At 38.9% G+C, this 144,179-nt stretch overlaps 5 protein-coding genes across 25 annotated transcripts in view; all 5 read left to right on the top strand.

Moving 5' to 3' along the window:
• The window catches only part of mob3a (MOB kinase activator 3A), a 13,085-nt gene extending 2,638 nt beyond the window's left edge, over window positions 1–10,447 (top strand). Inside the window, exons 2-4 of the mRNA XM_038282404.1 lie at window positions 295–813; window positions 2,290–2,492; window positions 10,026–10,447. Coding sequence (XP_038138332.1) covers window positions 396–813; window positions 2,290–2,492; window positions 10,026–10,055 — 651 coding nt within the window. The 5' untranslated portion in view covers window positions 295–395 and the 3' untranslated portion in view covers window positions 10,056–10,447. The remainder of the gene's footprint in view (window positions 1–294; window positions 814–2,289; window positions 2,493–10,025) is intronic.
• An 18,606-nt stretch (window positions 10,448–29,053) lies between these two features.
• mknk2b (MAPK interacting serine/threonine kinase 2b) lies at window positions 29,054–37,913 on the top strand. The gene is made up of 14 exons (XM_038282353.1): window positions 29,054–29,203; window positions 29,565–29,787; window positions 30,144–30,234; window positions 30,342–30,443; window positions 30,822–30,919; window positions 32,519–32,598; window positions 32,697–32,770; window positions 32,853–32,957; window positions 33,059–33,114; window positions 33,252–33,347; window positions 35,800–35,994; window positions 36,079–36,243; window positions 36,335–36,375; window positions 36,468–37,913. Exons 2-14 carry the CDS (start codon window positions 29,737–29,739, stop codon window positions 36,739–36,741), a joined length of 1,428 nt encoding a protein of 475 aa, XP_038138281.1. The 5' UTR covers window positions 29,054–29,203; window positions 29,565–29,736; the 3' UTR covers window positions 36,742–37,913.
• Window positions 37,914–46,062: 8,149 nt separating this feature from the next.
• Window positions 46,063–77,678, top strand: rexo1 (REX1, RNA exonuclease 1 homolog). Of its 2 annotated transcripts, none has more exons than XM_038282347.1 (16): window positions 46,063–46,365; window positions 51,514–53,312; window positions 53,393–53,494; window positions 59,793–60,003; window positions 60,085–60,215; window positions 60,461–60,598; window positions 60,686–60,809; window positions 65,596–65,721; window positions 68,072–68,212; window positions 68,308–68,421; window positions 68,513–68,586; window positions 69,450–69,560; window positions 70,932–71,047; window positions 71,122–71,260; window positions 73,271–73,391; window positions 77,011–77,678. In XM_038282347.1, exons 1-16 carry the CDS (start codon window positions 46,194–46,196, stop codon window positions 77,097–77,099), a joined length of 3,708 nt encoding a protein of 1,235 aa, XP_038138275.1. In that variant the 5' UTR covers window positions 46,063–46,193; the 3' UTR covers window positions 77,100–77,678. The 2 variants fall into 2 exon arrangements, with proteins under 2 accessions (XP_038138275.1, XP_038138274.1); XM_038282346.1 differs by having other exon boundaries at window positions 60,082–60,215.
• A 6,841-nt stretch (window positions 77,679–84,519) lies between these two features.
• LOC119781794 (tetratricopeptide repeat protein 39C-like) lies at window positions 84,520–100,782 on the top strand. Its single transcript, XM_038282348.1, has 14 exons — window positions 84,520–85,036; window positions 86,092–86,140; window positions 90,150–90,278; window positions 91,003–91,117; window positions 94,119–94,473; window positions 96,567–96,735; window positions 96,964–97,057; window positions 97,141–97,248; window positions 97,330–97,439; window positions 97,542–97,665; window positions 99,563–99,660; window positions 99,751–99,855; window positions 99,946–99,984; window positions 100,071–100,782. The coding sequence occupies exons 1-14, from the start codon at window positions 84,903–84,905 to the stop codon at window positions 100,158–100,160; spliced, it is 1,719 nt and encodes a 572-aa protein (XP_038138276.1). The 5' UTR covers window positions 84,520–84,902; the 3' UTR covers window positions 100,161–100,782.
• Window positions 100,783–116,530: 15,748 nt separating this feature from the next.
• The window catches only part of kif1aa (kinesin family member 1Aa), a 73,609-nt gene continuing 45,960 nt past the window's right edge, over window positions 116,531–144,179 (top strand). For all 20 annotated transcript variants that reach the window (XM_038282373.1, XM_038282376.1, XM_038282377.1 and 17 more), the window contains exons 1-13: window positions 116,531–116,859; window positions 120,291–120,466; window positions 139,438–139,511; window positions 139,620–139,802; window positions 139,884–139,949; window positions 140,024–140,202; window positions 141,280–141,391; window positions 141,628–141,705; window positions 141,789–141,854; window positions 141,942–141,959; window positions 142,045–142,123; window positions 142,213–142,291; window positions 142,468–142,610. In XM_038282373.1, the coding sequence (XP_038138301.1) occupies window positions 120,361–120,466; window positions 139,438–139,511; window positions 139,620–139,802; window positions 139,884–139,949; window positions 140,024–140,202; window positions 141,280–141,391; window positions 141,628–141,705; window positions 141,789–141,854; window positions 141,942–141,959; window positions 142,045–142,123; window positions 142,213–142,291; window positions 142,468–142,610 (1,183 nt within the window). In that variant the 5' untranslated portion in view covers window positions 116,531–116,859; window positions 120,291–120,360. The remainder of the gene's footprint in view (window positions 116,860–120,290; window positions 120,467–139,437; window positions 139,512–139,619; window positions 139,803–139,883; window positions 139,950–140,023; window positions 140,203–141,279; window positions 141,392–141,627; window positions 141,706–141,788; window positions 141,855–141,941; window positions 141,960–142,044; window positions 142,124–142,212; window positions 142,292–142,467; window positions 142,611–144,179) is intronic.

The raw sequence follows: 144,179 nt of genomic DNA, 5'->3' as shown, positions 1-144,179 counted from the left end.
CAGAGGAAGACAGTTTTACTGTGTGACAGGGCTGTGCTAAAAGTTGCTTTCAGGAAGATTAAACCTGGAAGTTACAGACCCAGTGCCCCTAGTGGCTAAAAGTAAAAGTGTCAAGGAAGTACGTTCAATATTTGTGTTAAATCTGAAAAATCAAATATTAGCCGAAATGTTAAAACAACAAAAAAACCTTGAGACCCTAGCATCTGCTAAATTAATTCAACATTTAACAGGAATCATTGCCTCTAAATATTGTTATATGAATCAGATTCTTACTTTTATTTTCACTTTATGCAGGATAAGCAGCCGATACCAAAAGAAGCTCTTCAGGAAGAAGTCTGCACAGGTTGTTTACGCGCCCTTTAGACTTCCTTCATCCCGACAGTGAATAATCTACCATGTCCATGGCCCTGAAGCAAGTCTTCAACAAAGACAGGACGTTCCGGCCCAAACGCAAGTTCGAGCCCGGCACACAGCGCTTCGAGCTACACAAGAAGGCGCAGGCGTCTCTAAACGCCGGCCTGGACCTGAAGCAGGCCGTGCAGCTGCCTCACGGCGAGGACCTCAACGATTGGGTCGCCGTCCACGTGGTGGACTTCTTCAACCGCATCAACCTCATCTATGGCACCATCAGTGACTCGTGCACCGATCAGACCTGTCCCGTCATGTCCGGCGGGCCCAAGTACGAATACCGCTGGCAAGATGAGCACAAGTACAAGAGGCCGACCGCCCTGTCGGCGCCAAAGTACATGAGCCTGCTCATGGACTGGATTGAGGTACAAATCAACAACGAGAATATCTTCCCCACCAACGTCGGTAAGTGATTCATTCACCATTGGATTTGTTTGGGACTCATTGTAGCAGAATATCTTTTATGGTTCAGCAAAGTCTGTTTATGGCATCCAGGCTGCTCTTTTTAAGGCTTTTAGATCTCAACAGACAAACTCTAATGGTTGTCTGAAACACAGTAATAACAAAGGATTACGGTAATCTCAACTCCTAAACTTCTCTCTGTGGGGAAAAATATTACAATAGCACCAAGTTAAAAAAAAGGTTGTTTATTATTCTGGCTGTAATTTGATGCTTTGTGTTTCTGGGCTGTTACCCTACTGAGAACAGAAGAAAAATTATGTTTATAAAGGCGGTTTTACAGGCGTTTAGGATGAGCCAAAATACTTGGAAATATATGCACATCTTTTCTTTTCTAATCCTAACCAGCTGTGTTTTTTAAGGAATAATATTGAGCATTTAATGCCTGAAATCGGAAGCTTTTAAAACCTCTACTGTTTACTTTCAGCTGCGTCTCATCATGCACGACGCTTGTGTTGCTGCGGTTCACACTGGAACCTTACAGACCGTCGCTCAATTTGAAGTTCTTCCGCATTTAAGACCACTTCCTCCCTTGCAAGCTCACCAGACAGAATGTATACCAGTTTAGTTTGACATTAAAGCAGAAGCTTTAAGCACCATGCTGGTTTTAAACTTTCAAATGTTTCATTTGCAGCCAGCACAGACTGCTATAGTCTCTTTTAGTTTAAAGAAAAAAGTCAAACATGATGTAAAGTAGAGATGTTTGTTACAGTAAACATAATTGATTTTTGCCACAAGTTAATAAATGGTTAATACGGTAACAAAATTATAATTTAGAAAGTTTAGAACAGCTAATGCTTTGGAAATGTGCATGAGAATAGCTCAGCAGATATCACAGTTTATATAATACAGAGGGTTTCTTTTTTATAAAAAGAAAAGTGATTAGCTTGTTCTGTATTTGATAAGCCTGAGTTTACAGTTTAATGACCTGGAACGGTTTCTTCAGGGAGAATAGAATAAAATGTGAAACGCTCTGCAAGGCCGCATACATTAGATTGTCTTCTGTGTTTCACGTGGCAAACATTAGGGATGGAGTCAATCCGCGACTGTGGCATTCTTGGATGGATATTATCTCTGCATGCATGCATATGCCCTCTGCTCCAGCTCAACAGCTGACTTAACAACAAAAACATCCAGGCAATGGATTAAAAAATGGGTCACCCCATGCCAAGTGCTCTATGAATAGAATCACGCTCTGATGTGCTCATACGCTTAAACTGCTTCCTCAGATACTGTTAATTTTGTCAAAACAAATAACAATTTAAAAGCCAGGCTTGTTGCTAAAAACAAAGCAAATATAAACATATGTATCATTTGCCACATGTTTGAGTCAGCTGGTGTTCAATCAAAGGAAGCTGAGAGGATGTATGCAGACAAACTCATGGATTGACCGCAGTGCTGTCCATCTGCTCCCTCCTCTAGGTACTCCCTTCCCTAAGACCTTCATGCAGGTGGCTAAGAAGATTTTGTCACGTCTGTTCCGGGTGTTTGTCCACGTCTACATCCACCACTTTGACCGTGTCTCCCAGATGGGGGCAGAGGCTCACGTCAACACCTGCTACAAGCATTTCTATTACTTCGTCACTGAGTTCAACCTAACGGACCACAAAGAACTGGAACCCCTGGTGAGTCCAACACATCTGAACATGAAGCAAGGGTAATTAAACACTAGATGGAGCTTAAGTGAGGACAGATTATACAGCAAACCTGCTTTGGAAAGGTACAGTAAATAAGATCCATGTTTAAATCAGCACAGATGATCAAATTAGATTGAAACATGTTTAGGATTAACCAGATGTTTGCAAAAATAATAATTGAGACTCACTGGATTATACACTTTTTACATTACTATAACATTTAGTAACTTTATACGAAGCTTCACAAATTATTGTTTCACTTTTGTAAGAAAACTACATCTTTTAATAGGCTGTATGTAAGGCTTAGGGGTGGAAGTTATTGATTATTTCATTTAGGGCTAAAACAGCTTTTAGCTGACAGATCGACTCAATTAGAGCAGTGATTATATCAAGATCATAAATAAAAGTATACAAAATTTTGCGTTTAATATTGAAAAATGTTTTCATCCATCAAAGTGTTCTAACCAGAACTTTTTCGGGGGAAAAGTTTGAGTTTCACCTGGTTTAATTTCGTCAAAATCTTCTTTATTGAATCTTCGGCGATATGATTATTCATCGATTAATCGAAAAATAATCAATAGATGAATTGATTTACAAAATAATCGTTAGTTGCAGCCCTAAATTAATTAGTCTAAAGTTTATCTGGCTGATCGACATTTTCGTTAAAAACTTGCCTTTTATTTTGTAAAAAGAGGATCTTTTTTCGTTGTTTTTTTTTTCCCCTCCCAACAATATGCTGAATTTTTCGAGGAAATAGTTAATCCTTAAATTTGAACAACTTGTTCTGCCAGCGGGATTAAATGCCAAGGGAAAAAACAAAACAAAAACTGTCTTACACATTATGAAAATACATATTTATGAGATGTGACGAAGCAAGAACCTGTTTGGTTACTGAATAGAAATAAATATATATAAAATATGTGAAATATTTCTAATTTCTAATGAACAGAAAAATAATGCAATCACTTCAAACAGGTTATGTCGCTCAAACATGCTGTCAGACTATTGGCCACTTCCTTTCTATGAAGTGGACGCTAACTGATATAGTTTCCTGTTTTTAGCCTAAGCTTGCGCTCGGTGAGCAGAGAGACTTTGTTCTTTCAGCAGCGCTTTTAAACAGGTGGTTCGGTTGCTCTGAAAGGTTAAAGCTTGGCTCCAGGAAATGCATGAACTCCAAGAGCCCCCCTCTCTACCGTGCTAATATTAACATGTCTTTTTCTAACATGTTACAAATATTTTGCCCAATGCCCTCCATTACATTATGAAACAATAAACCATTAATCGAGAACAATCATAAGTCTATTTAAATCCCTTGTTTGGTTATTTAAAGATTCAAGTAACACCTTTAGATACATGTGTGTCTCTAGAAAGTAGAGTATAATTAGAAATGATCTATTCTAGTAGTTCAGTTCAATTAAAGGTCATTGCAGAAGTAATGGCTGTTCAGACGACTGGATTTCTTCTTTTATACAGTTGCTAGGATTTATTTATGACTTCTCTTAAGAGTAATATGTATTGATTCTTTTGTTTTTGGGTTTTCACCCTTTGGTTTCACTCAGTCACCATTGACTGCTTTGTTTATGTAAACACGATTTAAAGGAATAGTACACCCAAAACATGATTAGCCTTCATTTTCTACTCACCCCCATGCTGAACAACACTCTGGAGTACTTTTTTGATATCTCAAATGCATCTGGAGATCTGGGAGGCTTCTTGCTGTCTGCTGACATTCAAATAATGGAGGTCTATGGTGCCCAAGGCAGAAAGGTCCATAAAAGTCCACAAAAAACGTGTCAATATTCCTCCATACTGCTCGTCCAATGTATTCCAAGTGTCCTGAGTGGGTAGCATCCAGAATTTACTCGAAACGAAGTCATTTAGAATGTTTTTAGAGCATAAACAGTAGTGTATAGGATTTCCTGAAAGCGCGCACACGCGCACTCACGACGCTACGGAAGCCGGCAGACCAAACCAGTGCATTCAGCTCGGCAAAGAACTCATGCTCTTCCTCAACACTGAAGTCCTCAGATATTTTTCTTTCGTTGTTTCTTTCTTTGCACAGATAAACAGCACATTTCTTCTTCTATGCTTGCATTATTGGCAGAGCAGACGCTGAATGCGCACTTTCATCTGGTTTGGTCTGCCGGCTTCCGTAGCGTCGTGAGCGCGCGTGTGCACGCTTTCAGGAAATCCTATACACTACTGTTTATGCTCTAAAAACATTCTAAATGACTTCGTTTCGAGTAAATTCTGGATGCTACCCACTCAGGACACTTGGAATACATTGGACGAGCAGTATGGAGGAATATTGACACGTTTTTTGTGGACTTTTATGGACCTTTCTGTCTCGGGCGCCATAGACCTCCATTATTTGAATGTCAGCAGACGGCAAGAAGCCTCCCAGATCTCCAGATGCATTTGAGATATCAAAAAAGTACTCCAGGGTGTTGTTCAGCATGGGGGTGAGTAGAAAATGAAGGCTAATCATGTTTTGGGTGTACTATTCCTTTAAGAAATTAAGTTGAGAGTACAAGTAACTAACTTTTATAGATAAAACATTAAAGGCACTATATAAATAAATCTTTATATTAAAGCACAATATAACACTTAAACACAATACCTAATACTACTTAAATAAACAAATATGTTGTTTATTTTAAACAGTATTGCTAGATAAACAAACTGCACTGTCCAAAAAAAAAATTATTTTGCATGTTTTTGTGGCAGCCCCATATTTAAAATAGTAAAATTCACTTTGGCTCGTGTAAAAGTCTAAAAAAGTTGTTTGATGACATCATCAAAAAATTAGGATATTCTGTCACCCAGGTTGTCAGAGAGGAAAATGAACACTTGTAAGGTGGAAAGTGATTAACAAACCCACTCTAAATAGGTCTAAAACTAAAAATGAACTTTATTACGTCATTATAAGTGTATGTTAATATTCTACTTGAATCCAAAATGCATGAATTCATTTATTTATGTTATCAAATTCAACTAAAAGACAGCAGATGCATCCATGGTAGAAGAGGGGGGTAATTGATAGAGGTAGTTTGCGAATCAAGGATCTGATTATTATTAACTTATGAAATCCTCTACTATGTTAAGGATTATTTTTACTTTATATTTGCATCCCACTCTGTAAATTAGGGTTTAATCAGTGGAAGATTTACTCATTTTTAGTTGGAAACTGAAGAGTCTGTCTCCTCCCTGCTCTGACTGCAGGCAGGATTTGCTGCACGATGACGCTGCTGAGACTCAGTCTGCGGTTTAGAGGTGGGAACGGCTCAAAGACAGGAAACTAAGATTGATCGATGCTTTTACTTGTTGCAAAAGTCCTAAACAGCACAGGAAAAAGTCACTTGATGCTTTTTTTTTAAAACCAAAACCAAAAAAACAAGTTGCCAGAAGGGTCTGAAAGAGTCATTGAGGGAGCATGTGAGAGCTGAATGTTATCAGCCCTATCACTGTGCGTCCTCAACAATGTTGTTTGAGATAAAGTCTCACGGAAATGTTGAATGTGACATTAATAATATGGTTAACAGGACCGATATGGCTGTCAATGAGGATTTGTTCATTTTTCTTTAAGGTACATACCGTATTTTCCAGACTATAGAGCAAACTTAACCATAAACCACCACCACAAAGTTTTTTTTTTAACCGGAAATGTAGATATATAAGCTGCACTAGGCTATAAGCTGCTGATATCCACTGAAATGTCCACCACAAAACTCTACATACGCCCCTAAGGTAAGGAAGAAGAATGCTAACACCTGTTAGCTTGTTAGATCGTGGCAGTCAGAGCTTCTAATGAAATATGAGGTTTCATTGGCTCATTATTTCAGCTCAGCGAGAGTTGAGACCAGGCTCTTCATTGGTTCCACAGCTTTAATGCAACAAATAAATGTGTGAATTTGGGACATGGATCGGGGAAAAGTAGCTTAATTTCGGAATATAATGTAGTAAAGTTAAACACCTATACCTAAAAGACCACAATCCAGTTAATTATGATAAAATAAGGCTTTATACTCAAAGCTCCAGTCCTTATAGTGTGTTGATTTTATTTTTTTAAGCCTAAATTCACCCCTTAACAAATGTGGCGCCATCTACTGGCCGTACCACTGAACTACCAGAATGGTCGCCATTGACGCAGTTACTAAATAAATCCCGACTGTGCTGGAATGCCTCGAGGAAAAGCAACAGCTTGGGGGATAGGCCTTCTGCTGACAAGTTTAAAGGAGATGCTCGTTTGATTTCTTCCAACAGGACTTGGCTCCTCCCCCCCAACGACCAAAAATACCAAAATCTTGTTGAATGACCAAAGTTGATGGAGGCCCAATCAAGTTCTCTCTGCTTAGACGTTAAATCTTTACATTTCCTGAGAATTAAGATTTCATCGTCAGCTGTAAACTATTATTATCATAATTACAACTTCTTTTTTTTGCGATATGATTCTAATGTTACAGTTTTTAGTAAGGACCAATACCGATACTGACCCGATACGATTAACCATTCATTATTTTATTATTACTTTTATAGTGTTACGTTAAAACAGTTTAAGTGATGTTATTCAGAAAACAATACTCAATAATAATAATAATAATAATTATGATAACCTTTATGCATGTATTGGTAATCAATGGTTACAGAAACTCTAAACAGAAGTGGGCGGTTTCTATCAGCTTGCCTAAATCTGCGATTTTAGTTTCTGGCTGGTATACTCCGGTATTTTCTGCCCGATATGGGTCTTATTTTCAATCAGAGTATTGGATCGGGACAACCCTAATTAAAATTAGTTTCAATAAATGCTTAAAATACATCCCTCCACTGAATCTAAATAATACGATGTCCGTCTTTTGAATCGACTCAGAAAACAGTCATTAAGGTTTGGATGATTTGCTGTTTAACCAAGACATACCTGCAGCTGATGGTCTTAAAGCAGGCGACAGAAGTAAGGCGCCCTGATCTGTCTTCAGGTGACCAGCTTGAATAAACTATTTTCTGCCCTTTTTAAAAACAGAAACTTCCACCTGTGGAAATAAACACAGGAGACCTGTAGGTTCATTTTAGTTGGCTCTAAAGTACAGTTTCTCTCTATTTTCCTTTCAAATATACCATCGCTTTAGTTTTTCTGATGCCCCCCTTCTGGGTATGCTCAACATCATGACCCCTCCCCCCTCTTAGGGACTTGTTTATGGATTTGAAGCGACATGTTTTTCTGCTGTAGCATACGGGTTTGACATTTTCTAACATCTAAGAAGTAGGTCTCTCTTATCAGCTGCTTGAACTGTAAACTCAGGGCTTTAACCCTTTTTTCTCTGACCCATTTTCTGTGTTTTAAACATGAATGTCTTTCTTTCATGTGATTAGTGGCAAGAAGCTCTGTAAAACATCTGTGCTGCTCTAAAAAGACGAGGGATTTTCTGTGGTCTGATGGTTACTTTAGAAGAATAAAGCTGAAATAATATAAGGAAAACAGATGGTAAAAGTTGTCCTGCTTTAATTATTCTATAATAAATCAAACCCACATGATTCCTGTAGTAAAGAGCCTGATTACACCATAAAGATGGTATTTGGGGGACAAAAATAATCTCCTGTAGTTATTTGCTCCGATAATTGATCATAAAGTGGTTCTCTGGAGTTGAGGAGACTTTGTCAACAATTCAAGCAATCTTTTCTTTAAAAGAAAATACTGCTTTAAAAAAAAGTGATTATATAAAGAGTTTATAATAATTTGCCAACACTCCTTATTTATAGTAGCTTGCAGCATTATGTGGGTTTGGCTGCATAAAACATGTTTTCTGTCTTTGCTCACTGCTGCCAATATTGCAACAAATCTGCTGGTACTGCTAGGGGCTGAGTGATAAAACAATTCATTCAAATCTAACATTTAGGAAGATTATATTCCACTAATTTATTCATTTGGCTTCTGTAGCTCAAAGTAACATCAGTTTCCTTTCTTTTTTCTTTAATATGTGGACTCAGAACTAAAAAAGTGTCTGTAAACATTTTGTTTTGTCAGATAACAATGGTTGTCAATGACAACGGGCCTGCAGATTTATTTTAGAAGCGTGCTTCTCTGGTTGGATTTAGATGCACTTTGAATAAAGGTCAGCTCTCAGAAGGAGAGGATGAAGTTAAAGAACATTTTGCAAAATTTTTTTTATAATGTTTTCTTATGACAAAAAAAGAGAACAATTGATTAATCTGAATAAGCAGGAAAAAATCTAAGATTTTATCTTGTAAGCTGATGCCTCCCACATTTTGAAATGTAAAAACATGCATAGAAAGCAATAAAGGCAGAGAGTTAAACCAGTGTTTCCTTAGTTTGCATCTTCACTGATCTCTCCTGAAAAGGATGAAGATTAATGTGATGATCAGTAAAAATGCAATTTGAAAAGATTGTAATTTGAAACTCCTGCTAAACAATTATTATGAAAAATACTAAATAAATATAAAATCAGTTCAAAAATTGTTCAAATGGCATTTCAAAATAATTTTAAAAAATCAGAAAAGTTGCACTCAAAACCTTTTTTTTTTTATTATTCAAACATTTTTTTTACATTGAATTTCTGGATTAAATTTGTTTTTTTCATGTATAAAAAAATGGAAAACTACTACAAACTATTACATCACAAAAGTCCTTCAATGCATGAAGAAGGCCCCCCACCCCGCTCCCTTTGGGAATTCAAAGGAGGAATTTCAAGGCATGGCTGAGTGCAGTCTGACTGGTTTTACTGTTCTTGTCTGTGTCACTGATGGTCTTCAGCAGGATGATGTTGGTTTCCTTCTCTTACAAATTATGATTTTATTTTAGCACATTTAATTTCTGTATCTGACCATTACAAAGACTCAGAATTATGGAGTATTTTCTAGTATAGCTTCCAGAAACCAACCCATAATGTCACTCCTTTCGATTTTACAATGCCACTGCACTATAACCTGGTGTAATAACACTGCAATGACTTCTATTATTTATCTCTTCAGCAAACCAGACACCACACTTTACCTGCCACCACTTCACTGTAAATGAGATACTGTATATGTTTACCATCCACTGTATGCACTGTATATACTTCATGCACCTTTTCGTCCTTTGTGCAGCTCCTGTTCTTTTATAAGAGCTGATCTCACAAGTGAACGTCTCCATTGTGAGATCAATAAATTTCTACTCCTGGTATTCCTCAGAAACAAAAAGCTCCAATATTTGCCTATTCTTTCTAATTTTAGCCACCATCACTCTGTAACCTTTAGTTGTTGTTGTTTTTTTTTTGTTTTTTTTTCTGAAAAACTGAATGTTGGGTTTTCAAAAGCTCTCCATGAACAGAAACAAACCTCTGATTTATATCGGTCTCTTTGTAATAATTCTGTTTACTATGGCTTATACATTTTAACTGAAACTGTGTTTTAAGATGCAGTTTTGGACTGTCATGTTTGGACCTACAAGTCTGATAGTATTTAGCGTTGACCAAAGGGGGTTTTCTGATGAATAACTGACCAGGATGTGTGTCTTTGTTTCCACAGAAAGAGATGACTTCTCGGATGTGCCACTGAGAGGCCTGTGGACACGGCAGGAGCATCCATCTGTCCATCTCCAATCATCCATCCATCTCCAAGACCGAATCAGAGAGTGAAGCAGAAGCAGAGAGTCTATTTTTATATTTAAGTACTGTAATCTATTTTATCCGCATTCTGTAGGTTTTAAAGCAAGAACCTTTTCATGTGAGGCAATCGGTTTCTTAAGAAAAACAAAAGCAGACATGTTATCAGAGAATTCACAGTATTAAGCTGGGTTTGCTTGTGTTGAGGCTTTTCTGTTTTATTGTCATTCCAAAATGTTATCTTCTTCCTGTCAGTTTAAAATGATGTAAAATTTGATTTTAATTTCTTACTGTAAGTCTTAAAAATCACTGTTGTTCCATTAAATTGATCTTTAATCTTTTTTACGTGGAATCGGTTGGTTTGTGTTGATGTTTATCACCTGGTTCTCAGGTCTATATACCAGCACGCCGACTCCTTTGCCTTTTATTTAGATCATGTTAAACTTACACCGTCGGTGTGGATGAGTTAAAGTCTGTAATGGTCTCTTAGTGGCCCAGACGTAATCAGAGGCGTGTTCTGTTACACTCTGGGCCTCCAGCCACCCGTCTGCTTCTTAGGTGTCAAAGCTGCCTTGTTTGTCGCAGCTATGCTTAGCAGACGGAGGTTATATGAGACTTTAGCCTGGCGTGACACTGGGGAAGCGTCACATGGCTCTAAAAGCTATGTCCATAAACCCTGCACTAGGTGGCGCCAGACACCGCCAGCATCAGGGAAAAGCAACAGCCACTGCTGCAGCTCTATTCAAATCCGCCCAGTGCACCAGTTCTGGGCCTGAAGTGCAGTGCTGATTTGGATTAAGCCGCTTATGTAAGAAACAGGCCAGACTGTACTGTGATGGAAACAGAGAACAGTTTGTTGTGAATGAGGCCCTCCTGACTGGGTCAACAAAAGGTCCCGAGTGGGAGGGGGGGGACTCTGCTCCGATGTAGAGGCGTTGGTTTGTTTTGATAAAACAAATCACATTGATGACGGGCAGCAAGTTTATATGCACTATTTAGGAAGTTCCGGACAGCAAAAGAAAACATGCAACATAAAATTTTGTTACATTTTACAGGAAAATGCATGCTTTAGTTGTAGGAGGACATTTTATTTCCAGAAAACTCCAGTAAAACTAAATTTAAGGGCAATAAGATGGATATTCTAGAAAATATACATCTACAAGGAGGAAATACTGCAGTCAGTGACAGCTGGGTTTAGAAAACAGATTTTTCAGGATGATCTGAATCAATTGTCTCTACAAAGTGCCTTGAAATGGTGGTTGGCGCTGCATAAATAAACTGAATTGAAATTAATTTTAAAGAGAAAACTGAGCATGTTTTAGGTGATATAGGATGATTTCTGATTATCTGTTAATTAAATAAAATTCCCCATCAGTTCTTACAATAGCAGACTCCTGGCTCCCACCACAGGCTTTACAAAAAGTAACAGTATAGGCTTTAAAATAGTAAAGGCATACATTAGGTCAACATTTTGCATGCTAAAAACCTTTCAATTTTCTAAAAAAAACATCTGCTGAACATTTTTCTCTCCATACTTCCAAAGATTCCTCTCCAGCAGGAACTGAGCTCCAAATATCTACTGTATAGCAGATATATAGCAGCTGCTGCAGATCTATATTAGAAATAAAGCATCCACCTCTGCGCTGTGTGGGGTGTAACACTAAATTGTTCACAAATGGAGGCGTTGGTGAGGTAAACTGTATGAGAACAAAGGCAAACGGTGATGGTGAGAAATGAACAGGCTTATTTCTAAAGCTTTTCACTGTCGCTGCAGGTACAGGGTTGATTGTGTTTTAGGGTTAGCTTTATGTTAGCGATGTGCAGGGTGAGCTTGATGCATGACAAACGAGCCAAAGAGATTTCAGTTTGGGGCTCATCTGACAAGAGATGCTCCTTCTAGTTTTTTTTTGTTTGTTTTGTTTTTGTTTTTTTTTGCTGTGTTTACTTCCTCTTGTTTTCTATCCAAAATAAATAATATCTCGTTGCCCCTCTTCCACATAGAGCAGATTTATAGAATGCAGAACAAGCCATATCCTGGCAGCATTTTCTTCAACCTGAGCAGTGCTGCTCCTCCTGAGGTACCACTGCCTCTCCACTGCTTCTCAGATCAATGCTGCCCTTTCCCAGTGGCATCTAACAGGGTTTCTCTAATAGTTGTGCATTTAGCTCCATCCATTGTCTCGTCGCAGCATTCCCACATTATGATGCTGCCACCACCAAGCACTAAAATAGAAGAATGCTTATTTTAATTGAGATGGACCGCTACATCACCTGACTGATATTAGCATTTTTTCCTGTGTAATGTTCTGTAATCTGTTCATTAACACAGTAGTTCACAAACTGGGTAATGCGCCCCCTATGGGTGGTGCACAGGAGGGTATGGTAAAATAATTTGAATAGTTTGAGTTAATTGGTTTATTTATTTATTGAGAATTGCTCTTTAAAAGTGATAGTTTTAGCAATTTAAAGCAGTTTCATAGTATTTTATTGCCTAATTCAATTTGTTGTTTTTTACTTTCTTAGATGGACCGCTGAAGTGTTTGAAGTAGGTGGAGGGCCGTTAAGACTTTCTTGTAAACAAAAAAGAATCCTACAAGAAAAGTTTGGAAATGACTGCATTAGTTGAGCAGCCAGGCCTTCAGATCTCCTGATGTGAATGCTTTGCCTCTTTATTCAATTGTTGTTTTTAAATCAAGAAAATGGGAGAAGAAAAAGCAATGTCAACTCTTAAGAATGAGCCGAAAATCATCAGGAGAAAATTATCTCCATGGATCACCAGCCTTAAACAAGTTGTGTCGGTCGATCTCTATTTTAATTCCAATCTATAAAACGTTTTTTTCTTTCGGCTGTGAAATGTCATTTATGTACTTCACTATAATGTTAGTGTTGTAAAAGTGAAAAGTATTCATTCCAAAGATGAATTAGGTGAGAGTTGAAAAAAATATTTCATAAATAGGCTATTTGGGAATATAATCTCATCATTACAAAATACATTTGGGCAGAAGTAAAAACCATAACATCTGTTCGACATTACAAACCTTTTCCAGTTTTATACCTACAGTAGGTTATGTGTAAATATTAGAACGCTGCAGAGCACTTCCTGTGAAAATATCCACTGTTTACTGTATGTTCCCTTGCCATTTAAATAGGACGGTCAGCAGACTGAAAGTAACATCAGGACAATGAAGCCTGTTTACAAACCAGAAGTCTCAGCAGACACGTGGTTTCAGGTGTGTTTGGTTTAAACATGTTTGTCTTTCACTGAAGTAGCTCCAGCCTGACAGAATAGCCAAAAGATCTACATTAAAGTTGTTTTTTCAAAAGTAATAAAGTATAACTACCGTACTACTATAATACGGTCAGAGCTGTTACAATTATTCACATTCTTTATTTAAAGTACAGACTGTGCAAAAAAGACTTGGTTAAAAGAGCTGATTTAACTCCTTTACTCAAGTAAAACTTAAAAAGTAAAGGTTCTAAATTGTACTTGAGTTCAAAAGTAAAATTAAGTTATCTTTAATGCCTTTAAAAGACAAATTAAATAATAAAAAAAAAACTGTTCTTAAAATAGTTTTATCCATAACAACTGTGTTGACTGTCATCATTTGCTCACTGTGTCATCAGAGAACAATAAACTTGGTCTAGTTTGGTTCTAAATGATCAAATTAAACAGAAGCCCTGCATAAGAAGCTGAATAGTTTACAGCTCTGGCTTTCATATAAGTCACATTTAAAATATAGTGAATTTTGTTTTATTGTTGTTGGAAGCAAAATCTAAATTTTTTTTATTGAAATTTTAAAAAATGCTATCCACCAATAAAATTGATTAACCTCCTAAAAGGTTTTGAGAATTAATTTGTTGTTTTCTCATATTTTATTTCTTTAAAAAAAAAAAAAAGTTAATCTTTTTTTTTTTTTTTACTTTCTTTTTTCAAAATAAGATATGAAGAAATGAAAAACCAAAAGAAATGGGGGAAAAAAACACATAGAAAACAGCTAAGTTACTCTTAAAAGCTCTCATTGATTAAAAACTTTTAAAATTTCCATTTAAAACACGTGTTTGTTTGCAACAATAGTGGAACAGAATTCACTCCATAGAAATATACCTAAAATAAAAATAGCACTTAAAATTTTATCAATAGTTAAAGCAAACACATGGGAAATGGCTGGGGTTTGTTTTCTGTCTCAGAATAGGATCCACCGTGAAACGTTTTATGGTCCTAAATTATAAAGAAATAATAAATAGTCTTTTTTTGTCAAAGATCTGAAAGCATGTCGGTTATGATCACTGTCGGTGTGCTGAGCAGTAACTGTGCCAAAAACTGTAGAAACAAATTAAAGCTGGACCAGAACTGGATTAACGAAAAGATGGTCATCCTGGGTCGGGGACAGTTCCCCTGGATTGGCAGACTGGGGTGGTGGTTCCCCTCCACAAGAAGGGGGACCGGAGGGTGTGTTCCAACTATCGGGGAATCACACTTCTCAGCCTCCCCGGAAAGGCCTATGCCAGGGTGCTGGAGAGGAGAGTCCGGCTGATTGTCGAACCTCGGCTGCAGGAGGAGCAGTGTGGTTTTCGTCCTGGCCGTGGAACGGTGGACCAGCTCTACACCCTCTGTAGGGTGCTTGAGGGTTCATGGGAGTTTGCCCAACCAGTCCACATGTGTTTTGTGGACTTGGAGAAGGCATTCGACCGTGTCCCTCGTGCTGCCCTGTGGGGGGTGCTCCAGGAGTATGGAGTCAGGGGCCCTTTATTAGGGGCCATCCGTTCTCTGTACAAGCGGAGCAGGAGTCTGGTTCGCATTGCCGGCATTAAGTCGGACCTGTTCCCGGTGCATGTTGGACTCCGACAGGGCTGCCCTCTGTCACCGGTCCTGTTCATAACTTTTATGGACAGGATTTCTAGGTGCAGCCAAGGACCGGAGGGGGTCTGGTTTGGGGAACAGCGGATCTCGTCCCTGCTTTTTGCGGATGACGTAGTTCTGCTGGCTCCCTCCTGCCAAGACCTACAGCGTGCGCTGGGGCGGTTCGCAGCCGAGTGTGAAGCGGCCGGGATGAGAATCAGCTCCTCCAAATCCGAGGCCATGGTTCTCGACCGGAAAAAGGTGGCTTGTCCCCTTCGGGTTGGAGGGGAGTCCTTGCCTCAAGTGGAGGAGTTCAAGTATCTTGGAGTCCTGTTCACGAGTGAGGGAAGAATGGAGCGGGAGATCGATAGACGGATCGGTGCGGCTGCTGCAATAATGCGGACGCTGCACCGGTCTGTCCTGGTGAAGAGAGAGCTGAGCGAAAAGGCAAAGCTCTCAATTTACCGGTCGGTCTACGTTCCTACCCTCACCTATGGTCATGAAATTTGGATCATGACCGAAAGAACGAGATCCCGGATACAAGCGGCTGAAATGAGCTTTCTCCGCAGGGTGGCTGGGCTCTCCCTTAGAGATAGGGTGAGGAGCTCGGTCATTCGGGAGAGGCTCAGTGTAGAGCCGGTTCTCCTCCACATCGAGAGGAGTCAGTTGAGGTGGCTCGGACATCTTCTTCGGATGCCCCCTGGACGCCTCCCTCGGGAGGTGTTCCAGGCATGTCCCACCGGGAGGAGGCCCAGGGGACGACCCAGGACACGCTGGAGAGACTATGTCTCTCGGCTGGCCTGGGAGCGCCTAGGGCTTCCCCCAACAGAGCTGGAGGAGGTGTCTGCGGAGAGGGAAGTCTGGGAGTCTCTGCTTAGCCTGCTGCCCCCGCGACCCGGTTCCGGATAAAGCGGGAGACGACGAGTACGAGTACGAGTACGAGTACGAGTGGTCATCCTGGGAGAAGAAACTAAGCCCTATATAACCCTTTGTATAACCAGATCCATCTCTACATGTTTTTGTCCTCCTTGTTTCTACCACAAGAGGAGTCTGAAGGTCCTTGTCTCTGATTTTCCCTTCAGATGCCACAAAGTAACCCTGAGACATTGTTTGATTGTATCTGCATCGAGCTCAAAGATTCAAATTATCTCTCCAGTGCAGACAGACCTTCAACAAAATCTAACAATGTGAAACATTCAAAGCTGATGTAATGCTGCTGGTTGGGCTAAAGTCAGCAGAAGCAAACAGCAAACTTCATTAGAACTGCAACAAAAAAAAGCATAATACACTCTGACCAGGTTTCTTTTTGTGCCTCAGGACAAATTTACACAGATAAAACGAAGCAGGTTCTCATTCTGAGGTAGGTTGATTTTAAGATTAACTATATTTATGCTTTTAATCTTTGAAACTGTGCATATGGAAAACAATCCCTGCAAATGGTTTCATCATCGTCCACCTGGAGAAAAAGGAAAAGGAAGCCGTCAGTCTATGAATAGACACACATTTGGGGTTTAAGTTATTAAAAAACAAGAATCAGAAGTAAAATGATTGTTCTGTAGGGCTCAGCTTATAAGAATATAGCTGCCAAACCTGCCTCCCATGCCAGTACTTCAAAGAATCCAAACACTTCAATAGCTGGAAGGGTGGAAGGCTGGGATGAACTCAATGACATGAACGTGACCTCCTGCAGTCACGTTTCTGCAGGAACACAAATCAACGTGATTGACGGGTTAACACCGTTTTTTACATACCTAATTGTGTTATTTCTCATTAGAATATGAGCTTTTTGTTTAATCTAAGCAAAAATGGAGCAAAAAGCTTCAACCTGGGATCAAATATAAGAGCCCAACATAAAATTTTCCCTGTCTGAAGTTAACTGCTGAAGGTCGGCCATCTGAAAGCAGATGCCTTGTTCCCACAGGGAAATCCCCACTTCAAAAATAACAAACTACTCACCCTATACTGGAATACATGCACACTCTAAAACCACACCAGTTAAAGTAACATTTAAGAAGTCAGAGAAACAAATCTACACAATGATTGTTAAGCTGAATTCAGGCCCCGCCCTCCTCTGACTGAGTATAGGGAGAGTGTCTCCCAACCTGGAGACAGGTGAAGATAATTAAGGGATCAGTTGGGAGATGTTCACTCACTAAGCAACAATGAGCACTATGAGGGTGCCTGGGTGAATGCACTGCAGGAAAGTTTGTTCCAAGGAGAAGGAGCCGGTGAGCCACAAATTATTTGAATATTTAGACTGAAATGTTAAAACATTGAGAAAAGTAAAAAAATAAAAAAGGAAAAGAAGAAAAAAAAGAGGAATCATTTAAAATGTATTTGAGAAAGTAAATGAACACTAGAATGTTAAAATGTATCACTGAATAATTCTTTGAATATGTTTGATTTTGGGTTTAAATCTTATATTTTGTTTCAGGAACAATTTTGTTTAAAGAATGTTAATCATTGTGTTTTCTGTTTATATTTAAAGGTTTTTCACCTACTACTACTACTACTGTACTAATACTGCTACTACTATTGTTGATTGAACTTTCAAATAAAAGACAAAAAAGGAAAGAATCAACTTTGGTGTGATGAGTGAAATCCTGTGAGATCCATGGAAGCAAGCTGCCTTTTCAAGTGGGGGAAACCTGCAGTTGAAATACCAAAAAAAAAGTGTGAACCACTTGACAATGATTTTACAGTCTTTTATGGTGAAACAGTCATGTTTTAATTGAGTATATCTGGGTCAAACATTCAAAACATCTGATGCATTTAAACTGGGTTGGTCAAATGTTTCTCTTTTAATAAGCATAGAATCAGAGTTCTTGGAAATCACAGCCAGTTTGTTTTGTTTGATATCTGGTATAAAGTATAATAGTTCAGGCAAAAAAAATTTTAAACCAAGAACCACCAGCAGCAAATAAGGTGAGAAGCAACAGAAAGAAATGAAGCAATCTTGTTCTCCAGACATTGACACTCCCACTAATATCTGGATATGTTTTATTAGTGAGAGGGATTAAAATATAAGCCTCCTCCCTGATTATTAAACAATTCTTTTAATCAGAATCAGTAAATTGTATTTAAATATTTATGTTATTCTTCACTATCTGAAACTGCTTTAAGTCCCTAAACTTTGGAGACAAAACTTGAAGAAATTCTCTATAAACAAGCAGGAAACAAAGTTTTTTTTTTTCTATCAGCTAAAGAACATCTCCAGGATTAAAGGACTAAACTCTCTGCAGGACAGGGATTTCTGTGCTCATCTTTACTGTCTTCACTTCTACCTCAAAAAATTAGCTGAAGTTAATACCGAATGCTGCTGCCAGCATCCTCACTAAAACTAAGAAAGTGGAGCACGTCTTCCCAGTTCTATATAGTAACACCTATAAAGTAATTGCTTCAGTTTTAAGATGAGGAGGATGATTAACTTTATTGTTCAAAAGGAAATTTGTCCTGGGTACCAACTACATAATCCAAACTATGTGTCATTCTACATTCACACATAAAACACTGATATAAAAATTCCATTGTAAGAAAAACTAGTACATCAAAGAACATTACAATCAAAAAAGTATATATATATCATCTTTTAAAGGCATTACACTGTCACATGTACAAAATGTTGAAAGGAACTCTCAGCATTTAACCCATCCCCTTGAGGAGCAGTGGGCTGCCATTGTGCAGCGCCCAGAGAGCAATGTGGGATTAAGGGTTTTGCTCAGGAACCCAGAGTGGCAGTCTGTGGGAGTGGGGCTCAAACTCAGGACCTCAGGATTCCAAAATCTATGCCAGGGGTAACCAATTAAAAATCAGCGGGGTCCTAATAAAGAAAATCATCATCCAGTAAAGGTCCGGAGACATTTTTAATGATAATCTGTTACTTTAAACAGAATTTAACAATGAAATAAAATGAGGTGTTTATGCATTCAAGTTATACATTGAACTTTTAAATAAAAAAATATGAAAAAAAAAGGAAAATGTTTCCATTTTAAAATCTAAAGTGTTTTTTTTTTAAGTAGAGAACAACAATCGTTCAGTTTGGTACCGGTATATAGAACATTTCCTGATTCACATATTTTATAAACCACATGAACTGACCGTTTGTTATTTTTTTCTTTTTTTTTCTGTCTTAATGAGAGCAGTGGGCTTTATGCTGCCCTACAAGGCTTTAAACCTGAGTTCAAATAGCGACTTAGTCATTCTAAAGAACATATCAGGAGCTCATTTTGAGCCTGGATCCATATTTATTTTTGATGCTGTTAATGGTGGAGAATCCTGCTTCACAGCAGCAGGTTGAGCCAAACATACTCAAAATGTGCAGGGTCATCTTTGAGCACACCATTTCACTTTTCTGCCCCAGTTCTCTGCAATTCTTACAGCAGTCCACACTTTCTTTCACTTTTTCTCGTCTTCTCCTTCTTTGCCATCACCCGGCTTGCCACAGGTTTGCCTGCTGTGTCTTAGAATAGCAGCAGCAGCAACCCTGACTGACATAGCTTATTGGCTAATTTCTATCACGTGCCGCCTGATGCTGGACGCTCCCGAGGGCTTTACTGTACAAATAGGAGAAGCGGCGCAAGTGAAATTAGACACTGCCATTGGTCAACATGCGGTCATTTATAAATGTTGTTAATCCGTGACCTCTGCTCTATGCCCTAACCACTAGGCCGCCACTCCCCCACTATATATATCAAGACCCTACTATAGATAAATGAATACATAAAAGAAGCGCGTCAGTTTAAGTTTTGGATACCATTACCTTTTCCACTATTTACTGTTTATTGCTTTGATGGAAAGCAGAACAAATGAGTTCTTATAGTGGTTCAGTCTACAGGCAGGAACTCTAAGACGTCGACCTGAAGGAAGAAACTGATACTCTAAATAAGGAATATGAATAATATCTTTATAGATCTGCAAATAATATACTTTCCCTGAACTTGATTATAAAACCTCTGGCATATAACGTCATTTTTATTTATTAGAACTGTTAATGATCTGTCAACCCTAGTGTGAGTCCATGTCTTTAGGACACAGAACTGCTGGGCTAAAATCTTTCTGCTCTATTATCTTTCTATGGCCGTAATTACTTTTTTAAAATCTTTATTGTGCCAAGAAGAAATAAGAAAAAAAAAACATATAATACAAAGTGATGTGTAAACATCTTTCTATATGGATATTCACAGTTTAAATACATTTATTTGTAAAGATCCCTTTCTTTTCAAGGTTTATTCAAGCTGTTGGGTTGAAAAAGACAAACTGTTGTGATGTTTAAATGTCTAATTAAAGAGGACACATGTAAGATTCTGCTCCAGTAACATCAGCTCCTAAAATGACCTCACTGGATGCTGCAGCCGGTTGCAGGATGTCCCTCCTCTCCCACCGTTCCCTGGAAGCGTGTGGTTTGCTTGTTACGTGTGAGATGAGACATACCCAGCCCTGCTTTCTGCTCTTCCCTCCCCCCAGCCTTCTGTGTTTTTCCTCTGTTGGAATGTACCGGCCAGCCTAGAGAGAGAGAGAGAGGAGAAAGGGAAACCCAGGGCACAGAGGCACAGAACAAGGGAGGAATTCATGGCTGCAGCCAATGAATCTGATGTTCGTGCAGCTCTGATTTTACTCTGCAATGGCTGGGTGTTGTTTTCCTGGTACACTGTGAGCATTTATACGGCTGGAAGAGAGCTTGGGACATTGTTTTGACTCAGCAAATGTTGGATTTAGCACACACCCAGCTTTGAGGCGTGTGAGTCATCTTGTGGTGTTGCCTCATAACTTCTAGAATAAGGGAAGGTTGAAAAGGAGGTTACTTCCTCTTCAGGCATATGATTATAGAAAAACAAAAACAAACTCAACTGTTTATATACTACACTGAATTATGCGGGGCCTTTGGTTGCATAAACCAACATCAGCGTGAATGGCATACAAAGAATGGCCACCTAATGATGCGTTTGGATCGATCCTTTTACTGAATGATGATATAAGCTCAGTGAATTTCAGAAGCAAGGATTGGATGTCCAAGCTTGAACATTTCAGGTTCAAAATCATGGATATATGCTAAAATTGTATGGAATGAATGTTGTTCTTTTCTTGTTGCGAGCAAAGAACACGTTTTGTAAATGAAAATTTGAAAAAATGCATTTTGTTATTTGAAATTTGAAAACAAAAATGCAACCCAGAAATGAAACTTTGATAAAAGACTTGATCAAAAAGTGCAACTTTGCTTTTTTTATTATTATATAAAAAAGATGTTTTTACTCATTTAATATTTTCTTTTCTTACATTTCTGTTCTACAAATTGCATTGTATCTAATTGCTTTTTTAGAGATCACATTCTTTTAACTTCTAGGGGTGGGCCTTTCTCTGGAGAAGAAGCGTTTCTATTGGTCTGCATGGATGTTAAAAGCACCATTTCATTGGTCCATGTGCTCATCAAGAGTGAGCATTGTATTAGGGCTTAAAGGAAAGAGAATGTAATCTTTAAAATTCAACTTTAAAAAAATGCAATTACTAAAACCCAATCTGAAAATAGAAATTTCAAAAAGAAATGTGAAATTATGAAATCTGTTAATAATATAAAATTGTGTTCAAAGATAAAGAAAAAAATGACATATGAAATATGTAATTTCGTAATTTTCATTTCATATTTCAATGTACAAAACCTGATCTTCATTTACAACAATAATGCAAAATATTTGACTTAATTAAAATGTACCATAGTCACCCCAAAATTGAGAGGTATGTTTACATATTTCTACATAATAATATACCAGACTATGAAAAAAGAACCATCATTACAAATATTTTGTTAAATCTTTGAAGTATTCTCTGTTTTGCAGCTGACATAGCTTTTTCTTCCCCAGTCATGCTTAAAATGATGCATTTATAATAATAAGCGGCTGCTGAATGCAATAAGGACATTTGTGAACACACATGTGTCTGCTAATATTTCCTCACTCTTTCTGGCAGAATAATCGTTGCTTTAATTTGGTGGGTCTCTGAGCATGGCTTAATCTGCATGATTCCAACAGGACTGAGATCAGTTCTTTGGGAGTCCATTCATTCAGGATGCCCTCCAAAGACAGACAATTTGATCTATATTCTCGATAAAGATGCTGTGAGGTTTCCATCCTCTGACCCAAACTTTCAGATAATTGGCTTTGATCCTGTACTCTACTGTCAAATAAACAGAAAAATTCTCTTTGCATTAATATCGTGGATGAGGTACTGGCCTAGACAGATTATTTCTTGTCTGTTTGTTTGTTTCTGTTTTGAGAAACTTATCCCCTATGACAATAAAGCAGAAGCTGTTCTGTCATTCTTTGTTTTACTAACCTTTAGTTTTACCAGGAAAATCCCACTGAAGTTAAAACCAGCAGCAGTAGTTGCACATAAAACCCCCCCTAAGAATCACAAGAACATGAAACCAAAAGAAACAAGTGTCATAAATCTTATAGATATTAAGTTTGTTAGTTTCATCCAGCAAAGAATCCGAGGCAAAATGGGCAAAATAAAGAAAAAAAAAGCCCTTTTAATCTATTATGTACAGGCAAATGCAACTGAAAGCTGCAGAAAGCCACAAGAACCAGAGTTACTGTCACGTTGCATCACATATCAATAGACGATAGCAACTTTGACACAGCTGGGACTTCCAATGTCAAACTGATGTCGGAAACCAGCCAGTCAAAATGACTTCTACTACTTCTGATAAGACGGTCGGCCAAATATCCAGCAGGATTTACGTCCAGACCTTGATGTCTTTAGGAAGGACGTACTATGGGATCATTTACTGAACATTAGCTTATCCATATCTGTGCCTGCAGGTTTAGCTCTGTGAAAAAAACACTGAATCTTGTCATGAATGGCTTATAATAAAAAAGAATGCAGACAAACGTACAAAACACCCAGAAAGATACTGCAGTACTTTAGTGGCAATGTGACAGTTCTACAACCAAAATGCACACCTGACTCATCCGAGGTAAACACAGACACAGAGAGAGGCTCCGAATACATCAAATTATAGCTCCTACCTCCTATTCCTTCACTTTTCACTGGGTCTACAGTAAGAGCACTATGCAGGGAAAAGGAAATCTAGACTTCTGTGCTGAATCCAGACGGCCTTCTGGATTACGGATGTCATTACGTGACAGATGCACACATGAGTGACACTGGTAATATTGGGATTACAGCCTTCTGGAAACATCCTCTCACACAAAGGATTGTGGGCAACAGTAGAGCTCCTGGTAGTGGCTATAGAGAGATCATAGCCTTATGCTAACTGCATTGGCACTAGGAAGCAAACTGCTTCTGATCCTAACTACCAGCACTATTTGGACAGCACTTGTTAAGCCAGTCGCTGACACTTCATGGCTTTAGTGTCCTTATTGATTTTAGGTGTTCATCTTAGCTGTGCACAGAGTGCTCATGCAAGGCAAACAAAGCCAGAAATTATAGCCCTGTCAGTTAAACTTCAAACTTTTTGTTTATTTGTGCCGGATCCTTTGTACAGCCTAAATCAGGGGTCACCAACCTTTTTAAGGCTTACAGCTACGTCATTGGTACTGAGTCATAGAAAGAGCTACTGATACTGACATATGAAAGGAGAGGTCAGCTAAACTCCATGCATAATAAACAGATTTTCAATGTTCCTGTGTTTTTCTTTTAGATATTGTCAAGTCGAAATCTCTATGAAGGCCTTTACGGTTACTACTCTCACGCTCATGTGGATGAACCGGGCCAGATAAAGGAAAAACCCAGAAGAAATTTAAACTTAAAAACTAGATTCTTTTAATAAAACTCGATAAAAATCTATGTGCTACTATTATCTCAAGGTATTTGAATGCATCATTAAAACACCAGCTTTAATTGAGATGAGAACATTTAAATACCTGATAAAAAAAGAGAAATGTGACGGCACAGCTTTATAAGATTAGAATCATTTTATCTGTTGTCTGTTTTTTCAAACTGAACTGAAAAAAAAACAAAACCATCAAACAATCGTTTCAGGGCAGTTTGTTTTGACTGGTTGGTTATGTAACTAGTTCACAGTGTGACTCCAACACAAAGCGAGCTGGAACAAATCAAATGCTGCCGATTTCAGGAATGTTTCAGGAGTTGATAACTTTAAAGCAGCGAGTTTATGTGTCTTCCTCTCTGGAGGCTGCTTCCTTTACAGTATCATGTTGCTAAACACGAGGATGCATCTGAGAGGCACACTGGACACTCTGGCCCGCTGCCAGCATCCCGTTTGAGAAAAGTATGCATATCATTGTAACAGTGTAAGGCTATTGGCTGCATACAGTCCACAGATCTGCTTGGCCTTTCAGGGTGTTGAGTGTGCCAGAGGTGAATCTTGTGAATGTATTTGCACTTACGAGAGCTGTGAACAGTTTCACTCATGCTTTTGCATGTGCTGAACTGCTTGTCCTGAAGGGAATATTTTTGCAACAAACAGGTTTGTGTCATCATCCGCCAATCTCAAACGTGCATCCAAGGAATTTGTCTTTTTCAGTGGCTGCTGCAAGCTTTGGATGCCACAGTTCTGATGTAAAACATGTTGTGTCCATGTTTTATCATATATATTACAGGCTTGTATAGAAATTCTCCTCATTTTATCACAGTATACCAAGGTTTTTAATGTATTGTCGCCTACAGTAGTGTTTTTTGTCAGGCCTGATCCTCAAGGCACACCGCCTTGCCCAGGTTTCTGATGTTTCTGTCACAACAAACCTGATTCAGATAATTGCAGTTCAGCAAAAAAACCTGTTGACCAGCCTTCAACTGATATCAGGTGAGCTGAGGAGGTCAAACATCTATAAACGTGCATGCTAACGTACCTTGAGCCCCAGGGTTGAAAAACGTGCACAAAAGACACATACACATTTGCTGCTTTTCACTGTCAATCAGCTAGCTGAAGGAATGATCCTAGGCTTTCACAAGAAGTGAAGTCCGTCCCCCTGTTGGTGAGCTATGAGATGCATGTCTGTTAACGCAACTTTGTGTAACTTTTAGCCACTAGGGGCATTTGATTTAGCTCAATATAGACCAACTGGAAGCACTGCACTGTTGCAAAATGAACCAGCCTCCCTGGTGGTCAACAGAGGTCCTGCATGGGGGTCGTGAATGGTTGATTAGACTTTTTATTTTATATTCCCACCTGCAATTCTTTCCACTAATTGAAATGTCTTCAAATAAATATTAACATAAAATCAACAGACTGTAGTAAACAGATAAATGGAGGCAGAAGATGTCTGTCAGTCATCAATGCACACGTTCAGCGACACACAGGAGCTCTTTCAAGCTGGGCACCGTTTCATTCACAACACCTGTCGCATCAACCAGGAATCAGAATCAGAAATACTTTAATAATCCCAGGGAGAAATTACTTCCATTACATGAATCCATATTAATAGAGTGACAATAGGACCAGTTTTATATAACACAATTTCATATAATATATGTAATTAGGGGGTCCCTGCTCCTTCTCGCCATCAGTTTATGGGTCCTAATGAAGTTATTTGTATCATTTAGGGCTGAAACTATCGGATTCATCGTGATTAATCATAATTGTCAACTAATTTAATAATCAATGAATCGTTAATTGGAGTATACTGACTTGAAAACATTGCTTTAGCTGACAGAGCAACCTACTTAGAGCAGAAACTGTACCAACATTGTAAAAACAAATATATATATAAATATTTTGCATCAATCAAAATTTTTAATCTGTCAATATGCTCTATCCAGGAAAGGTTTTCGTTTCACATGGTTTAATTCAGTAAAAAATTCTTCTTTAAGGAACCTTTTGCTTTCAGATTATTAATTGATAAATAATCCAAAGAATAATCAATTAGCAAAATAGTCGTTATTTGCAGCCCTAGTATCATTAGTTATAAACGATGTTATTTTGTTAAATTTGTAATTTACTGAATTGCTTGAAGGACAAAAAACGTATTAATTTATTCCTTATTCTGTTAAAAACAACTAAGACATCAGTGCACTTCTAATCTGTGCAGCGTGATCCTGTGAGCTGCAGAGAAAAGGAGGACTCCTTCCACATCAGACTGAGTTGTAGCCATCTGAAGGTATTCATGTGTCAGCCCATTCTGCCCCAGCTTGACCTGCAGTAACTCTGACAACGTCCCACCCACTTCCAAATGAGATCTTGTTTTTCTGAAAGCCTCGACTACATGATGTGCTCTTGGATAAGTAGAGTGAGCTGAAAGCTTGCGTAATGTTTTGCTACCTTTAGGTTTATGTTTGAGTGGGCGGAAAGTTAAAGGAGGAGCAAAGAGACTCCAGTCACAAGACTGCTTACAGTTAACAGCAAGTTTACACGGCTTAACCAAGGACCCATAAATACATACATAGAACAGGACTGTGCACTGAGGATTAATTGCAATAATTATCATCACATGAGACACGCTGCAGTCTATGGACAAAGAATGTGGTGTGATAAGGCTGCCAGACCTCAAATAATAAACATAAAACGTGTTTAAAAGGCTTTAAATGTAATCATACATCAGATATAAACAATCTATATAGTTGTCAGGAGACCCTTTACTTACAGTGGATCACAGTAGCTATTTGATATGATAGAAATACTGCATGAGCATGTGATCTGTGCAGTGACACTGCTGAGGAATCTCACAGTTAGCAGATGGTTTAGTTTGTGTGATCTTTTCTGCACATTTAGATTTCTTGGATATCTTTCATTATCACAGCCATGACACATCGTCACCATCCTCGTCAGAACAAGAGCTCCATGGGGCTGCAAAAACATGCATGTTTGCGTCATTGCACATCACAGAAGGGCTTATCTGCACCTGCTTGTTTACAAATCCTCCCTATCGCTCAATGGGATTCACATACTTGCATATCAGGGACTACAGATGTTGCACACATCTGTCTGACAACTTTAATGCAGCATATATTGAAGCAGAATAAAAGCAATTCTGATTGCATGATATTCTTGATTTAAGTCAAGATTTTATAACATGCAAAACAACACCTGCAGGTGCATTCAAATGAGCATGTTATTTCCGTAACTAAATTAACAGATTCAGGCTAATTAGAGCCTCTACTGATGAATTGTAATTCTATTTAGGTCAGGTGTGATTTTTAGGACTTGCAGCTATAAAAACAGAATAGTTTGGGCCAAAATCAGATATCTGAATCTGGTGAGTAAGCATTTCTGTAATCAATCATAACTGATTAACTAAAACATTAAAAAACATCAACTTTACCAATAGGCAAAACTAGGCAGTTGCCTAGGACCCCAATTTCCGCGGGCCCCCATAAAACTCTGTTTACATGTATAGTTAATACAGCTATTCCTTATTTGTGCACATTGATTATGTTTTTGATAAAAATCCTTTTGCTAAAATACCATCAGAACGCTTATGTGCAGTCAATTTGCTGCACATGTTCAGAAAGGTCCAAACAGACAGTAGCAAGCCGTATGAAAACAAACTTTGGGAAGACCAGTGTTGCCAACTTAGCGCTTTTGTCGCTATATTCAGCGACTTTTCAGACCTCTCTGGCTCTTTTATTTCCAAAAAGAGCCTAGCACCAAATCTAACGACTTTTTTCTGCAACTGGAGACTTTGGTGACAATGTATAAGGGCACCGAACTCTGCACTCCAGAGCAAGTAGATTGGTAACCCCACCTCCTGCTCTGCTCTATCTTGTCTGCTGTCATGATTCATGCAGCTTTTATTTCATCCAAATTAAAAATGGAGAACAGATAAGCAGATGATGGCTTGTCTACAGTGAAAAGAAGGACTGGGTTATTTACTTTTGCCGTCGCCTTTTTGGAAACAATAGAAGGAGCAATCAGCTAAGATAGAATGGGCTTACTGATTGGCAAAACGTATCTGTATAATGGGTCTGTTTTATGTGTTGTCTTCTCAATTCAGAGGGCCCCATGCCTGTCTTTGCCTAGGGCCCCAAATTTCCTAAATCCGCCCCTGACTGTATCATCCTTAGGGGAATGGTGGCCTACTGGTTAGGGCATACAGCAGGGAATCTAGTGGTTCTGACTTCAAGCCCCATAGACTGCCATACTGGCCCCCCCAGTATGGCAAAAAACCCTTAACCCCACTGCTCCCGGGTGCCACACAATGGCAGCCCACCGCCCCCCAAGGGAATGGGGTAAATGCAGAGTTCATTTTGTTGCTCTGTACTTGTGAGAGTGTAATGACAGTAAAAAGCTGGGAAAAAAAATCATAAGGAAATGAGAAAAAATATATATATATTTTTTGTCAGTCTATATCTGCTTTTTATTTAGACAAAAACAGAAAAAAACTAGTTAATTTATTGACCTGAATCTAACAAAAATCCTCCAAAGAAATCTTTAGTTTTTAAAGAGAAGATTCCATATATTAAAATCTGTGCTGGTTCCATGTCTTTGTAAGATTGCATCAAGTAGCGGATGTCAGTAACAAGCTGAGTGGATTGAGTCAGCCGTGGGTTTTTTTGTCGCGTGCTCATAGGCATGCATGAATCCACAGATAGATCTGTAGAGGGTTTATGCATAACAGAACTAGAACGGGATACCCGCCATTGCATTCTCTTTGCAAGGGGCGATGTTTCATTTTTTTTTTTTTATTGATGTGATCAGTAGAAGCCATGCTTGTGATTTGATACCAAAACACTCCGCGTCTGTCGACAAGTTGTTCCTCTGCAGCCCATCTCGAGTAAAAAAAATCCCCACAGGACGTGTGTACGTGCCGACTGTGCCGCCACGCACGTATTCACCATTTCCTTACACACACACACACACACACACACACACACACACACACACACACACACACACACACACACACATTCCGCCGTAATGAAGCTAAACAGAGCGCAATGGCTGCGTAGTGACGCTACCCCTGCTGTTAAATGTTATCATTACCTTACAAGAGATTTCACTAAGAAATATGAATTATATTTTCCATCAAGCAATAAAAATGTGATGTATTTATGCGCCAGACTCAAATAACTCATTTAAATATTAAAACTTAATCGAAATGGAACCGAGCCAAGATGTCCTTTTCTAGAAAGCACGTGACGCCTCTCGTCCGTTGCTAGTGGGACGGGGGAGGAGGTGGTGGAGGAGGAGCCACCAGGAGGTTATAAAAACACCCACGCCGTAGTTTTCCAGCCACCTTCCACGCACAAATTATCCGGCGAATATCCCATTTGACTGCCCTCAGCGGCCGTTGGAGCAGTGGGTCAAACACCGACGCTAAAACTGGAGCTATAACTTAAACAACGGGGTAAGTAAACCGAGCTCCATTTTTCTAAACATTTTTTATTTGTAGTTCCAAATGGCGAGTTAAATGTGCAGCTGGTCGACCGTTACAGTCTAGTTTAACGGTTTAAACCTCGCGTGCGCTGCACAGTCAGTATCAGATATGTTAGTTTGACGGTTGGGGGCGTCCCGCTCGCTTAAAATGTCCTGGTGGAGAATTCTGGCACTTTTAAATATACAGCAAACCTGTGTTCTCGTTATGTGGTGTGAATTTACTCGGACAGGATTAGCATTTAGTTTAAATGTTCAGTTATAAAAATAAGTGGTTCTAGGTTGAAGCTTTTTGGTATTTTATTTTTTTGTGGGTGTTTGTTTCGTCCATCCAGGGCTCCCGTTTAGCAGCGCCATAGCAGCTTACCACCAAGCGCAGTGTCATCACTTGCTGCTCTCACTGAAACGACTCTCGTTTCGGAGGAGTGCAAATTGATACACCGCAAAAATCAAACCACTGCCGCCGCACATCCTCCAAGGAAATAAATCAACCGAATCAAAGCAAAAATGGTTCAAAACAAGATCACCGAAGTCACTGGATTCCATCGCTCTTTCAAGGTGAGTGTATCCAGAAGCCATGTTGGGGAGGGCTGCAGTTTGTAATCAGAGCAGGACTATCAGTGTTGAAAGGGGGATCATCCTAAAATGTATTGTGCCATGGTTAATGGCTGACTACACATGTATGTGCAGGTTTGTTGAAAGTGCTTCAGCAAGAATAGAAAAAAAAAAGTTTTCAAATAAAGATTTAATAGTTAAATCATCTCTTTTCTTGTTAAGGATTTCTGATTGTGCTTCAAATTAGTTTTTGAAGTTGAGTTGATAATGCCATATCAGAACAGAAATGCCCAACTGCTGATCTTGACCGAGCTGTTAACTGAGACTTTGTACAATAACAACATTTATGACTTCCTCAGGGTCAAAATCCCTTTGAATTAGACGACTTCACCAAGAATGGATCCCATCACCTTGATTCTTCATTTAAATTTGGTTCTGCCCCAAGACACGGTGAGTGTTTCAGGCAGCTTAAATAAAAGCTTTGATCCATTCCACCTCAAACTCTCTAAGTTAAGTTATCCCTCGTTTTGTTTTCTAATAATGTCCTCATTTGTTAGATATGCCTTCAAGCCAGCCTATTGACATTCCCGATGCCAAGAAGAGAAACAAGAAGAAAAAGCGTTGCAGGGCAACTGACAGTTTCTCTGGACGATTTGAAGGTAAAAAAAAAAATCTTAACTGTTAATGTTTCATGCTGCTTTTCCTAAAACATGTGACAAACATTGTTTGGATTGTTGATGCAGAATAAATATTGGCATTTATATCACTGTTTGACAAGTTTTTAAATTTTTTTTAAAGACAGCCATGTCAGTTTAAGTTGGGCTGAGGCTAATACCCCTTATTGATGTCCAACCTGTTGTTTGTTTATGCGTTTTTGGAGGGGAGGGGGTTGTACATGTTGCATTTGTTTGGACATTTAATAGTGAGAAATAATGGTGTCGTGGGGTTTTTTTTTTTTAGGTGGGAAATGTTTAGGTTGATAAATATCTGTTGTTGGACATAACTGATGATTTTAACAACCTGCCACTATTCCTCAGATGTCTACAGACTCCAGGAAGAAGTACTAGGAGAGGGTGCCTATGCCAGAGTGCAAGCTTGCATCAGCCTTATCACCAACAAAGAATATGCTGTCAAGGTAAGGCACTGCTGCACGGACTAGACATTTTTTTTGGTGTTGCAGCATGGGTTTTCTCTTCTGTCTGAAATCAGGATTAACTTTTCCATTTCCAAAAAAAAAAGATTTTTGGAGACTCACTGCTGCATGAAATATCAAGAAAGCTCTTTTGGCTGATTAGATTGGTATCCGTAGCTGTTTGTAGAGTTAAAAAAGACAACAACAAAACCCTCTCAAGTACTATTTATGTCCCTTCTGCTTGAGGTGGGGGGCCTCTGAATGTTTCCAGAGCTCCTCTGTGCTACCTCTGCACTGTTTTCAGTTAGCAGCACTGTTATCGGACACTTCCTCTCTCGATTCTAGTTTGGCCTATCGGAGAGCTTTGTGGAATATATCCACCCCTTTTTATTTTACCCCTTTTGCCTACAGAGGACGCTCATAGTGGGAACATAATGTACTGTGTACTGTTCCAAAACAAAACCCAAAGAGGAAGGAGGGGGCGGTATGTGACCCGGTATTTTTACACTGTTTTTGTTCTCACTTTTTGTAGCTCTTACTACTTTTTTTTTTCTTACGATTTTCTGAATAGAAAGTGAGCATCTGACTCAGTTTAACTTGCAGACAGGATGTTTATTCTTCAAGTGTTTGTTACACGTTCAAACTTTGCAATAGGAGGGTTAAGGGGGGGTTAGTAGTTATGCAGGGAGAGAAGGCAGGAAAGTTGGTTACTGGAGGTCTTTGAAGAGACGGAGGGGGGGTTCAGACTGCTCCTGCCAGATGTCCCGTCTCTCCCCTCCCCCTCCAGACTCTGGGATGTTTTGGGTCGGCGTGCGCCTCCGTAATGGAAGTCTGTGCCGCGTGTCTGACTGCAGGCTTCTGAACAAAGGGCTTATAATAAAGTTATTTTGTTCCCAGGGTTGTAACTGGGTGATATTCCTAAACTACCTACACTCTTCTAGTAGCAGATGGATTGTTTATATTTTAAAGCTTTTGCAGGATTTTCTTTTTAAATGGAGTTTTGTTTTTAGGAGAGCCTAGCCACTGTGTTTATGGCTCTACTGACTCAGACAGAACCTGTGAACAGGCTCTGGTCTACTCATGAGCCTCTTGTCAGTGCAGTAATCCTTAACATACACTGCAACTCTGGGCCCCTCTGTGCTTCAATACCGTCAGTAATCCAGCTACCAGGAAGGGAGGCATGCACAGCCTCCGAATTGGACAATAACCAGCCAGGGCTGGAAATTTCAGGCCCCTGCTTTGCTGTCAGCAATCTTTCAGTCTCTCTTGGCAGGGTGCTGTGCAGCTGTTGGCCTTGCTGTGGTGTATTTCCAGACACGGTTATTTTTAGTGAGGGTTTTTTATGTTGTTAACAATCTAGCATTAGGAACTGGAAGAGAGCAATAAGGGCCCTTGGAGATCTGGGTTGATTAGCAGGGGACCACATGGCTCTGAGTGGTTTCCACTCACAAAGTTTATTTCTATGCAGATTCTGGTTTTGTGCTCTTTCAGTTTGAACAGTTGCTGAAATGAGTCAAATAACTTTATATTCTTCAAAAGGAACACGTTTTCAAGAACCTTCAATGATTTTTACATATTAACTTCCCTCTTCTTCTGTTTCAGATGATTGAAAAAAGACCAGGTCATAGCCGCAGCCGTGTCTTCCGTGAGGTGGAGATGCTTTACCAGTGTCAGGGCCACAGGTATATTACACTCATTACAGCTTTTAAGTACAGCATAATGTATGTCATGTCCAGATCACTGGATGTCTAACTTTTAGATATTTCCTTCTGTTCTGCAGGAATATCCTGGAGCTGGTGGAGTTTTTTGAAGAGGAAGACAAATTCTACCTGGTCTTTGAAAAGCTCCGAGGAGGTATGTTCCCTTCTTTATTGATGGTCTAGGTTCATTGTGTTTTTCAATTAGGCTAAACGGTTAACCTTCACCCCCATATTAGGGTCAGTCCTGGAGCAAATTCACAAGAGGCAGCACTTCAGTGAGCGGGAAGCCAGTCTGGTTGTCTATGACATCGCCAGCGCTTTAGATTTCCTGCATAACAAAGGTAAGACCATATGCATTCAGCTGTGTTTGCATTGGACTCCAGATTTATCTCAACATTAAACAGGAATTTAATAGACTGATTTTCTTCTATGTGTTTTTCAGGAATGGCTCACAGAGATCTGAAGCCCGAAAACATTCTCTGTGAGAGTGCAGACAAGGTGAGTTATCTCCACTTGGCTCAAAGGCTAGCACATGTAGCTGTTGAATGGAATTTGTGACGATATCCATTTTTATCATAATGAATCTTTCACTTGACCTGATGCAGCCTAACTAACTTGAATTTTTTTCTGGACAGATTTTTCCACTCAAGATCTGTGACTTTGACCTGGGCAGTGGGATCAAACTGAACAGTGACAGCTCTCCCATCTCTACCCCTGAACTCCTCACTCCTGTAAGTCCAGCTGATTGTTTTCCATATCCTCATCAGTGGAGGTTTAAACATGTCATGCAAAAATTATTTTTATGTCCTCGCTGTGGCTGTAAATGGATCTTTCTATCTGATCACCTGTTGAGCAACCCTCAGAGCTGTCTGCTGCTGGATAGTTGATGGATTCAGGGAGGAACTGTGGTGTGAGCTTATGGCTGTACAGAGCAATGTCCTTTCTTTCAAAGAGCTTGGATTGTTTCCCAGATCCTCTCTTTATAAACTGCTCTGTTTGATGTTGTTCTTTTGCTTATCTGTGGTAAATATTTAGCTCCATTAGTTTGGAGGTTAGGTTTGTTTAACCCCGTTTTGTTCCAACATAGCATCTCCTCTGAACTGTATCCAGAAAACAGGGCGACTGCTGTCCTGCAAAAGTTGAGGTGAAAACGTGCAGCAGAGCAGGTTGGGGGGGTTAGAAACATGAAGGTGAACTTTAGCTTTGCCATGAGACGTGAATCAGGTTTTACTGTTCAACTTCTGGATCAAATTTAGATTTCCTAAAGTTGTTGCAGTTTGGGACATTTGTACTTCGAACTATTCAGAGGGGACTTTTTGTTTTTTTATCACTTTGGGTGTTAGGATTTATTAACAGACTAGTTGATCCGCAGGTTAGAACATTGTGTGATATCCTTGGGGATTTAAAGCCTGTAAGAAGGCAGTATAACTTTTACAAGGCCATATCCTAAGGCACGGATAAGAGAAACACAAACTAGTTTCTTTTTTTCTCTCTCTCCCTCTCTGTGAGAGGCGGGGTGGGGGGTGGAAAGTTATGCCTCTTCTGCAAATGTCTCTGGCCAGCGGCCCCCTCAAACCTGCCCTTTCCTTTATGTTTGTTTTTTTTTTTCTACAAAGGCTGTTCATAAAGCTTATTCTAGAAATGTTAGTCCTTCCCCCACCACCTAGCAACTGGGCCGTGGTTGGCTGAAGCTGTTAGCAAGGGGAGGGAAGCAGGGAGGGCTAAATATCCTGTCTGGTCATGCGCTGAAGCTTGTTTTTGTCTCCTTGATCGGTGGAACAATGTTATCTGATTTTCTTGTCTTGCTTAGCAGTTGCACTCCGCTCCCTTTTAATCACATTCCTACAGCTGCTGTTGCAAAAAGTGTTTAGATTTATCAGCTGCACCCAAAGCATTTTACTGCACATGAATGAAATCACTGGGTCAGAGCAGGGAGAGATGCAAATTAATTGCAGGAATTAAACTGCAGAATCTGAACGTGACGGAAGAAAATGCAGCTTCATTAATTCAGAGCTGCTTTTGGTTGCTACAGGTGTGTCTTTGCCTGACCCAACATGTTCAGTAAACTTCTTCAGCTAATCCTGTAGTTTACACGCGGCAGAGGTATGTCGTCAGAGCTGCCAGTGTGGCCTGACTGGTCACATGGTTGGTGGAAAGCCCCCGGGCTGCAGCACCAACAAATCTAGCCGCAGAGCAGAAGATAACTGCAGCTTACAGGAAGGTTTAAGGAGGATGTTGCTGTAAGCGAACAAGGTGATTGCAACAGATGTACAGGAAGAGTAAATGAGTTTAAGGATGTCCCATCAGATCCTTGCTTCTTTTTTTTTTCTTTTTTTTTCTGTGGTGTTCTTGGTTTCCTGTTTCAGCAAGTTGAGTTTTCACTGCTTTCCACTTTAGGCTTAATGCTGAGTAGGTGCTCAGATATCAACGGGTGAAAAATCCTGTTTTTTTCTGGGTAGCAGGTCACCCCAAACATGGAGAATAAAAGGTGGGGGAGGGGATATAGTGACAGAAGCAGCTTTGTTTGAGTTGAGATTCCTCTGCAGTGAATTTTATTGCAGAAGGAAGCAGCTGGGATGGGGGGGTTGTTTGGAGGCAGCTGGTCTGTATGGTACGGGGGCACAATGAACACCTACTGTGTAAACACTGGCTTTAATAGATGCACGTTCAGGGGTGGTAACTTGTAAGAGTCTCATTAATCCCCAAGCTAAAATGCCTTTAGGGAATCTGTTAGATCAACCTGCTTCTCTTTCTATTCCCTTAAATGTTGCTGTTTGTATCCAACTTGTGCAGCTAACTGTTGCTCAGCCTTTGCCCCAGCTGTAAAGAACAGTCAATCCTCTCCCAGCACTTTGATGTTTGCCCCCATTTCCTCCCCAGCTACAAATCAAGGCAGCGACTGTCCCTATAAACAGCCCCATGCAGCTGTGTAAAGTTTAACGTTAAGCTTAAAGCAGCAAACAGCCGGTTCATTACAAGGAAAACTGAATCAGAATTTTAAACCAATTTAAAATTCACATGTGACTGTCAGACACTCAGGCAAATGAGGTCCTGTGCAAAAATAGGCTCTCTTCCCCCTTTCAGCCATAACAGAAGGTATCAGCTGACAAGAGTTCAGCAGCACTGCTTGTTTTGGGGCATTCTGATTTGCAGCGGCTCTAAATCCTTGTTTTTCTCCATTAGTGTGGCTCAGCAGAGTACATGGCGCCTGAAGTCGTGGAGGCCTTCAGCGAAGAAGCGACAATCTATGACAAGCGTTGCGACCTGTGGAGCCTTGGAGTCATCCTCTACATCATGCTGAGTGGTTATCCGCCGTTTGTCGGTCGATGTGGCGGTGACTGCGGATGGGAGCTGGGAGAACCCTGCCACACCTGCCAGGTAATTCTTTTACCATTGATTCTCTGTGGGTGTGCGGTCAGCACAAACAAAGATGGCTAATGGTGGGCCGTTCTCTATCCGCAGAACACTTTGTTTGAAAGTATCCAGGAAGGAAAGTACGAGTTTCCAGAGAAGGATTGGGCTCACATCTCCTCAAGTGCCAAAGACCTGATATCCAAACTTCTGGTTCGGGATGCCAAAAAACGTCTGAGTGCGAGCCAGGTTCTGCAGCACCCATGGGTACAAGGGGTAAGTGTGAACGTCCCTGTATGGCTGAGCGTCTACTTCTGGGTCTGAACCTGAAACCTCTTTACTAATATATTAATCTTTAACCTTACAGGGAGCGTCTGACTCTTTATCAAAATCAATCATCCACCAGAGGTAAGAAGACTGAAGCTTTATTCAGTAAACCTGCTTTAAAAGATGGCTTTCCTTTTTTTTTTTTTTTTTTACTCATTTCCTCTCTTCTCCAGAAACAGCAGTGCTGTGGATCTAACGTTCTTCGCAGACAAGGCCATGGCCGTAAACCGGCAGCTGGCTGAACAGGACGGTATGGAAGAGCAGCAGCAACAGGAAGTCCCGCTGGTGATCGCTGCTGGAGGCTCCTCCATGCGCCTCTCTCCTCCATCCAACTCCAAGCTGGCGCGGCGCCGGCAGAGGGGCAGCCAGCCGAAGGGGGGGCCTGTCTCTGCTGCAGAGCTCTGTCAGCTCTTGGCCCCTCTCGTCATTGTAGGAGACTGTGCTTGAACCTTTCCAAACCTGGAGTTCTCAACCTCATTTACAAGAACTCTCTGGACTGGACTGATCCGAGATCCTTCCCCGTTTTGGCTCCTCTTTGACTCTTGGTTCCTCTGTTCTCTGGCTTCGATGCCGACCTGTGAAGAAGGGTGGCGCTTTCAGCCATCCCTCTGAATGCCTTCTACCCTTATGCAGCACTTCTGAAGCACATCTACACAGGACCTGCATAGAGCACATTCAGGTTGGGGAGGAGGGTCGGCTCATGATTTGGGAAAGTGTTTCTTCTCTTTATGACTCAGTTTAAAAGTCCAAACTTTAAAACTAAGCTCAGACACCAAAGGACTACCTGTTGTGCTGCTCCCATGTTACAACTGGATCCACTGTGAATTAAGTTATCTGGAACGTTCTTTTTGCCTGTATGTGTACACACACACACACACACACGAGCGGCCCAGACTTAAAAGCTTATGCAATATGCCAATATGAAGGCTGTTCTGTCTCTAATGGATTCTGTATCCGAGAGGTTCAAAGGGCTTAAAGCCAATTCTGTCTGTGCCTGGTGCAGTCCGCTCTGTGGCTAGAGACTGCTCAGACCCCCACCCCCCCATATACTGCAGATCATTTTCTTATATCTGAGTATGTGTCTGAGAAAGAGCGTGCACTCATCAGCCCGGTGGCCATGCACTTAATGCTGTAAGAGCAAAGAATGTTAATCTGTCCCTTTTTCAGTTTGTCTCCTCCACGTTATCAGCCGCCGCAGCTCTTGTTTTCAAGTCTGATGGCATGAAGATTGAACAGTTTGTGGTACGGGGGGTCTGGCCACCCAAAATTATTTCTTTTTTTTTTCTTATCAGGCCAATTTCAGGTTCTCTAAATTGTTTAACAAGTGAAATTGGGGCAGTGTTACTTTCATTGTAAGCAATCCACTTTTTTTTTTTTTTCTACAAGTAGAATTTTGTATATATATATTTTTTTTCTACTGTTGAATTTGTGCATTTGATATAACCTTAAATATTTTGCAAGTAAAGGTTAGAAATCCTTGAAGGGGTTTGAAAAAGCACACGGCCACTGTGACCAGAGTATCTTTATTTTATTATTCTTTTGCTCTCTATTGGATCCGTTAAAAATTTGACAAATCTTGATTTCTTTTGCCACGCAGAATTTCCAGAACTCAACTACTTAAAAAAAAAAAATAAATTAAAAGCTGGTTATTATTTTACTGAAAAGCATTTTAAAGGAAAAACATTCCAGGAAAAAATCCGTAGAAATCAGACGACTCCACATCAATGTGCCACTCATTTTTTTATTTTTTTTTTATTTGTGGTGCTGTTTGGTTTCGATATAGCACCTGAAAATGTCCTCTAACTTTCTTTTAATTGTTTTAAAGTTCAGAGTGTGCTGTATGTGGTTAAGCTTGTTTAATCTGGAGCGTTCATGCCCAGTTTATTTTATTTTTCCCCTGCTGTGTGAAAGTTGGCAAATGTCAGGAATGGGTTCAATCTCACCCTGTAACTGGCATGTAACGGACCGGCGACGGCGCCTCAGCTGTGGCCGCTTCACCAAAGAAGGTTCAAGTTGTGACGATAAACGCGTCCTCGTCCATCATGTAGCATTGAGATGTGGAAAAAGGTCCATGTCCCGTTGGCAGCACTGCAACAACGGTACTCTGGAAGCGGTTTCCAACCGACCCATTCTGCTGAGAATAGGACACTGTAATGGATCTAAATACTTTTTCTACACACTCATCATTACGGGGTTTTATGTCTTATGAGACTTACTTGAAGTTCTATATATGCAGCTGTTTCTTCTTCACTTTTGGAAACTACTTTGCTATCAATCTGAAAGCATTAAGCTGACGATCCAGGCAATCTTTGGGGTTTTGAAGATACCTATACATTTCAGTATTTTTGCCTTTTTATTTTTTCCCCTTTTAAGTTTCAAGTTGTTCCCGATTTAACGGGGCTGGAAACTTAACGCACACACTTCGACCACACTCTGTAATGTCCGTGTGGATGTTGTAAGAGTTATACTGGTCATGACCATTTCTAATATCTGCCCAGTTGCAGTTTTTGTTCTGGTCTGCCTTTTTTTGTTTTTGTTTGGGGGGAGGGGGTAAATGAAATCTTGCAGCCTCCAGTTTTGTATTGTTTGTCAAAGTGTTAAAATAGTCATTCTAATGGACAGTATCACAAGCCTACACAGTTTGAATGTAGCCCACAGTCCAGTCATCTGCAGTCCAACATGGATCCTAAGATCAGCTCCTTTTCATCAACATGAAGACGGGTTAGTCTGTTAATGCAGATACAGTCCACAAGCATTTTATTAAACCCATGACCTAATTTAACACTGAAAAGCCCCAGGCCCTATCGAGCTCAGGGGAAGAAATTAAGTTTGTCATTTAAGAACAAAACATTTTTGATTAAAAATAAGCACTTTACTGTACCATGTGAATGATAGCAGTTCACTCAAGGCAACATTTGACAGTTGCAAACAGAATTTTGTATTGTTTTTCTAAAAAAAAAAAAAAAAAATTGCAATAAAATGCTTTAAACTACAATCGTCTCCGTTATCTGTTTTATTTATTTATTCCCGTCAGGGTTGAACCCGGATAAGAACTCCTGAACCATCACCTTTCTATGTCCAACAACCTTATCTTTAGAGCAAGGCTGAGGCCTTTCATCTGGATCTGTAAACACTCCCTGATACCAGCAGAGACTGACTCACATGTCTCTGGATGTATGAGCTCACCTATTTTCACCAACAAAATGTGACTAGTTTTCACCTTGCCTGCGGCTCGCAGCAGCTGTAGGGGGCGCTGTTTGCAGAAATGATTTGGTATGATGCAACCTCCTGCAAGCGCTGCAGCCTGGACTCCCCCTGAGTGCCAAACCTTTGCTTCCATGGAGATTCAAAATATGATTTGCTAAATAAAACTAATGCCACTTTCAACATTCCTGTTAGGTGAATATGTTTCTCACTCAGGTTAGTTTGCAGGGCAGAAAATACAGTCTCTGGTTTAACTGGGCTTCCATCAATGCTTTAACATCCTTTTTGGGATGTATTAATGTGACGAATCGCCTCCCTTTAAATTTATCTGTTTAATGTCGCTTTTTGGTGGTGCAATGTGTATTTTGACTTGATTCACCAGGTCCAGAGGTCTGAAATAAACACCCACAAGTTACATAACTTGTTTCAGCACAGTAGACGTCATAGCAAATGATGCAACAGCAGTGTGTGTTTTCTGCATTCAGGGGAATATTTGCTTTTGGTCCTCCAGTGGGTATCTGGCTCCCCCTGCTGGTCAACTTTGATTCTCACATTTTTATTAATGTAACCCCACACATTTTTAAATCAGGGTTTTCCTATTAGAAATCTACGGAAGAGGATTAGGGCCACTGAAGAATAAAAAATTTTTTTTTCCCACTTCAGTTTAAAATGGGAAAAAGTCAGTAGTCTGACTTTAATCCTAGAATCCAGACTTTTATTCTCAGTATTCTGACTTTAATCTCAGAATTCACTTTTTTCTCAGCATTCTGACTTTAATCTCAGAATTCTGAATTTTTTCCCCTCAATATTCTGACTTTAATCTGAGAATTCACTTTTTTCTCAGTATTCTGACTTTAATCTCAGAATTCTGAATTTTTTCTCAGTATCCTGATATTAATCTCAGAATTCTGACTTTTTTCCTCACTAGTCTGATTTTAATCTCAGAATTCTGACTTTTTTCCTCACTAGTCTGATTTTAATTTCAGAATTCTGACTTTTTTCCTCACTAGTCTGATTTTAATTTCAGAATTCTGACTTTTTTTCCTCAGCATTCTGACTTTAATCTCAGAATTCTGACTTTTTTTCTCAGTATACTGACTTTAATCTCAGAATTCTGAATTTTTTCTCAGTATTCTGATATTAATCTCAGAAATCCGACTTTTTTCCTCAGCATTCTGACTTTAATCTCAGAATTCTGAATTTTTTCTCAGTATCCTGATATTAATCTCAGAATTCTGACTTTTTTCCTCACTAGTCTGATTTTAATTTCAGAATTCTGACTTTTTTCCTCACTAGTCTGATTTTAATTTCAGAATTCTGACTTTAATCTCAGAATTCTGACTTTTTTTCTCAGTATACTGACTTTAATCTCAGAATTCTGAATTTTTTCTCAGTATTCTGATATTAATCTCAGAAATCCGACTTTTTTCCTCAGCATTCTGACTTTAATCTCAGAATTCTGACTTTTTTCTCAGTATTCTGACTTTAATCTCAGAATTCAGACTTTTTTTCTCGGTATACTGACTTTAATCTCAGAATTCTGAATTTTTTCTCAGTATTCTGATATTAATCTCAGAATTCTGACTTTTTTTCCTTAGTAGTCTGACTTTAATCTCAAAATTCTGACTTTTTTTCCCTCAGTATTCTGACTTTAATCTCAGAATTCAGACTTTATTCTCAGCATTCAGACTTTAATCTCAGAATTATGACTTTAATCTCAGAATGTTGGATCTTAATGTAGATGGGCACCATGAAGGAAGAGATGTGGGAGCACTCAGCATCACTGACAGTGAAGTTGTTTGGGAGGGCCAATAACACATTGGTGGAAAATTACAGAATTAGGCGACTTTTTATGTGCCTGAGGGGTCCCTGGTGATGCTATTTCATTAATGGAAGAGCAGAAGGTGATTAAAACAGAAGCTAGTTTATTCTTTAAAACAGACATGACTAAGGCTTGATGCTAACATGTTTGTTAGCTGTCAGAATTCAGAGATTAAAGTGTAAAATAATCATTAGTTGCAGCCCTCATTCTGCGTGATCTCTTCTTAGGAAAATAACCGGAGAGAAAAAGCTTCAAGGACACACAGAGCTTTTCTTAACAGTAAAAAGGCTATTTCAAGATTAGGTCATGTTATTTTAAAAGAAATATTTATCCAAGCAAACTTAAAATTGCTGCCAAATTCTGGCATTGTAAAGACCCAAATGGAAAATCTACTAAATAACTTATTCATTCAGAGGAAACCCTTTTTGGAGGTGGGTGGTGGATATGTTTTATTTTGTTAAATAACTGATTTGATTATAAGTCCTCGGTGTCTCTGTGTTGCCATGCGATGGACTGGCGCCCCCGCCTCTCACCCGTAGACAGCTGAAGATAGGCCCCAGCACCCCTCACCACCCTACTTGAGATAAACATTACAGAAGTTGAATGGATGGATGATTATAAGTTGGCAAAATGGTTAAAAAATTAATATAATCTAATATATATAATAATTTGGTTTTACATTATTGCAGCCTTGGGCTGACCCACCAGTGGTTGTCAGCCCACTGGGCACATGCCCTGTATGCTCAATGGCCAGTTCAGCCCTGCACCAAATAATGTATTTTTCTCTTTAGGATGGATTGTGCCTACTGTCTCATGCAAAGGATTGTGAGCAGTCATATAGTTTCTAGTGGTGGCTATGGACTTTAGGAGGTCTCATTGCTTGGAGGCATATTGTTTTCCATCTATGGAAAACCAGCTGATTGCATAAAATCATTTGATTTTCAGGATTCGCTCCTGTTAAATGAGCGAACCGAGTCGCACTCTGGAACGGAACCAAACCTTCGGCCCCTCCATTCCACTGAGCCAACAAGTAAACATGTTTTCCCTTCTTTCATCGGATGCTTAATAAATACTCTGCTTTGGCGAGAGAATAGATCTTTTTACATGTGCTGTTTGTGTTTTATCTGATAGAAGCTTCTGATTCAACATCTGATGGTTTTTAAGTAAGAAGTTGAGAACAAAATGCTAATGCTCACTGAGCCTAAATAAAATGCTGTGTTACTGTTGGCTGAATTCCTCTTTTCCATTTGTTAGAAGAGTTTGGCCAGTTGGACTGGATAGCATAGTTAGCAAGAAGCTACCTCATTGGTATGGTAGCAGCAGTAGTCTAGTTGTAGGGGGAAAAAAAGGGGGACGGTGGAATATTTTTTTTTGGAAGTATACATAGCCTAATTGATATAGTTTATTAAACTAAAGCGCTATGCATGGTTTGGTTGATACATGTCAGGTACGCCGGGCATTGACCGTGACCGAGGCACCTTATAGTAGAACTGCAGTCAGACCCTGGACTGGCCTGGCTATCTCTGTTAGGGACAAATGAAGAGGACTGATGTCCCACTGGGATCAGCTTCATAGTGATGGAAGGCCACTTCTTTGATTTGATTTAATTTGCTCAGGCTACTCGTTAGCCCACATAATGTTGAAAGGGCAATACTATTCCCATTACTGTTAATATGTAGTAGAAATTTTACACATTCAGCAATAAAATATCACTGGGGATGGTATGGGGGGATGGTCATTTAAGAAGGGGGATGATTTTTAAGATTTATTTAGGAAGGGGAATGCCACCCCCCCTCATCCCCCTTCAACTCGAGTACTGGGTAGCAGCCATCTGAATTGGACACACCAGATGGCTGCTACCAGAAAGCTGCCTGGAGAGGTGGCGAAACATCTTCAAATCTTGGAAACCAAGTCCAGTGGATATTTTTTGAACTTTTACAGAATGACTATGACCTGGATGACTGAGAATCTTCATCAGCACAATTAACCTAACAGTCTTGTGTTTGGACTGCGAGAGGAAGCAGGAGTAACCAGAGAAAATCAGTGCATGCTCAGGGAGAATATGCAAACTCCTAGCAGAAAGACAATTTCTTCTTGCTGCAAGACAGCAGTGCTACCCTCTGCACCACTAAGGAGCACATCCTGAAATACCATCAGATGAAATAATTGGGGCTTTCATTTTTTCCTCCTCTCTCTAATGGACAGCCAAAACCTTCACCAACAGTTCGGTGGATCATACTTTACTGTATGTGCTGTGAGCACATAAAGCATGATCCACAGAATTGTTGGTAATGCTTTATGTGCTCAGAGGTTATCTTCCTGGTGCAAATGTCTCTGGCTGGAACATAAACTGCTGAATCTGTTCAGCACGTCTCAGGATCCTTTGAACCATCAGAATATATAGGTACATCTTTGGAAAAATGTTCACAGTAAATTTTAACAATAGCTTTTGCCATCTTTTAGTTTCTCTTGAAAGCTTAGATTTCTGTAAGGTAATGGGAATAGCCGTGGAGCATCAGAGGACGATGGAACAGTTGGACTAATTTTAAATTGACATAAGTCAACACTTTGTGGTTATGCATTACCTATGCAAGCAAAATTATAGATGTGCTGTTTTCTTCATCTTCCTCTTCTGTTGAATGGAGGCATACAACTAAAGTGGATATTATATTAATGCTACATAAAAAGCTATTTCTTCTTTAAGTCATTTAGGGAATCTCAATAATAAAGACTAACCCTCTGATCTAGCGTCTTTGGATAAAGGCTCTTTTGTGTTCACTTATAATTTCTTGGCTTGTAATCTTCAAATCGGTTTGTTTCTCTGAGCTACATATTTAGTGTCATACATAAAACATTTTCCACTGAAAAAAATTCCACTTCCTTGTAACATGTTTCCCTAATTTAAATTACATGCTGTTTAAACCTGTATGAACAAAGCCTAATACAGATATTGCTTAAGTTTTTTCTATGCCTTTGGGATTTTCTCACAGTGCCAACATAACACCGTCTCCCAGTTCTTTCTAATGTTTATGGAATTAAACTCCTGATCTTAATTTCTTTTAAGGATGTGAAAATTTATTTTAGCTTCAGGAATCATTCATTCACATGTCGCTGGAAAAGGAACTGAGCTTACCTGTTGACAGAGAGCCAATTATCACCTCATTTGTCACCTATTGCTTCACACCTGTTAATTATGGCAGGTGTCCAAGAGCTGATAAAAGGCCTGAGCGGGAGTCTGGCTGCACTTTGCCAGTGGATGTCTGGGGAGGTATGCTGAATTGTAAAGATTTGTCTGATAAACTTATATTTACCTGGACAGACTCTAAAATGCTTTTCTGCTTTATGCATTTGCAGCTATTTACAGATAAATTATCTCATTTTCCCAACCTGCATCAGATGAGGTTGTATTAATATGGTTTACATAAGTATGTGGGTCTTACTGACTGAATTTGTTTAAATGGGTGAGTACATTTTGGGAGATTTTATTTTCTGGTCTCCTGCAGATCAGGCATCAGTCCTGGAGGGCTGCTGTCCTGCAGGTTTTAGAGGTTTCTATGCTTTAACGCAGCCGATTCTGATGATTGCAGTTCAGCAAAAACCTGTTAATCAACCATCAATGTAAATCAGCTGTGCTGGAGCAGGGAAACCTCTAAAAACTGCAGGACAGCGGCCCTCGAGGACCAACTTCAGGGATGCCTACTCTAAATGTATGCTTTTAAACACCTGACTTGGATGTCTGCTAATTGAGCCCCATAGAACCTGAGTGTTTTACAATCTGCTTCATCTGTAGGGCAAGGGACGCATCTAAAAGTTGCAGGACACCAACTCTTAATGGCTTAAGCTTAAGACCATTGTTTAGGTAATTATGTAATTTGGCAGGAAACTCTTGTTAGCTTCTGTTCCTTGCAGGTCTTCTATGCCTCATGAAGCCTAATTTTAAAGTCTCCTTCCCCTTTAGTGTCTTTGAAAACCCCTCTAAATGTTTTTTTTTTTTTTTTTTTTTTATGATTTCTTGTGAACATTTCAGTCTAACTTTTCTCCAAAGGCATATTGGCACTTTTTACACTTCACCTGGAATGGGAGATTCCAGTTAATTGGAAGAGGATCTCAGTCTTATGGTGCAGTTTCCAGCTCAAGGGATCTTCTAAATCACAACTGCACCCAGCCACCAAAAGTCTGTCTGGAACAGTTCGTGGGTGAAACTGTGCACAGGGGAATCCTACATCGCACACATGTTAAAATCAAACTCTGCTGCTGCATATAAAATCAAAGTGGTTAACTGTTTAGTTTTTTTTTTTCATTTGGTTATATGAATTAAACTCATAAGTCATTTTTTTTAAATTAGCCTGCGGTGCTATAAAACCATGAATACTTTCATAGATGTTTTGACCTGTAACTGTAGCATTTCTTTCATATTTAAAACTATAAAGCTTTAACTTGCAAAAAGCTATGAACTACATATTTAATATTTCTGGATGATTGTGTGATATATTGTCATAGCTGTGTGATTAAACATTTTAAAACCTTTGCCTTTTTGTAATTGATGCAATATAAAGACTGTTTCAGTGGTGTGGTGTTAGGCTACCACCAATAAGCGGTCTGGCTGCTAAACTAATGAAATAAGGCTTTTTTAAAGTAAAACAAAGCCATTTATTAGCCCAAACATGGTGTTTGAGGTTTTTTTTCTCCAGCATGTAGCCTTCCTGACGTCATCGAACTGCACTTCTCGCGAGACTTCTGCTCTTCTCGCCCCAGTCTGTCATGGCGCCCTAGAGACGCTGTTATTGTTCAGTTCTGTGGGTTGTTTGGAAAACCAACGCGGATTATAAAGCCCATAGAGGACGCGCGGGCATGAGAGGACGATCCGGAGATAATGTTGAGGACCACCGGCTTCTTCCGAGGGATTGACTGTCCGTTTTATTCGGACTACGACGGCGGCAAATGCGGTAGAAATGGGTGTAACAGACCGTACTGTCACTTCAGGCACAGCCGGCAGAGTCGGCCGTCCTACGGAGACATTAAAAAGCTCCAGTCCGGACAAAAAGGTGCATATTAAGTGAAGTATTTATTTCTCTGTCTTGTTAAATCACACAAACAAGTTGACGTCAACTAATAACATGAAACCTTCCATATCCATCGCTTTGATGGGAATTTTGGTATCTTTGTCCTCTGGTCATGCTCTTTAATGTTTCACCCTGTGTTGGAGACCAGCTGTGAAAGACTAATTAATTAGTCACTGGGTGGAAATCTAACCCGCAGTGACAAAGTATCCTGCAATGTATGAAATGTTGCCCTTGAACCACAAAAATGGCTTTTTGATGTTTTAAATCGCAGTTAAATCTAATGGGCTATGATTCCCACATGAAAACATTTTACAAGACAGTGTATTAAAAACTACCACTGTAAAGATGTTTAATTACTGAGGCTATGGTAAAAGGCAAAAGCGCCACATTTAAGCAAAACACTGCATTTCTGCAGCTAAAAATACAAAGTTCCTTCCTATTCCACATCCTTACATATAAAACAGAGCTATAATTGTGCAGATATTTAGTGATAGATATGCATGTCCGGCTAATAAAGATACAGCATTTTGTCCCACAGTTTAACAGAACATTTATGGTTTTATGATGCTAATACCAAAAGGGATGTTTAGCCAAGAATTTCTCATTCTGGTTTCTTGTTTCCATAGAGCAGGAAATCAGCTCAACTTTTGTCTTTACTGCATCAAAATAGTTTTATTTAATATTTCATCAGGTGTACACCTTGGTGCATCACATCTTTAGGATTTGCAGAGCTTAGGGGGGTCTGCGGGTTTCCTCACCCGAAATTTTGAAATGAAACGCTATTTCTTGCATTTTGAGGTGGAATGCAGCTATCTTTTTGTCTTTTTTACAACACTACCTTGTCTTGGTTATGGGAAGTATGTGTGCTTGAGTAGAGGTGGAAATTTCATAAACAACCATATTTCATAGGTTAATTAAAACAATCAGAAAGTGTATTTTTTATGCTTTTACACTAGGGGTGGGTATTGCCAAAGACGTCACGATTAGATTCAAATCACGATTCACAGGCCACGATGCGATTCTATCACGATGCATCACGATACTTGAATTATTGCAATGCATTGCAATATTTTCTCCTCCATGTTTTGTTTTTGAATGACTCGGCGCAGTATCCCGCGGCCGGAAATGCTTGTGACACAAGGCAGCATGCTTCAACACATCCGCAGCGACATCTACTGGACTGCAAGTTGTATTACACTTGTTTTTGGCTGATGTTCGCCAACCATTCATGCAATTTTATTTATTTTTTTTTTTTAATTAATAATCGATACTTGGTGTCAAGAATCGATGCAGTAGATCACGAAAATTAGAATCACGATGCATCATCATGACGATTATTTTGCACACCCCTATTTTACAAAGGTCAGACTTAGGAGCATCTTTGAGTAATTTCCTGTTGTTGCTGATCATTTGTATTATTTTGACTATGAAGATGTATTTCAGAAATAAATACATATTCAGCCAAGCAAATGTCAAAATGGCCACTTAAAACGTGTAAACATTTATAGGCATATAAAACTTAAAGGTAAAGTGGAGGATTTTTGTAAATTTTTGAAAATACCTGCTCTCTCTACTTAAAAAAAAAGAAATTCACACGCTCAACCCTGTATTCGCTCCCGAGAAGGAACGCCTATTAAATGCCTGTGAGAGCTCGCACAAGCCCATTTCTTCTCTTGCATGCTCTGTTTAAAAGTTGCTGTTTGCATCGCTCATATGAGCTTACTTTCCAAAAGAAGATTTGCAATTTTTCCACTATGTCAGACCAGGGCTGGACTGGGAGATTTTTTCAGGCCAGAAGTCAGTCATGTAACCAGGCCACCGTGGCCTGGTTACATGACTGACTGAAATGACTGATTTCTTAGGTAGTAAAATAAAATAGGACTAGGATCTGTTTTGCTTTCTGATGACGCAACTAAAAAAAAAATAAACAAGCTTTTGTCAACCAAAAAGTACATTTTTTATTATATGTTTGAGTTCACCATCAACTTTGACAAACATCAAACCGAGTAGAGGAACAGACTGGATGTAGAGAACAGTCTTGTATCAGCTGTTTTTTCTCACTGAGCTATCGGAGCCCATCAAAGTAATTAAATTCTTCAAGTTCAAGTTTTGATGAAAACAAAAGTAAAACAAATTAAGTCAGTCTGAGTATAATTTTTGTTCCCAATTCATCAAGTTTAAATGTGATTAAAGGGAAGCTCAGTTTTTACAAATACAGCTTTATAACATGACTTTATTTTGCATTTATTTTGATTCCTTACTAATTTCCAGGCAACATATTTATGTTTTTGTATTTAAGAAGAAAAACATACATTTATAAAAATTAAATGCTCAAATTAAACTATTATGTAAAATAGTCTTTATTTAAGTTATTGTATGTAGCAATCATCAATACGTTTGACTGAGAGAGAAACTCATGGTATCAAAAATTGCCCAAAGGGAAACACAAGTCAAAAAAAGTTGCAAAACACTGATCTAAAAGGACCTACTGTAATTTCTATGGTTTGGATATTCAGTAACTTTACCGCTGTAATAAATCAGGTACTGTTCTGCATTTGGCCACGTCCTCCTCCAGAACCTTTGTTTTTTTGTCTCTCTCCCTCTCTGCGCCGCCTTTCCTTTTACTATGTTCTAAGACCGAGGCCATTGCTTCTTATCCTCACCTGCACCGCTCGCTACCAGCACCAAACGCACATCACACACCTTCCTCCACACTCTGCTGTCTCTGTCCCTCCTTGAATGCTACCGGCCAAAGTGGCCTGGTCTGTCCCTCCCTCTAACAGGCGCACTGCTGCTGCATCGGCAGATTTGAAATAAAAAATAAAATAAGAGAGAAAGAGACGCAGGCCAATCCCAGGCCGGCGCTTCGAGAATACTCCCGTTTCTCCCGATGGCCAGTCCAGGTATGTGTCAGACTCACTGCAGGAAAGTGAAAACACGGATGAGCACATAGGATGGCATTTAGTAAACATATCACCTGAATGATTGACAATTAGGAGGACCACTTATTTTGATGATCCACCCAGACATCCTCCACTATGCCTTTAACTCTTCCTAGTATAATGTTGTTTTCTGAAATTCAGTTTCTGCTCCAAAAATGTAATTTAGAAATACTGTTATTACAGTAATTACTAGGAATGTGATTTTGATCTGGAGGAATAATAATTTATTGATCTTCAAATGGAACAACAGAGATGAGTGCTTTTAATAAATTGAAGATATCCTGCCATAAAACACTTCAACTTAACTTGAGCAGGAATCTTCTCCTTTGTCATCTTCCTCTTCTTTGCAGCGCTGTTTCTGTCTTTAAACCCATTCTAATTGTTTTCCATTTGTGCATTAAACGCTCTAGTTCCAGTGATGTGAAATAGGCACTTCCTGTTGCCAGTTGTCATGGTGACTCGTCGAATCTGATAATGGCTTTTTATACTTGTTGCGTACATGCTGAACTCTGAGTCGACCTAGTTGATTAAACTAACACAACAGCCCAGCCAAAAACAAACTTAGGCTAGATTAATTCAGATTTGAGGACCTAAGTCAGAGTTTGTTAAACCTGCTTTGTGAAACGGGCCTTAGCTCTGCTTTAGTAGTCATCCAGCTGTTACTTATTTATGGATCATCTGCTTATCTCCTGTCTCTATGTCTGTTTTCTGTTTATTTGTTTATTTTCTGTTTATTTATTCTTATAAAAAAAGCTGTTATATGTAGATGCACTGTATATACTCTATATATCCCATGCACCTTTTTCTACTTTTTGGCACATTTTTTTTTCTGAGTAAATATATCAGCTTTGAGATCAATCAATCAATCAATCAATCAATTTATTGTTTCTTGCGCTCGAGCCTCTTTCTGCATTCTAGTTCAAATTAACAATCCTTGACATACAATCACAACTTTGTTTGTCTTATTGCATCGAATCAAGGACTCTAGGATTTTTGCCAAAAATCTTTTTTTCCAACCAGAATTGTGTTTTTTTTGTTATTTTGCATTACTCACTAAGCACTAGCATATACATGTTTAGGTTTAAGGGTTTAGTTGAAAGCTCTCTGTTTGGAAAATTGCTTATGTCTAGCTTTCATGTTCGGATCTCTGGGTTAGCTGAAACTGCTTCTTCATTACTGTGTGGCAGCAAACCCACCTTCAGTACATTACTGCCACCTGCAGGGCTGGAGTGAGAAAGCCAGGAGTCATAATCTGGTATTTTGCAGATGGAATCCTTCTGAAATGGTTTTTAAATTCATGTTTTATCTTAAAAAAAAAATTAAACAGAGCTTATTTTGACCCAATTTTTCCCCTCATGAGGGTATGCACAAGTGTCTGCTTGTGCATATGTGACCAGTCATAACAACTAAGGACACAAGTCGATTCTGGGGCATTTTTACTTTTTCACTGGTTTGGAAAATTTAATTTCCAAGTTTTCCGATGATGTGTCACACATGGAAAATTAGAGTTGTTTTTATTTTTTTTATTTTTTTTTGAGAGTCCACACGATCTGACAGTAGGCACATCAAAAAGGCTTAAGTGGGGAAATGTAAAGTCACCTATGGCTTTAGCCTCAGCGAGATTAGCAGTTGGCCCTGGGTTGTTCACAGTCTTTTCTTGGTCTCTTACTAAGAGGCCAAAATAGGGCCAAAAAGTTTGTCTAGCAACATTTAGTGGTGAAATAACTTGAAACTGAAAAATTATTTGGAAACAAAAAAGATTTAAAGCTGAAAAAAAGTATTTAAAAATAAATAAAAATAAACTTAAATTGCAAAGAAAGAACCCGAAATAAATTTTTGAACTAGTTTTTAGGTTGAAGTTTTCTATGAAAACTGCTGATCCCTCTGTGTGGGGGCGGGGCTTAGATGACGTTTTGTTAGAAATAACAATTTGGGCACCAGAACAAAATAATGAAAGCAGTTGCCTTCAGGAGTTATGGGAACTAAAAATGTCTATGAAGCTTCATTAACACTGGCTTTAAATAAAAAAAACAAAAAACAAAAAAGAACTAAAACAAAACATGCTTTGTGGTTTTATTTAACGTTTTTCCAGTTTAAAAAAATTAGCGGCCTGCTACGCTGATATACGCTGGTGAGAAATCTGCCTTTATTTTTTGTAAATTAAAAACCATAACTGTGTTTCTTACAGACCAGGGTTACGATCCCTTCAACCCAGAAGTAGTGCGACCACAGGAGCAGCAGAATGGAAAGCCGGCTCCATCAGGAGACATCAGCGGCGCCCTGGAGATGGTCAACAGAGCCATCGAGGAAGTCCGCAGCGAGGTGGAGCGAGAACGGCAGAGGCTTTCTCACATGGGAGACGAACCCTACAGCCCTACTGAGAAGACCTGTTCTCCTTCACCTGAAGCTGTTAAAAGTCAACCTCCCACCTCACACCTAGCTTACGATCCTGGAAGCTACCGGATCACATCAGGGGGCTACGAACCCACCCCAGGCTGCAGCAAATACACCTTAGATTCAGACGATCAGGGGCACAACAGCAACTCCATGGAGTATGTTCCCACGTCAATGAAAAAACCCCAGTCCCGCACACAAATCCCCTCCCCGCCCCAGAGCCCCAAATACATGAACAGTACATCCTCTGCAAAGTGCAAATACACTCTGGACAATTCTAAACCGTCTACTGATATGGAGTACGACCCTCTGTCTAACTACACTGCAGGTATAGCCGTGAAAACCAAGAGAGAGGAAGGTTCCCATCCAGGTAAGACGGACCATAAGAAGACACACAAGCTAACGGGGACTGACATCCCAGATTGTGTTGGAAAAAAGCCCCAGCTGACGAGTACTGACTTAAAAAAGTACACCATCTCCGACTCTGATGGGGAGAGTTCTGGAACAGAGTATCGGCCCACATCGCTGAGCAATCTCCAGCAAAGAAAGGCCAACATTATGTCTGCTAGGGAGGCCTTAGAGAACGAAGCAAAAGACAGAAGCAAGAGTATAAAGGGTGCACTTACACAGAGGAACAAGGAGGAGCTTTCACAGGACTTAGACAGCCAGGAAAAAAACAAACAAAAGGAGAAGGTGCAAAAAAAGAAGGTGGGAGACCAGAGTGTTGGCAGTAAAAGCAGTAAACATGAGAAAACACAAACAACCGATAAGAACATGAAGACATTGTTGGGAGTTAAAAGTAGCAGCGGCAGCTCCAGTAGTACAAAAGAAAAAGGATCAGTAAAGAACTGCAAACAGGACTCTGCTAAGAAAGAGAACAAGAGTCAGAAGAAAGACGATGGTAAAAACAGGGTAAAGGTAAAGGCATCGCTTCAAGTTCAGCGGGAAGGAAGGGATGAAAAGAAATGTGACGGTAAGAATAAGACGGTGGAAAAAGTTAAACGAGACTTAAGTCAACAAGACAGAGATGTACGAGAAAGTAAAAAACAGAGAACATCGGAGCGAGAGAAAGAAAAAGACCAAAGCAAGCATAGAAACGGCAAATTGGACGGAAGTCAAAAAGAAAAGGACATCAAGAAAAGTAAGAGCAGCTCCGGCAGCTGCAAGGGGAGCTCGGCTAAAGCGAAGCAAAACACCAGCATGTCAAAAAAGAAACCAGAGGACAAAAGTCTGAGTCTAAGCCACAGCGATCTGTTTGGTGACGAGAGCCCAGAGGAGGCCGAACCCATGGAGGCGGACTACGACGAAGAGTCCGAGGAAGATCTGGTGAGGAAATCAGCGGCCGCGCTAAAGAGGGGTCGTTTAAACAAGAGGAAGGCTTCAGAACGCACACCGTCTTCCTCAGAGGACGAAGCCGACCGGCACCTGGAGCGCAGCGAGACGACTTGGGAGGAGCCTGACAGCGTCAGAGTCGACTTCTCCGTGTTTCAGGATGATCTGGATTTTGAATCCGACCCGATGGAAGAGTGTTTGCGCATCTTCAATGAATCCAACGATGTGAAGAAGGAGGACAAGGGAAGACAAGCAAAGCAGGTACCGCTTTGTTTCTCCTTCACTTTTCATTCATATGAGAACTGATCTCAGAGCAGTGATCTTTTCTTCTACTCTTTCAGGCGTCCAGAGATTCAGAGGAGGAGAGGATCACAGATGGCACTTTAACCACCGTCTACCCCGGCCAGAAGAAGAGAGTTTCCCATTTTGTTGCCAAAGGAGATGTAAGTTAGCAGCTCTGGACTGGCATGGTTTACTTTATCTAAACACTTTGTAGTATTTGTACCTCATCATTGTCTATAAGGAATCTTTTCATGTTCTTACCAGCATGAAAAACAGGTGTTTGGATTTCTATATTTTCCTGTATCACATTGTGTTTTTTTCCCCCAACCAAACCAGTTCCAGTCCTGTTTCAGAACCGTTGCTGTTTTTCTCAACAATGAAATGATCCACTTTCTGTAGAAGTCTGAACCAATGATGCTATGATAAGCTGTAAAATTTCATTCAAAGCCCATTTTCCTAAATATAAAGAGTGAAACTAACGTTAGCTTAGCTCATATGATTCTACAGGCACATAAACAGAAGCAACCAAAGAAAGCAAAGGATGATGCACTCATGCGGTTGACATATTGGGCTCTAGTGGCTCTGAATCCAGAAAGATTGTACTGTTACTAGCCAGGGTGCACCGATTACAGGTTTCTGGCCGATCACCGATTCCTGATCTGTAAAAAGATCATGCAGATTCAGATTTTGATGATACAGATTTTCTTTTTATAACTGTCAGTTGTTATAAGATCCCAAGACACAAGATATGCCAATCTTATTTTACTGAAAAAAGTACTCATTGTCCAAGAAATAATAAAAGCTTTTCGAAATAACTGCTCTGAAATATGAATTAAAGTTTAAAGCTTTGACAGTGTGTGGTTATCAGACATTTACAGAGCTAGATCAGATTGGTGGAAAAGGTCGATTTCAAATCTAAGTATCTGCCAATCGTCGATCTCCCAAAATTAAGTAAATCGGGTCTGATCAATCAGCCAATAAATCTGTGCACCCCCTAGTTACTAGCGCTGTTTAACAGGTATTTGTTGTTTCCTCCAGTGGAACGTTAAACCTGGACTCGCATGAAGTGCATTAAATTATAAATTCCAACCTAATCTACCGTGCTTGTTGCTAGCATATCTTCTTGCAGTGGTGCTGCTCTCTGAAACAGGAGAGGCTCAGTGGTGTTAATTAAATCTAAACAACATATTGCATTAACAAATGTTGAAACACATAATACACATTACTACAAATGGTGAAAATAGCTTTTATGGAGTGCACTGAAATGATAAAATCCAGAAACCTCAGGAAGAGGTCAGCAAAAGACGACTGTTCTGATTGAAGGATCGCTTTTTTCCTCTCTTCTGTCTCATGAGGAAAACGCACCCTCTGTCTGGTCACTGTCAATCAAATATCTTTTAGTGTGTTCGACCTATCAGCATCGAGCTGCCAGCTTCATGACCCACCCCCTGACTCGCCCCTGCTCCATAGATCCCCTATGTGTGTTATCCAATTACAGTCCTACTTTCTCACTGTTTGCTTCAATACACAGAGGTTCAAAACTCAGCGGGGATTTCTCATAGAGACTGAGAGATTGCATCAGAGAATGGGCTCTGAGTAATGCTGAGTAATGCTCAACATACAGCAAAATAATGAAATGAAATTTGGGCCACATTTAACATTTAAAAATGTATATTTGACCAATTATCTTACTAAATTGACGAGGGCAGTTTTAGCCTCCCTAGTATCAATGAGAGATCTCTGCTGTCTTCTTCTGTCATGTGACAGTTTTTTTCTTTAACGCCCTCTACCTTTTTATCGTCAAATCGTTGCCTTTTGAACGCAGCAAAGAACGTCATAGCGCTTTGTCATACTGGTCTCAACTTGAGGAGTTTATTTAGTGTTTAAACCTACAAACAGAACAATTTAAAGTTCATTCTGCATCCATTGAACAGTGTTTATAATCCCCAACTTGCTTCTGGATCCATTCATTTTTCTGCTCTAGCATGGCTCCTTTCTCTCTGGTATTAAAGGCTCTGCTTAAGAAGGAAAAGCGGCGCCATCTAGAGGATGGTGGTAACATTGGAACATAGAAAGAAATTCTTTTAAGCGCATGATACCAATGAATCAAATTGAAAAAAATGTAATCTGTTTTTGATGAACCATTATTTAAAAATTATTTTAGGCCCAATGAATTGGGGCCACGTGGTACAGAATATCCTCGTGTAAAGCCTTCAGTATGTGTGTGGAAAGTGGTTATGTGCTTGTAAATATTTTACAGCTGCTGTTCTGAGTATTTAAAGGGAAACACCATTTCTTTTTTTACATTTGGCCCTTGATTTTACGTTATTACATCATGTTCTACTCACCCATATGAGTTTTGTGTCATTTGGAGCTGTTCTGAAGATATTCTGTTAGGTTATATCCAAGTAACGTCTTCCTATGGGCAACGACTTGAAGGCACAAACTAAACTGTTTATAATTTATTCTTTATGGTACGCCAGCATTCATAACATGTAGGCGAATCACTGTCCCCCAGACATCCACGGTTATATTTTTTTATATTTAAATTTTTTTTTTAAAACAAAGCGGAGTGTGTATGACGTCATCCATGCATGTCAGCTACCATTCATTCATCCTAGTTTTACTCACATGCCCACACTCGACCCATTGTTACCTAATAGATAATTTACTAGTTTTATCACCTCTCCTTCTGCAAACTTGCTGCGTGCACTTAGCTAGCGTAGCCGCCTGTGGCCCGGGCTGCCTGTCACAACTCCAGTCCGGCGAGCGAAAGACGTCATACACACTTCGCTTTGTTTTTCAAAAACATGAATATAAAAAATATAACCGAGGATGTCTGGGGGACAGTGATTCACCTACTTGTTATGAATGCTGGCATACCATAAATGATAAATTATGAACAGTTCAGTTTGTGCCTTCAAGTCGTTGCCCAAAGGAAGACATTACGTGGATATAACCTAACTGAATATCTTCAGAACAGCTCCAAATGACACAAAACTCATATGGGTGAGTAGAACATAATGTAATAAAGTAAAATCAAGGGGCCAGTGTAAAATAACGGTGTTCCCCTTTAATGCATCTTTGCCCTCTTTCCAGAATTCTGACTTAATCAAAAACCGGCCTGTTAGCATGTTAAGGTAATTTAATACACAAAATGATATTGAGACATTTAATGTTAACCTTTTCCAGTATTTTTAGGACAAACCTGACAACTAAAACTTTATTGGCCCTAAAGTATGAGAAGACTTTTCTTATTAACTCAGAACATCATTTTACTAAATACATTTCCTGTTATGCCATAGCTGGACAAGTAGGCCCAAAGTTTGGCCCAAGTTCCAAACAATGATGACATAATGAAAACAAAGACCAGCTTGTTTTAGAGGAAGATCAGGAACATCTCAACTTTTGGCTAAATTTGGTCTTTACCTTCAAGAATTTTATCTGAGCAAAGAGTGAGAGAGAATTTCCCAACAAATTAAGACATGTACTTCACAACATGCTGGGACATTTTTATATCTTAACTCATCTAGAGTTTGTGAGTGGTGACACAAGTAAACCAGGAAGTAAAGCCTGAAAACAAGATATGAAAATATACCAATAAGAATTCAGGGGTTTTCCACTGATGGGATTTCATGGAAAAGTCTGAGAGAGAAGCTGGGACTCTGATCGGGCGACAGTCTCTTTGTATTAACAAGTCTCTTCCTGATCACATATTTAAAGCTGTTTCTTTATAAAACGGCAGTATAGAAAAATTCAGCTTTTTTGTTTTAGAATGGTATAATTTCAGGAATTGTAGTTTATTTTAATCTTATCCTGAAATCAACTGAGACAAGTATAGTCAGCAATGCATAGTAAAAAAAAAAACACCTCGTCTTTAGCAGCTTTTAAGATACCTCAATGAAGTATTTTAAACATATTAGGATAAGAAGACTCCCTACTGTGAAACATGGAGGAGGCTCTGTGATGCTCTGGGGCTGCTTTACTTCATCTGGCACAAGGTGCTTGAATCTCTGCAGATACAATGACATCTCAAGACTCCTAATGGATTCTAGAGAGAAATGTGCTGCTCTGAGTCAGACAGCTTGGTCTCAGTCGCAGGTCAACAGGATGTTGACACAAAACAAACAAATAGAAACAGCTAGAATGGGTAAATACTAGTCTGTTCTTTTGTGGTTTTGTTTTTATTTATTGTTTATTCATTGTTTTGTTTTCTATAATCGTTTTGCTGTTGTAAACACCAGAATGTCCTCATTGTGGCACAATTAAAAGCATGTCAGCAAAAAGACTATATATTCACTGTGAATCATGTTGGAGGGTGGAGGAGCCATGATTTGAACATGTTCAGGAGCAAAGAATGAAAGTTTTAAATAACCAAGCCTAAAATCAGACCTCAACCTGACGGAAACGACTGTAAAGCTGCACATAAATAGCAACGAATCCCTGTGGCATAAAAGCAATGTTATACTAAGGAATATCCGCCAAAGTTTTAGTATGAAAAACTAATAAAGCCACATAGAAAACACCTTTTTTAGGCTGATGAAGGGGTTCTACAAGCCAATGAAGAACAGGCTGTACTGGTATTAACAGTGTTGAAGACAAAAAAGAAATAGACATAGTTAAGATTGTCCTGAGACGTGTCTTTACTTTTAATAAATAAAAAATTTTTTATACATACAGGTGCTGGTCATAAAATTAGAATATCATGAAAAAGTAGATTGATTTCAGTAATTCCATTTAAAAAGTGAAACTTGTATATTATATTCATACATTACATACAAACTCATATATTTCAGATGTTTATTTTGTTTAATTTTGATGATTACAAATGACAACAAATGAAAATCTCAAATTCATCATATCAGAAAATTAGAATATTACTGAAGACCAATAAAAACAAAGGATTTATAGAAATGTTGGCCAACTGAAAAGTATGAACATGAAAAGTATGAGCATGTACAGCACTCAGTATTTAGTTGGGCCTCCTTTGGCCTGTATTACTGCAGCAATGCGGCGTGGCATGGAGTCGATCAGTCTGTGGCACTGCTCAGGTGTTATGATAGCCCAGGTTGCTCTAATAGTGGCTTTTAGCTCTTCTGAATTGTTGGGTCTGGTGTATTGCATCTTCTTCTTCACAATACCCCATAGATTTTCTATGGGGTTAAGGTCAGGAGAGTTTGCTGGCCAATTAAGAACAGGGATACCATGGTCCTTCAACCAGGTACTGGTAGCTTTGGCACTGTGTGCAGGTGCCAAGTCCTGTTGGAAAATGAAATCTGCATCTCCAAAAAGTTGGTCAGCTGCAGGAAGCATGAAGTGCTCTAAAACTTCCTGGTATGTGGCTGCGTTGACCCTGGACCTCAGAAAACACAATGGACCAACACCAGCAGATGACATGGCACCCCAAACCATCACTGACTGTGGAAACTTTACACTGGACTTCAAGCAACGTGGATGAAGTGCCTCTCTTCTTTTCCTCCAGACTCTGGGACCTTGATTTCCAAAGGAAATGCAAAATTTACTTTCATCAGAGAACATGACTTTGGACCACTCACCAGCAGTCCAGTCCTGTTTCTCTTTAGCCCAGGCAAGACGCTTCTGACGCTGTCTGTGGTTCAAGAGTGGCTTGACACAAGGAATGCGACAGCAGAAACCCATGTCTTTCATACGTCTGTGTGTGGTGGTTCTTGAAGCACTCACTCCAGCTGCAGTCCACTCTTTGTGAATCTCCCCCACATTTTTGAATGGGTTTTGTTTCACAATCCTCTCCAGGGTGCGGTTATCTCTCTTGCTTGTACACTTTTTTCGACCACATCTTTTCCTTCCCTTCGCCTCTCTATTAATGTGCTTGGACACTGAGCTCTGTGAACAGCCAGCCTCTTTAGCGATGACCTTTTGTGTCTTGCCCTCCTTGTGCTAGGTGTCGATGGTCGTCTTTTGGACAACTATCAAGTCAGCAGTCTTCCCCATGATTGTGTAGCCTATAGAACTAGACTGAAAGACCATTTAAAGGCTTTTGCAGGTGGTTTGAGTTAATTAGCTGATTAGAGTGTGGCACCAGGGGCCATCAATTTTGAACCTTTTCACAATATTCTAATTTTCTGATATGATGAATTTGAGATTTTCATTTGTTGTCATTTGTAATCATCAAAATTAAACAAAATAAACATCTGAAATATATGAGTTTGTATGTAATGTATGAATATAATATACAAGTTTCACTTTTTAAATGGAATTACTGAAATCAATCTACTTTTTCATGATATTCTAATTTTATGACCAGCACCTGTATTTACCTATATTGTACTGAAAGTAATAAGTCATATCTAAGTTTACTATAAATGTTTGAGCAACAATTACCTAACCCTAACCCTAACAATTGTGAATGACTGTGTTTATTAATACAGTCCGTATGTATCAAACCCTCATGGTACCGATCTTTTTACTTTTACTGTTCAGACTGATGCACCTTCAAAGACTGTGGTCCGACCTTACAAGAGACCCACACCTCAGGAGGTCTGCTTCCAGCGCATGCAGCTGGCTCAGCAGCAAGCCGCTCAGCTCTCCGCCTCAGTCAAAGCTGCCTCACAGAGCTCCGCCTCCAACCTTCCTGGAGAAAAGAAGAGAATCGCTCACCGGCCCAATCCACAGCTGGCATCCACTAAGACGAGTAGGACAGTCTCTGAATCAAAGGTTTGTGCATCTGTGTGATCAAAGCATTGCAGTCATGCATGGATGTTTGTCCCAGCAGGTCCAGCACATGGAAAACCAGCTGTGGGTGAGCCCCCTCAGGGGGTGAAGAGCCAAACCACGGCTGGCATTCTGTCCAAGACCTCATCTACGATGCTGCAGAAGAGGACGGCTCACACACCCACCATGAAGGTGCCAAACCTCTGCTTATTTGATGTTTATATATTCTAAATAATCACCTTCCAGATGTGCATGTGTTTCTTATTTATATACAGGTTTATATGAGTGTTGGAAATCTGTAAAAGGTTTGGGAACATCCTCATAACGTACCTTTAAGGTACCTGGGGGGAAAAATGGTTGTTTAAGGAACCTGAAGCAACATTTTGTAATCAGTAACCCAGTGCCTGTTCTGCCTGTTTTGTTGTTGTTTTTTTCAGAGCACCTCCATGAAGCGGCCTGTCATTCCCACTGAGTTTGGGGCAAAAGTTCCCACCAACATCCGCCAGCGCTACCTCAACACTTTTATAGACGAATGTGTGAAGTTCTGCCCGTCGGAGGAGGCTGCATTTCGGATGGTGTGTGAATCATTGAGAAAAGGTTATTTCCCCCTTTTTTTTTTCTTTTACATTAAAAAGGATCTGTTTTTTGTTTTTTTGCTTCAGGCCCTCGATGAGGAGAAGCTTGTGTATGATCGCAGTAGCAGTAAAAACATCTACCTCAACGTCGCTGTGAACACGCTGAAGAAGCTGCGGGGCAAAAGCGGCTCGTCTTCGTCGCCTGTCACCAGTAAGGATCCTCCGTTCCCATCTAAAGGATCTATCCACTATGATTCAAATCTTTTTGAGGTTCAAATAATCAGAACGCAAATAATTGTTTCCACTCTAACTCTGACCTATGTGTCTACTATACACCTGAAAATCAACCTATCAGAGGGAATAATAGAATGGGTTTGTGTCCTTAAATCAGCATTATTTTAGGTACCTTCTCATTTACTTTCATGGATTTTTGTCCCATATCTTAAATAAGAAAACGTCTTTAATTAGACACTGAAGACAAATTTTTCAGCAGCTCTGTTTAGGAGATTTCTCTGGCTTTCTGTCCTGTGGGTCTGGACCCTTCATGTCGATGGTTCTCTGTTGGTTTGATGCATTCTTGCACTTGCTGTGATTTTGAGAACATAAACCTTCTTTATCTTCAGATTTTCATCTTGACAGAAATCCCCGTCTAATACACCCTTCCTACTTGCCCAAAAACCTGTTTAAACCCGGGAACAGTCGGCATTTAGTGGCAGTGGGAACAGCTCACTCACGCGTTTCTGCCCGAGTCAATCACCTCGGCTCTGATCGGCATGCAGTAGTAACACCAGACCCTTGTTGACCCGCTAATTTATGTGATACCATTGAATACAATGTATGAACATCAACACCCGGCACCAGTCGCTTCTGATCTAACAAGCCGAAACAACTCTGTTTACGTTCAATAAACATGAAGCAGCACTGGTAAGAGGGATTCCGACGGGTAAAAGAGTGAAATAATAAAAAAAATAATACCGACTACCCTCTGGCTCCCGTCCATGATGCTCTCCATTATTTACTCTCCTGATTTCCGTTGCACTGTCGACATAATCGGCGCTCGCTCACCCAGCGTGATGGTGTCATTGAACACACAGTGGTGGGGGGCCAGTGGCCAGGCAGCTTGCCATCACGGGATCGGACTCAGCTTTTCGGTCAAATATGTAAAGAACCAAAAGCCGATTGTTAGCGGGTTACCCAAGTTTTAAAAAACCCGGGTTTTCAGCGGCTTAATTGAAGCATAGGGCTACCATCAAGATGTTTAGCTGTAGATACAGATTTCCTTTAATAATGCTCAGTATAATTTGTGTAAAGCCTACCTAATCAAATATATGGATTCTTTAGATTATAATTAGATTTTTTAAAAGATTTGTGGAGGTTTTAGCCAGACCTAGATTGCATTACATTTTTTTAAGTGTCTTTGGCGTCTGGTTTGCTTGTAAAGACTGTGGTGGACGTTCATCAAAGGGCATCCTGGGGCACATTTCGTTCATCTGCAGCTGCACATCTTGAAGCATTTTGAGCATCAGGTGCTATATAACAATTTAAAGTACGATTAAACTCTATTTACCAAAGAAGAATTTCAAATCGCTCTAAGCACACAATTTCTATGTGAAAATTATTGCGACAGCATCATGGAGATTTTTCAGTTGGAGGAAGGAAGCAGGTCAGCGGTTGGGAGAAGATGGAGCTTAATACGTTCTGTAAAAAAAAAAAAACCTGCTAGAAACTTCCAAAAACTTGACCTGTCAACTCCTGTTCCAGCAGGACACCCACTCTAAACCAGAGTTAAACCACCCTAAGCTAGCCAGAGCTATAAGATCAAAGCATGTGGATGTGTTAGAATGGCCAATCAAAGTACAATCAAACAGATGGTATCGGTATTAGCCGATACTGCACAGCCAGGTATGCCGTCGGCACAACACTAGTTTTAACTGATCAAATATCAAAGAAAAAAGATAACTGTTGGTAGGTACAAACACTTAAGGACTGAAATATGAACCTGAATCAGATATTCCTGGAGAAAAGGCTTGATAAGGATCAAGGGATAAAAGTTTTTTAGGGCGTTACTGATTATTTTGACCTCAGTCTAACCCAGAGGTCTTAATGGTCATACTTAAACTGACTCAAGAATTAATTTTCAGTCATTTTTATTAATATTCAACAAGCTAAACAGAGAATCCATATCAACTAGATGAATATCTGTAACTTTTTGACTGTCCCTGACTTTGGTTCAACTAACTACATAAACATAAAGATGATGCACAATGTTGTTGTTTTGGCTTTGCAACACTGATCTACTTTGGACACTGTGCTGTCTCTGAAACTTCAAAAACATCCATTCCACCATCATTTTTATTTAAGCATCTCTTTTCTGGCAGACATGACCTGTTTGTGTATGGAGTGGCTTTCATTATTATTGCATGTGAAGGACACATTTTATAATTGGAAATTGGTAAAAAAAAAAAAAAAAAAAAAAAAGAAAAAGAAAAATAAAAGAAAAAAAGAATAAATTGAATAAAAAAAACATTTTTTTACATATTTATGTCATATCATTTCATTTTAATTTCAGATTTTATTTTTTCTAGAATTTTCTTAGCACATATATATATATATATATATATATATATATATATATATATATATATATATATATATGTATATATATATATGTATATATATATATATATATATATGTATATATATATATATGTATATATATATATATATATGTATATATATATATATGTATATATATATATATGTATATATATATATATGTATATATATATATATGTATATATATATATGTATATATATATATGTATATATATATATGTATATATATATATATGTATATATATATATATGTATATATATATATGTATATATATATGTGTATATATATATGTATATATATATATATATGTAGTATATATATATATATATATATATATACATACAGGTGCTGGTCATAAAATTAGAATATCATGAAAAAGTAGATTGATTTCAGTAATTCCATTTAAAAAGTGAAACTTGTATATTATATTCATACATTACATACAAACTCATATATTTCAGATGTTTATTTTGTTTAATTTTGATGATTACAAATGACAACAAATGAAAATCTCAAATTCATCATATCAGAAAATTAGAATATTGTGAAAAGGTTCAAAATTGATGGCCCCTGGTGCCACACTCTAATCAGCTAATTAACTCAAACCACCTGCAAAAGCCTTTAAATGGTCTTTCAGTCTAGTTCTATAGGCTACACAATCATGGGGAAGACTGCTGACTTGACAGTTGTCCAAAAGACGACCATCGACACCTTGCACAAGGAGGGCAAGACACAAAAGGTCATCGCTAAAGAGGCTGGCTGTTCACAGAGCTCAGTGTCCAAGCACATTAATAGAGAGGCGAAGGGAAGGAAAAGATGTGGTCGAAAAAAGTGTACAAGCAAGAGAGATAACCGCACCCTGGAGAGGATTGTGAAACAAAACCCATTCAAAAATGTGGGGGAGATTCACAAAGAGTGGACTGCAGCTGGAGTGAGTGCTTCAAGAACCACCACACACAGACGTATGAAAGACATGGGTTTCTGCTGTCGCATTCCTTGTGTCAAGCCACTCTTGAACCACAGACAGCGTCAGAAGCGTCTTGCCTGGGCTAAAGAGAAACAGGACTGGACTGCTGGTGAGTGGTCCAAAGTCATGTTCTCTGATGAAAGTAAATTTTGCATTTCCTTTGGAAATCAAGGTCCCAGGGTCTGGAGGAAAAGAAGAGAGGCACTTCATCCACGTTGCTTGAAGTCCAGTGTAAAGTTTCCACAGTCAGTGATGGTTTGGGGTGCCATGTCATCTGCTGGTGTTGGTCCATTGTGTTTTCTGAGGTCCAGGGTCAACGCAGCCACATACCAGGAAGTTTTAGAGCACTTCATGCTTCCTGCAGCTGACCAACTTTTTGGAGATGCAGATTTCATTTTCCAACAGGACTTGGCACCTGCACACAGTGCCAAAGCTACCAGTACCTGGTTGAAGGACCATGGTATCCCTGTTCTTAATTGGCCAGCAAACTCTCCTGACCTTAACCCCATAGAAAATCTATGGGGTATTGTGAAGAAGAAGATGCAATACACCAGACCCAACAATTCAGAAGAGCTAAAAGCCACTATTAGAGCAACCTGGGCTATCATAACACCTGAGCAGTGCCACAGACTAATCGACTCCATGCCACGCCGCATTGCTGCAGTAATACAGGCCAAAGGAGGCCCAACTAAATACTGAGTGCTGTACATGCTCATACTTTTCATGTTCATACTTTTCAGTTGGCCAACATTTCTATAAATCCTTTGTTTTTATTGGTCTTCAGTAATATTCTAATTTTCTGATATGATGAATTTGAGATTTTCATTTGTTGTCATTTGTAATCATCAAAATTAAACAAAATAAACATCTGAAATATATAAGTTTGTATGTAATGTATGAATATAATATACAAGTTTCACTTTTTAAATGGAATTACTGAAATCAATCTACTTTTTCATGATATTCTAATTTTATGACCAGCACCTGTATATATATGTATATATATATATATATATATATATATATATATATATATATATATATATATATATGTGTATATATATATATATATATATATATATATATATATGTGTGTATATATATACATATATATATATACATATATATATATGTGTATATATATATATATATATATATATATATGTGTATATATATATATTTCTGTAATAATGGGTTCGGTGGCATGCTCCCCCAGAAATGTTTTTAAAATGTTAACATGATTCTGTTTTTATTTGAAATTATATACAGTAAAGAACAAAGAAATGAAATGCCCGTTAATATTAGTGCAATTGGTCTTTGCTTATTTCCATTTCTTTAGTTACACTTGAATATAATGGATGAAATTGTGTTTCATGAATGAATGTTGCTGGATCTGTTGTGTATTTTCTGCAGAGGATGCTGGGATTGCAGCAAAAAGAAGGGCTCAGTCCCATGAGGAGGTTCTGGGTGGCCGTCACGCAGCCACAACCAGCTTCACAGTCAACAGGTCGGGTAAACAGCAGGAGGAGAAACTGTTTGGTAAGGAAGGGGCGGCTCTACAGCGGTCTCTTTTTGCAGTCACAAGACACATGTGCTCATTTCATCTTGGTTATTTTTCTGGGATAAGCTCTTTATATGTCCCCGGATCATATGCTAAACCACAGAGACAGCAGATTATATCTCCAATAAACGAGAGAATAGTTTTTTTTTCTATTGTTTTTTTTTTTCCGCTGTTGCTTAGCGTCTGCTGTAGCAGCATCTTTGTAACACCCAAGCTGTTCAAACAGCCATGTGACGACCTCTCGTTCTGTTTACCCCCTCATCAGCTACCATCCCATGACCTCGCATCACAGGGGATGCGTTAACTGGGCTTAAGTTTAACTAAATCACAAGGAGATCACCAGGATAAACATCTTCCTCCTTTTGTTTTCCTTCAATTTTAGAGTATAGAAGATAATTAGAAATAGAATAACAGATAAATAGAGAAAATATTAAATAAAACTATTTTAACCCTGGAGGTTTGCAGCTTTAATGTTGCTATTACTGAACAATAAACACTTTTTATTTAATCTAATAACCTTCTTAATTAAAATTGACCAACATGTTATTGTGAAAGTATATAATTGAGCACTAGTTTAAGCCCAGTTTACACTAATTTAAATTAAGTTGAAATCTTTTTTGTGTTTTCCCTGCTGTTCAAAAATCTGTGCCCTTGTGACAAAGCACTGAAAAACAGGACCAACTCCATCATCTATAATCGTTGGGTGTTGATGGCATCAACTCAGCTAATGATCCCAGAGCAAAACCGAATCAGACCAGATGAAGCTTATATGGCGAGAAAATGCAGAGAGAACATAAAGTTGGGGGTTGAACTGACAAATATTACACAATTGGAGGTTAGAAGTAGGATTAAGCAGAGCGAGGAAAGTGTCCCCAATGTCCTCCAGCAGCCTAACCCTATAGCAGCATTCTACTTTAGAAGTTCTAGGAACTACTAATAGGCCTGAAGATTGAGAGCAAAGTATTGCATTAGGAATATAAGGAACAATCAGATCTCTGATATCAGATGGAGCATCGTTATGTAGGGCGTTATATGTGAGAGGACGATTTAAAATTTAGTTCTGGATCTAACAGGAAGTCAAAGGGAGGCTAAGCTAGGAGAAATATTGTCCCTATTTTTTATTATCAACAGCACTTTGGATCAGTTAAAGGATTTTTACTAGTATGTGGACTATCTGATTGTAAAGAATTGTATATATTTAAAAAAAACTACATTTATATAGTCCAGCCTTGAGGTTACAAAAGTATGGACTGTTTTTTTTTTCAGCATCACCACTGGACAATACATTTCTAATTTTTGCGAAATTCTGGACATGAAAGAAGGAAAGTCTAGAAACTTTATGTAAGATTTAAATGAAAAGTCCTGACTAAAATGGCACCAAGATGATCTGATATCAATTTAATTCAGAAATTGTTTTTGTACCCATTTACCTCATTATTCAACCACATAGGATAGAAACCAGTCTGTTTGAGGACTTGGAGTCTGCAGTATAAAAGCATTTTATTTTGACAGTTAGAGGTATGTGAGCTTGTTTATGTGTTTGTATCTAGTTTTAGACTACCTGCCCTCTCTGTAGGAGAGCTATGCTATGTCACATGTCTAGCGAAACGCTTCCACCAGCAGGCAGTGAGCTTCACCTTTGAAGGCAGGATGAGGTGACCAATAGGGAGGTCAGGAAGGATTCCCAAACCACTGATTGGTCGAAGTGACTGATGGTAACTTTGGGTCATTCACCTAACTTTGTCACTCTATAGGTTTTGCATAATAAGGGGAGACATGAGCGGCCCAATGCAAAGTGAAAGAAGAGAAAAGAAGCAGGTCTGGTTGAAGCTAGCAAATAAAATAAAAAACTAAAAAGAAAAAAATGGGTGATTCAGTGAAGAAGAAAAAGAATGATTTGAAATAGTTTCTCTTTAGCAGCTTTCTGCCCCATTCTCCAGTGAGCTTAGTGCTTAAAAACTCACCTGCTCCAACAGACCAGACTATGCTGTGTTTATCCTTCCATCAAATCTTCAGACTAAAAATTGTTGCCTGTTTGGTTCTGTAAGCTCAGAATATCTTTGCCACCATTTTCTACATGAACAAAACAGGAAGACTGTATTTGAAAAGAGCAATGATAAAAGGCTGCTTCTTTAACATTTTCACAGCCATTTAATAAGACACAATAAAATATGAATTATTAGGGGAAAGGACATATGTAGTAAGTCCTGTGATGTTAACTAAATATAAAAAATATTTGTATGTGGCATAGAAACAGCTTTAAATCCAATTGATTATGTAAAAAATGTAAACTTACCTTATTTAGGCGCTGCCTTTTTTTTATTACAGGAGCTAACCTATACAGGAAGCTGAAGGCCTACCTGATGACAGAGGAACAGCTGCAGGAGCACGGATACCCGAGGCCGAACCCAGAGGCCTCTGGAAGGGCCATCATTCATAACCTTCCAGAGAAAAAGATCAGTCCAGACCGTCAGTATATTAATAACAGACCTCATTTTATCCCATGCAATGTATATTATCATCAACTTTCATTAAATTAAAGTATTTTGCTCATTTTCCTCCAGCGTTCAACAAGATTTGCTGTCGCTGTGGTGCAGAGTATAAGATCAATGTTAACGGCAGCTGCATACGGAAAGAGGAGTGTAGCTACCACTGGGGGCGTTTACGCAGGAACCGAGGTAAACGCTTTGGATTTCAGTCTGAATTTTAAATAACTCCCTCTGTCTGATTCAGACACTCAAGAACACATTTTATTCCCCTCTTTCTTAGTCGCTGGAGGCTGGGAGACCACATACAGCTGTTGCTCAGCAGCTGTGGGAGCTCCTGGATGCCAAATTGGGAAAGTAAATAAGAGACGTTTTCCTAATACTGTTTTTACTAAGATATGGACTGAAAGTGTCCAGTTAGCTGGAAAATAACAACATAAGATACCAAAAAAGTGGCACCAAGGCAGGAGGACTTTGAGTTGTATTTTTTTCTTTACGCTACTGATTATTTAACCTTTATTTTTATTACATTAGTATAGTGGTACTAGTTCATTTATTGCTCTAAAATTTGGACTCCCTTTCCTTAAACTAAAAGTAGTCAAAACTTGGGATGTTCAATATTAAATCCCTCTGAAATGTACTTTTATTTTTATATATATAAATATGTGTGTGTGTAAATATACATATAAAAAGTAAACTATATATGTAGATATATAGATTACATATACATTTTTGAATGAAAAACTAACACAGTTACTCCCAAAACTGGGTATTAATTAACCATTAACCATGTTCTTTTTTATTAATGAAGATATTTAACTAGTTATTCGTTTATTTTGTTTATAGATTTTTTTTTCTTTATACTTATCAGTAAGTATATTCTTTATTGACATTATTTGTCTCTGGGTGTATTTTGTTGTAGTTATTTACGTTTTTAAACATTTAGTTTAGTTCATAAATGTTTTTATTCAACTAGATTTTTAACTTTTAGGTATTAATTTGATCAACTGTTTTCCATTTTGTTAGTTTATGTATTTTTTTTATTGTTTATTCATCTAAATGTAGTTCTTTATTGATCCTCTTGTTCTGTTAGCTAAATTAAGGCATCTGGATTTTGTTAGTCTCTGAGGGAATCTTTCTTAGTCTTTGTGTTTTTCTGCATTCATTGTGTTAATTTCGTCTTTTTTTTTAATGCTCATCATCTGAATGTTTTACCATAGCAACACGTTCAGGACGGCCGTAAGGAGTCCCTAGATGGCTTTGTGTCAACGTTCAGCAAGCCGCTGCCTGTGGATGGAAACGGAGGAGTGTTTGCTTTGGACTGTGAGATGGTGAGTGATCCTGAAACAGGACCACGCTCTGCCTTTTCATCAGATATGTTTGCTTCTACAGCTGATGCAGAAAGTCACACCATAAACTTTAATTTGGGTCTGTCTTTTGTGCTTTAGTATCCAGTGTTGGGAAAGTTCTCTTTCTACGTGAACTAGTTCAAAGTTCAGTTCACACATTTTAAAATGAACTAGTTTCAATTCATAGTTCATAATTAAAAATTTTGAACTAAGTTCACAGTTCAGTTCACACATTTTAAAATGAACTAGTTTCAATTCATAGTTCATAATTAAAAATTTTGAACTAAGTTCACAGTTCCAAAAAATGAACTAGTTCAGTTCCTTTTTTTTTTTTTTTCATATATTGCTCAATTACACCATAGCCTACTGTAGAACCACAGACAGCAATTATTTTATCAGTTGTAACTCTGAAACTGTGCGTCAGATTTCATCTTCATATCCAGTTTTGAATCCTTATCCAACCAGGGTTTACATTAGCATTGAGGGGACAGCATTTCCCCATTGTTGCTTTAATGCTTTGTTGCTGTCCATTCACTTCACACTAGTAGCAGCTGCAGATTTCACCCCTACAGTATATTCTCAAAAACATCAGGAAAAATGTGCTGCTTGAATGGTCTTTTTTATGAGGAATTATTAAAAGAAAAACAGGAAAGTAGTCTTTAAGGTGCAAATGTTTTTTTAAATTTTTATATTTTTTTCAATTTGAAATTCCATTTCAGTACATACTAAAAATGAATCCTGGAAAATTATACCAGGCAGGTTTAACAAACAAGTTACATGAATAGTAAAACCCTCAATAACATTTTACTAACAGAAACTGAGGGACCAGGCTGAGGTAGGAATTTAAGGTTACTGAAGTGCGGATTTTTTTACTGAAAGCCGGCGGGCAAAGTTGTTGCCATCATCCTCACCGACCACCTGGTCATAAAACTGTTTTAAGTGATCATACTGCTGCTTTTTTGCCTCCACGGTCGTCTCCATGCTGCTGTGGCTTCCTCGCTGCATTTTGTTTCGATGTAGGCTACGACGCTGATAGCTGGTGTTGCCAGATTGGGTGTTTTACCCCGTTACATATTAAGGCCTGTTTACGGTGTGATTTAGCCGGGTTTTCGCCTGGAGGACTCTATAGAAATCTGGCAACCTATTGAACGGAGTTGAACTAAGAGAGCGTGCCGTTCACTGACACCAGAATGAACGAGTTCACAATAACGTTCATCAGGCAGTAATGCAGTACGTTCAGTTCACGTTCGCCCAAAATATGAACGAGTTCATGAACTTTCGTTCAATGAACGCGTTCAGGCACAACACTGTTAGTATCACAGCTGATCCATTTCCTTGTGTCTGTGTGATCAGTGTTATACCAAGCAGGGTCTGGAGCTGACCAGAGTGACAGTCATCGACTCGGAGATGAAAGTAATCTACGACACCTTTGTCAAGCCAGAGAGCAAAGTAGTTGACTACAACACGCGGTGAGGAAACATTTGAGTCTCAGCAGCGTGTGAACTCTGAGAGAGTCGGTGAGAATAAACTGCATCTCTGACAGATTCTCTGGCGTCACTGAGGAGGACTTGGTGAACGCCACCATCACCCTGAGAGATGTCCAGGCTGTGCTGCTCAGCATGTTCAGGGCCGAGTCCATCCTCATCGGTCACAGTCTGGAGAGCGACCTGCTGGCGCTGAAGGTGAGCCTCGTCTTCAGCTGCTTATTGTTTTAGCTGCATGAGAACTACAGAAAAGCCTCATTCAGGCTTCCGTAGTCCTTGGAAGGAATGGAATCTGTTTTGAAAGCGGGAATGCTGGAGCTGCCAGATAATTTAGCAACTAATAGTTTAATAATCTGACCTCTCATTTATCTTATAATTTACTTTTTAATAGATTAGAACAGGGTTCCAGGCTGTGACCCCAAAAAAACAGCTGCCAGAGTGAGGGGAGACCCTAAAAATACATGACCCTTTTTAAGTTAATGTATTTTTCTTAAAAATCAATTAAATAATTTAATATAAAGTTTATTAAATAAAATAATAATTTTATGTAATAATATTTCATCTTTGAATATTTTATTTTCACTTATTTCATGGTATGTTTTTGGCCCTCATTTATTTACCTTAGGAATCTCACTATGTTGATTGTGAAATCAACTGGTGAACCCCACTCAGTGATAGACCTTCCCAGCGAATCCTGAACCCATTTTGGGAACCTCTGGATTAGAATATCATTAAAATTAATCACAAAACTCAGATCACCAAAAGTCACTAAGAAAGGGTTTTGATTAATTTTGGCTGAAGAGTTAATGAGAATAAATATTAAATATCATCAGGAAAAAATTTTTTTTACATATAAATAGAAAAACAATTTTTGTCACAGACATGTTCTGTTCAGTACAATTGTGAAGAAAACTGGAGAGAGGGAAGCTATAGAAGGTCACTGCAGAAAATCTGGTTGTTCAGACGGCTGTCTTTGCGTATTTAGGGAAAGTTAAGAGGAAGAAAAAAGTGGTGAAAAAAGGGGAATCTGTCCTTGATAGATACCAGCTTATTTAACTAAAGGCTAATTTTTTTTCCTTCTGTAAAACAAAGCCAAAATAATTTTTTACACACATCTCAAGGCATCTAACAGTAACTGTCATATCAAATTATCCAGGCTGATTGGAACATTTTACCATCTTAGGAAACCCAGCTGACTACAGCGAGTCATTAGCTTTGCATCGCTTGCATTGTGCTGCTGACTCTGCAGTAGAGACTGACATTTTTTCGGGATTCCCGTGGGATGGGAGTCAGTATTAGTAACGATCACGTGATTGGGACGGTACAGGATTAAACATTAACGGGAGCAGACGGGAGCGGGAGCAAACCAATAATAACTAAAAAAAAAAACTAGGATCGATGCCAAAAAATAAAATAAAATAGAAAGAAAAAAAATCCAGTACTGGCGCCGCCATTTTGTATTTTTTTTCCTTGAAGCCTACACTATAATGCGAGTCAAAAAAACTACACGACCCAAAAACCAACAGTGCTTCCGCTCTGAGTTTTTCACCCGTGCTCAAAAACAAGAATGGGAGTGGTGCAGGAGCAGGAGTCCTTCTGAATGGGAGCAGGATGGGAGTGGGAGTAATTTCACCAGGAGTGGGACGGGACGGGATTTAGAGTTCTACTCTGGCCCGGGATCGGGACGGGACACAATTTTTTTCTGTGGGAGTGGGACGGGACAGGAGTGAAAATCCACTCCCGTGTCAGTCTCTACTCTGCAGCAATCCCTCACACCGGGCATGCATGTAGTGACAGTGGAGAGAAAAAAACTGTAAGAAACCTGCAGCAGAACCAGAACCGGGCTCAGCGTTAGCAGCCTCTAAAGGAATAAAGAAGCAGTGAACTAGGGTGTTCTTTCTATGTGTGAGAAACATATAAGCGTAGCTAAAGTAGGAGCTCCTATAGTGGCTCCTTTATAATAGAGAAAGGCAGCTAAACAGGTAAGTTAGGAGCAACAAGATGAACATCATCGTCTTAAAAATGGTCAAAACCAATTCCTTGATGCTGTTTGTAACACCATTATACTCATCGTGATACTCTCGTCAATGTTTTAAACTGGACGAACGTTTTGGGTTATCAGTCGACTCTGGTACCATTTCGTGAGTCAGAAGCTGAAAAGTTTGGAAGCCTCTGGTTTTATCTGTGTTTGTCTCTCTTCTATTCCAGCTCATCCACAGTTCGGTCGTAGACACCGCCATCGTGTTCCCTCACCGCCTCGGTCTGCCCTACAAACGTGCCTTGAAGAACCTGATGGCCGATTACCTCAAACGCATCATCCAGGACAATGGTGAGAAACAAAACAACAATTTTAACAACTTATTTTTTTCTCTCCAGTATGTTGTCATTTATTTATTTACTCTCTAAATCTTAAAGTGTTAAAATTAAACTTTTTATTTCTCCCCATTTTATGCCACATTTATGAAAAAAAAAATGCATCTCTGCATTTAGTCTGCCCAGGAAAAGATCTGCTGAACCTGTTTGGTGTTCATTAGATTTGCTGATTTAAGTTTGAAAACATTATGGCAATGTAATCATTTTTTTGCCATTGTTCTGCTTTTTCACACTTGATCTTGAACTTTTCCTCTTTATTTTAAACCTCTGCTGGGGAATTGCTGACTTTTTTTTTTGCTTTATTACTTCCTTTTCTCACTTATTGAGCATGTAAAACCTGTACATTTACTAAGCAATTGTTAGGATAATTATGATTTATGATGTGGGAGTTTATTACACCTTAATCTGCTGCCTGCTGATGTTTTCCCCAGTAGTTGATCTAATTAGCCCAGTTCCTCGGTCCGGCTATATACAGTTATAATCTTCATTCTGTACGTGGCAGAGATTTGGGAATGGAATGAGAGCGGCCTCCTTCAGCTAAGAACAAAGTGTAATATATTGATAAGGCTGGAGCCATGGATGTCTCCTCATCTGCTAAAATTTAAGATGTAAAATATGATGATGTGGCAGACTGGAGTTGTATAAAATACTTCTTTAATTGTTAATCGTGGCCACTTCCCGAGACATGAGCACGGTTGGTAAGCAGCTGCCTTCTGTAACCCCAAGCAACTTCTCTGATCTGAGTAAGATTACAATTTCTATCAAAATCTGTTGTCATATCTTATGGTTTTGTATTACATATACGTTACGAAGGGTTATTTAAAGAGTTTGTCCCGAGTGATCTCTTTTCAGGTAACGAAACGGAGAGAGAAAGCTTCAAGGTGTAAACACAGAGTTTTCAGTTAACACAATGAAACAAAAACAAAGTGTAAAACCCAGAGAAAAAACAATAAAGCCGGACGTACACCGTGCGATTTTTTTTCAATCGTTGCACGCAGCTACTGCTCACATTGTTCGACTAATCGCAGGGTTTCGTCGTACAGTGTGAGTTCACAGCTCACGATTTATGTTCGGCCCGACGCTCTGCTGCGATCTACCTGCTCACACTGTACGTCTAAAAACCACGTTGGACTCAGGTCCGCAGTGAGATGGAGCTGCTCTGACTCGTCTATCCGGAAGCCGAACAAATAGAAGGGGAATATGAAGCTCACTAGAGTGAACTGCACTGCCTTTGCAATTTGTGCAATTTTGTGCTGAAAGTCTTAAAAAGGACAGGCGTCGACGTGGCTACTACGCTCCGTCAATTTTACAGAAAGAACTGCATTTCACTCATTGCACCCCCGCCATGCTGCTGTGTTTACATCTGAGAGGAAGAAGAAAAAGAAGAATCCTTCTTTTCCCACTGAGCGATTAGCCCACAACGGTCGGGAGAAAATCAAACATGTTTGATATTCTCCCGACCTCACGATTCCTTATCGGGAAGTGGTCGTGAGAGGCTGATCGCTGATCGTAACCCCCTGTACACTACACGACTCTGAGGCTGAAAGTCGGCCCGATCGAAAAATTCTCGCATGACTGGAAAATCGCCTCAAAAATCGCACATTGTACGTCAGGCTTAAGCCAACAGGGCGTCATCATTTTATTGGAAAGCCTTTGAATTGGACCAGAATGAGGTTTCTGAAAGTAAGTAACCGTGCCTCTCCAACGTAAAGGTCCTCAGTAGTGCGGGAAACCCCCTCATCATGATGATCAAAGTGCTGTGAGGTGGTGTCCCAGTTTTTAACATCTACGAGGACAAAGTTCTGATTGTAGAATCTCAGCAATATGCCTTCAATGATAGGCGTCACCCTGCCTCTAAGGAGAACGGTTTGCCATCTGCAGAGATTATCAAATAACTTTTTAGTCCACTTAGAGCTGCAACTGTTTTTTTCTGGCAAATGGAAAACATTAACAGAAAATAGACAAGCGGCTGTTTAAGATTTGATAAGAAAAAGATGGCCGCCCACACTTAGCCTGCTGGAGGTTTCTTCCTGTTAAAAGGAAGTTTTCCTCTCCACTGTCGCTACAAGCATGCTTGGTGTGAGGGATTACCTTTGAGTCAATGAGTCGATATAGTCAGCTGTTTTTCTTAGATTGAAAACTTTGAACCACCATGATCTGGTTGAATTGAGATGACATGTGTTGTGAATTGGCGCTATAGAAATAAAGTGAATTGAATTGAAAAAAAGCTTGACCAAACATAAAGCCCTTACCTTTTTTAAATTTACATTTTCACAAATCAAGTTCTTTTATTTCAGCGAAATTTCAATCCAACAAATTTATTAATAAAAATGAGAGATGCAGCTATGATTTTAGAGAAAGACCTCCAGGAGATGCTGCATAGGATGTGATCTTCAGAAGGTTTTCAGGTCCTCAAACAGATGTAAACATGTTTGTACGTGCAGAGCGGATCTTCAAAGACACGGCAAAGTGACTTTGGTTTAGAGCTCAGCCGAGCAAAGTGCATGTCTCTTACTTGTAGCAGTTTAATAAAACACAACATAACCAGTTATGTTTAAATTATGTTCTATTGAATGAATCAACAAAGACAACTTTCTCATTTTTACCATTTTTATTTTTTACTTCTGTTCATGGAGATATGCTACCTTTTTAAACTTCTACAAATATTTGCGACAAGAATGATTATTTTTTTTAGATAACTTGTATCATAATTAACTCCAGCTTTATGCCAAAAAAGGTTAAAAACAAACCACTGAAAGTTATTTTCCAAGTTTGAAGACGTTTCGCTTCCCATCCAGGAAGCTTTTTTTTTTCAAATTCCAAATTTCTGGATTAGCGTTGAGTTCCAAGTTTATAGAGTGGACCAACAAAGCCTTGTTTTGGCTTTGAAATCGTTCAAATTGGCACGAAAGAACAGGTCCATCCTTAGTAATGGGGAGCCGTTTAGGTCATTGTTGGCCTGCAATACCCGGCCGGTACTGGCCTATGCCTCTGAAAAGGGAGTCCTTAGGGTAATTTCTGAGGCATAGGCCTGTGTTGCAGCACACAATCTGCTAATTTTAACGGGCAGAACCAAAACGGTTTGCCAGTCTTATCGTTTTTGCAGCCATCTTTGTAGATCACCTGCAACAAATCTACTTATTGCAGCCTATTTGAAGTAGTTGAAGATCAGGATTAGGCTGCGATTTTCTGTTGTGCATCCTGCCTCCACTTTGCCCAATTCACCTGCAGATGTCACTACTTGTGCTTCTCAGGAACCTTTTATCATTTTCTGTTTATTGGAGACTTTTTTTGTAATTCTGCTTCAAATGAAATTATAGCTTAAAATTCTTGGTTTAGGAGAACTTAGTTATATCTAAATCCTGACTTTGGATCAATGTAAGATTACTTAACCAGTGCACATGTTAACTTTCCTACATAGGCATGCCTGAAGAGAACCATAACCCTTTAAAGATGGGTTAACAGTTAAATTTTCAGTGATCTTATTGATCGTCAAGTTGTTTTAGTTTTTTAAATAATTTCTTCTGTAACGTTTAGCTGAACGCTCTGCTGACCTGTGGTGCTTTCATTCCCAGTGGAAGGCCACGATTCCAGTGAGGATGCGTCCGCCTGCATGGAGCTGATGATCTGGAAGATTAGAGAGGATGCCAAGGTCAAGAGATGACCCCTGACCCTCCCACTCTGCCTTTATCAGTGTGACCTCTGGCCTTAGTGTCGCTCACAGACAGACTTCTGGAGGTGGACTTGGAGAGTTTCTGGGGCCATCGATTTAGCACAGCAGGTCGTTGGATCGGTGATTTACTCTGAAACTCATTAAACCATTAAAGCAAAAGGAATCTGTTAGAAAACATTTTTTTTCTGTTGTTGCCACTTTAGAGTTAAATTATTCTTGCATCAAAGTATTTTCTGTTTTTTGAGCAGTGTTTCTTTAAGGCCTAAAACCTGATGAATATGAACGATATGAAAGAACTTGAAAAGCAGGGGCATTTTCAGAACTGTACTGATTAACATACTATATATATATATATATATATAAATGATAATGCGGTAGGCTGTGTCTCCAGCATTCATTGCACTATAATGTAAATGCTCTTGTTGTGAAGGGCCAAAGTTCAACAACCTTTTTTGTGCTGTAATTCACTTCTAACTGAAAAACTTACTTCATTTTAGTTACGCCTAAATTCATTTATGTCTTTTTCTATCAGCGGTTTCTGTGAATAAATGCTTCTGTGTGTTTTTTTTTTCACTTGCATCCAGTTTTTTGATCTCATGTGCTTGTTAACATCATCGTTTTTTCTAAGGTGACTCCAGCAGAAAGAAACAACCTCTGCTTCTATTAATGGGTTTTTCTGAATGACTGAAAGTAAATTTATGTTAATGTGATGACAGAAAAAAACAACATTAAACTCAGCAATGTCTTAGTCTGCATGAGGAAAAACTACAGGAGTTTCTCTGAGTATAGATGTGATGTTATTTCTTCATGAAATGGGAAAAACCAAGGTAGATCATGTACATTAAATAATTTAGCCTCCACCTTTTTTTTTTTTTTATTGACAGTGACTAAATATATATAAAGTAGAGCTGTAAATGTGCTGTAAAGATTTAACCTTTTGTTAAACATTTGACTGTTTATCTTTTTCTATTAAAAGGTCTTTCTTAAAAGAAACATTTTTTTGTTTGTATTTACTTAGATAGTCGGAGGTCTTATGACGTCACATGTAATCTTGATCTGATTTCTAACAGTTTAGTGCCGGCATCCCCCAAGTCGGCCCTCGAGGGCCGCTGTCCTGCAGGTTTTAGAGGTTTCCCCGCTTTAGCACAGCTGATTCTGATGACTGCAGTTGAGCAAAAGCCTGTTAATCAGCTTTCAATTAAAATCAGCTGTGCTGGAGCAAGGAAACCTCTAAAACCTGCAGGAAAGCGGCCCTCAAAGACTTTTGTGGATGCCTGGTTTAGTGGATCCTCTTGCTCGCACTTATCTGAGAAAAACACAGCAGCAAACCCACCATGATTGACTGGAGAGATCCACAAATCAGGTGTGAGGAATTGTTGATTGAACGAGTCGTGTTCTCTACAACTCTGACCTCAGTGGAAGAACAGCAAGAAGAAAACCATAAAAAGTCTCTGTGAACAAATCCATTTGACCTAGAGGTATAAAAATTACAGGGTGCTTCACAAGGGAAGAAACCGTAAAATATAATAAACTCCCAGTGCTTCAGAAAAAAAAACAAGCTATAAGAAACATAAAGATAAGAAAAGGTACAAATACATCAAAGTGCAACTTGAAAATGGCACAATCAAGCCAATGCGTGCCTAAATAGTAAAGTCTTCAGCTGCTTCTTGAAGGAGTAGGCAACGCCAAGGGACAGAGGAGCTTCATTCCTCAATCTTGGAATAGTAGCTTAGAACGGAGGTCTTCAACAGGGGTCCGCCCCACGGAGGTACTGCATGGGGGTTGCGGACATTTTGATTGAGTAGGCTTTTTTTTTATATTCCCCCCTGCAATTTTTCCACTAATTGAAATGTCTTAAATACACAGGAACATGAACTGAACACACTGTAGTAAACAGATGATGTCTTTCAGTCATCAATGCACACATTCAGTGACACACAGGGGCTCTTTCAAGCTGGGCACCGTTTCATTCACAACACCTGTCCCATCAACCAGGAATCAGAATCATAAATACTTTAATAATCCCAGGGAGAAATTACTTTCATTACATTACTCCATCTGTAATAGAGTGACTATAGGACCAGTTTGATAGAACACAACTTCATAAAATATAATTAGGGGATCCCCGCTCCATCTCACCATCAGTTTGGGGGTCTTGGCCTGGAAAACGTTGAAGAACCCTGGCTTAGAAGTAAAAGTCTCGTCTGGTTTTAAAGTCGGTCCTTGAAACCATTTTGACCTGAAAACCTAGAAGAGCAGCCAGAGATGAAGTTTGGACATGCAAGGCTGCAAAAATCAGAACTGAAAATTTGATGCAAGGCAGTGTGATGTGGATAGAATAAGACCAATGTGAGTTATTCTGCTGGGTCAGTTTAAAACGCCTTGCAGCAGTATATTGGGCAAGCTGAATGCGATTTAGTCCAGCTTTGGTAGAATAAGTAATACGTTTGGGTTTTTTTTTTACCAAGAACTTAGATTGGCATCCAAGTGAATGTGATTGGTCGAACCATAAACCATTTCTAATATCTGACTGAACGGAGGAGCTAAAAAAAATAAAAGAAAGGTTTCAAGCTTTCTGGAGTTTAAAGGAAATTTTTATTGATTCAAGACTAAAAGAAAATCAATGGAAAAAGAAACCAAACATGCAAATATGTATCTGAATATTATTAGAAATCAACACATGGTCCTTACTATATAAGGAAACAGGAGAATGTTTGTGTGTGCTGCTGTTCCTGCAGTTCCTTGAAAACCTTTTTTTTTTCTTGTTTTACCAGCGAACTAAAGATCTTTTCATTGGAAAGTGAGGATATTATTCTCGTCCTCACTTTTCTTGAGTTTGGTGCAGGACTAAGGTGTGAATTGAGTATAGGTTAGGTTGTGGTTGGATAATTCAGTTTCCTGTTAATTCCGTTTAGATAGTATTGATGTTGGATTTACTTACTTTATCAAAGTTTTCACTCAGTCATTTCTCATGTGCAAGGCCACGCAGTGTTTGAGAGGAGTTGTTGATTTACTATTAGGGATTGCTTGGGACAGAAAGTGGTGGTTCCTATAACAGACCAGATTCCTTCTCAGGGTTTTAATCTTAACATTTTACTGCTTTCTTTAACTTTCTGCACACTGTTTGGATTAACTCTGTGGGTTAGGGGGAGTGTTGGCCTAGTGGGTTAGAGCAGTGAGCTTGTGCTCTGAAAAGGTTGCAAGTACCAGGTTTCGACCCCTATAGCCTCCACTCTGGGTCCCTGAGCAAGACCCTTAACCTCACACTGCTCCCTGGGTGCCACACAATGGCGGCCCACTGCTTTCCAAGGTGATGAGTTAAATGCAGAGGTAAATTTCTCCAGTTCTATTATTATCACCTTCACAGCTCTTTTGCAAACTTTAATTTAGTGAGAATAGCTTTGTCTAGCTAGAGCAGGGCAGAACACCGATATGTGTTATGATCTGTCTTGTGCTCATTTTATCTTTGCAAAAACAAATAAAATGCTATATTTAACTGGATTGCATAGTCGAATGCCTATTTGCTACGGCAGTTTTGCATTGTAGGCAGGATCTACTAACTTATTTTTCTGGAAGTATTTATGGCAGAAATGTCTGATCAACCTGGGATTATGTCCTGGCCTGAACCCAATAGAACTTTAAGGAATAGAGGACTTAATGTTTCCAAGGGTTAGCAGGAGCTTCCGAACTGAATTTATTTCATACCGTCCGTATTCCAGCTATTAATCGGATGGGAGCTCTCGTGAACTGAGGTGACAGGAAGCTAATGTTGGATGGTAGATTGTCCACCTTCCTGTTGAAGAGGATGGGGCCTGAAGATGAAGACAGTCAGAAGGCCGACGAATCCCATCCCACATCATAACGATCCCTTAGAATCCTTGAATCTTGAATAAAACTCTGTAGGCTTAGGGATGACCAACCCGGGTTGGTTGAGTCTGCTGAGGCCAGGTGGAAGAAGTCTCAATGATGAGGTACGGTTTATCAGCTTTAAGTACAAAAAAGAAGAACGTATGTCTTTTAATGGTGCATATTTGTTCAAAAGACGCTGAAGTTGCTCACAATGAATGAAGTAGCCAGAAGTTTTACTCAAGTAAGAGTAGTAAAAGTTGATTATATTTAAACTCAATTAAAAGTAAAAAATAAAGTGCATTAAAACTACTCTTGAAAGTATTTTTTTTTTCAATTACTCAAGAAAACGTAACTAGTTACTTCCTGTCTCTGAAAAAGTAGTCCAGCTAGAGAATCCTTGACAAATATAGTTTTGTCCAACTTTTGGTCGCTTTGGCTAAGAGACAAGAAGGTAAAAAGTTAGAAAAATGATAGAAAGTGGGGAGCGAGGGACAATTTGATTATAAAAACGAAGATCTTTTCACAGCCTTGCTGACTGACAGTGGGACACTGATTTACAAAAACAGAAAAATTGAAGTAAGACTTTCTTTTTGACTAACCTAATCTGACACAAAAACTCTCAATTTCTTGGGCATACATGCATAAGAAATATGAAAACATTAGGAATATGTTTAAAAGTTCCCTTTTCATTCATATTTTAATCCGTTTTCTCATCAATGTCAGGGAGGGGAGTGAATTCTCAGTAGGCAGGTATTTGTCTGCAGGGGGGGTTTACCATTAGCCAATACTAGGCAGTTGCCTAGGGCCCCAAGTTCCTGGGAGCCCAATAAAACTCTGTTTACATGTATAGCTAATAAAACTATTCCTTATTTGTGCACATTAATTAAGGGTTGTGTTTTTTATCCTTTTGCTAAAATGCCATCAGAAATAATAATATTAAGTGTTTCTCAGCCCCCACCCCCCACCCCCCCCTTCAGTGTCCACCATATTGGATCAGTCCATTTGCTCCACATGTTCAAAAAGGTCCAAACAGAGAGCAGCAAACCATTTGAAAACAAAGTGTGCAAAGAGCAGTGTTGCCAACTTAACGCTTTTGTCGCCATATTTATCAACTTTTTGGACCCCTCTAGCACTTTCATTTAAAAAGAGCCTAGCTCCAAATCTAATAACTTTTTTCTGCTACTGGAGACTTAGGCGACAACATCTAAAAGCAGCGAACTCTGCTCTCCAGAGCAAGTAGATTGGTAACCCCGCCTCCTGCTCTCCTTTCTCTTGTCTGCTGTCATGATTCATGTAGATATTATTTCATCCAAATGGAAAATGGAGAACAGAGAAGCAGATCGTGGCTTGTCTGCAGTGAAAAGAAGGACTGGGATATTTACTTTTGCCGTGGTCTTTTTGGAAACACAGGAAGGAGCAATTAGCTAAGTGAGCTTAGTGCTTGGAAAATATATTTAATTCCCTTTGAGACAGCATGAAAAGTCAGTTGAGTACAAAACATAGCGAGGAAAACAACGAAAAAAAAAGGGACAAGAAGAGAGGGACAAAACATAGAACATATAATGTATATCTATTCGATTAAAATTTCTGTATCTGTATAATGGGTCTATTTTATGTGTTGTCTGCTCAATTCAAAGGGCCCCCTGCCCAATGGTGTAACAACACAACAATAGGCCTGTAAGCAGCATTATCTGGGTGGGCCCCATATGAAATAAAACACGTGATAAAATGACAGTTCCATCAATCGGCAAAGAACATACAATTATGCAACTCTCAGTAGTATATGATCACACATCACACACAGAAAAATGGTGACTGCGCACCTTGAATTGAACCATTGGTGACAGCCCACCACCACATGTTACAGACATCCCAAGTTCCAAAACCTCATTTCAGGGAGATGCTTTTCTGGAATCTGCTTAAGTTCCTCATTTTGGTATCCATCGTCGCTAACACATTGTACATAACTATTATGGTTTTAATCTACACTCTGGATTACCCATAATTCCAAGTCGTACTGTAAAAAATAAAATACACAAATACATAATTCTTTTAAGACCTTTATTGCTGTTTGAAACATTATATGAGTGTATTTTTACCAACCCTCCAATGAACTATACACAGTTATTAACATAGTAATTAAACTGACTGCTTTGGCCCCTAAGAGGTCGTGGGCCCGTAAAGCCGGGCGTACACTGTGCAATTTTTTCAATCGTTGACTAAATCGCAGTGTTTCATCGTACAGTGTGAGTTCACAGCTCACGATGTATGTGTAGCACGACGATCTGATGCAATCTACCTGCTTACACTGGACGTCTAAAAACCACGTCGGACTCAGCTTCGCATTGAGATGGAGCTGCTCTGACTCGTCTATCTGGAAGCCGAATAAATAGAAGGGGAATATGAAGCTCACTAGAGTGAAACGCGCTGCATTGGCAATTTGTGCATTTTTTTGCTGAAAGCCCTAAAAAGAAAAGGTGACAATGTATTTGCACAAAGACATGGCTGAGCAAACGTGGCTACTACGGTCTGTCAATATTACAGACAGAACTCCAGTTCACTCGCACCTCCGCCATGCTGCTGTTTTTACATCTGAGATGAAAAAGAAAAAGAAGAGTCTATTTTTGTCCATGCCAACTGAGCAATTTGCCCAGTCAGCATGCACAAACACACACTATTCCTGATCGCGAGCTGGTCGTGGGAGGCTGATCGCTCCCCGTACACTACACGATGCACGATCAGGCTGAAGGTCAGGCCGATCAAAAAATTCTCACACGACTTTAAAATCGCCCCGAAAAGGTAAAAAAATTGCACAGTGTATGCCCGGCTTAAGCAACTTCTGTCTCTGCTTACCGATATTTACGCCATTGCTCCTGCCTGACTTTGCCTAAGGCCAATGGCGTATATCGGTAAGCAGAGACTGCAGTTGTTTACTGGGCCCCGACCTCTTAGAGGCCCCGTCACTGACTTCTGGTAGGCCCCCTTCTCAATTGTGGACTAGGTCATCTCATTGCAGATTTAATGGTGCGAAAAAATCCGATTATATCCCACCTGAATATATAATAAATGACTGGACCTTATTTATACCCCAACACATGGCAGATTTCAACATGAGCCATTTAAACACGACACCAATAGCAAAGCAGACAGGAGTACTTTTAATTACTATGTTAATAACTGTGTATAGTTCATCAGTTGTTTAAAAAAATAATACACTCCTATAATATGTTTCAAACCGCAATAAAGATCTTAAAAGAACAATGTATTTGAGTATTTTAATTTTTACACAACAACTTCGTATTATGGGTAATCCATAGTGTTGTACTTCATATGGAGCCCACCCAGATAATGTTGCTCAAAGGCCTATTGTTGTGCCATTGTCTAGGGCCCCAAATTTCCTAAATCCGCCCCAGTTTCTCGGCATAACACCCCCCTATAATTGTAAATATAATCTAGAACCGCCACTGGTCATTAACATTTATGTAACACGTTCTGTATCATGGGCGCGGCTGGGTGAGACCTCCTCCCTCCCTCCGTCCCTCCTCCCGGCGAGGCAGTGACGTCAGTGCGCTGATAGCTGCGTGGGTCTGGCAGAGCATCCTCCTCACAGCATCCTCCTTATGTAATGCCCGAAATGCTGTCGGATGGATGGGACTAAAACTGGAGGAAACCTGAGTGAAGCTGCGGAACAGCGCGGTGTTTAGGGAGGAAAACGGACCGATTTTTAAATCATCAGATTTCTCTCCAAGCATCAGGGGCCTCCTGAAGGGGCGCAGCCTCTTGGATCTGCACACACGCACTTCTTTTTCTCTCTCCAGATATATAATTAGCCTGCATCATACATCTGCTTGGAGAAACCAATGCAGGTTTGTTTGAGAGAAAACAGTCGATCTTTTTCTTTGCATTCCTCTCTGCTCATCCAGCAGCCAGTGCGCTGTAGAATAAATGATGGCGGGTCCAGAGCAGCAGCAGCAGCAGCAGGCAGAGCGCATAGATGATGCTGAGATGGCTCTGCAAGGCATCAACATGCTGCTCAACAACGGATTTAAGGAGAGCGACGAGCTGTTCAAGAGATACAGGTAATTATTTCAACTTGCCCAGAACAACAGGTACACAATAATTAGAATAATTACTAACCATGCCATCTGGCTGATGTAACCTGAATGAATTAAACCAATTTATTTGCCATTTAAAGACAGTGAATCCTAACAACCTGCCACTGTTAAACATGACTGCTTTGGGGTTATGGCCCATCACCCTGGGCGCCTTCACCTAGGGGACAACAAAAGCTCATAAAAAAAAAAAAAAAAAAAAAAAAATATATATATATATATATATATATATGTATATATAACTACTATATATTAGTAGTTTAGTTTATACTTTTTGATAACTGATTTGGTCAGAACTTACTAAATAATTCTATGTTGAATAGGAGTTTCTTACAACCCAAAAAACAAAGAAGGCATAATATTCATCCATCCATCCATCCATTCACCCAACCATCTATCCATCCATCCATCCATTCACCCAACCATCTATCCATCCATCCATCCATCCATTCACCCAACTGTCTATCCATCCATCCATCCATCCTTCCATCCATCCATCCATCCATCCCATCCATCCATCCATTCACCCATCCATCCATCCATCCATCCATCCATTCACCCATCCATCCATCCATCCATCCATCCATCCATCCATCCATCCATCCATCCATCCATCCATCCATCCATCCATCCATCCATCCATCCATCCATCCATCCATCCATCCATCCATCCATCCATATATTTAGGAAAGTAAGCCATAAATATGATTATATATTCTTCTTTTCTGTGTTATTCTTTATCAGTTTTAAGTTGTATATCCTGATATTAGTAAGTGAACATGACATGAACTTGGCATTTATTCCACAGTCTTTTACATTAAAGCTAGTTGTGGAGTGTTTCCTGGTCATGGTCGACTGTAATAGACAGTGACAGCATGTTCTGAGCACACTGTATTAAAAAACACACAAGCGGGAAAAAAATTACATAGGAAAGGCCAGCATTGTTTTTTTTTTGCTTTGCTTTTTGCTTTGCTTTGTTGTGGTCTCTTATTTTTTCCCCTAATCTCTCTGTCTCCTTTTAGGACTCACAGCCCTTTGATGAGCTTTGGAGCAAGCTTCGTCAGTTTCCTGGTGAGATCCGCCTTAAGAAGCGCCACTCCAGCAGTCAGATGAAGCCAGAGACAAATGTAGAAGAAAAGTCAGAATCAATGTTAGATGTGAGACCAGAGAAATCTGTCAAACAGCTGAGCTCACATTGTCACCACTGATATCCTCCTTTTTTCCTCCCCATTTATAACCATTAACATAATGGATGCATCCTCAGGTCAAGAAATGCATTACTGAGGGGGAGAGTAGATGACTGAAAGCCAGTGTCTGTCAGTGTTGATTGAGGGAGATGATTCATAACATGATGTGCTGCTCACACTTATATAAGAACTCTCTCTGCCATACCCCTTTATGTGACCCCTAACATAAAACGAAGGCCAGGATGATGTCACTGCTTTCACTTAATGCTAAAAGCACCGGGCTGTCGGGACGGCAAATCTGACTGTCACATAACCAACCATTTAAAGGGAAATTATATCATGTGACATGCTGCCTCCCACTTCTTTTCCTCATGCATGAAATTCTGAAAGCAGAATCCAGTTAAAACACATCATCACCTTCCTGCATGTCTCAAGTTATTTCATAAATTTTTTTTTTATTAAATAACCATGTGATATTTTTACAAATAAGAATATCCTCTACAACTACTGTAGCTTAGTGCTTCTTCTATGTGACATATAAATGAAATATAATATCATGCTACACCCTGCAGGCTCTCTGTCTTAACGAAGATTCTATCATCTTGGCAGAAAATTTGTGATTTAATTATTTAACCACTTGGGAATTATTTTAAATAAACAAAACAAATTGACAACCAAAGTCCTGACACAGTAGAATAATGAATTTTACACTTTCATCAATAAAAAGGGACTCATCAAACAAATGTCTGGACTCCCATAGAGCACTTTATTTCCTCTCAAATAGACTGGGGCTGCAGGATATTAGGAAAGCCTTTCAATTTTACAAATACATCATGTTTTTCGCTCTAGAGTTCTCACCACTCCTCGTGAGCTCTAGCATTGTAGCTTCTACATAAATACGTCTGCGCTGACTTTAATAGAAGAAAGAGAATATTTAATTTCTCAAATATACTGTTATTATAATCTGAGACAGTTTATAATAACACTTGACATGTAACATTCCACCACATCTGCAAAAGAAGGCCTTTGCAGACTGAGACTGACTCTAATACTAAATTTTGTGTTGTTTATATGTTCTTTGAGAGTTTTTGTTTCACTCTTGCTAAAATGGTGTGACAGTGGGGTTAAGCCCCGACTCTGGCTTTCAGTGTTCTTGTGTCCTTGGGCAAGACTCTTCACCCATACTTATGGTGGTCAGAGGGATTGGAGGCGCCAGTATAGGGCAGACTCACTTCTGTCAGTGAGCCCTGTCGTGGGAAAAAAAGTATTCAACTATTCACCCTAATTAAATAAAAGGAGATTGATTGATTACACTCAGTCGGCACATTTATTCATATCTTTGCAAAGAGAGAACAGTTCATCATATAGTCCTTATGGCACAGCATTCTGCCCTGTTCTGCATGAGCAGCGTTCTTTCCTCTTATTTAAAACAATGAAAAGTAGTCAGAGTCAAAACAAATTACAGACGCTTTGGTTAACAGTAACATGTTATGAATAAACCTTCAGAAAGAATCTGGTTTGTTATGAGAAGAAGTTATGTCTGGTCTACAAACACCATCCTGCAGAGAATTGTGTGGCCTTAAAAGTGAAACAGACTGAGTGAAAAACTGTTATAGTGGGTAAATAGGATGAATTAATATATAATAGAAGAGAAATCTAAATTGTCTGACAACAGCCCCAGGGCAGCTGTGGTTACAATGTAGCTTGCCACCATCAGTGTGTGGGTGTGCGTGAATGGATGAACGACTGAATGTAGTGTGAAGTGCTTTGGTTAAGTCCGACTTGAAAAAGCGCTGTATAAGTACAGGCCATTTATCCTTAACCCAATACAGTGAATCCACTGTAATTGCACTATTGCACACACTGATAATGGGTTTATAATTTACCAGATTGTACAGCTCTAGTCCAACTCTGAATTAGGGCTACAGTAAAAATTGTTTTTTTTGCAATTTTATTTAAAAGGCATTTTTAGTGGTGTGGGAAAAAATCGATTTGACGATAGATTGTGATTTTCGGCTGCCAGATACAAAATAGATCTTTCAGTACCTAATATCGATTTTTTTTTTTTTTAAACAAAAAATTTTTACTTAAAACAATGAGGGGAAAATGGGCTACCTCTGCCCCGCCACTATGGCAGATAGCACTGCTTCCAAACAACATGGATACCAAAATAACAAAATGATCAATATCTTCTGATGAACATATACAGCACTTGGTCTTTCATCTATGCATTTAATTTTGTTAGCTGGGGAAAATATTCTAATATATAGTAATATTGCAATATTGTGAAATCGTATTGTGACCCAAGTATCGTGACACATATCGTATCGCTACACCCATGCCAAAACTCACCCCAAGACATTTTCATGTTTGTCTCCATGGTGTCATTGTTTTCATTACCTTGAATGAATAGAAAAGTCCTTCCTTCCAGCTAGTATGCTAGCTGCAACTCTTGCTTTCCTTCTGTTCAGCGGCAAACCAAATTTAAGCATATCACCGCCACCTAAAATGCATGGATTGAGAAAAATGGATCGCGCAATTTTTGAAAAATTGAATTTTTTAAAATATTCTGATATTTTTGCAAATTGCATTGATTGTTCAGCCATTGTTTAAATACTCCAAGATAAGTGATGAGATAAGACATGAACTTAAGACATAATTTAAATCAAAGAGATTGACATTACAGATATTGTCACCACTGCTACACTGGAAAAACGATCTAGAAATAAGTAAAAATGTCTTAAATAAAGTGTATTTACCCTTAATTTCAGTAGGTAAATGAGATACGGTAGTTTGCCAATGGAATGAGTATTTATACTCATTAATAATTAGATAATATGCATTTGAAATAAGACAATTGTCTTGTTCGATTGGCAAAGTGTCTGTTTTACCTCTTCAATTTAAGAACAGATGCACTTATTTCAAGACAAAATGACTTATCTAGATTTCGATTTTTTTTCCAGTTTAACAGTATGAGCAGGCAAGGCTTCAATTTGCCCCAAGCAAACTGGGGAGCGACCAAAAAAATATAGTTCTTGAAAATGATTTTTTTTTAAAGAAGGCTGTAAATATAAAATAGAATTTATCTAATTCATCTATTGGCAAATCTTTGAAAAATTCTTTGTTCAATCACCATTGGTGATCCGGAGGTGATCAAATGGTGATCACCTCTGGTTCAATCCGGATGTTATTCAAATAGGGTACAAAAAGAAAGAAACATCAAGTATTAACAGAATTTATTAACAAAACTTAGAGAGAAGGATCTCATCACCTTTGTCTCAGGCCTGATTTCTTTTACTTTTTTATGTGTCCTGTTTAGCCAATATTGCTCTGGGAATTGGTGTCCCAGAGCTAGCTGATAGCCCAACAACCCTAAAATGAACCCTAATTAATGATGCAACGTTTTCTTCTTGTCATTTATGGAAAGTCTTTTTTTGGTTGCCTTAAAAAGCCGCTTAACTGTCTGAGCTGCAGCAAAGAACAGGTAGGCTTCTTTTTTCCGGCTCTGCACACAGCTGTGCAGATGTCACCCTGCTGCTCCATTTAGGATTATGCTGAAGGAGCCTTTTGTTAGTCTGTTACATAAGGCTCCTTCACTGTTAGTAAGCCAGATCAAGCATGAATCTCCCCAGAGGAACACTGAAGAACATTGGAATATTGACCCAAACAGGGTTGTATCTTAGAATAGACCAGCAAAGTTACCTCTTTTGGTGGGAAACTTGCATTTTTTTCTATGTTTAAAAGCTTTAATTACCAAAGACTCTTTGCAAATTGGAAGACAGTATTGCATTTTTAGCTCCTATTAATTTGATATCCTGCTTTATAACCTGCTGCGGTCTCGTGAAAGCAAAAAATCTAATTAGTTGGTGGACTTTTCCTGTGTTTTGCTGCAGAATGCCATGATGACATTCGAGGAGGAGAAGATGCAGATGGCCTGTGATGACCTGAGGACCACTGAGAAACTCTGTGAGAGTGACAGTGCTGGAGTGTTAGAGACACTCCGAAACAAGATAAAAAAGAGCGTAAGTAAACACTCAGGCAGAAGTAGGGTTCTGAATAAACTGTTTAGAGAACCTTAAAGCAGAAATACAATCAGGAGCACTGCAAAAAAATCTAAATCTAGATGAGTCATTTTTTCTTAAAATAAGTGCATTTGTTCTTGAATTGAGGAGGTAAAAGAGACATTTTGCCAATGGAACAAGACAATTTACACTTAAAATAAGAAAACACAATTGCATTGTCTTATTTCAAGTGCATTTTATCCAATTATCTTATTTTAAGTGTAAAAATACTCATTCCATTGGCAAACTATCTCCTTTACCGACTCAAATTTAGGATAAATACACTTAATTTAAGACATTTTTACTTATTTTTTTGTTATTTTTGCAGTGAGAAAAGCATAAAGCCAATTAGGAGATTTTGTTGGAATCCTGATACTTCTTATATCTTCTAGCATTTCAGCAGGAACACACATTTAGATAACGATGTTAAAACCCCTCAGCAGTAGGTGTGATCATCCCGATTGCAGTGAGATCATGCCGAACCAGCGGTCAAATTCAATTACAACGTCGCTGAAATTTGATCTAAAACTGGAAGAGAAGCCACCAGGCTGCCTAGCATCTTCAGGTTTATTGATAAAGTCTGTTTTTTTTCACTACCTATCCCACTGCTATCAGATCGACGTAGCAACATCATCCAAACGGATGCGGCTTACTGTACACGTGTGCTTGTTTGTGTGGGTTACAGATGGACTCCCAAATGTCAGGCGTTGCTGTTGTGGACCGCCTCCAGAGACAGATCATTGTTGCTGACTGCCAAGTGTATCTAGCTGTTCTGTCTTTTGTCAAACAGGAGCTCTCAGGTAATTGCAAGACAAGCCGCCTTTTGATAGTGTTGATTAATACACTATTTCAAGCATTATTTCACTTTGGCTATTACTCCTGATCCTCCTTTTGTTTTTGACCTGTGACATAAATGCACAAAAAAATGTTTTTCTTTTGTACTGGCTTGTCTTTAAGAATGGAAAGAACTTTATTTTTCTTTTAATTTGACAATTTTACTTAATATATTATCTCTCATTACATATATTGAGTGTAAACATGCAAAGTTTATCAGTTAATTACACATCTTAGTCAAATCAAGTTATTATTATAATACAAAAAATACTTAATTAACTTTTAAAACTACAGTTTATTGTAGTTCTCAAATATATATATATTTTTTTTATCTTAAAGGGTTATATAAATAAAATATTTTATTGCTGAAATCCTTAAAAACAAAATGAGTCCCATGATTTAACTATCCACTCTTTTACTCTAAAATACCCAGCAACCCCCTCTCTCTAAACTATCTCTTTGGTCACATTGCTGATATAAATAACATTTAACTTTGTTGGGAAAATGTGTACAAGAAGCAGGATAAGTATAAAGTCCAATTTGCACCGAATAGTTAGAATGACCAATTTATGATGCTGCCCTGATACACAGATTCAGTGTGTTTTGGATAAACAGTTAAAAGGCTAAAGGTTAAAATGCCTCAGAAAATAGGACCCAGAATTCAGGCAAGACAGACAGTGGAATACTTAAAAAGAGTTTATTTAAATAAAGAAAGATCAGATCTGCAGTGGCAGTGCCAGCAGCGGCTAGGGCGTCTATAACAGGAACGTCTACAGGAAAAAAAACCACAGGTTAGTGACTAAGATAATCTGATAGAGGATGATTATTAACACGTGAGTCACTAACCTGATTTGGCAGTTCAGTCCGTGCCCAGAGAACAAGGATTGTTCCAGCCGGTCGGCTGACAATGTAGCAAACACTGCCAGAAAGTTCCAGACGTGGAAGCCTAGAAGGCTGCAGAAGCTGACAGGAAATCAGATCCATGCTGACGAAGGAAGGCAGGATAATCCACAGGGAGAAGTCAAGACGCAGATCCAGGTTCAGTCAACAGAAGAATTAAACAGGAGTCTGAAGACTGTCCAGACAAACAGTTCAGACAGGGGCAGGCAGGCTCAAAGGTCCAAATACAGAAACGGATCAGGATCAGCAAATCAGAACACTATAGAAAGCTAGAGGACTCCCTACACCAAAGGGTCACGTTTAATCTGGCACTGATGGCTGGGAACAAGGAAATTAAATAGAAGCAGGAGCAGGTGGATCAGATGAGCAGTGATGAGAAACAGGGCAGAGCTAGACAGGTGAAAAAAATTGAGCAATCAAGCCAGCCATCAGCTCCAAAATCATGACAGAGCCGTCTATTGCAATAATATCATAAACTCATATTTTTTAATCTACTGACTAGTCTAGAAATATGACTGCCTCCTCTGCATAAGAAGTCAATTTCAAGCATTCAGGAGCCTGAGGTGAGTGATTTTCCACTAGAGCAGACATGCTGCATAACTACATCATCTTTCCATGGTTACGGAGTTAGCACATTGTTTGCATATATCTCTGCTGCAACATGCCTGTGTGAAGCTTACTGTATGCAACGTCTCTAGAGCTGCAACACTGTTTTTAACATCCAGAACAATTGGCACCCTGACTTCAATCTATGCATGCTACTCTATCAGATTATTATTTTTTGTCTTAAAGCAATATATTATTTCTGTATGTGCCAAAGCAATTGAAGTTAGATGCAGAGTAGGACGATATAACAGATGTTCATTTTATTAAAACCCTTTAGCTTTGTTCCCTAGTTTCAAATCGTGCTCAACATTCTGTGTAAGGCATGCATTGGCAAAAAAGTTCTTAGAAGCATCTAAGAAAGCTGCTTTAATGCAGTTTAAAATGTTGTTAGGCATTATTCTCATGTGAAAAGGAAAAGGTTATATGCATGATTGGTTGCAAATTTGTTACCAAAAGGAAGCTGGTCAAATTACTGTAAAAGTGAAAAGGATATCTGCTGGTGCTGCAACTCCAACAAAGGGGGGGTTCAAAAATAATTTAGTTCAAAACCATAAGGCTCCTCAAATCTATGTTGCAGCAAAACACACACACAAAAAAAAAACTTTTGTTTTATATCCACAAGCACTCAGTAAAAATAAAGCTGAATGTTATTAGAATTAAAAAAACTGCAAATGTTTCATGTTTTGCTGTACCACAAACAAAAAGGCACAGCAAATCCATGTGGAGGGGTGTTTGCAGTTCAACCATAATGTGATACAGACATGTGGAAGAAGCTTGATCTGGTTGATTGAGACCAGAATTTAACTTAATGGTCCACAGGCTACTTCTAGGTATGAACAATCCCCACATTTAAACATGGTGGAGGCTGCATCATGCTGTGGGGATAGTTTGACCAAGCAGGGACAGGGAAGTTGGTCTTTTAACAGTGAAAACAGAGATCCAGTGTAAGATTAGCTTTTATTGCTTCTTAAAATAAAATAAAATCTTTCAAAAGATTTATATTTCTTAGTTTTTGTCTTTCCTTAGATTTTGTTCTCTTCATTTGTTTTAGCTTCCTTAGCTTTAATTTATGGAATGTGTCTCATCATTCTTTTTACATTTGGTTTAATTTAGTTTCCATGAACTTCCACAGTCAATTTTAAGCCAGATTTTCACAGTTCTTGATGGTTACACATAAAACACTGGAATATCCTCAGTAAACGTTCGCAGCAACGATGTGACTCATCGTGCTCCAGCAGCTCAGAACAAACACCTTCTATCAACAGGAAGGAGGAGGATTAATTGATTTTTAAAAACAAGACTCAGAGCCACCATAGTGGTTGCTCTTGTTGGAATAAGTGACACCTAAGTTCACTGAAATAAACAATCTTAATAATCCAAACAGCACCTGGCTGATGTTTTATTATTAACATGTCCAGTAACGTTTCCTTGCTAAATCTTTGCCTTATTTTTCCCTAACAGCCTATATAAAAGGAGGCTGGATTCTCCGTAAGGCTTGGAAGATGTACAATAAATGCCACAGTGACATCAGTCAGCTGCAGGAGACCTGTCAGCGGAGGCCCTCAGGTAACCAGCAGTCCCTCTCAGCTGACAACGCCAACCACAATGTGGAGAGCGGCGTGACGGCCGAAGCCCTGGACCGACTCAAAGGCTCGGTCAGCTTCGGCTATGGCCTCTTCCACCTGTGCATCTCCATGGTACCTCCACACCTGCTGAAGATTATCAACCTGCTGGGTTTCCCTGGTGACCGTCTCCAGGGCCTGTCCTCTCTCATGTATGCGAGTGAGAGTAAGGACATGAAGGCACCGCTTGCTACGTGAGTAGACTTAAATCTATTAAGGAAAGATGTCTTACCAGATTGATTCTACCAGTTCATTGTTTCCCTGAACAGTTTTTCATTTTTTTAATATAACAGCAGATATAAAATGAGAAAGTGACTTCAGCTTTTTAGATCTTTTAGTTATAAGTTTGGTCGGTCACATCTTCACACCTTAGTTGCATCATCATTACAGAAATCTTGTCCTGTCATCACACTGCCTGTTTATAAATCATAGCCCTTCTCTGCCCTCCAGAGGAAAGTGAAGAGAATATAATCTGTATAACTCAATCTGAAAAAGAGAAATTTCGAGAAAAAAAACTGTAAAATTTAAAATCTGTGTAAAAAAAAATACATTAAATTAAAAAAAGAAAAATACAATTTGAAAAAAATAATTGATATTTCTTGAATGCTTTGTTTTTAAATGTCTATTTACAAACTGTGTTCTTAGCTGGCATCAACAATAGAAGACATTTTTTTGTTTTTCTAGAAGTGCTTAGAAATAGCTTTGGAAGCCTTTTCAGACTGACTCCTGCTAATAGATTGTTTCTCATCTGTCTGAATTTCTTTCGATTCTACAGGTCGGATATTAACCAGGCTGGGTTGTTGCTAATATGTAAACAATCACAGTCAGAATATGATGAAATGGTTTGTTTGTGCAGCTTTATTCATAAATGATAAAATAATTTAAAAACATTCTTTTTAAAATGTCCTCAGATTATCTTTGTCTGACATTCATATTGATTTACTTAAAAAAAAACACACAAGCGTCTTAATACATTTCTACACCCCTCTGTAATGAAAGACACCATTTCTCAAAGTAAAAAAACAAATTATTAAAGCATTATGAAATAAACATGAATGCAAGTAAGATTTTATACCTATTTAGTTCATTACTCTGCCCATTAATACAAATTATTTTAGTGTCCTTTTTTTTATAAAGTCATCTTTCATGATCCAAGTCAGCAGGTTTGTGTCATGAATGGTTTAAGCGATCTGACACACATGCAGAGAACCACTCAGAGACCAAGGGAAAAAGTTTAACAGGTTTATTAAATGTAGATGAATAACAGAAGTTGGATCTGAAACTCAGTGGACTGGTGAACCTGAACTGGAATATTTGAAGGCGAGATCAGTTCAGGGACTGTAGAAAATTTGACTGAAGCTTGAATATTACTGGAGAGGGACTCACGTTTAAGGGGGCTCTTGTCAATACTTGAATCCAGCTTGTGGGGGTTAATCCAGAGAAGAGGGAACTCCTTGGAGGGCTCACAGATAGATAAGCGTTGGACCCAGAGGAGTAAAGGAGCAGACTGTCACTTGGATTTTTGAGGAGGACTTGAACGGATCATGTGGAGGTTTACCCCTGCTCAGTGTGTACTCAGTTAATCCTTCCAGGGGGAGAAGGTCCAGGTATCCAGTTACTCAGGAAGGCTTCCTGCCGAAGACCAAAACTAGACAAAAACTAGATAAGACTGAGAGAAACAAAGCTAAGGTTAGACTCTGCTAATCTCAGCTTGGCTAGAGTACCCAAAACTGGCAAACACTCTGGCGTCGAGGTAGTGACAGCCCACTGCTCAAATACTCCTCCAGTAATGATCCAACGAGCCGCAGGTGTGCAAGGAGGCCCAACAAGGACAGGGCACCACCTGGTGGTGGAGAGAGAAAAAGACCAAAACAATCCACCCAAACTGGATTCCTAACAGTTTGACCAGTGACAATACCCAGACTTTTAAACCTGGATTATATCCGTCTCTAGTGACATAATGACGCTGATTGGCCAACAGATTCCTCCTGTTAAAAAGTGACCTTATGAAATTAAAAGGCCATTAGGGAAAATCTAATTACAAAATAAAAGCTGACTTAAAAAAAAAAGAGACTTTGAAATAAAAGCAGTTGAAAGAAATACAAATTTTTATTTTACTTGCGTTTATTGTCACATTATGTACTTGTGTTTTATTTATTTAAACTAGTATTTATTTAGCTTATAATGGTGTAATAATTTATTTTATTTCCAAGCATTTTTCGGTTCCATAGTGTAGATTTTAGAGGTATGAGAGTAATCTTCCTTTAAATGTTGTTGTGTGGCTCAGGTTGGCCCTCCTGTGGTATCACACCGTGGTGCTGCCCTTCTTTGCCCTGGAGGGCTCGGATACTCACGCAGGGCTGCTGGAGGCCAAAGCCATCCTGCAGAGGAAGTCGGTGGTTTACCCCAACTCATCCCTCTTCATGTTCTTCAAGGGACGGGTTCAAAGACTGGAGGTACATTCTGGAGTGGCTGTAGATGTGATGGGAGCGGCGTGGTTCCATAGCTGCACACATAAGACTCATTGGTTTTGAACAGAAGAAAACAAAACGTGTCATAAAGAAAACAACAGCTTCTGTTCAAGCGCATGAACTCACCGTCATGTGATCTGCCGTCTGAACAGTCTGCGTCTGACATGATTACTGTTTACCTGTGGGTGTGTGGTCTCTCTCCTCTGTCCCCAGTGCCATATCAACAGTGCTTTGGCCTGTTTCCATGATGCATTAGAGCTTGCATCAGACCAAAGAGAGATCCAGCATGTGTGTCTCTATGAGATTGGTACGTGTTTTCTCATGCGGTTAGCCGCTGCACATCGAATGCAGAGGGACCGGAATGATGCCGTCCGCTTTTCTCTGTGGCAGGTTGGTGTAGCATGATAGAGCTGAACTTCGAAGATGCCTTCAGAGCGTTTGAGAGATTAAAAAATGAGTCCCGATGGTCGCAGTGCTACTATGCCTACCTGACTGGAGGTAGGAATGAGGATGGCGAGAAAAGGAAACATTAGGAAGTGTTTGGAAATCCTGTTTGATTTCCTTCGTGTTTCCTTTCAGTGTGTCAGGGGGCTTCAGGGGACCTGGATGGAGCAAATGGAGTTTTCAAAGACGTCCAGAAGCTGTTCAAGAGAAAAAACAACCAGATAGAGCAGTTTGCTGTCAAAAGGGTTAGGCATACCTCAGAAACCTTCACATGCTTTTTTTGATTTTAAAAATATTTTGCTGTATTGCTGCAGGAGTTTGACTCCTTTGTTTTGTCCTTTCTGCAGGCGGACAGACTGAGAAAGGTCTCACCCACCAGACAGCTGTGCATCCTGGGGGTTATCGAAGTTCTTTATCTGTGGAAAGCTCTTCAGAACGGCTCCTCAACTAAACTGCAGATCATGAATCAGGGTCAGTAAAACTCACAAAAGGATCAACTTTTTCCTTAAAGAGTCTCGGTAACCACAAATGTGTTTTATTGGGATTTAGTGTGACGAACATCAGAGCTTAATTGTGAAATATGTCCACTTACGGTATTTTAAATTGATTTTGGTCTGAACTTTAACTAGGTCGTCAAACATATATGCTAGTATATTGCTGCTTTCCCACCGAAGACGTTTTGAACGTCAAAAAGGCTTTTAAGACCTCATCTAGAAAGCTTTTCTGTCATGATTTTCTTATGGGATCTGACCCACATGCAGTAAACCACTCAGAGAAACCAGGGTTAAAGTTTAACAGGTTTATTGAGGAGATGAACGGGGTTGGATTCAGGAAACTCAGGGTACTGGTGAACCGGAACTGGAAGTGGGAAGGGAAGTATCAGAGGTCCATGGGAACTTTGAACGATGACTTTGGAAAAAATGGGACTCACGTTAGTGGAGAAAACATTCTTACAGGAATCCAGTCTTGTTTGGGTTAACCAGAGGGAGGAACTTGTTGGAGGGTGGACAGGTTTTGTTTTGGTTGGTTCCTGAGGCACTATGGAGCGGACTGTCACTTGGAATTCAGGAGGTCTTGAACAGAACTTGTGGAGGTTAATTCCCTGCTCAGTGTGAGGAAGAGAAAGACACAAAAACAACCCACACAAACTGGATTCCTAACATTGTCCTCATTGAATTCAGATGTGTTCTAACAGCATTTTTGACACAGTGTCCATTCAATTCTGCTTTTCTGGTCTCTTATGTTAAAGACGCAATAGAGAGTGGCTTACTATATTGTCATGAGTGAAAGAAAAAAGTGGTTTTAAGATGTTTTTATAAGCATTTTTACTGGTAAAACTTTCAAGTAGTAGAATTTAAAAAAGAATCTGCTATTTGAAACCAGAGAGTTAAACATTTTATGAAGGTATTTAAAAGCATCCATTAACAAAATATCAAAGAATTCTCACTTTTCTTTATACATGAAGAAATTACATCCTCTTGTTTTTTTATGTAAACCTACAGTAGTAAAGTGTAACGCCTTTAAATACATATATTATTGTTTATTTCCGTTGGTTTTATGTTAACATCTCTGCAAAAAATGAGATTTTCCAACTCAAGTGTCTGACGCTGAATGTCATAATAAATCTCAGCAGCCTTTCCTTAATTTGTAAAATGTTTTAGTTTCTAAACAAAACAGAACTTAACAGTACTGTGGAGGATTTTCACTTTCTTTTTAAAAGATCCACCCTCTCCATTAAAAAAATACACAAGCACCACCCCATACCCGCTCCCGAGAGGGAATGTCTATTAAACGTGTCCGAGAGCATGCACAATCCCATTTCTGATACACTTCATAGACACTTTTTCTCCTACGACCCTTGGCCAATTTCAAAGAAGAAAGGTGAGCTTCAATGACTGTCTGAAACTGTAGCTCACAACATAAACGCCTGAAAGTGCGCATGTGCAGAAAAAGATAGCTAACTGGGGTCGAGCACGTTGGACAGACTTACGTAAACATATCACCAGAATGATTGACAATTAGGAGGACCCCTTATTTCGATGATCCACTCGGAAATAAAAGATCGTCCTCTATACCTTTAATTTTTCCATAGCGGTCCCATTTATAATGAGACTAAATCAGATGCTGGTGAACTTTGTTAACAAAATAAGTGATTTCAGGGGATTTCATTGAAGGGTAAAAGTGTAAACTTTGCACTTTATTCCATTTTAATCGTAAAAACATCATAACCTCAGATCCACTCCATCATTTCAATCCATGCAACATATTTTTTTTTTCCTTATGCACTGAAATTCCAATAAAAGACAAAAAAGTTTGTGGCTTGAATTGTCTCTTTTAAACCTGCTATCATGCCCTGTGCTTTAAACAGTGTTGCAGAGTTTAGATGAGCCTTCCTGCAGAGGCCTGAAAAATCTCCTCCTCGGTTCGGTCCTTAAATGCCAAGGAAACATCAGAGATGCTGTTCAGGTAGAGCCCTACTCTGTTCACACAATTACTCTGGAGTTCACCCTAACCGGAAGTCGTTCTCATCTTGCTTTAATTTTGCCTGTGATTCAGTCGTTCCAGCTGGCTGTGAGGGATGAGTACGGACGACACATCAACTCCTACATTCAGCCGTACGCCGTCTATGAGCTTGGGTGTATCCTCCTTGCAAATCCAGAGGTTTGTCATTTTGTATTTTGTTAAAAGCATGAGTTTGCTTACTTGTAAACGTTGTGCTATGAATGTAATTTTCTCCGTTGCTTGGTTCAGACAGTGGCAAAGGGGAGATCGTTCCTACTTCAAGCCAAGGTAAAAAGAAATAGTTGGGATTTCTAATAAGGAATCAAGCAAAAAAAAGAAAGCTTTAACATGAATAAATGTTTGTCTCTCTGTAGGAGGACTTTACAGGCTATGACTTTGAAAACCGGCTTCATGTCCGCATCCACTCAGCGCTGGCCTCCTTGAAGGAGGTGGTTCCTCAGTGACTCCAAGAGGGAAGACTTTAATGTCGCACAAAGTTGTAGTCCCGTCACTGGTGATAGCACACTCTGTGTTTTTCTTCTAAAACGAACCGAGGACACAATTGGGAAACGGTTGTCACATTAGACAGTCTGATAATAAAGTGCTATCTCTGTGCATTTTGTAAAGCAGCAGATCAAGATGCTCGTTCTCGCACACGGGTAGACAAAGGTCATGTTTGGTGCAGAGATGTGTCCTGAACTCCACCAAGCCGCCCACCAGCAACTGCATCTGGTTGCAAGTGTAAAAAATGCCTCTGATGCTATAGATGCGGTTCCATCGCAAAGTGTGATGTAAATAACAAGCTTAAAACAGGGCAACCTAACTGCATAAAGAAGATCAGTGCTAGCTACCTTCCTCCTCCCCCGGTTTATCTTAGCCAGTTTGTCGCTTCCTGGACCTTTTTCTGGACTGAATGCACAGAGATTCAGCTGAAACACAGTTTTTATTAAATCCACTCCTTGATATTCTTTCAGTGTTTTCTCTCACCGTAATGTATTTGCTGTCCGCTAACATATGTACTCATTAACTTGTGCATTTTAAGGACTTAAATTCTGCTTTTAGCTTAATAAAACAGATTAGCACACAGTAGGACACGTTTTCTTTATAATGTTATAGAAGATGGCCCTTTTTTCCTATTTCTTTAACGATACAACCTTAAAATTGACTTTAATGGGATTTTATGAGTAAATTAAACTTCCGATGTAGAAAGAAAAAATGAAAAAAAAAACAGAAATATAGGACAAGCATGGATCTTATTTATATTCAGGCTGTATTACCACCCCATGCTCACTGCAAAAACTGATTTAAAAATAAGTAAAAATGATATAAAATGTGTTTGTTTCTCCCTAATTTGAGCTGGTTTTGCCTTTAAAAGAGATGGTTATATATAATGTCCTTGAAATAAGACATGTCTATCTTATTTTAAATGTAAGTTGCTAATTGTTTTAATAACCTGCTCAAAAAATATGGAAAACACACTTTGTTTAAGAAAAAATTGACTTATATTTAAATGTTTGCAGTGTTGCAGTTACAGTAAGAGATCAGTTATGATAAGAAAAGCTTTGCCCCCCCCCACTCCTAACTTTAAAAATAGATCAAACTGAATGAAAAACTTAGCTTTTCAGTTTTCTTCACATTCTTAATCAGACTTAGGTCTAGATTCTGACCAAAGGTAAACCTTACCCCCTTTTATAGTGCTAAACACAAATAGACACCAGTTTGAAGAAAACACAAAGAGATCCCTTCATGTCAGGAGACCAGCCACAGCCAACATTAGCCCCGCCTCCCATGCTCTGATTGGCTGGAGTTACAGAAAAAGTGTTAACTTCTATGAGGAACAAAACCCAACAACCTTGCAACTATGTATCAATCTAAGAGTAAGAGTGATTTTTCAGAACAGGAAGTGACTGAGGCAGACACGTTAGGAGGTGAACAAGTGCCTGAAACAGGAAAGACTTAGACTTGGAAAGACTTAGACAACTTTTACTGTCATTTTGTACAGCTCTCATGATATTTCCATTTCTTAAAGTGCAGCAGTGATCAGATGTAAACATTGTGGGAGAAAAAGATAGATATAGTCAGTTTGATACAGAGTCTGTGACATGATTTAGAGGTTTTTTTCAACATTCAGCAGTCTGATGGAAGTGGGGAAAAAGCTGTTGCAGAATCTGCTGAACCTGCATCAGATGCTGCAAAGTCTCTTGCCAGAGGGCAGCAGGGAGAACTTCCATAGTGGGGGTGTGAGGGGTTATTTATGATGTTACGGGCTCAGGACACGCAGCGCTGAGATGAAATGTCTATAATGGAGGGAAGAGGAGCCCTGATGATGATCTTCATTGCTGTTCTCACCACTCTTCTCACCTTCATCCAATCTGCGGCGCTGCAGCCTCAACCCCACACAGTGAGTCAGCTGGAACGCTCCCAGGAATTTGGTGCTGCTGACCACCTCTACAGCTGAGCTGTTGATGAGGAGTGGAACGTGGTTAGGCTGGTTTATCCTGAAGTCCAAGATGATCTCCTTGGTCTTCTCCACGTTCAGGATCAGGCTGTTGTCTCTGCACCAGTCTACCAGCTGCTCCACCTCCTCTCTGTAGTCCTGGTCGTTGTCGTCTCTGATTAGGCAGCCCTGAGGGGAGCTTATGCTTAGGGTTATGACATCAGAGGTGTTCTGTCTGATCCAGACTGACTGAGGTCCGTCGGTTATGAAGTCTAGCAGCCAATTGTGGAGGGGTGTATTGAATCCCAGCTGTTCAACTTTGCCCATCAGATGCTGTGGGATGATGGTGTTAAAAGCTGAACTAAAATCCAGGAACAGCATCCGCATGTGAGTGTTCTTCTCCTCCAGGTGTGCCAGGCTCAGGTGGAGAGCAGCAAAGATGGCGTCCTCAGTGGAGCCCTTCCGTCGGTAGGAGAACTGGAAGGGGTCGAATATTGGCGGCAGACTGGAGACGATGTGTTCTTTAACCAGCCTTTCGAAGCACTTAATCATTATTGGAGTCAGTGTGGCAGGCTGGTAATCATTTAGTGTGGTGACCTGAGGCTTCTTTGGGACTGGAATGATGGTGGCAGACTTGAAGCTTGCTGGCACTATGGATTGGTCCAGCAAGGTGTTAAAAATGTCTGTGAGGACACCAGCCAGCTGATCTGCAAACTCCTTATACACTCGCCCAGGTATGTTATCAGGCCCTGGGGCCTTCCTTGGGTTGACTCTCCTCAGAGTTTTCCTAACTTCAGCTATGTCCAGGTTTAGTGCTTCCTCCCCCTGATGTGGAACAGCTTTCACTGCTGGAGCGCTGTTTAGTGCCTCAAAGTTGTTCAGTTCATTTAGGAAGTCAGTGTTTGCTGCATCTACCGAGGGGAAGGTGTGTTGTAGTCTGTGATTAACCTGAATGCCTTTCCACATCCTCCTGGTGTTGCCGTCTGGCTGTGGTTTTGCTTCGCTGATCTGATGGCACGTTTTAAGTTGGCACATGCTGTTCTCAGAGCCTCTTTATCGGTTGGTGATGTTATTTTTGATGCTGGAGTCCTCAATGCATTTGTTAATGTAGGCCGACAGTCCGTTGTGTTCTGTCGCCTATCTCCATGATGTAATTTTCCATGTTGGTAATTCGTCATCTCTTCCTTGAGTTCTTGAAAGTTGTTTTCGTTGTCAGTGTTGGATCTTAATTTTTGAAGGACGGCTTGGAGACCGCCGTTAGCCATCTTGTCAGTTAGCCCTGTCTCCGTGGCCGAGAGGCTAGAGTGGATAGCCAGGCTAGCCGAGGTGTCTTCGTTCCTTTCTTTATTTAGTTGAGGTCTTTCAGGTTTACGGCCCCCCTTTCTTTTGGGTTTAAACTTATTGTTTTTCACTTTTCTTGGCTTAACATATCAGTCAGTCTTGTTGTTTGGTCAAGAAAGGATCAGCATGAAATGTTGTAGAGAGAGCCACAGAGTCAACCTGTCGCCATCATGGGCGCTCATCCACAAGTCAGTTTTCTTAATCATTTTCATGTGTTAACTTTTTTCTTAAAATTAACTTTTTTTTGTTTCTAAGGAGTGCAGAAACTGGACGAATTTGCCTCATTTTAAAAACAGCATCTATCTATATATAAAAAAAATGTAAACAGCTTTCTGCAAAAAAAAAAAAAATGTCATCTTAGTTTCCTTTTTCTCAAGGATCCAAATACAACATTTAATTTAAAATACATTTATAACCTTCTTAAATATATGCAATTGATAAAAGATTTATTGTAATGGGAACAATGTAAAAAAGCCATAGAATACGGACTAGAAAACTATAATGGGATATAACTACCTATCAAGTGAGAGAAATAGATCAATAGCTAAATTAAAATTAAAAAATTATGAAACGTGTTTGAGCTTTTATCCGTTACATCTCCACAAAAGGACCAATAAAGAGCATTGAAGGCCAGGAACCTTAATTACTGAGGGAAGAGTGACAAGTGGCATCAGGTGGGGATGGGATACATCAGTGGTTCCTAAAGTTTTCTATGACATTTCCTGTTGAAATACATAGGAAAATCTTTCCGAACAGAAGTCACTTTAAGGCTCCTCTGAAAGGAAATAAATAAAGCCTACAGCGGGTAAAGTTAAACGAATAAGATTTCCAAATCAGAACAGGTTAGAGAAAGGGAAGAAAACATATGAGGATAAACAGGGTGAAAAAGAAGTGTGCAAAGAGAGGGAATAAGGAGTGTGCTGAATGGGTGAGTCTGATGATTAAACTGGGGTTGAAGGTTAAGCCTTCCACAAAAACCTCCATTCATTGTAAATGACCTGAAACACGCATTGCATTACCTGCTATATCTAACATAACACTGTGCTCTATGCATAGCATGGCTGGGTGACAGTGGTGTGGTGTACTGAAGTCCAGCATGTTTTTTTTTCCTACAAAAAGCATAAAGTTTCCCCAACATTACACCTTTAGTTCAGTAAAGATGCCTGATCAAAAGTGCTGCTCCCGTATTACTATAAGCGCTTTTTATTACTGTTTTAGTGGTAGAAGCCTTTGACTTACTTCACAATAACTACTAGTTTATTAATAACAAAAAAATATATGTTTTTTGCAGCGTCTTTTTGCAGCTTTGTTGGGTTTGAGTGCCGTTAGTATTAACAGTCAGGCTTAGTTAACAACATTCGTAAAGGATTCTAACAAACTGTTCTAAGTTGTTTACATGACAATTATTTCAGTCCGGAGGATTACAGTTTATAGGCAAACACTCCAGTTTGTCATTCAAGCAATATTATCTGTAATAAACATTATTTAGTAAATCGCAAAGACTTCCAACTAGGGGAACTTTTCACTTTATTGTAGATTTACAGGACTTAGATGTCTTTTTTAATTTCTTTTTTTTCTCCACTGTGATCTTTTAAAAACATGGCTTTTCATGCCTCATGCCTGTGATGGATGTAAAGTGTAAAAAAAATAAATAAATAAAAGGGAGGCTGCTGTGATAAAAACATTAATGTGAAATGTCAATTAAATGTAAACAGTGTACCGAATACCTCTGTCACCAGAAGATTCCCTCTCTGTCAGTGTTGAAACCTGAGGCCAAGAGTTAGGTGTCAATAAACTGCAAAATAAACCGTTCTCCATCTTTATTGTCAACCAGTTGTCTTTTTGTCTCCTTTCTTATTCTGATAGCTATTTTCATGGTGTTTTAAAGGCAATCAAATGATGTTATTGTGTCATATCTTCTCCTGATTCCCTGAAAATATGATCTATGTTGGGGTAAGTTTAATTAAAATGCATCACTTAAAGCACAATACAGATATAGAACCTGTGATACGGTTAAGGAATATAAAGTAAAGTTGGATTACAAACCCTCTTATTTATTTGTTTTTAAGGTGAGTGTTTAAATACAGGCAGCTTAAAAAGGGTTAAAAAAGCATTTTTCCAGTTTTCTGGGAGTTTAGAGAAAGTCTAGAGAAGTAGATCTGGAATAAGAGATCTGAGTGTTTTTATTTTAGTTCTATGGCATTCAATGATTTATATACTAACAGACATATTTTAAAGTCTCTCCTCTGAGATACAGGGAGCTTGTGTAAAGACTACTTTATTTATTACAGTAAGAAGGTTTTATAACCACCATCGTATGATAAATGCTCTCCTAACCATAATCCACTGACAGTGAGCAGAAAACACACACTGGTTAGATGTTTCACCTATCAGGTGATGTTTATGTAAAATAAGGGAATGGGAGTAGTAAGAGATTAGGTTTTTAAGTTATATTCTAACCCTATTTGATTCAATATCAAATAATGCTTTCCAAATCTATTGGTGTTTCTCTAAATCTTCCAACCTTTGGTCTGCCTGTTAACTTTACAGAGTACTCAAAATTATTAGAAGGCTATGTAATTCTATAAAATGATTATATATAATTGGAAGCTGTGGCGTTCACCTCCCTCATTTGCTCCTGCTTAGGAAACCTCCCTCTACCTCAGTTTGGATTGATTCTGTCGTTTGTGAATATTGAGAAAATCAGATAATCCAGATGCTGCTTGCCAAGTCGATTTTAAGAAAAAATGGTAACATGTTTTGGATTTTGTCGCACCAACTTACAGAGGTGTAGCCAGAAAATTTCTATAAGGGTGGCCACGCAATAACCAATGTATACTGAGGGGTGGCCAATTGTGGATAGGCGCCAGTGTCACGCTCTACAGGCACGAATGGACAAACAGAGCAGTTGGCACAGTTAGAAGGTTTATTTTACTCTTGGTCAGACAGGCAAGGGTCTGATCCATGAAACCAGTCAGAGTTTGGGGGCAATCCTTGAATCTGTGGTCGGGCAGGCAGGAGGTCGTCACCAGGGAGTCCAAGATAACAGAGGAGGATGAGGATCCAGATAATCAGACGAGACACTGGGGGAAGAAAACAGGCAGGTTTAGGAGAGGGAACAAACTTGGCTTAGTCAAACCTAGACTTGAGCAGACCTGAGAGTGTTTACCACTAGGGGTTAGACAACAATTTGACGGCGAGCAGGTGGAGGCTCCGTCCTTATATTGGGTCCACTGCTGATCAGGGAATGACCTGCAGGTGTGAGGGTCACAGCAGCTGATGTGACAGCCAGAACCTCAGGGTCAATCTACACTGTTCCAACAGGAACAAGCACAACGTCCATATTCCTAAATAAAGACAAACTAAAGTTTCCTACAGCCTTTGCTAACAAATAGATGCATATATTTAAACATCCGTCTAGATAAAAGCTATATTGGATCAAATTCTTTGAGGTTTGAGTTCTGGAGCGAACATATTTTCCATCGTCATGACTTACCTACTTTTATCAATATCATTCTACATTAAATTGATATTTACAAGAACTAATATCTACATAAATTAATAATTTAATAGTTTTTTGTTAAAATAGTTATTTACAGTATCTATGATTTCACTGAAGAATCTTAGATGACAGAGACACATAATTTTCTCTTTACGGCATATAACACAAAATCTGGTTCTGAAAGAGCATGAATTCTGTACTAATCATATCTAATATATTGATGTGCATAATTAACCACAGTGTTTTTGTTATCAAGTAATTAATATATATAACAATAAAATGTTTTGAATATTCTACTTGAGAGGAAAAAAATGGAAGGGGTGGCCAATGATTGGCTAAGGGTGGCCATGGCCACCCCTGGCCCCCCATCTAGCTGCTCTCCTGCCAACTTAAAACTTCTAAAGCAACATGTTCCCATTCAAGATTCCCCCACTCCCCTTTTTTCTCTTTATTGAGTTGTTAACCTTACCTACATTAAAAGTTTAATAACTGCTTGTGTTTTAAGTAACTTATCATCACCTTTTTAAAATATTTATCTGGTCATTTTTTTTTGCCAAAATGATATTTCTGAATAAATCGCCTCATGATTGTGGCCGCCGCTTGTAAATTTGTCTAAATCACCAAAGGAGACCCTGCATTTCCACCTTTTTGACTGAAATCATGAATAAATATATTATGCAAAGGTAGGGATGTCGATATTCACCTTAAGCAAATAAAGTGACTTCTATCCATAGCTTTTTGTTTTTCTTTTTATTACTCCCATTGTATCCTGTTTTGCTTTGTAAGATACAGGGAAGCATTTCTGTATGTTTTATATGGCTCTATTTCTTCTTTAAAAAGAGCAAAGAATATTAATCATCCTGATTTTAGTCTACCGCAAACCACTAGAGGGGGATCTTCCCACAGAAAGGTTCCAGAATTTGGTTAGATGGAGAGTGTCATTACAGATTAAGGTATAGCAAACAGCATGAAGTTAGCAAAGTTAACATTTTGGTGGCAGCATCATGCTGTCTTCTACGGTGGCTGAGAAGTGCAAAACACATTTACAATTCAAAAACACATTAACAAATAAAAAACAAAATAACATTTGAAGAAACAAAATTATATTTTATGAAACAAATGTATTTTTTTTAAAAAAGTTTACATTTTTAAAAACACATTTACATTTTAGCAAACAAATTTACATTAACAAATAAACAAAATAACATTTGAAGAAACAAAATTATATTTTATGAAACAAATGTATTTTTGAAAAAAAAAGTTTAAATTTTTAAAAACACATTTACAATTCAAAAACACATTAACAAATAAAAAACAAAATAACATTTGAAGAAACAAAATTATATTTTATGAAACAAATGTATTTTTGAAAAAAAAAGGTTTAAATTTTTAAAAACAAATTTACATTTTAGGAAACAAATTGACATTTTAGATAAGTTAGATTTTAGGTGAGAGAAAGTTTCATTTTAGAGAAAAAAAAATACATTATAGGGAAACAAATTTACATCTAAAAAAAATTTGACCGTTCGGAAACACTTGTACAAGTGCAAAGACAAAACTGCAAGTGGCAAAACACATTTACATAGCCAAAAACAAATTAACAAAAGACGGCTACACGGAAAGGGAATGTCCCAGTGGCCGGATGTGACGTCACGATTACCCTGACTTGTAGTACAAACAGCTCAATCTGTAGTCCTCCTGCTTCACGTGAAAAGTCAGCGGCGATTTTAGATGGAAAGAATTGCACTGAAGCTGTTTTTCTTAAGTTTACGCTAACCGAACAATGTTTTCAGCCAATTTACACCATTTTGTTCTTCGTGCGGACGGTCTCTGGAACTTTTACGGGACACGGTACAAGGTGGCAGGACCAAGCAGCAGGGCCGAGCTCAATTCGTGGCAGTGGCTGCGGCAGAGCCTGCCATCGGAGTGGCCGTTGTTGCCCGCTGCCGGCAGAGCCTGCCATCGGAGAGGCCGATGATGGCCGCTGCCGGCAGAGCTTGCCATCGGAGAGGCCGATGGTGGCCGCTGCCGGCAGAGCTTGCCATCGGAGAGGCCGATGGTGGCCGCTGCCGGCAGAGCTTGCCATCGGAGAGGCCGATGGTGGCTGCTGCCGGCCGAGGCCACTTATTTGCAGATAAAGTACTCCGTTCCATCAAGTAAATGTGACATTATAAAAGTTTTAATGCAGTTTATTAAGCAATAACATCACAATAAAAAGAAACCCATAAAGAATACATTTTAATACAGGTTATTAAGCGATAACATCACAATATATAGCCTATATATATATATATAAAATAATCTAGTTAGAAGTACTATAAATAAGGCATTTGCCGAAAAACGGCAGGAAAAATACCCAAAAAATTATTAAATACCAAAGAAAAGTAATTAAAAAACTACATGACAAAATAATAGTGGCTCCGGCCAGTAATACGCCCGGCTCTGCTGCTTGGTCCTGCCACCTGGTCCGTGTCCCGTAAAAGTTCCAGAGACCGTCCGCACGAAGAACAAAATGGTGTAAATTGGCTGAAAACATTGTTCGGTTAGCGTAAACTTAAGAAAAACAGCTTCAGTGCAATTCTTTCCATCTAAAATCGCTGCTGACTTTTCACGTGAAGCAGGAGGACTACAGACTGAGCTGTTTGTACTACAAGTCAGGGTAGTCGTGACGTCACATCCGGTCACTGGGACATTCCCTTTCCGTGTAGCCGTCTTCTGTTAATTTGTTTTTGGCTATGTAAAAGTGTTTTGCCACTTGCAGTTTTGTCTTTGCACTTGTACAAGTGTTTCCGAACGGTCAATTTTTTTTTAGATGTAAATTTGTTTCCCTATAATGTATTTTTTTTTCTCTAAAATGAAACTTTCTCTCACCTAAAATCTAACTTATTTAAAATGTGAATTTGTTTCCTTAAATGTAAATGTGTTTTTAAAAATTTTAACTTTTTTTTTCAAAAATAAATTGTTTCATAAAATATAATTTTGTTTCTTCAAATGTTATTTTGTTTTTTATTTGTTAATGTGTTTTTGAATTGTAAATGTGTTTTTAAAAATGTAAACTTTTTTTTTCAAAAATACATTTGTTTCATAAAATATAATTTTGTTTCTTCAAATGTTATTTTGTTTATTTGTTAATGTAAATTTGTTTGCTAAAATGTAAATTTGTTTTTAAAAATTTAAACTTTTTTTTCAAAAATACATTTGTTTCACAAAATATAATTTTGTTTCTTCAAATGTTATTTTGTTTTTTATTTGTTAATGTGTTTTTGAATTGTAAATGTGTTTTGCACTTCTCAGCCACCGTAGTCTTCTCTTCTGCAGGGACAGAAAGGCTAGTTGGAGATGAGGGGAAGAAGGATGGTAGTAAAAATGACAAGCAATCCTGTTTGGAGATGCAAAAGACTTGAGACAACGACCATTGAAAAACAACCCATGCTAAAACAAAATATTTTAGATCAATGCATGTCTGTGCGTTAAAATTGTCCGATTCAAAGTCTTTACTTTTAATAAGAACCGATTTTGAATTTTTTTTAAAAGTCGTTCGTTATTTTGTAAAGAGGAACGCAGACTTACAGCTGTGCCTGCGGTGGAATACCATTCAATTATGAGATGCATTCCATATATACATCTCTTTATTTACATCCTTTAAACTGTCTATCATTTACAAAACAGGCATCTACAGCAGCTGAAATATTAAATGGAACCTTAAAAATGTGCCATCTGAACCTTGGTTCTTATTGCTGCAGGTTGGACCTGAATCCCACAAAGGTGAAAAATGATTTCTGACTTTTCCACTCCACTGCTGTTTTGAAAAAGCATGATATCTTCAGGTTATCTTATGGTCTTTCTATATTTGAAATCAGCTGACATATACCGTACATATAAAGGTTAAATAAATCACAAAGTAAAACACATAGATGTATTGTCTCTGTATCAGAACTATCCTCACCGTCCATTACCCCCAGTTCATTGAATTACAACTACTTGCTTTTTTTTTTTTTTTAGATATTTTTGTTATTCTTCACATTGTTGGGTTTTATATTAAATGCAATTCAGAAGAAAATGAATGAATCCAGGTAAGATAGTTTTCTTGCTGTAGTTTCTATGCTGAATGACACAGGTGGCCTTTTTTTTTTTCTCTCCACACACATACAGAAACACTCCAGTGCACCTCTTTAAGAAATCATTCCCGTCACACCAGGATCAAGGCAACAGCTCAGTTAGGCAATAAATTATTCAGAGTCCTGAGCCACTGAATTAAGAGATGGTAGATCAGACCTTGGGCAGCCAATAAGAAAAAGGCAGCATGGTAAGACCAATGAGTATTAGGTATTGGTTTCTTGCTCTTCATATCTCAAACACTGTTTCTTGGGTATCATTTAAGGTTTTGTCCTTTTAGTTCTTTATGATTGCTAGATAGGTGTTACTATGCTAATATGTTCCCCTCCCTCAGTCTCCCTTTTGCTCTTTGTCTCAGCTGTTCCATCCTTTAGCCCGGTAGTTCTATACTTTTTTGCAGCCCCTGCAATCCTAAATTAACCAACAAACCCCACCCCCAGATACACACACACATAGTTGATGTGTGTCCTTGTGGGGACTTTCAATTGACATCCATTAATTTCCCGCTCATTTCTATGGCCTAACCCAGACCCTTAACCTAGCACCTTACCCAACAATCAAAGCCTTTTATTAAACAGAACCTATATACAAACCCATTATCTATTGAATATTATTATACCTTTTCACACACCTTTTTAATTTCAATTTTAAGATCCATTCCACTGTTTTTGATAAATTAAACATCTGGTTCAGCTATGGAACGAGAGATTCTAACAAACATGCATCTGGCTGTGCATTGCCTTTGTCTTTTTGAACCTGCCTCAGTCATTTGATGGGGTGTGGAGAGTCACGGAGAATGTTCTTCACCTAACCATTAGCTAACCTAAATTAAATTCATACCTTATTCCTAAACCTAACCGCTATCTGAAGAGGGAACATTTCCTCCTGGGGACCAGTCGTTGGTCCCCACAAGTACCTATAATGTAAAATATTGCTGAAAATTTTCCACACCAGGTAAAAAAAGTATGACCACAAACACTCACATATGACACCCATCCCTCAAGAGTTTTAAAGAGAAAGTCAACTGCATCTATTAGATATTGCAATGAAATAAACTAAACTATCCTTTGAATCACAAAACTACCACTTTTAGTGTCATTCTTTTATTTATAACTGTTTATTAAACTGCGTAACGAAATTCAATGTTGCTATCAATACCTAGAGAATAAATCCTCAAAATAGATAATATTTTCAATTTATTTGTCACAGGCCCCTCTGTAATTACACTAGGCATGCCCTCATATTTTAATAACCGCTGATCTAACCCATCTTTCATTCTCCACTCTTCCCTCAGTGAATAAGCTATGTTGTATTCATAGCGCTTGAGTGGTTCTTTCTTTTATTCTGCTACATATCTTCGTCTCGTTCAAAAAAATCTGAAATATTTCTCTTATTCCATGTAAAACAAACCCTTTTTCATACCGTACATGTTGGCCTTAGTTTAAACCTGAGTGACTTGATTTGGATTTTCCCTCTGTTAAATGTTGGGCTTCATTTGTCTTCTGCAGCTTCTCTACTTTATGTGCTGGAATATGATTAATTTTCCTTTTTAATCTGTTTTAATTCACCAATCATTTCATAATTTATTCTGTGCTTCACAAATGTGTTTGCAGACTCAGAAAATGTCAAAAAGCAATATTACTTTGCAACAAAACACAATAGCATTACAACAGAAAGACAGGGAGTAGGAGTGGTTGGTCAGTGCAGAGAGCACGGTCGCTAACAACATTGCATTATGTTTTCCACAGACTGAAACCTGATCATTCAGTGCCTCCTACCACTGGTTAGATAGATTATGTTCACTAGAATTACCTCCCCTATGCCTGTAGTGGAACAGTTTTCAAAACATTTACAATCAAAATTCAGATTACACTAAAGGTAGTTACCAGTTTTCATGTTGTTTTTTTTCAATTCTCTTGGGCCAAATTATTTTATAGCAAATGCCGTACACCCATCAAACCATTACTGTCCTAATCTTTGCAAGTTCATAATTCGATCTGTTCCTCTCATCCTTGCAGTCAATTTAACAGCTGACAAATGGCTTCTCCTCAAAAAACTACTTTGTCATTGCAGCATATTCGGTCTGATCACTATAAACACTATTGGTATAAAAGAGGCCTTTTTGTTAGAGTCTTAAATAGATTGTGGAATAACCATAGTTACATTTCTTTCAAAACAGGAAATATGGATCCTAGCACATTGTGTGGCTAATGCCACATACTTAACAGGTTCCAACTTCAAATTCATGGGCACAGAATGTATGATTTCCTTCCACATTATAAAAACATACATCCGTCAGATTTTGCACCTCACCATGCATGGATGGATGACTTGAACGTTAATTCTTTATGTGCTAATATTACTAATCATTGCACAGAAAGTGTTACAAATACACAGTTCTTTTTTTTTTTTATCTGTCATTTATCAGAAATAACTAATAACAGTGTTATGTTGTTTTCTGGGAGCTGAAATCCGAAACATGTTCCTGTTAAATGAGAGGAGAGCACAGATGAGAGATGCAGCGAAAAAGGCCCATGCAGACTCTGCACGAACTGTATTATTAGTCATTCTCTGAAAAAAGGTGGTCTTTATTGAAGAGTGGTGATAGGAAAACATTGTTCAAAGAAAAGCATAAGGGGTCCTGTTTGCAAGCAGTCATGTTAGGTAAAACAGGGAACCTGTAGAAGAAGGTGATTTGGTCAAATATCACCAAAAATATAACCATAATATTAAATGCTATATTGGTTGAGAACTAACATTTCACATTACTCTAAACACACCATCCCCACTGTCAAACATTATGGTGGCAGCATCATGCTCTGGGGGTGATTCTCTTCAGCAGGGACAGGGAAGATCAGTCAGTTTTGATTGGAAGATGCATTGAAGCAAATACAGGGCAATTTTGGAAGAAAACCTATTAGAGTCTGGAAGAAAATGGAGGAGGTTCCCCTTCCAACAAAACCAAGACCCTAAATATAAAGCAAAGTCTACAATGGGACGGTATTAAACAAATTCATGTATTACAGCGGCCCAGTCAAAGTCCAAATGTAAACCTTATTGATAAATCCATGGCAAGATCTGAAAAATGCTAGCCATGAATGCTCTCGATGTAATCTAACTGAGCTTGAGCTGTTTTGTGAATAAGAATAGGCACAAATACCAGTGGTTAGATGTGCAACGAGGTAGAGACTAATCCTAAGAGACTTGTAGCTGAATTTGCAGCACAATGTCCTTTTCAGTTTTTTTTATTTTTTCCTACCAAAAAACTCCTTCTACATCACAATAGTATTCCACTTTACGTTGGTCTTTCATATATTCTTTTTTTATAAAGTACATTTATGTTTTGGGTTGTAATGAGACAAGATGTGGAAAAGTTAAAGGACTATGATTACTTTTGAAATCAACTATATATGGCGATGCAAAATTTTCCATCATAATCAGACACTTGCTCACACTGCTTATAATACCAAGAACTGCTGACCAGGTCTTGGTATCTCTTATTCAGGTTTACTAGTGGTTCCTGGAATTTCCAAAAGTAGAATGGGAGGCAGATCTTTTAGTTTTCAGGCTCCTATCCTGTGGAACCAACTACCAGTTTTAGTCCATTAAGTAGACCCCTCAGTATACCTTCAAGTCAAGGCTTAAAACTTCCCTTTTAATACAGCTAATACAGTAGTTTGAGTGGCTAAGGTTATCCTGAGCGATCTCTATAGTTATGCTGCTATAGGCTTAGACTGCTGGAGGCATAAGGACCACATTTCATCATTCTGCTTCATTCTATATTATCCCATTCAGCAGTATTTTTTAGTTCAACCTCTAGCTTTATGTTATCGCTGCTTTTTCTCATCGTACTAGCTTCATCTTGTCTGTTCCTGTTTTGCTGTGACTCCATCCAGGAGAGAAATATCAGCTGTGCTGCTGCCATCAAAACCTTTGATTATAGATGTTGGAGATTTTTGCCTATTTTTCAGGGTAGTCCTGTTTCTCTGACCGTGACTAGCTGTCATGGTCAGACAGTCAGTCTCTTTCTTTCTCTGACATGGGAGCTGGCTCGGAGCTTGTCTGCCTGTGTGTGTCTTTCCTTGTGAGGAATTGCTATCGAGTCAATGAGTCGATGCAATCAGCTGGTTTTCCTTAGATAAAAAACTTTGAACCAATCAGACTATATGTGCTGGTTGAATTGTTTTAATAGATGGCATATGTTGTGAATTTGTGCTATATAAATACATTTAACAGAATTTAATTAACTTGATTCCAACTGTCCATATAGTCCAAAAACAACCAGCAATTGAAAGGTGTCAGGGCTCCAGTCTGTGTGTTTGTTTTTTTTGTGTGTTTGTCTCCCTTCCTCCAACAGAAGGCGCCTGGTTCTGGTCCGCCTCCTCACACACCTGCTGATGGTTACCTTGTTAACGGAGCGCTCTTAAGCTGCTGACTGCCACTACCTCGACGCCAGAGTGTTTGCCAGTTTTGGGTACTCTAGCTAAGCTGAGTTTTTGCTGAGTAAGACTGAGTTCTTGTCAACCTGAGTTTAAACTTTGTTTTTTTGTCTTTGCCTCTCAGCAGGAAGTCATCCTGCAAACTGGATCAACTGAGCCTCAAACTGAGCCGGGGATTCAAACTGGAGGTTTGGATCCATTGTCCAAAGAGAGGACGTTGAGTTTAAACACTGATCAAGGGAATCATCTCCACTACGACCCGTGCAGTCAGTTTCTCCGTTCACCTACAACCGACCGTGTTCTGGGTAAACCCTGTTTCGCCCTCCACCGAATCAGACTATCACTGGAATACAGCACACAGATTGGAGTCAAAGATTCTACGACTTCTCTGGAAACGTGAGTCAACAACCAGATCCTCTTCTCCAAATCCACAAATGAAATTTCCCACTGAGCCTGAACTAATCGCTGTGTCTTCCCCTCACCTTCCAGTTCCAGCTGAGCAGAGTTCAGAGCAACACTGCACCGTGCTTTATCTCTTCAATAAAACCTGTTAAACCTTTTCCCCTGGTCTCTCTGAATTGGTTTCTCTGCGTGTGGGTCCGAGCTTTAGATAAAACCATGACGAAAGGTTCTTTTGCACTATTTTTTGCAGTATGTACACACACATATGTGTACATATGCAATGTACAATGATTTTTTTTCTCAGAATTCTGACTTTTTTCTCAGAATTTTGACTTTAATCTAAAATTTCTGACTTTTTGAGAAAAGGTCAGAATTCTGAGAAAAAAGTCAGAATTTTGGTTTTGTTTTTGCCATACCAAACTGAAATATTTAAAAATCAGTAATTTTTTTTTTTTTTTTTTTAAATCCTCTTCCGTAATCATGGATGTTTAATGAAGGGCCTAATCTTCATCTACTCATCCCTCACCCCCTCCCTTCCTTCACGCGCTGCTGCATCGATGCTGCTGAACCCCCCCACCCCCCCCTGCTGATGACGTCAGCGGCTCGGTGCATCTCCAGCATCCTCACCAAAGACACCCAGACAACAGAGCCATTTTGACCGCTTCGCCTCACTAAACAGCAGCCGAACGACCAACTTACTTCATCCGTGTTGAGGAGAAAACCGGTTAAGGCGGAGGGGGCGGATGTTCTTTCGGGCTTTGGGGCAGAACCCCTCGCTGACATCCTCCTCCCGTCCCGTCCTGATGAAGGGGAGAGGCTGGTGACAGTCTTGGAGGAGAGCGGCGGAAGTGGAGGTATCCACGGTGGGCTGGATGTAAAACCTACAAACACGACAGACACGTTCAGTTCTCAGGAGCTGTTCGCAGGTATGGCAACATTCCTCCTCTTTGCTCATTTATAATATCCTCTCTTGTAGTTTTTAAGGCACAGTTCGTGATTTTACTGAGTGTTGAATCTCCTGGGAGTGAACGAGCATAGGGCGCGGCCAGATGACAGGCTGTCACTATTGGGGAAAACGGTCTCCTTCATAAGCAGGAGGACATTATTATAGATGAACGCAGCTCACACTGTCAGGTTGTCTTGTTGCGGCCATGAATTATAAAAACGGGGCTACATTTAAGCCGCGAGGGCGGGGCGGTTGACAAATGCGGTGTCACTGCCTGGGAAGCAACCTGAGAGCCAAATTTTTAACTTTACAAGTTTTTAAATGACACCATTAGAGTGTTTATTTTGAAGCCATCTGCGTTTAGATGGATTATCAAATCAATTTTTTAATTCAAACAGTGCTTAAACCTGCTGTCTGTAAAGGTGCGAGCTTTCAAAATAACAAATGTCACTGCACGAGCGTCTTCCGTTCGATATATTTTTATCGATTTTTTTCGATATAAATTTTTTCAAAAATGTTTTTTAGTAATTATTATTCAAGGCTTTATTTTTTATGTCAACAAGACATTTTTACAAAAAAAGTAAAATTATGACACAACTTAGACCATTTCAATATAAAATCATATTTATTTAGATTTTGTTTTTAAAATATAGTTAAAATCTTAATACATGACCCCACCTCTGCTCCACAGTATTTAATTTGCCAAGTTTCCTGATCATTGGTGTGTGTCTTTAACAGCTTTTGCACTTTAAAGATGGCGTCCACCCAGCTGATCTGCATAAGGAGCAGATTATGATCAAACCCATAAATAAAAATAGGCTTCATTTGACTCAGTTGAAGCCCACTCGTAGTTTTAATTAAATCCCTCCATTTAACTGCAAATAAAAAAGAAACAATTTACTGTTAATCTTTTCTACTTGTTTTCAATTTTATTGTGTTTCCCCCAGCATGCAGCTATTTCAGAGGAGTTTTATATTAAAACCCCTTTTCCTAGTCCTGTTTGTTTTGACTAAATATCTTACATTAGTTGATGTGGTAGGGGGTCACGTTTATGAGGATTTCAAGAGAGAAGGATGACACAGCAAGTAGGAATGAATCAGGGATGACTGTCCGTGAAATGAGGGAGCATATTCGTATCTTAATGCATTCCCCCAATCACTGGCTACCAAATGACCGAAAGGAGTGAGTAAGCTCTTATTCACATTCGATCGTTAATGTTTTAGGAAGCGGCAGTGGTAGCTGAATCTAGGGTACAGATCTCTTAAGTGACAACATTGATAGATTACACTTTGATGATGAGTCATCCTCCTAAATCACACCCAGACTGATCTAAAGCGGATTGATTTATTTTTATGTTGTTGTTCTTTATTTTATTTTTTTAAAGATGCAATGACTTGTCCTGCTGAATAAAAGCCACTCCCCAGATTTCTGATCTGTTTCATCCCCGTTGTCATCCACATAAACATCCTGACATTTAGCTGCTGCTGCACTTCTTTTGTTACGGCTAGCTTTATTATCCTTCTTCCTCTAACCCCAGCTGACCGCGCATGACTCTATTTATCTATTTATTTTTTTATTACTGCCATGCTGCCCTGCCCTTCTCCTTTGTCCTAGAATGGTACTCTTTTTTTTTACATTTTTGTTGCAATTATATGTATATATATTTTTTATATATATATAAAACAACTCATAGCAAAAAGGTTTAGTTTGTTTTGATGAATAAGTCATGTATTTTAAAAGCATTCACACCCCTTAAACCTTTTCGAATTTTGTCAACTTATAGCTATAAACCTCAGTGTATTTGATATTTTAGGTCAAAAGTAATGAGATTTTCTGTACTTAATAAAATCTGAAGGGTGTGGCATGTCCACTCCCTTTACTACGATCCCCACGGTATAAAACCCATTGTAAAAAAAAAAAAAACGATTGCAGACATCCTCTTGTTAATGATTAATTATCAACTGTTGGTTAATGAATTATTGTAAATCAGCAGATCCATAAAGGTTCGAGGTTTGTTTAGAAAATGATGTCAATGTAGCAATTATGAGATTTTTGGCCAACATGCAATATATAAAAGGTGTGGCAACAAAAGAACACAACACATCTTCATGACATTATCTCATGGTGGCAGCATCATGCTGCTGGTTGGCACCAGCAGTGACAGAGAAGCTGGTCAGAGTCGTTTTGAGGATGAAAGGTGATAAATGCTTGGCTATCCTTATAGCAAATCTATTATAGGCTGTGAAAAAATTGAGATTGTGGGATTTAGGTTCATCTTTCAGAAGAACAAGGAGTCTAAACTTGCAGCCAGAGCTACAGTGGGGATGGTTCAGATCCAAGCCTTTTCATGGTTTTAAATGGCCCAGTCCATTTCAGATTTAATCCTAATGGGAAAATAATGGCTTGACTTGAAAGTTGTAATTAAATTAGGTATTTTTAAAATTTCTGATATGATACTAATATTTCACCTTTGAGTATCGACCAATACTGTTATTGACACCATACTATATCAATATGAATCATACATACTTTTATTACTTATGTTGTGTGAAACGATTTAATCTAGGCATTAGGCATTGATAAGATGCATAAGAACAGCTCAAACATTTGCTGTTATCTAATTGGTTATATAAACCTTTAACAGAGGTAAAGAATTTCTATCACCTTACTTATAAGCAGGCTGATCTATTACAGATATATATATATTTTTTTGGGCTGATTTTATCAATGAGGATGTCGCGATACGATATTGGTATTGGATGTCAGTTCAATGTTAGCCAATAAATTTATATCATAATATATGGGCCTGCATTTAAAGTTTTCCAAATAAGTAACATAAAAAAAAAAACTTTATTTCTATGCGCTTTTGTTTATGTTTATGTAACTCTCTGGGTATTAAGACATTGGTCAATTTTTCTCATACCCAATGTTAAGTGTTGTTCTCTGTTTGAGAAATATCACTTGGCCAAACATTTTATATAATTCCATTCAACAAAATCAGTAAAAAAAATATGTATGATTCATACTGCTATATCGGTCAATACTCAAAGTTGCAATATAGGTATGGTATCAGAAATGAAAAATTTGGGACTTTCCTAATTATTAATGTCCACTCAGGAAATCCCTAGTTTATAGAAACTTTCCACCAAGGCTGTTAATTTTTATATATATATAAAAAAAAAATTTAAAAAAATCAGAAAAATTCTGTTTGTGAGCTGGTAGAAACATACCCCAAAATATTGACTGAAAACATGCAAATCCCACTCTTCAGATTTTTGTTTTAGACAAATTTTGAAAACGGTGCATAATTTTCTGCTTCTTAATAATTTGTCTCTTAACATTTTTGTATTGCATAACATTTTATTTTAATTAATCTGTTTTTATAATGATATACTTTGTCCACCCTTACAGGGACCTACTCACACCTCCCCCTTACCTGGGCACTGGAGAAGGCACCTGAAGGTGCTTAGAAGAACACATCATGGCAGGGGCTTCTGTGAAGGTAGCGGTGCGGGTCCGCCCCTTCAATTCAAGAGAGACCGAAAAAGAGAGCAAATGCATCATCCAAATGTCTGGAAACACCACCAGTAAGTAGACCGACCAGAACCTTGTTACTGAAAATAAATGTCAGTTTATATAAATGTATTTTATTGACCTATAACCCATAAAATGAAATGAAGCGAAATAAACAAACCCAGCTGTGTTCACGTCTAAAAGGTTCTGTAGTTTTATTGGTGGGTTGAGAGGCTGGAAAGCATGAAGAAGTGTAGATCAGGATAAGCTCGTAGATCTTCCTTCTGTCAGAGGATAGGGGTTCATACTCCTGAACCTCTGGCCTTTTTTAGTCCAATGCTTACTAAATGCAGTTATACAGCCTGAAGTGGCTAACATTCTGCTAAACAGAATTTCTGTCAGATTTTCAAAGAAATTAGGTTGTATTGAAGTTGTAAACAATGATGGCGCCTTTACTTGTTTCCATCGGGTCTGATATTCACCCAAATTTAATCTCCTGCCGTCACACTTCAGGAGGGTTAATCTCCATCAAATTTAATCTGACATGTAATTATGGAAAGACCTTTTGATGGTATAACCGGGATATAAAAATGGCTCCTCATTTCAGATTTGTTATTTAAAGTAGTCTTTTTAATCAAATCTGCCTCTATTGCAGAATCTCAAAAGGCTGATGCAAAAACAGTAAAGGTTTAAAGTTGTAGGTAAAAGGCTGTTCCAACAGTTGCATTTCCGAATTCTCCCGAGTGGTGTCTGACTTTACACAAGTGAATAAATGAATGTGATTGCTAGATTATCAAGGGGGCGGGATTGTTGTGGTGGAAGGTTCGCAAGCTTTTTGGTTGTGGCCGGTTTGTCACAGCATCTAACCAGTTAGTAACTTAGTGGTAGTTAGAGGTGAGTATTGGCATGAGTGTTGCGTTTCGATACATGTTGCGATACTTGGATCACGATACAATATTATCACGATATTGCAGTATCACTATATATTGCCATATTTTCCCCAGCTATCAAAATCAAATGATGAGATAAAACAGCAAATGCTGTATATTTTCAACAGAAAATATTGATTAGGTATTATTATCCATGTTGTTTGGGGTTTTATTCCACTGTGACTGCCTCAAATACAGATTTAGTGCTGCACGCACAGTTAAAGGGCTCCACAGCGCTTTCTGCCAGAGTGTTGGTGCAGAGGTAGCCCATTTTCCCATCAATGTTTTATTAACCATTTTTTTTTTATCGATACTAAGAAGTGAAAGATCGATATTATATTGGGCAGCCGAATATCACAATATATCGCCAAAAGGATTATTTCCCACACCCCTAGTGCTAGTAGGTTCCCAATGGGAAATTACATTGGGACCAAGTAGCAATTACCAACGACATTTTCAAGGAACGCTATGGATGTCATGATGGGTCTTATGTGTTTTGCCCACATCCAGAAACACTCTCAGAGAACAGAAAGCAGTTTAACAGTTTATTGGAACAAAGTAAAATTAAGGGGACAAAAAACTACTAGTTTCTCAGCTTGGGGGGGGATCAAGCGGTCTTGTGAACTGATCTCTAGGTAGAAATCAACAATGGTGAGTTCAAGGTCGGTGGTATAACAGGCAGAGACTGAGAAATGGACTGACTAGAACTCACTGTTGTGGTTTGAGGTTACTCCAGGGTTCCTGTTTGAGGAGGCTTGAACTGTAATGGAGATTACATTGCTGGAGGGCAGACAGGCAGACTTATGGTGGTCCTGAGGAGACTGTCACTAGATTTCCTGAAATGGGTGGCATTCAGATAAGGTGAAACGTTTCTTTTGTCAGCGTGACAAGAGAATTCCTTCCACTGCTTGAAGGACCAGATTCATCCAGTTGATCTGTAGTAATCCTGCCAAAAATTCACAAGAGAAAAAACTTGGTAAGAGCTAGAGGTCTCAGATTAACAAAAGCTCAAAGAATTGACTTAGCAAAAGTCAGACGGACTAGAGTACCCAATACTGGCAATATATCATATACTCCTCATATACTCCTCAGACGGTGATGATCAACGAGCTGTAGGTGTGAGTAGTTTAGAGAAGGAAGAGGCCCTCCAGGTCAACAGAGAACCAATGGCACCATCTGGTGGATGCACGAAGAAACTGAAAGAGAACAAAACACAACCCCCACAAACTGAAACCTTAACAATGGACAGCGGAAACACGCAAGAGGAGGAGAGTTTTGTGTCGGAGTTCGTGGATGAGTCTCCTCATCATACATTTTTTATTTAGAGGAGGAAAGTGCAGATGAAGATGTTGTGGAAGAGGACGCCAGGGCGGCAGAAGCATGGTTTGGTGTAGAAGGCTTACAGCCGTACATATTTGAGCCCTTGCCTCGCAACGCTGCCAGTTCTGTTAGCTCTACGCCTGCTGAAGACACAGACGTCCATCCCCGTGAACACTGGGACGGAAAAATTATTCTTATTTCTTATTTCAACCGTTGCGTATATTAGCTGCGACATATGAATCAAGATGCTATGACTAAAAAATTTGATTGACAGATGACCGTTGATATATGATTGGCCGAATTTAGGTGTACAAGCTGACGTATAACTAACTGGCCTACATAAGATAACAAAAAAAACCCGCAAAGATTTCAAGACAGGATTTTTTTTTTTTTTTTACATTTTCTAACTTTTGGGACAATATCGTCTGATAAAGAGTACATTTATATACATGTTTAAGCCAGAATTATTTACAATTTAAATATGACTTCCCTATGACTTTAACAAAAGCATAATTTACAAATATTTTTGATCACCAATTGTTTTGATTTGAGATTTTGTTTGGAAGTGTCCTTAGTAGTTTACACTCCCACCTTCCAGGGACTAGGGAATCTATGGCGAGGAGCCTGGAAAGATATTTGATATGTTGTCTGCTCTGCAAGGTACAGCCATTCATCAATAATAGATTGGACATCCTAAAATATTAACTGTTTGGCCTGATTTAGTCATCTGCCTCCACATGGCAGGGATAATTACATTACAGGCCTTTTCCTCCTATACATTCATACTTATCTTAAGATGGTACTTTGAGTTTTTAACAGAGCAAATATTAAAAACCCTTGCCTTTGTCATTTGTTTATTTTTGGTCTGCCTTCACCTTTTACAGCAGTAAGTAAATAATTCTTAGTTTTACAATTCTCTCCTTAACTTTATGTTTAGTGGATGATTAAAAATTAAATACTTAAATTCATTTTGAATGAGTGGCTTAATACCCTCAATCAGGGAGCTCTGAAAGCATTTATAGAATGTTAATTTCAAAACTCACAATTTTTATTTTATTTTAAATACTTAATTATCATACAAAAGTGTTTTGATATTAAATAATTAACAAAAAAGAATAATACATCCAGGCAACAATTGATTTCACGAAAAAATTGTCTATAGATAGTTGTTTTTTTTTATTCAAATATATTCAAAGTATATCAATATTTACCTCTGGTTACAAAGCCAATGTCAATAGGAAAGGATTCTGCATCGATAGTAAAAGTAGGATGAAGTCCTGTGAGAAGGACGATGCTGGATGGTTGTAGCTCCATGATGGATCTGAGAAATGGCTTCTTCTCTGGGTCACATTTTTCAAATTTAAGCTAAAAAAATAAATAGTAAACACAGAGAATGCTGGCCTGTGAGTCATTGCATCCTCTACTGCGCATGCGGGACACTTGCCTTGTATGACTTCACATAGGAGATCACAGAGAAGTCGCATATATTTGGAAATGCGAATGGCAATGCAAAAAAATCAGAATTGAGCATTAAGGCCTGCAGTGTGAACGTAGCCTTAGATAACTATAACTGTGACTGGATACCACAGTAATCAAAGTGTCACAAACATATTAGAAAATATAGAACTTTGAAATGAGCTTCTTCAGGACAGCAGTTACATAAAGAAGTATGCTTTGTATCCAAAAACTTCCCGTCATGGCTGCATGCAATTATATTCTGCAAATTTACAGATGTCACAGTGCAACAAAAAAAAAAAAAAACAGTGTAGAAATAGTAAAAATATTAATTCTAATTTATCATTTTGATGATAAATCAAACTTATTTTTATGACTAGAAATTAATGACGGTAACGATATGCACCGAATGCCCACTCCTACCTGGAAGGCTCATTCAGCGTGTGAAATGCATCTGTATTTGTGAAGATGTGTGCAAAAGGTCTATTATTTATGGTGGATATCCAACACTATGAAGGAAGTTATTGTAGGTCTCTTATTCACGGACAGGAAAGTTTTATTAATGCTGTGAACCATTGTGATATCCAATTACATTTAATAAGTTTAGCTAGGAAAGGTGGCGGTGTTTCTGCTTGCTCATAAAATGGCTCATAACCTAAAAGCCTTTACAAGGTAGGAAATATAAAACCTGAGAGAGCATAGCCTGTATTTCATATTGACATGGCCTTCAGAAGACTAACCTCCTATATTGATGCACTTTTTGAGTTTAATTAAAAACCGGCGAAAGACAAATGCTTCATATTACGACTTATTTTGTAATTCCTTCCTTTTTGGTGAATTTCCTAATATAACACCATCAAGAACCTCTTTGACATTTCATATAGCTTAAAAATTCAGAATCCATCAAACCTGTGAGGCTTTTGTTTTCAGTTTGGTTTATTGACATGAACAGAAATCAAACTGAATCTAGCATAATGCCGGCTTTACTAATGGACTCCATGTTGTTTAGGCACACAAAAGGTGCTTTTAGTGGGACTGCCAGTCTTTCGGCAGAGCAGATTGTTCTCTTCCAAGCAGAGTCAATAGCTGTGGATGTGGGCTGGAGGATATGAGCGGCTGACGTCATGAAAAAAAAAGGCCTGTTGGTTGCAGTGACTGGAGGGGGGGGTTACAGAAAGCTGGGGAATAAATGCCTCCTTGTCCCCACGTAGTCTGGGCTTCAGAAAGGGACGGGGAGAAGGAGCTTTAGATTGTCTGAGTCTTTTCTGCACTCGCTTCACTGCTGAGTGGGTCAATAGCTCGGTTCCCACAGAGAGAGAAAATGGCAGCAGTCTTATGTGTGAGATGTTCCCTCCCACGCCAACCTTAATTAAGATTCAGGGGACAGACGCAGGCAGATAATGTGTCTGTATTTGGACAAGGACGGAGTGCAAACTCTCGTTGAAAGCGTATTGATTTATTTTAGCTTAAAAATGTTGTGAACACATCTGACACATCATCACAGAGTATGCTCTGTAATCATGACAGCAGGTAGCAAATGTTTTAAAAATGCTGACACATGATGTAACAGCAGGAGTGCGACTGTTTTTTTTATTCGCTATCCCTCTTATATAGTTTTTTTTTTGAACATGTATTATATTCTGAACGTCTATACCTCCATACACTCAGGGAGAAGTCCATCTTGAAACAGAAAACAGCAGCTGGGTTTCAGTCGGTATCGAAGGGTTTGGCTCCCCTCTAACAGACCTGCTGACGTGGCCACATTTCCTCCTATTGAACAGGCCAAGTCATCCGTGACAGTCTGACCCCCGTCACTCAGTCAGTTATATGAAAACAAATACAAACAGGAGGTGTCATAAAAGATGACTAAAAAAAGCAACCATTACTCAACACTGTCCTTCAGAAACTCATTGACAGTAAACTCAGGTCACTTTTAGGATGAGGAAGATATTAAGCTGCGATATTTGAAAAAGTAAACCTCATTGTTTAACAAATACAGCTGTCAAATTGTAGATTAAACACCACAGGTTTAGTCTAAAGTCAGTTTAAAGATTTAATCAAATTTACAAATGGCAACTCTTTAAACATTACATACACGTGATACCTAAATCTAAAGGAATATAAACACACTAAATATTTATAAGGAATTTTGCCTAGAAAGAAGGCTAAGCCTGGTACTGTAGATGTCGACAGTCTAGCCCATCTCATTGTGTTAAAAAAAAAAAAAAGATAGACAAGAAATTGTTAAATAAGAATACTAATTAGGTGTTTTTGTAAGATACCACTGATAATAATTAAATAAGAGAGTCCTGAAGACAGCATATTCTAAATACCATTTGAGATCATGAATAACTACTAAAATAAATATTATTTGCGCACTTTTTGAACCCTTATTAAGAAATCAGCCAGTGAGCTGTCTTTTAGTTGTCAGGATTCTTTTCAGACATTGATGCTCCAGTTTACACAAAAGAGTGACAAATAGTTTACATGCAAAGTCAATGGTTGAAGTAGCGCCTCACAGGCGCCTCACGAGCATCTGAAGCACGCTGCGAAAGCAGCAGATGCTAGAGTTGGAAAAATGTAACTTTTGCTGCTTGACGCGTCACATGAACTGATTGGTTGGGAGCTGGCAGGGAGACAGAGACAGCACTGCTGATGCAGATCACTATGATCACTCCACTGAAACAGTTTATTAACGCCAAATTAACTTAAAATGTTGAAACCTGCTAGAAAATTATGTTTGCTTTTATTATTCTGGTGCCTGCAGTTTGGATTACGTACATGAAAAACACCTTCCAGCCGGCGCAAGCAGTAGTGGAAAACTGTGAAGAGGCGACCGAGCCAGAGGTTGCTGTTGGACGGATGATGTACGGGGTCTGAGCAGCTCCGACAGAGAAATAATATTTGAAGGCAGGATCATAATCTGACTGAATTTACTGAACAGATTATGTTTTCAGGTGGGCTTTCTCACTTAAAAACATATAAAAACTACTTTTTACCAACTGATCACAGGAAATATAGCTGGCATTGTTACAGGCAAAGAAAGAATAAGGTAGCTCTACCCCACGTTCATCAGATCCACTATCGATCGCGCAGCCAGAGCAGCAAAGCTGCTTCAGCCGCGCATCGGAACTAAGTTTATACAAGCATCTAAAATAAAGCAGCACGCGCGTTTTTGCTGCTCCTGCTGTTAAGCTTGGAGCCTACGTAAATAACATCATAGTGGCACGTACACAATATGTTTGATTGACAAACAAGTAGGCAATCCACTTTTGACAGTAGGCAAAGTGGATTGGCTAATGTTATGTAGGCCTTACCACGGCCAGAGTTTATGGATGAATCTGGACACTTAATTTCTGCCCCGTAATATTGTAAATATTTTCATAAAGTGCCAAATTTGGTTACTGTACTGTGAGATGTAGAGCCAATTCCTTAAATCTAGGGTCACTTAAAGCTACAGTGTGTAATTTTCAGCGACATCTAGCGGTCAGACTGCAGACCGCAGCAACATGAACATCTCCCCCCCACCGCTTCTCCCCCCCAACAGTACGGCGAGCGTTACGGGACAAAATTTCTTCCACGACGTCCGCATCACCTACCCTCTCAAGTGATGAGGTTTGTTTACATAGATAATTTTACAGATAGTATTTCATTAGTCTGAGTAGGGTATAGATTTCATGTAGACTTAAGATAATAAATATACCCGTTATTTTTTCTACATCGTTGTGACGTTTTGGTGAGCTGCTTTGCATGGTGATATAAACAGACTACTAATTGTAGTCATTAGTTTAACAGCGAGATTGTGTTCGCTGGAAGAATATATATTCCCCGTTTACAGAGTCCAAGTCATTTTGGTGGCACGGGGGTTACAAGGCGAGGAAGAGGGAGAGGACGAGGGCGAAGGCAGGGAGGCCGTGCAGCTAGGGCCAGGCGAGAGAGGGGTGCCAGCGGGGTGAGAGCAGAGGAGGAAACGCTTGAAGATCTCCAAAGGAGCCGGAGAGAAGTAACCGAGGTATATATCCAGAAAATTGTTTTACAGAAAATTACTGAATCATTACCTATGAAACGTCAGGGACGTTGCTGAATAAGTATACTGGAGAGGAACAGCATCATCACGCCGCAGCATGTTATTGTTTTAGACAGGTCTGAGCATCCTGTACTCCAAAAACTGCAGTGATATTAGACAATTGTGTGTATAGGATTAATTACCTGTCCAAGAGAAAACTGGCAACTTGAGCGTCACTTTGAAAACCTTTTTCCTCCATCAGTGACTTCCATCGTGTAAATGCCGTGCCAATGTTGATCCGTGTTTTTTGTCGTTTCTTGTCACGCTTGCGTTTATTCTCGTCGTGTTTCCGCTTCTTAGATGACGGGGGTTCGGTGTCCGCCGCTTTTCGTTGTGATACAGAGTAGGCATGATCCTCCATTCGTCTGATGTTTGGCCACACAGTGCCAAACAGTTTGCAAAGTCACTCACGCCTGCCGCCTTTGTTCACCTTTCTTGTTACTGATGCGCAGTATACCTGCTTCTTCTTCTTCTTTGGTTTCAGGCAGACTAAACGCTTCTCAGGCATAATACTGCCATCTACTGTTCAGTACCGTCTCAGTTCATCTCTCTCAACTTGCCGTAGTTATTTTTGAGCGTCATGGGAGATCTCGCAATCGCTAGTTTGTTGCCTCTGCGCTTGCCGTAGCGCAAAGATGTCAGCCTCCATGGCTGCGAGACCCGCTCCTATGTAATTATAAATAACGAATTCTAAGGCAGCGCAAATATTATGGTTAAAAGGCTGAGCTCATAGGTGATGATAAATAACATAGTTATGTATAATATATTAAATTTCTGACTTTATATGCCTGTAATTATTACACACTGTAGCTTTAACTATTTTAGGCTAATTCTGCTGCTGTGATGTTTAGAATCTGGGGTCTGAAAGCGCTGCTCTGACAAAGTGTTAGCCTCAGCTAGGTGTGGCTCAGCTAACATTAATGAGCTGAGCTCATGGTACACATTAGTTGGTCACTAAGTAAAGGAGTGAGTTCCACATCTCTTCTGATTTTGAAACAGTGTTTATCCAACCCTTTCTACGTGACATGTTGCCGTTATTTAAAAAAGATATAAAGAAATATATAAACAAGCTGCACTTAGCTTGGAAGGGGGGAAAGTATAGCCTTATTTCTTTCTAACTTTTTAAAAGTCTGAGCCAGAATGAGCTTCTCATGTCACAATGACCCTGAGTAAAAGTTTTTCCCCCAAATTTGCCATACATAACATCATATAACTGTTTGCTTTATACAAAACTTTAACAAACACTGAACTTATAATAATGCCATTTATGACATTTATATACTGTTACTTTTTATTCTTAAACAGAAATTTCAACAAAAAAGGTAACATGAGTACAGTGGATTGTATTAGTGGATGGGATTTTTTATAAGAAGCTAAGCTTTTTGTAAAGTTTGAACACTCTGAGGCAAAAAAAAAGCCCTAACAACTTTCTTGTTCTTGCCATCTCCAGAACAAAAATACATTCTTGCAGATATGCAAAAAGCTTTAAGGGTAATGGCTCACCACCAAATACCTTTAAATCCAGAATTTTAATAACATCCACTCTGCTCAGCTGCAAACTGCACAGCAAAATACACAAGAATTATAATCAATTAGAGAATTTACATTATCAGCACTACTTCACAGGGTGGCGGCAACAGCAAGTGGAGGGCATGCCAGCAAAATTCGTTTCTATTCTACTTTTGCTAGTAATCATTTCGCTCCAATGGGAAACTGAACATTTACTGTACTGCATATGGATTTTAAAAATGGTTCACTAAAAAGGGCTGTATTTGATTAATAACCTTGCAATATGAAGACAAACTACAAATTTAGCATGTTTTCAATGTTTATTCTCTCCTGGCTGCATCAGCATATCAGGAGGGGGTAACCAGCAGCTCATTTATATAGTGACTTTCTTTGGCTTAACCTAGGCTTTTGAATTGCATGTTAGTCAATGAGCTGTTTGCATTGAAGTAAGCATGATTTATATATATCAAGTGACTGCATCATGGATTGCTCATGTAGATTAACACCTATTTTAACTGCTATATTTCAGTATATTGTCCCTCCTATTTTATGATCGATTGCCAAAATTTATTTTTCAAAAAATATATTAATATGTTAATTTTAGACCATGTCCCAGTCACACCTTGCAGACACCAAAAATCTACACTGATTAAAAAAATTAAACAGTTAACATTTTTTGCAAGTCTTAGATTTCAGGTTTTCACCTGTTTAAACTGTTTAAAGTTTGTTTTGTAATTATTTTTGGACATCTGAAAGATGTTTGTTTATGAAATGCAGAGATGTAACTAAATATTGTAATTCAGTGCACTGCTAGGCGGGGAAAGGTAGCCATAGGTATTTAAATGAACAGCTTTTATTACCAGCCAGCTGACTCCAGAGGGATTTTAGAGAATCTTCAAAGCTAATTTTCTCTGTAATGTTTTTTGCAGAGTACAACCATTCAGTTGGTTGTATCTTTTTATTGTTCTCTTTCTTTTTTTCTATAGTGTTTTTTTCCCTGGTTTAGCGCGGCCTGTCTCATATTTGTGTAATGAAGGGTTAGGACCGCTTCAAATGTTAGTTTTTTGGTTGAGAGCACGCCATTTCTCTTATTGTTGAGTTTAACTCGTTTACAGGTGTGAATCAGACATCATGGTTTTCAAGGTTTTTCTAACTTGTGTTATTACTTTGCTTAATGGTTACTGAATATTAGGGCTGATATTTTTTCTTTTTATCTTTATTCTTCTGTAAAGAACCACACATAGCAATCAAGAAATAAAGAGAGCTGAATCATCTGTACTGTTAAGTCTTGCCGATGCCCTCCGGTGAGGACAACTAGTAAAGCCACATTATAAGCTATTAATAAACTTTATCAGGAATAGTTTGGCTTCTTGTAACTAGTTCTTTTATGCATTGTATCAATTAAACAGAGAAAAGATACCCTGTCTGTTTTCCCCCAATTCTATAGGTGTTTGGAGGTAAAGTTGTTTATATCACACCATCCTGCAAAAGACAGAATCTCTAAAAGAAAACCTGAATCTGGGAAGTGAAGGGCCATTAAAAATTCAGAAAGTCACCACAATTTGATAGCACAATATCTATTTCATGAAAGTAGCTTATCCTGAGTTTAGCCCAAAATTAGCCCATATCCTTGTTGATGTTTAATAAGCTTTCAGTTCTAATTAAATACAGGGGTGTGAATTGGAAATGGTTGGCAATACTCTATGTATCATGATACATGTGTAACGATACGATTTATTTCAAAATGTAATTGCAACTGTAATTGTAATAGCAAAGACAATATATTTTGATTTTTATTATAATATAGCTCTGAAGAACTCTACGAGATTGTAGTGCTCTGCTGTGGCTGGAACAGTAAACTAATAGGCTCTTAGGTGGTGTGCTGCCAACTAGTGGCTGGAGGTTTCATAGTTGTATACAACTATATCAATAAAATGAATGTTTGCCTATAAATATGTTTTACATTTAAGCTACATTAGGGCTCATGGGGAATCAATGCTTATATCATCTATTGAAATATATTTGACAAAATTGTTCAAGCCGGGAACACTCGAGCCGGGAACACTCAAGCCGGGAACACGGCTCTGCTTTATATAACCCAGCAATGTCTAGCCTTGTTTGAAATCTTATTTTATTGGCCACAAAGCCAAACAGCCCACATGGTCTTAACCAATAACAGCAGGACTCTATGCGGTGTACTATTGCTCTACTCAGTGAATCTTTGGCTGACAGGCAAGGAGCGCTTTTGAGGCTTTAGCTACTGTCCCTGACGCAAATCCAGTCAAAAATAAGATGCGGACATTTTTGTCTCTCAGTTAAGCAGACGATGTGAAGAACCATACCAAACATCGCTGGCAAACAACTGAGGAAATAAGTTTAAGGAAGTAAATATTAGCAAGATGCTAAGCATTAGCTATGACCAGCTAACTTTTCGGTTTCAAAAACCGGACGTTATGTGGCCATTTTCACATCATCAAATATTTATATTATGAATATTCCGGATTACTTTTAATCCGTGGACCCTTATGGACAAATGGAATACAAACACCTGAAGAATGGATTTATAAAACGGCTTCTGGTCACCTTCAAATGTATGTTGTCATAGCTACTTTGTCATGTTTACATTTTGACATGCTGCAGCAATATCTGTGTTAATTGTGTTTTGATGCTCGCTGTTTCCATGAAGTGAACTTGTTGGTTGAATTGTGGGGAATCTAAGCTTTTTAATGATGCCTAACATGTCTATATTGGTAAAAATGTCACAGTTATAATTTTTATGCTACCGAATTATTAGCTGTAAACGCTTTAAAATGGGTCGCCTGAGAGGTTAAAACTGTTCAGGACGAAAGGTGGTATAACAGAACATGTCAAAGATGGGTGTTGTTGTGACTTGCATGATAAAAAAAACTATAGTCTGTTCCCTGATTGAGATTAGATTACAGATTAACTAAGTGCATTTGGAATAGGTCAGTCTCTGTGTTTCTCGGTAACCTTCATATATCCCCCAGATCACAGCCACTCTAAAGTCATTATCTTATCTGAGAGCAAAATGCTTCCGCTTCCATCTTTAAAGGGCCAAGGGGCTCATTTTCTTTAAATCAAAGCAAAGTTCAGGATTAGTCAGCGTCAGGAGAATATTTTTACTACTGAGATTCATCCTGGATGCTTGGATGATCACGATGTGTTTTAGTTTTTGTTATTTATTAGGGAAGATCTGAATCATCTACAGAAGGAGGTTATTGTTAAACAGAGTGAGCTCCTATAACGGGATTATGTGATTGTAAACCTTATGTAGGCATATAGTGCTTTATCTGTTAGATAGAATATAAATGTTAAAACAAACCTGATGCAACAAGTTGTATGCAGTTTAAGTAGCTAAGTTTTATTGCAACAAAACAAACATTAACACAATAATGGTGGCATATATATATATACACTATATTGCCAAAAGTATTTGCTCACCCATCCAAATTATTGGAATCAGGTGTTCCAATCACTTCCATGGCCACAGGTGTATAAATTCAAGCACCTAGGCATGCAGACTGTTTTTACAAACATTTGTGAAAGAATGGGTCGCTCTCAGGAGCTCAGTGAATTCCAGCGTGGAACTGTGATAGGATGCCACCTGTGCAACAAATCCAGTCGTGAAATTTCCTCGCTCCTAAATATTCCACAGTCAACTGTCAGCTGTATTATAAGAAAATGGAAGTGTTTGGGAACGACAGCAACTCAGCCACGAAGTGGTAGGCCACGTAAACTGACGGAGCGGGGTCAGCGGATGCTGACGCGCATAGTGCGAAGAGGTCGCCAACTTTCTGCAGAGTCAATCACTACAGACCTCCAAACTTCATGTGGCCTTCAGATTAGCTCAAGAACAGTGCGCAGAGAGCTTCATGGAATGGGTTTCCATGGTCGAGCAGCTGCATCCAAGCCATACATCACCAAGTGCAATGCAAAGCGTCGGATGCGGTGGTGTAAAGCACGCCGCCACTGGACTCTAGAGCAGTGGAGACGCGTTCTCTGGAGTGACGAATCGCGCTTCTCCATCTGGCAATCTGATGGACGGGTCTGGGTTTGGCGGTTGCCAGGAGAACGGTACTTGTCTGACTGCATTGTGCCAAGTGTAAAGTTTGGTGGAGGGGGGATTATGGTGTGGGGTTGTTTTTCAGGAGCTGGGCTTGGCCCCTTAGTTCCAGTGAAAGGAACTCTGAATGCTTCAGCATACCAAGACATTTTGGACAATTCCATGCTCCCAACTTTGTGGGAACAGTTTGGAGCTGGCCCCTTCCTCTTCCAACATGACTGTGCACCAGTGCACAAAGCAAGGTCCATAAAGACATGGATGACAGAGTCTGGTGTGGATGAACTTGACTGGCCTGCACAGAGTCCTGACCTCAACCCGTTAGAACACCTTTGGGATGAATTAGAGCGGAGACTGAGAGCCAGGCCTTCTCGTCCAACATCAGTGTGCGACCTCACAAATGCGCTTCTGGAAGAATGGTCAAAAATTCCCATAAACACACTCCTAAACCTTGTGGACAGCCTTCCCAGAAGAGTTGAAGCTGTTCTAGCTGCAAAGGGTGGACCGACGTCATATTGAACCCTATGGATTAGGAACGGGATGTCACTTAAGCTCATATGTGAGTCAAGGCAGGTGAGCAAATACTTTTGGCAATATAGTGTATATATATATATATATATATATATATATATATATATATATATATATATATATTAAAATAACTTCTGAATTACTGATGTTAGAATTATTGAGGTTTGTTGTTCACCAACATCTTTGTTATAGTAAAGAGTGGAGCTGAAATGTGAAACCTTAGCATGCCACACTAGCCTATATTTCCTAGCTTGGAAATAGGTTATCTTTGTAGAATGAATCATAGGGTGAGTTCTGGAGAATGGACTTAGCCCCTGGACCCTCCTTTGTTATTGACCATATCTACATTAGTAGAGAAAGTGATCTTCTGCTCTGGGAGCTCAGAGGAAGTATTTTCCTTCCTGGCATCACTTTATTAAATTACATCCTGCATACTCCCCTTGGTTAGGCCAACCAATAGGTGCAGTACTACTAATACAAAATAAATAAATATTGGACTGTGAGTTAGTTTAACTCCACGGAATTTATGCTGCATTCAAACTGCTGTGAAAAAAGCTCCATAACTAAGAGTGGATCTTATTGATTGCCCTCGTTTTCCAGATTTAAAGGAAAACAGTTACCTTGAATGTTAAACTGTTGTTAAAATCAGTCATAGATCATTGAGAGATTTAATTGTGATTTAGTACAGTAAATGCAGCTTTAAAGTAAAGAATCCTTCATTTTCAAACCTACTCATTCATTGATCAACCTGATAGGAGTGTAACCATTGACACTGATGCATCAATTAAAAGATCCAATTATATTGATGCATAAAAATAGTCAGCAAAATGATAATAGTTAGTAGGTGATCTAACATTTTTCATAACTAGAAAAATGCTGCTTTCATTTGAAATGTCTGATGATGCCTTTATGATCTTAGAAAAGTAATTGTCAAATCATATCTTTTTTATTTATTTATGCTAAATAATCAAGTTTAATTGCAAGACGATATAGCATTATATCAATCGTGGACATGTGAACTAAACTGAAATTGTATCATGACAGACTTTGTGGTGTCGGCAACCTTTGTATCTTCTTTCAAACTAACCGCAGTGTTATTGTACCCTGATAAATCTGGTGATTTGCACCTCTTTTTATTACAAAACCCTCAGGTGGTTCTCACCCTTTGGTTTGTTAAGGGGACAGATGCATTCATGTACCTCGGGAAATCAGGGAAAAAGTCAGTGGGTTGTGTTTGGATGCGATATCCCAGTTTAAATCATCATCATTTTTAACCCCTTAAATTTCAACAGATGCATAACTGTGTGTTCTGTATGCAAAATTAATACAGCAATATATATATATATATATAAATATAGATAGATCTATATCTTTATATATATATATAGGTGTTTGAGTGAAAAGATGGCAGATGAAATGACTGATAGTACCTTTGAATAGAATAGAACAGATTTTATTGTCACGTTATTGAGGGATACAAGGAACATTAAAGGTTGTCTTTCACATTTATTTTTACAAATTGCATGATTTTCCAATTTCATTTCTATTGCACTGCATGGATGTTAGAGACAACATTTTAATTGGTCCATTTGTACATCTAGAGTGAGCATTTCTAATGGGCTTTAGACAAAGAGAATGTGGTCTGTAAAACTCAATATGAAAAAAATGCAATGGAAAATATAACATGAAAAAAATATAAGGTGCGCACCAAATACCTACTTGTTCCCACGAAATACTAAGTTGCATGCACAAAATATTGGTTTGTTCCCACTTAATACTAATCGTATGCAAGGAAAACTTTTTGTGGCCAGGATAAGAGTGTTTTTGCCGTGTTAAACACATCTGGATGTCTAGCCTTACCTCCCTTTTTCTAATTCCATTTTTAAAAAGCTCTTTAGAGTCTAAAATCATGCTTTTTTTTGCTCTACGTCCATCCTTAGTGCAGTGTAGCAAAAACTACATTTTATTCCACAAACACCTGCTGATTAACCCACAACAGTTTCTCTGACCACTGGTACAAGAGAATCATCTTTCAAATTACCATAGAAACCTGTGAGGCCCAGAACTTTAAGGGGTTGGGCTATAGGCTTCACCCTTAGAGCAGAATGGAGTCTATATAAGTTTATCCAAACCAAAAACAAAGCATCTGCTCACAGAAAACGAGTGCTTTGAGGCTCCCTGTGCAGCTAAGTAACACGGAGGAAAAACAACCTCTGATCAGGTCAGGGATCGCTGCTGCTGTGAATGATGAAGAAAAAGGTCATAAGCTGTAACAGTACAGAGGAGAAGGGAACAGAAACACACTGATAAAAATCCATAGCTAGATCAGCATAATGACGCATCACAACAAGCCTTGCGTAAAGTGCTGCTGCAGATGGATACAACCTCTGACGACTTCAGGTTTCATCAAACTCAGCTCCTCACCTAGAAGTCACTCTGTGGACTTTGAGGCTCTAAATCATCTTAGTTTATAAGTCTTAGTGTTTAAAGTATTTTCAGTATTTTTCCTTCCATTTAAAGTTGTTCATAAAGGAGAAGGTCCTCTCTCTTCTCTTTGTCCTATGCCTGCATCTTCTCCACATATAGATCACATATGCCACACTGTTACAAATATACTTATTTGCTGTTTGTAAGGTACTATAGAGGATGATCTTTTATTTCCGGACCGCCAGAAAGATTTTAATCCAGTTGCATGTGGGGAGAAAAATCTATAGTTAAAGTGCCTTGAAGATGAGAATGTCTAAAATAATGGTGTTAAAGGAAGAACTGTAACCCAGGAAGAGCGTCCTCCAAGGAAGACATTAAATCCACGCAACTAGACACCACATTAACAATGACACTTTTTTTTAGATGCCAAACAAACGAAAACCAACCTTAAGGACAGCTGAGCATTATTCATCGGCAGGAAGAGGAACCTGAGCCTGAACCTGCCGGGCTGGGGTTTAGCTTCTCTAAAATGAGTCAAAATAACTTGGTTTATACAAAATAGCTTTTTATCTTGAGTATAATTTTAGAGTTTGATTGTATTTTAATTAAACAGGCATGCTGCTTTGCAATAAAATAGCCTCAGGGAGTGATCTGTAGAGAAAGAATTTTTACAAAGTATGGTGGACAATACAGTAGAAAGAACAGAAATAAGAATCACGCTGTGTCCAATACTTTGGGGAAGGCCGTTGTACATTAAATGACTTGAATAATTGAACTGAATTCAGCTTGAAGGGAGGACGGTACAATGGTAGCTTAGAGGCTAGAATGTACCCGGACCGGCTGGAGAACATGGAGTAATCACAGGCACTATCCTCAAAACATTTAAAAGCATCACAACTTAATCTTTTTCTAATACTGTGAAGCCTAGAAAACATGAGGATAGTTCCTCTGCTTTAAGCTTTAATTCCTACTATATTCTATGGTGATCTAATCTTAAAATTTGTAAGCAAATTCACTGTTTTTTTGTGTATACTTGATGTCTGATTAGATTGCTGTAACAAGAAAGGATAAATATGGGTACATATATTGCCACCCCCTCTAGATCCTTAAATTCAGTTTTTTAAATAACTTCCATGGCAACCAAGGTTTAAATTCAAGTACTCAGAAGTGACGACTGCTTCTGCAGACGTCTTGGAAAAGTATATGTAGCTTTCAGTAGAGATGCATGAACATGAACATGATACCTGGATCAGCTCTAATATTGACTAATTACCTGGACCAGATATTGGTCATTTTATATTAGATATCCGAGATGCAACCCAGTGGACTCAACATTTATTGTTCCCCTACTAAATGAAAAAAGTAAGAATTTATTATTATCTAGAGACTATAAATAACAGGAGGTGAAATACAGCTCCAGACGAGCTGAGCATGTGATGACGTCATAAGTACACTTCTGTTCCAATTGACCAATATTTATGCTGCATGCTCCCGTTCTCCATGAGGCCATACTTTCGTGTGTTCGTCTGAAGAATGTACTTGGCGAGAACACAAGTACGTTCTTGTGAATTGAGAAATGGCCAGTGTTTCGTACTTAACCTTCCGAATTGGCCTTTGAATTAGGTAAGATATTCATCACAACTCGATTGAGACATGTTGCCATGGAAAAGGTGGAAAAGATAACAGCCTATTACTTCGAGAGGTAATAGGCCTCACACCTGAGAATAATTAATTGCGTTACCCTCGAAATAGCAGACAACAAAACATTGTGGGATGTATTAGGCTGGAGGTTGGCTGAGCTGCCTTGTCTTAATTTCTAAACCGGCATCTTATAGGCCACCCCTTCAAACAGCCTGACACAACCTGTCTTCCTGTACAAGTGACCAGGAAGCTTGAAAAAACCAAAGCCTACGTGGAGCCTAAAATTAACTTGAACTTGAATTAACTTTTATTTATCTCAAGAGTATTTAATTTACCTTAAAGAAAAAGTTTTAATGTATTTCAAACAATTCTAACCCTTAAATCTCAGGAAATATTTCCATGTGGACGTCCAGAGTTGCCAATTCAATGCTTTAATTTAAGGGATTTGATTAGTTGAAGCACCATTTTTAAATATCAGGACAGTATATATTGATTATTTTAGTAATCAATTCCTCTATGGATAATTATTTTGCTTAATCTAAGAAAATCTAGTGTGGAAGTATTTCTAATCCAATCTATCCAGATTCATTGCACAGTTTAAATATATTTATAAAAGGCAAATCTTTAAAAATATGGATTGAAATAATGGATTGATAATTATGTAGAAAATGGTGCTAATAGAAGATTTTTAATGTTTGCAAAATCGGAAGAAGTTTCAAGCTGCTCCTGCTGAGGTGTTGTGGAAAGAGCATATTTACAGACAAACAGGAGCTTTCATTTTAAATAAAAAAAACGGGAAAACTTTTTTGTGCAGTTTTGGCTGAATTACTGCACTAAATGGGTCATTATTTTAGCAAATGGTACATTTTAGAGTCTATATTCCAGATAACAAATTAATTTGCCAAATTTAAACTTTTAATAGATTCATTTTGGTTAAAACAATGATTATTTCAGCTCTAGTGACCATATTAAAGGAGACGGGACAGAGGCTTTGTTAACATAATGTGACAGACTCAGGACAGATACAGTTTTACTCACTCAGCACCCACCCTCCATCTGACCCCTGTTTCTCATTCTGTCTTTCAGCCATCATCAACCCTAAGCAGGCCAAAGACAACAAGAGCTTCAACTTTGATTACTCCTACTGGTCGCACACAACGGTAACTCATTCTGCCCCCATGCATCACTAGGAGGACACACATTTACATTAGAGCGACTTGTTCCATGTTGTGTTGTCAGGTTTACGACATATTGATCTCTATCCACAGCCCGAGGATGTCAATTATGCCTCCCAGATGCGTGTGTACCAAGACATTGGAGAGGAGATGTTGCTTCATGCCTTTGAAGGATACAACGTCTGCATCTTTGCATATGGCCAGACGGGTGCGGGCAAATCCTACACAATGATGGGAAAGCAGGACGTCAAGGATCAGCAAGGAATCATTCCACTGGTATTGTTACCCGTGAAGGTTTTTAACTGGAGTTACATGCTGCTTTTTTCAGTATTAACTTTATTTATTTTCTCCTTCTAGCTTTGTGAAGATCTTTTCACAAAGATCAATGATAATACAGACAACAGCCTGTCCTACTCTGTAGAGGTAAGAGGCTGCTGGTAAAGGCCTATATTCTCAAAGTTGCCAGCAGGTCCAAACTAAATGTGTGTTTTGAACAGGTTAGCTACATGGAGATCTACTGTGAGCGTGTGCGGGACCTGTTGAACCCTAAAAACAAAGGGAACCTCCGCGTTAGAGAACATCCTCTGATGGGTCCCTATGTTGAGGACTTGTCCAAACTGGCTGTAACTTCATACAATGACATCCAGGATCTAATGGACTCCGGCAACAAGGCCAGGTGATTAACCTAATCGGCTGGGTTCAAAATATTTGTTTCAGGATTAATTGACTATATAGTACATGTCTTCGGTGAATTCTAGTAGAAATGCACTGATATAATAATCTGGCTCAATACCCAAACTTTAGGTTGCAAATATGGCTGATAACAGATATTTACTGATATTATCTTTTTTTCTATCTTTTGGACGCTGTTATATATATATCTTCTTCCAGCTAAAATTGGAATTACAGATTTAGTTTTTTTCTCTTTGCTTACCACAGGCAAGTACATGTTTGTCCTAAATGTTTTATTGTTTTCATGGTCTTGAACGCCCTTTTGTTCTGAGTCAGTGACTTATAGTCCAAAAATACATCATTAGAGGGCTGTTCCAAATTTATTTTAGTATTCTGTAATTTAGCTAAATCTAAAATGGACCAGTATAGATACTTTTAAAGTGTTTTGTTTAGTTGAATCTGCTGTGCAGACATTGCTTCCTAAACGGCCACAATCACTTTCACATGACCATTTCTTTCCCCCATTCCAAGCGAAATGCAGCTAGATGGAAATGAACATCAGCTGTTAATATCTGCCCATTGTAACCTATGGGGCCAACACTAAAATGTTTATAAAGTAACAAACATTGCCCATTATGATAATATCAGGCATCTTGAATTTCTAATATTGTGTTAATTATAAGTTTATTGTGAATTATATTGTGAATATATAAATTGCCCACCCCCATCCTCTCTACCATTCACTTAAATTCACCCCCCCCTCGGGTGTCAGAAGCGGCCAAAAGTCAATTTAGGATTAATATAAGGTCAGAATGGGAAACATAGAAACAGTAAATCATGTTAATAGGGTAAATTTCATCCTGACGGCTGTAAGGCGGGTATATTTATTAAATCAAAGACAGATTAACATTTAGGGGTACTTTTTTTTTTTTTTAATCTAAATTTAATATCAATATAATCAATATCAGGACTGATGATGATATTATTATGGGATCGGTGCATCTCTATTTTACACCCAGTCTGGAGTCTCCTGGTAGAAATAAGGGCAGTGTGAACTGATTGAACTGTGCTCTCTGTGTAGGACTGTGGCTGCCACCAACATGAACGAGACCAGCAGTCGCTCACACGCAGTTTTCAACATCATATTTACTCAGAAACGCTTTGATGCAGAGACTGACAACACCTCTGAAAAGGTAATACTTTTTTCTCACAGCGGACTTGGCTATTGCTTCTGGTTACGCTAACTCTGATTGATGGCTGGGGGCTAAATCCTGGTGTTAAGGAGAAATCAATGATGGCTAGAAGGTCATAGGGAAAGTGCAGAGCCATTCAGAGGAGATGCTTTTTTAATGAAGCCAGTGTCTGAAAGGATTTTGTATGCCTGGAGGTTTTTAGGTTGGCAGATGATATTCATGATGTTCTCCTCTAGGTCAGCAAAATAAGCTTGGTGGATCTGGCTGGCAGCGAGAGGGCTGACTCTACTGGAGCCAAAGGAACCAGGCTTAAGGTGAAAAGGCTTCAGGGAAGTCATGGTCCACAGTATACTTATGTAAAACCAGCTAATTAGGTCATATTATACTTAAATCACAGGAAGGAGCGAATATAAACAAGTCTTTGACCACACTGGGAAAAGTCATATCTGCTTTGGCCGAAGTGGTAAGTATCACTCTGTTTGCTGTATTTTTTTTTTGTCAATCTATATTTTCAGTTGTCAAAACATTTTTTTCTCCCAATTTATTTTAGGATTCTGGGCAGAATAAGGTAATTGGTTTAATTTCCTCACTCTAAAGAGATGTTGAATGTGAGAATAGGTGGACTTAAATCAGCTTTTATTTTGGTTACACAGAACAAAAAGAAGAAAAAAGTGGAAAGCTTTATTCCCTACAGAGATTCAGTGTTAACTTGGCTCCTGAGAGAGAATTTAGGTATATTTAACATCTGTTTTTAAAAATAAATTAGGTCAAATTGCTTCCAGCAAGTTCTGAGATCTTTTTTTTCATAACCTTTGTGTTAGGGGGAAACTCTCGGACTGCCATGGTTGCTGCTCTGAGTCCAGCTGACATCAACTACGATGAAACCCTCAGCACACTCAGGTAAGCTGACCGCTTAAGATGATGAAAATGGCTTTGAAGGACAAACGTCTCATTCACACTGAAGGTTGCATTGGGCCTCTAAGTATGTTTGTTTGCTCTCTACCGCCATCCTGTGTCAGTTTTCTCTAGTTTTCCTTGTTTTTCATTTTGTTTGTTTATTTTTTTTTTATCCCCAGGTATGCCGACCGTGCCAAACAGATTCGCTGTAACGCCGTCATCAATGAGGATCCGAATAACCGACTGGTGCGTGAGCTCAAAGAGGAGGTGTCTCGCCTGAAAGACCTGCTGTATGCCCAGGGACTGGGTGACATCATTGAGAGTAAGTCCTTGTGGTGTCATCATGATTTTAGACCCTTTAGTAGTAACAGGTTCTTTCCTGCTGTCTTAAACACCCTCAGCTAATATTGCGTATTGTTTCCTTTGGTACGACATTAAAAAGTTATCAAATGTGAGCCTATGCTTTGTTCACAATTTAAAATAACACTGATAAACCTTTACATAAGTAGGACTTGGTCGCACACCTACAGCTGTATTATTTCCAATTAAATCAGATTAAAGTTCTGCAGAATAAAAGCAATCCCTGCAATTTTCTACATTTGATCTATTACTACCTCAAATTTAAATGTATTGTATTTAGCTTCGATGAAATGGCTTATACTATAATGGCCAGCACAGAGGAGTGAAAATAATTAGTAGTAATGTGATACCTCTAAATAGAAACCATCTTAACCGGCTGGTTTCAGAAGTTACCAGATTAGTAAAGAGTCCAGCTGTTCTGTGGAGGCATCAGAGCCTCGCAGGTTGAACTGAAGCAATCATTTTATTTAAAACCTTCGTGTGATTCAAAGTCGTACGGTAAGGCATAAAAAAACTGAGCATTCATCGGAACAAAACATTAAGTGAAAAACTTGATCCATAAAATCTGACATTACTCAAAAAATATTTTATAATAAATTACAAATTAGATCCAAGTGCATCACTTCTCAAGGTTAGGGAGGAGGTACTGCCCCTAGTGGAGGATTTAAGTATCTTGTTCACGAATGAGGGGAAGATGGAGCGGGGGATTGATAGGCGGATTGGTGCAGCGTCTGCTGTGAAGCGTCTGCTGTGAAGCGTCCGCTGTACTGGTCTGTTGTGGTGAAGAGAGAGCTGAGCCAAAAAGCAAAGCTCTCGATTTACCAGTCGATCTACGTTCCTACTCTCATCTATGGTCATGAGCTTTGGGTCATGACTGATAGAACGAGATCCCGGATACAAGCGTCTGAAATGAGTTTTCTCCGTAGTGTGTCTGGGCTCTCCCTTAGAGATAGGGGGAGGAGCTCAGTCATCCAGGGAGGACTCAGAGTAGAACCGCTGCTCCTCCACATCGAGAGGAGCAAGTTGAGGTGGCTCGGGCCTCTGATTAGGATGCCACCTGGAAGTATCCCTGGTGAGGTGTTCCAGGCACGTCCTATCGGGAGGAGGCCCAGGGGGAGACCCAGGACACGCTGGAGGGAATATGTTTCTCGGCTGGCCTGGGAGCGCCTTTGGATTCCCCTGGAGGAGCTGGCGAGCTGGCCCAAGTGGCTAGGGAGAGGGACGTCTGGGCCTCCCTACTTAAGCTGCTATCCCTGTGACCCGACCCCAGATAAGCTAAAGAAGATGGGTGGATAGATGGATGCATCACGATATATACTTAAACAAATATTAAACCTCCTGTGAATAAAGTAGATGCTGCCTAAAAAGCTGGATCAACTGATGTTCTTACTGTAGCTCTCATTGCCTAGTGTTGCATTTTAAAAGCTCTTATGCAAACTCACCACAACTTGGTCATCCAGCCAGACTAACAGGCTGGGAAAATAGAGCTTGAATTTAAAAAAAAAAGCACCAAATAAAAGCTGCAGGCTAT

Source organism: Cyprinodon tularosa, unplaced genomic scaffold, assembly GCF_016077235.1.
Source record: "Cyprinodon tularosa strain WSP-4 unplaced genomic scaffold, ASM1607723v1 ctg182, whole genome shotgun sequence".
Lineage (NCBI taxonomy): Eukaryota > Metazoa > Chordata > Actinopteri > Cyprinodontiformes > Cyprinodontidae > Cyprinodon > Cyprinodon tularosa.
This window is presented reverse-complemented; position numbering and strand designations above follow the sequence as displayed.

Excerpts from the sequence above, each read along its gene's own strand:
- LOC119781794 (XM_038282348.1), top strand. The coding sequence starts at position 84,903 with ATGATGGCGGGTCCAGAGCAGCAGCAGCAGCAGCAGGCAGAGCGCATA. Across the intron at positions 86,141-90,149 it reads CAAGCTTCGTCAGTTTCCTG|AATGCCATGATGACATTCGA; the intron begins GTGAGATCCGCC and ends GTTTTGCTGCAG. Across the intron at positions 91,118-94,118 it reads TGTCAAACAGGAGCTCTCAG|CCTATATAAAAGGAGGCTGG; the intron begins GTAATTGCAAGA and ends TTTCCCTAACAG.
- rexo1 (XM_038282346.1), top strand. The coding sequence starts at position 46,194 with ATGTTGAGGACCACCGGCTTCTTCCGAGGGATTGACTGTCCGTTTTAT. Across the intron at positions 60,004-60,081 it reads GCTGGCATCCACTAAGACGA|CAGGTCCAGCACATGGAAAA; the intron begins GTAGGACAGTCT and ends TGTTTGTCCCAG. Across the intron at positions 69,561-70,931 it reads TTGCTTTGGACTGTGAGATG|TGTTATACCAAGCAGGGTCT; the intron begins GTGAGTGATCCT and ends CTGTGTGATCAG.
- mknk2b (XM_038282353.1), top strand. The coding sequence starts at position 29,737 with ATGGTTCAAAACAAGATCACCGAAGTCACTGGATTCCATCGCTCTTTC. Across the intron at positions 32,958-33,058 it reads AGATTTCCTGCATAACAAAG|GAATGGCTCACAGAGATCTG; the intron begins GTAAGACCATAT and ends TGTGTTTTTCAG. Across the intron at positions 36,244-36,334 it reads AGCACCCATGGGTACAAGGG|GGAGCGTCTGACTCTTTATC; the intron begins GTAAGTGTGAAC and ends TTAACCTTACAG.